General features: G+C 45.3%; 6 protein-coding genes across 15 annotated transcripts in view; 4 read left to right on the forward strand and 2 right to left on the reverse strand.

The window, feature by feature from the left end:
- Nucleotides 1-22,447: 22,447 nt before the first annotated feature.
- PROB1 (proline rich basic protein 1) lies at nt 22,448-27,491 on the forward strand. Its single transcript, XM_077926495.1, has one exon. The coding sequence runs from the start codon at nt 22,498-22,500 to the stop codon at nt 26,986-26,988; it is 4,491 nt and encodes a 1,496-aa protein (XP_077782621.1). The 5' UTR covers nt 22,448-22,497; the 3' UTR covers nt 26,989-27,491.
- Nucleotides 27,492-48,451: 20,960 nt separating this feature from the next.
- Nucleotides 48,452-57,638, forward strand: LRRC63 (leucine rich repeat containing 63). Its single transcript, XM_028721648.2, has 8 exons — nt 48,452-48,848; nt 51,293-51,439; nt 53,558-53,751; nt 55,081-55,179; nt 55,606-55,742; nt 56,321-56,404; nt 56,767-57,006; nt 57,431-57,638. The coding sequence occupies exons 1-8, from the start codon at nt 48,578-48,580 to the stop codon at nt 57,636-57,638; spliced, it is 1,380 nt and encodes a 459-aa protein (XP_028577481.2). The 5' UTR covers nt 48,452-48,577.
- A 1,986-nt stretch (nt 57,639-59,624) lies between these two features.
- ESD (esterase D) lies at nt 59,625-73,618 on the reverse strand. Of its 4 annotated transcripts, none has more exons than XM_077926501.1 (9): nt 73,478-73,618; nt 70,013-70,085; nt 68,868-68,956; nt 67,206-67,304; nt 65,572-65,696; nt 64,373-64,492; nt 63,440-63,538; nt 61,750-61,917; nt 59,625-59,838 (listed from the first exon to the last, which is right to left on the reverse strand). In XM_077926501.1, the coding sequence occupies exons 2-9, from the start codon at nt 70,078-70,080 to the stop codon at nt 59,758-59,760; spliced, it is 849 nt and encodes a 282-aa protein (XP_077782627.1). In that variant the 5' UTR covers nt 70,081-70,085; nt 73,478-73,618; the 3' UTR covers nt 59,625-59,757. The 4 variants fall into 4 exon arrangements, with proteins under 4 accessions (XP_077782627.1, XP_077782629.1, XP_077782630.1 ...); XM_077926503.1 differs by having other exon boundaries at nt 70,013-70,088; nt 73,478-73,616; XM_077926504.1 differs by lacking the exon at nt 68,868-68,956 and having other exon boundaries at nt 73,478-73,593.
- A 263-nt stretch (nt 73,619-73,881) lies between these two features.
- Nucleotides 73,882-87,431, forward strand: NHLRC3 (NHL repeat containing 3). Of its 6 annotated transcripts, XM_077926498.1 has the most exons (9): nt 73,882-74,051; nt 77,233-77,340; nt 77,802-77,948; nt 80,071-80,221; nt 80,864-81,064; nt 82,572-82,663; nt 84,839-84,951; nt 85,460-85,626; nt 86,426-86,562. In XM_077926498.1, the coding sequence occupies exons 1-8, from the start codon at nt 73,932-73,934 to the stop codon at nt 85,602-85,604; spliced, it is 1,077 nt and encodes a 358-aa protein (XP_077782624.1). In that variant the 5' UTR covers nt 73,882-73,931; the 3' UTR covers nt 85,605-85,626; nt 86,426-86,562. The 6 variants fall into 6 exon arrangements, with proteins under 6 accessions (XP_077782624.1, XP_077782626.1, XP_028577955.2 ...); XM_077926496.1 differs by lacking the exon at nt 85,460-85,626 and having other exon boundaries at nt 73,885-74,051; nt 86,426-87,431; XM_077926497.1 differs by lacking the exon at nt 85,460-85,626 and having other exon boundaries at nt 73,885-74,039; nt 86,426-87,431.
- A 3,507-nt stretch (nt 87,432-90,938) lies between these two features.
- LHFPL6 (LHFPL tetraspan subfamily member 6) lies at nt 90,939-121,280 on the reverse strand. Of its 2 annotated transcripts, none has more exons than XM_077926506.1 (4): nt 121,128-121,280; nt 117,784-118,416; nt 96,830-96,928; nt 90,939-93,498 (listed from the first exon to the last, which is right to left on the reverse strand). In XM_077926506.1, the coding sequence occupies exons 2-4, from the start codon at nt 118,178-118,180 to the stop codon at nt 93,380-93,382; spliced, it is 615 nt and encodes a 204-aa protein (XP_077782632.1). In that variant the 5' UTR covers nt 118,181-118,416; nt 121,128-121,280; the 3' UTR covers nt 90,939-93,379. The 2 variants fall into 2 exon arrangements, with proteins under 2 accessions (XP_077782632.1, XP_028577954.1); XM_028722121.2 differs by having other exon boundaries at nt 121,124-121,280.
- Nucleotides 121,281-131,383: 10,103 nt separating this feature from the next.
- Nucleotides 131,384-141,861, forward strand: part of COG6 (component of oligomeric golgi complex 6) — a 26,931-nt gene continuing 16,453 nt past the window's right edge. Inside the window, exons 1-10 of the mRNA XM_028722119.2 lie at nt 131,384-131,593; nt 132,660-132,803; nt 134,135-134,206; nt 135,967-136,025; nt 137,079-137,190; nt 138,284-138,366; nt 138,553-138,623; nt 140,447-140,540; nt 141,556-141,684; nt 141,776-141,861. The exon at nt 141,776-141,861 is cut by the window's right edge and continues 6 nt beyond it. Coding sequence (XP_028577952.2) covers nt 131,420-131,593; nt 132,660-132,803; nt 134,135-134,206; nt 135,967-136,025; nt 137,079-137,190; nt 138,284-138,366; nt 138,553-138,623; nt 140,447-140,540; nt 141,556-141,684; nt 141,776-141,861 — 1,024 coding nt within the window. The 5' untranslated portion in view covers nt 131,384-131,419. The remainder of the gene's footprint in view (nt 131,594-132,659; nt 132,804-134,134; nt 134,207-135,966; nt 136,026-137,078; nt 137,191-138,283; nt 138,367-138,552; nt 138,624-140,446; nt 140,541-141,555; nt 141,685-141,775) is intronic.

The raw sequence follows: 141,861 nt of genomic DNA on the forward strand, positions 1-141,861 counted from the left end.
TACAAATTTTTTTCCCCACAGGTTACGTTGTCGAGGGCTGATTTCATGTCCTATGATAAAAAGCCTTCTGTTTCCACCACCAAACCTTTCAGGGGAGAATTTGCAACAGCTTGGCAACATTTCTGAGAGAATTGGAGAATTTCAGATTTTTGCTGATTTTCTGACCCCGGGGCTTAGAAATTTTTTTTTCACAGGTTAAGTTGTCGAGGGCTAATTTAATGTCCTATGATAAAAAGCCTTCTGTTTCTACCGCCAAACCTTTCAGGGGAGAACTTGCAACCGCTTGGCAGCATTTTTGAGTGAATTGGAAAATGTCAGATTTTTGCTGATTTTCTGACCCCGGGGCTTAGAAATTTTTTTTTTCACGGGTTAAGTTGTCGAGGGCTGATTTCATGTCCTATGATAAAAAGCCTTCTGTTTCCACCGCCAAACCTTTCAGGGGAGAATTTGTAACGGCTTGGCAGCATTTTTGAGTAAATTGGAAAATGTCAGATTTTTGCTGATTTTCTGACCCCGGGGCTTGGGAATTTTTTTTTTCACAGGTTATGTTGTCGAGGGCTGATTTCATGTCCTATGATAAAAACCCTTCTGTTTCCACCGCCAAACCTTTCAGGGGAGAATTTGCAACAGCTTGGCAGCATTTTTGAATGAATTGGAGAATTTCAGATTTTTGCTGATTTTCTGACCCCGGGGCTTAGAAATTTTTTTCCCCACAGGTTACGTTGTCGAGGGCTGATTTCATGTCCTATGATAAAAACCCTTCTGTTTCCACCACCAAACCTTTCAGGGGAGAATTTGCAACAGCTTGGCAACATTACTGAGAGAATTGGAGAATTTCAGATTTTTGCTGATTTTCTGACCCCGGGGCTTAGAAATTTTTTTTTCCACAGGTTAAGTTGTCGAGGGCTGATTTCATGTCCTATGATAAAAAGCCTTCTGTATCCACTGCCAAACCTTTCAGGGGAGAATTTGCAACAGTTTGGCAGAATATTTGAGTGAATTGGAAAATGTCAGATTTTTGCTGATTTTCTGACCCCGGGGCTTGGGAATTTTTTTTTTCACAGGTTAAGTTGTCGAGGGCTGATTTCATGTCCTATGATAAAGAGCCTTCTGTTTCCACCGCCAATCCTTTCAGGGGAGAATTTGCAACAGCTTGGCAGCATTTTTGAGTGAATTGGAGAATTTCAGATTTTTGCTGATTTTCTGACCCCGGGGCTTAGAGATTTTTTCCCCCACAGGTTAAGTTGTCGAGGGCTGATTTCATGTCCTATGATAAAAAAAACCTTCTGTTTCCACCGCCAAACCTTTCAGGGGAGAATTTCCAACAGCTTGGCAGCATTTTTGAGTGAATTGGAGAATTTCAGATTTTTGCTGATTTTCTGACCCCGGGGCTTAGAATTTTTTCCCCCCACAGGTTAAGTTGTCGAGGGCTGATTTCATGTCCTATGATAAAAAAAACCTTCTGTTTCCACCGCCAAACCTTTCAGGGGAGAATTTGCAACAGCTTGGCAGCATTTATGAGTGAATTGGAGAATTTCAGATTTTTGCTGATTTTCTGACCCCGGGGCTTAGGAATCTTTTCCCCCACAGGTTAAGTTGTCGAGGGCTGATTTCATGTCCTATGATAAAAACCCTTCTGTTTCCACCGCCAAACCTTTCAGGGGAGAATTTGCAACAGTTTGGCAGAATATTTGAGTGAATTGGAAAATGTCAGATTTTTGCTGATATTCTGACCCTGGGGCTTAGAATTTTTTTCTTTCACAGGTTAAGTTGTCGAGGGCTGATTTCATGTCCTATGATAAAAAGCCTTCTGTTTCCACTGCCAAACCTTTCAGGGGAGAATTTGCAACAGCTTGGCAGCATTTTTGATTCAATTGGAGAATTTCAGATTTTTACTGATTTTCTGACCTTGGGGATTTTCTGACCTTGGGAATTTTTTCTGGCTTGGGAATTTTTTTTTTCACAGGTAAAGTTGTCGAGGGCTGATTTCATGTCCTATGATAAAAAGCCTTCTGTTTCCACCGCCAAACCTTTCAGGGGAGAACTTGCAACAGCTTGGCAGCATTTTTGAGTGAATTGGAAAATGTCAGAATTTTGCTGATTTTCTGACCCCGGGGCTTAGAAAAATTTTTTTTCACATGTTAAGTTGTCGAGGGCTGATTTCATGTCCTATGATAAAAAGCCTTCTGTTTCCACCGCCAAACCTTTCAGGGGAGAATTTGCAATGGCTTGGCAGCATTTTTGAGTAAATTGGAAAATGTCAGATTTTTGCCGATTTTCTGACCCCGGGGCTTAGAATTTTTTTTTCCACAGGTTAAGTTGTCGAGGGCTGATTTCATGTCCTATGATAAAAAGCCTTCTGTATCCACCGCCAAAACTTTCAGGGGAGAATTTGCAACAGCTTGGCAGCATTTTTGAATGAATTGGAGAATTTCAGATTTTTGCTGATTTTCTGACCCCGGGGCTTAGAAATTTTTTTCCCAACAGGTTACGTTGTCGAGGGCTGCTTTCATGTCCTATGATAAAAACCCTTCTGTTTCCACCGCCAAACCTTTCAGGGGAGAATTTGCAACGGCTTGGCAGCATTTTTGAGTAAATTGGAAAATGTCAGATTTTTGCTGATTTTCTGACCACGGGGCTTAGAATTTTTTTCCCCACAGGTTAAGTTGTCGAGGGCTGATTTCATGTCCTATGATAAAAAGCCTTCTGTTTCCACCGCCAAAACTTTCAGGGGAGAATTTGCAACAGCTTGGCAGCATTTTTGAATGAATTGGAGAATTTCAGATTTTTGCTGATTTTCTGACCCCGGGGCTTAGAAATTTTTTTTCCCACAGGTTAAGTTGTCGAGGGCTGATTTCACGTCCTATGATAAAAAGCCTTCTGTTTCCACCGCCAAACCTTTCAGGGGAGAATTTGCAACGGCTTGGCAGCATTTTTGAGTAAATTGGAAAATGTCAGATTTTTGCTGATTTTCTGACCCCGGGGCTTAGAATTTTTTCCCCCACAGGTCAAGTTGTCGAGGGCTGATTTCATGTCCTATGATAAAAAGCCTTCTGTTTCCACCGCCAAAACTTTCAGGGGAGAATTTGCAACAGCTTGGCACCATTTTTGAATGAATTGGAGAATTTCAGATTTTTACTGATTTTCTGACCCCGGGGCTTAGAAATTTTTTCCCCCACAGGTTAAGTTGTCGAGGGCTGATTTCATGTCCTATGATAAAAACCCTTCTGTTTCCACCACCAAACCTTTCAGGGGAGAATTTGCAACAGTTTGGCAACATTTCTGAGAGAATTGGAGAATTTCAGATTTTTGCTGATTTTCTGACCCCGGGGCTTAGAAATTTTTTTTTTCACAAGTTAAGTTGTCGAGGGCTGATTTCATGTCCTATGATAAAAAGCCTTCTGTTTCCACTGCCAAACCTTTCAGGGGAGAATTTGCAACAGTTTGGCAGAATATTTGAGTGAATTGGAAAATGTCAGATTTTTGCTGATTTTCTGACCCCGGGGCTTGGGAATTTTTTTTTTCACAGGTTAAGTTGTCGAGGGCTGATTTCATGTCCTATGATAAAGAGCCTTCTGTTTCCACCGCCAAACCTTTCAGGGGAGAATTTGCAACAGCTTGGCAGCATTTTTGAGTGAATTGGAGAATTTCAGATTTTTGCTGATTTTCTGACTCCGGGGCTTAGAATTTTTTCCCCCCACAGGTTAAGTTGTCGAGGGCTGATTTCATGTCCTATGATAAAAAAAACCTTCTGTTTCCACCGCTAAACCTTTCAGGGGAGAATTTGCAACAGCTTGGCAGCATTTTTGAGTCAATTGGAGAATTTCAGATTTTTACTGATTTTCTGACCCCGGGGCTTGGGAATTTTTTTTTTCACAGGTAAAGTTGTCGAGGGCTGATTTCATGTCCTATGATAAAAAAAACCTTCTGTTTCCACCGCCAAACCTTTCAGGGGAGAATTTCCAACAGCTTGGCAGCATTTTTGAGTGAATTGGAGAATTTCAGATTTTTGCTGATTTTCTGACCCCGGGGCTTAGAATTTTTTTCCCCCACAGGTTAAGTTGTCGAGGGCTGATTTCATGTCCTATGATAAAAAAAACCTTCTGTTTCCACCGCCAAACCTTTCAGGGGAGAATTTGCAACAGCTTGGCAGCATTTATGAGTGAATTGGAGAATTTCAGATTTTTGCTGATTTTCTGACCCCGGGGCTTAGGAATCTTTTCCCCCACAGGTTAAGTTGTCGAGGGCTGATTTCATGTCCTATGATAAAAACCCTTCTGTTTCCACCGCCAAACCTTTCAGGGGAGAATTTGCAACAGTTTGGCAGAATATTTGAGTGAATTGGAAAATGTCAGATTTTTGCTGATATTCTGACCCTGGGGCTTAGAATTTTTTTCTTTCACAGGTTAAGTTGTCGAGGGCTGATTTCATGTCCTATGATAAAAAGCCTTCTGTTTCCACTGCCAAACCTTTCAGGGGAGAATTTGCAACAGCTTGGCAGCATTTTTGATTCAATTGGAGAATTTCAGATTTTTACTGATTTTCTGACCTTGGGGATTTTCTGACCTTGGGAATTTTTTCTGGCTTGGGAATTTTTTTTTTCACAGGTAAAGTTGTCGAGGGCTGATTTCATGTCCTATGATAAAAAGCCTTCTGTTTCCACCGCCAAACCTTTCAGGGGAGAACTTGCAACAGCTTGGCAGCATTTTTGAGTGAATTGGAAAATGTCAGAATTTTGCTGATTTTCTGACCCCGGGGCTTAGAAAAAATTTTTTTCACATGTTAAGTTGTCGAGGGCTGATTTCATGTCCTATGATAAAAAGCCTTCTGTTTCCACCGCCAAACCTTTCAGGGGAGAATTTGCAATGGCTTGGCAGCATTTTTGAGTAAATTGGAAAATGTCAGATTTTTGCCGATTTTCTGACCCCGGGGCTTAGAATTTTTTTTTCCACAGGTTAAGTTGTCGAGGGCTGATTTCATGTCCTATGATAAAAAGCCTTCTGTATCCACCGCCAAAACTTTCAGGGGAGAATTTGCAACAGCTTGGCAGCATTTTTGAATGAATTGGAGAATTTCAGATTTTTGCTGATTTTCTGACCCCGGGGCTTACAAATTTTTTTCCCCACAGGTTACGTTGTCGAGGGCTGATTTCATGTCCTATGATAAAAAGCCTTCTGTTTCCACCACCAAACCTTTCAGAGGAGAATTTGCAACAGCTTGGCAACATTTCTGAAAGAATTGGAGAATTTCAGATTTTTGCTGATTTTCTGACCCCGGGGCTTAGAATTTTTTTTTTCACAGGTTAAGTTGTCGAGGGCTGATTTCATGTCCTATGATAAAAAGCCTTCTGTTTCTACCGCCAAACCTTTCAGGGGAGAACTTGCAACGGCTTGGCAGCATTTTTGAGTGAATTGGAAAATGTCAGATTTTTGCTGATTTTCTGACCCCGGGTCTTAGAAATTTTTTTTTTCACAGGTTAAGTTGTCGAGGGCTGATTTCATGTCCTATGATAAAAAGCCTTCTGTTTCCACCGCCAAACCTTTCAGGGGAGAATTTGCAACGGCTTGGCAGCATTTTTGACTAAATTGGAAAATGTCAGATTTTTGCTGATTTTCTGACCCCGGGGCTTAGAATTTTTTCCCCCACAGGTTAAGTTGTCGAGGGCTGATTTCCTGTCCTATGATAAAAAGCCTTCTGTTTCCACCGCCAAAACTTTCAGGGGAGAATTTGCAACAGCTTGGCAGCATTTTTGAATGAATTGGAGAATTTCAGATTTTTGCTGATTTTCTGACCCCGGGGCTTAGAAATTTTTTTCCCCACAGGTTACGTTGTCGAGGGCTGATTTCATATAGTATGATAAAAACCCTTCTGTTTCCACCACCAAACCTTTCAGGGGAGAATTTGCATCAGCTTGGCAACATTTCTGAGAGAATTGGAGAATTTCAGATTTTTGCTGATTTTCTGACCCCGGGGCTTAGAAATTTTTTTTTTCACAGGTTAAGTTGTCGAGGGCTGATTTCATATCCTATGATAAAAAGCCTTCTGTTTCCACTGCCAAACCTTTCAGGGGAGAATTTGCAACAGTTTGGCAGAATATTTGAGTGAATTGGAAAATGTCAGATTTTTGCTGATTTTCTGACCCCGGGGCTTGGGAATTTTTTTTTTCATAGGTTAAGTTGTCGAGGGCTGATTTCATGTCCTATGATAAAGAGCCTTCTGTTTCCACCACCAAACCTTTTAGGGGAGAATTTGCAACAGCTTGGCAACATTTCTGAGAGAATTGGAGAATTTCAGATTTTTGCTGATTTTCTGACCCCGGGGCTTAGAAATTTTTCCCCCCACAGGTTAAGTTGTCGAGGGCTGATTTCATGTCCTATGATAAAAAAAACCTTCTGTTTCCACCGCCAAACCTTTCAGGGGAGAATTTCCAACAGCTTGGCAGCATTTTTGAGTGAATTGGAGAATTTCAGATTTTTGCTGATATTCTGACCCTGGGGCTTAGGAATTTTTTTCCCCACAGGTTTTAGTTGTCGAGGGCTGATTTCATGTCCTATGATAAAAAGCCTTCTGTTTCCACCGCCAAACCTTTCAGGGGAGAATTTGCAACAGCTTGGCAGCATTTTTGAGTGAACTGGAAAATGTCAGATTTTTGCTGAATTTCTGACCCCGGGGCTTACAAATGTTTTTTTTCACAGGTTAAGTTGTCGAGTGCTGATTTCATTTCCTTTGATAAAAAGCCGTCTGTTTCCACCGCCAAAACTTTCAGGGGAGAATTTGCAACGGCTTGGCAGCATTTTTGAATGAATTGGAGAATTTCAGATTTTTGCTGATTTTCTGACGCCGGGGCTTAGAAATTTTTTCCCCACAGGTTAAGTTGTCGAGGGCTGATTTCATGTCCTATGATAAAAAGCCTTCTGTTTCCACCGCCAAAACTTTCAGGGGAGAATTTGCAACAGTTTGGCACAATATTTGAGTGAATTGGAAAATGTCAGATTTTTGCTGATTTTCTGACCCCGGGGCTTAGAAATTTTTTTTCCACAGGTTACGTTGTCGAGGGCTGATTTCATGTCCTATGATAAAAAGCCTTCTGTTTCCACCGCCAAAACTTTCAGGGGAGGATTTGCAACAGCTTGGCAGCATTTTTGAATGAATTGGAGAATTTCAGATTTTTGCTGATTTTCTGACCCCGGGGCTTAGAAATTTTTTGCCCCACAGGTTACGTTGTCGAGGGCTGATTTCATGTCCTATGATAAAAAGCCTTCTGTTTCCACCACCAAACCTTTCAGGGGAGAATTTGCAACAGCTTGGCAACATTTCTGAGAGAATTGGAGAATTTCAGATTTTTGCTGATTTTCTGACACCGGGGCTTAGAAATTTTTTTTTTCACAGGTTAAGTTGTCGAGGGCTGATTTCATGTCCTATGATAAAGAGCCTTCTGTTTCCACCGCCAAACCTTTCAGGGGAGAATTTGCAACAGCTTGGCAGCATTTTTGAGTGAATTGGAGAATTTCAGATTTTTGCTGATTTTCTGACCCCGGGGCTTAGAAATTTTTTCCGCCACAGGTTAAGTTGTCGAGGGCTGATTTCATGTCCTATGATAAAAAAAACCTTCTGTTTCCACCGCCAAACCTTTCAGGGGAGAATTTGCAACAGCTTGGCAGCATTTTTGAGTGAATTGGAGAATTTCAGATTTTTGCTGATTTTCTGACCCCGGGGCTTGGAATTTTTTTCCCCCACAGGTTAAGTTGTCGAGGGCTGATTTCATGTCCTATGATAAAAAAAACCTTCTGTTTCCACCGCCAAACCTTTCAGGGGAGAATTTGCAACAGCTTGGCAGCATTTTTGAGTGAATTGGAGAATTTCAGATTTTTGCTGATTTTCTGACCCCGGGGCTTAGGAATCTTTTCCCCCACAGGTTAAGTTGTCGAGGGCTGATTTCATGTCCTATGATAAAAACCCTTCTGTTTCCACCGCCAAACCTTTCAGGGGAGAATTTGCAACAGTTTGGCAGAATATTTGAGTGAATTGGAAAATGTCAGATTTTTGCTGATATTCTGACCCTGGGGCTTAGAATTTTTTTCTTTCACAGGTTAAGTTGTCGAGGGCTGATTTCATGTCCTATGATAAAAAGCCTTCTGTTTCCACCGCCAAACCTTTCAGGGGAGAATTTGCAACAGCTTGGCAGCATTTTTGATTCAATTGGAGAATTTCAGATTTTTACTGATTTTCTGACCTTGGGGATTTTCTGACCTTGGGAATTTTTTCTGGCTTGGGAATTTTTTTTTTCACAGGTAAAGTTGTCGAGGGCTGATTTCATGTCCTATGATAAAGAGCCTTCTGTTTCCACCGCCAAACCTTTCAGGGGAGAACTTGCAACAGCTTTGCAGCATTTTTGAGTGAATTGGAAAATGTCAGAATTTTGCTGATTTTCTGACCTTGGGGCTTAGAAATTTTTTTCCCCACAGGTTACGTTGTCGAGGGCTGATTTCATGTCCTATGATAAAAAGCCTTCTGTTTCCACCACCAAACCTTTCAGGGGAGAATTTGCAACAGCTTGGCAACATTTCTGAAAGAATTGGAGAATTTCAGATTTTTGCTGATTTTCTGACCCCGGGGCTTAGAAATTTTTTTTTCACAGGTTAAGTTGTCGAGGGCTGATTTAATGTCCTATGATAAAAAGCCTTCTGTTTCTACCGCCAAACCTTTCAGGGGAGAACTTGCAACGGCTTGGCAGCATTTTTGAGTGAATTGGAAAATGTCAGATTTTTGCTGATTTTCTGACCCCGGGGCTTAGAAATTTTTTTTTTCACAGGTTAAGTTGTCGAGGGCTGATTTCATGTCCTATGATAAAAAGCCTTCTGTTTCCACCGCCAAACCTTTCAGGGGAGAATTTGCAACGGCTTGGCAGCATTTTTGAGTAAATTGGAAAATGTCAGATTTTTGCTGATTTTCTGACCCCGGGGCTTAGAATTTTTTCCCCCACAGGTTAAGTTGTCGAGGGCTGATTTCATGTCCTATGATAAAAAGCCTTCTGTTTCCACCGCCAAAACTTTCAGGGGAGAATTTGCAACAGCTTGGCAGCATTTTTGAATGAATTGGAGAATTTCAGATTTTTGCTGATTTTCTGACCCCGGGGCTTAGAAATTTTTTTCCCCACAGGTTACGTTGTCGAGGGCTGATTTCATGTAGTATGATAAAAACCCTTCTGTTTCCACCACCAAACCTTTTAGGGGAGAATTTGCAACAGCTTGGCAACATTTCTGAGAGAATTGGAGAATTTCAGATTTTTGCTGATTTTCTGACCCCGGGGCTTAGAAATTTTTTTTTTCACAGGTTAAGTTGTCGAGGGCTGATTTCATGTCCTATGATAAAAAGCCTTCTGTTTCCACTGCCAAACCTTTCAGGGGAGAATTTGCAACAGTTTGGCAGAATATTTGAGTGAATTGGAAAATGTCAGATTTTTGCTGATTTTCTGACCCCGGGGCTTGGGAATTTTTTTTTTCACAGGTTAAGTTGTCGAGGGCTGATTTCATGTCCTATGATAAAGAGCCTTCTGTTTCCACCACCAAACCTTTTAGGGGAGAATTTGCAACAGCTTGGCAACATTTCTGAGAGAATTGGAGAATTTCAGATTTTTGCTGATTTTCTGACCCCGGGGCTTAGAAATTTTTTTTTTACAGGTTAAGTTGTCGAGGGCTGATTTCATGTCCTATGATAAAAAGCCTTCTGTTTCCACTGCCAAACCTTTCAGGGGAGAATTTGCAACAGTTTGGCAGAATATTTGAGTGAATTGAAAAATGTCAGATTTTTGCTGATTTTCTGACCCCGGGGCTTGGGAATTTTTTTTTTCATAGGTTAAGTTGTTGAGGGCTGATTTCATGTCCTATGATAAAGAGCCTTCTGTTTCCACCACCAAACCTTTTAGGGGAGAATTTGCAACAGCTTGGCAACATTTCTGAGAGAATTGGAGAATTTCAGATTTTTGCTGATTTTCTGACCCCGGGGCTTAGAAATTTTTTACCCCACAGGTTAAGTTGTCGAGGGCTGATTTCATGTCCTATGATAAAAAAAACCTTCTGTTTCCACCGCCAAACCTTTCAGGGGAGAATTTCCAACAGCTTGGCAGCATTTTTGAGTGAATTGGAGAATTTCAGATTTTTGCTGATTTTCTGACCCCGGGGCTTAGGAATTTTCCCCCCCACAGGTTTTAGTTGTCGAGGGCTGATTTCATGTCCTATGATAAAAAGCCTTCTGTTTCCACCGCCAAACCTTTCAGGGGAGAATTTGCAACAGTTTGGCAGAATATTTGAGTGAATTGGAAAATGTCAGATTTTTGCTGATATTCTGACCCTGGGGCTTAGAAATGTTTTTTTTCACAGGTTAAGTTGTCGAGGGCTGATTTCATGTCCTATGATAAAAAGCCTTCTGTTTCCACCGCCAAACCTTTCAGGGGAGAATTTGCAATGGCTTGGCAGCATTTTTGAGTAAATTGGAAAATGTCAGATTTTTGCTGATTTTCTGACCCCGGGGCTTAGAATTTTTTTTTTCACAGGTTAAGTTGTTGAGGGCTGATTTCATTTCCTATGATAAAAAGCCTTCTGTTTCCACCGCCAAAACTTTCAGGGGAGAATTTGCAACAGCTTGGCAGCATTTTTGAATGAATTGGAGAATTTCAGATTTTTGCTGATTTTCTGACGCCGGGGCTTAGAAATTTTTTCCCCACAGGTTACGTTGTCGAGGGCTGATTTCATGTCCTATGATAAAAAGCCTTCTGTTTCCACCACCAAACCTTTCAGGGGAGAATTTGCAACAGCTTGGCAACATTTCTGAGAGAATTGGAGAATTTCAGATTTTTGCTGATTTTCTGACCCCGGGGCTTAGAAATTTTTTTTTTCACAGGTTAAGTTGTCGAGGGCTGATTTCATGTCCTATGATAAAAAGCCTTCTGTTTCCACCGCCAAACCTTTCAGGGGAGAATTTGCAACGGCTTGGCAGCATTTTTGAGTAAATTGGAAAATGTCAGATTTTTGCTGATTTTCTGACCCCGGGGCTTGGGAATTTTTTTTTTCACAGGTTAAGTTGTCGAGGGCTGATTTCATGTCCTATGATAAAAAGCCTTCTGTTTCCACCGCCAAACCTTTCAGGGGAGAATTTGCAATGGCTTGGCAGCATTTTTGAGTAAATTGGAAAATGTCAGATTTTTGCTGATTTTCTGACCCCGGGGCTTGGGAATTTTTTTTTTCACAGGTTAAGTTGTCGAGGGCTGATTTCATGTCCTATGATAAAAAGCCTTCTGTTTCCACCGCCAAACCTTTCAGGGGAGAATTTGCAACGGCTTGGCAGCATTTTTGAGTAAATTGGAAAATGTCAGATTTTTGCTGATTTTCTGACCCCGGGGCTTGGGAATTTTTTTTTTCACAGGTTAAGTTGTCGAGGGCTGATTTCATGTCCTATGATAAAAAGCCTTCTGTTTCCACCGCCAAACCTTTCAGGGGAGAATTTGCAACGGCTTGGCAGCATTTTTGAGTAAATTGGAAAATGTCAGATTTTTGCTGATTTTCTGACCCCGGGGCTTGGGAATTTTTTTTTTCACAGGTTAAGTTGTCGAGGGCTGATTTCATGTCCTATGATAAAAAGCCTTCTGTTTCCACCGCCAAACCTTTCAGGGGAGAATTTGCAACGGCTTGGCAGCATTTTTCAGTAAATTGGAAAATGTCAGATTTTTGCTGATTTTCTGACCCCGGGGCTTAGAATTTTTTTCCCCACAGGTTAAGTTGTCGAGGGCTGATTTCATGTCCTATGATAAAAAGCCTTCTGTTTCCACCGCCAAACCTTTCAGGGGAGAATTTGCAACAGCTTGGCAGCATTTTTGAATGAATTGGAGAATTTCAGATTTTTGCTGATTTTCTGACCCCGGGGCTTAGAAATTTTTTTTTTCACAGGTTACGTTGTCGAGGGCTGATTTCATGTCCTATGATAAAAAGCCTTCTGTTTCCACCACCAAACCTTTCAGGGGAGAATTTGAAACAGCTTGGCAACATTTCTGAGAGAATTGGAGAATTTCAGATTTTTGCTGATTTTCTGACCCCGGGGCTTAGAAATTTTTTTTTCCACAGGTTAAGTTGTCGAGGGCTGATTTCATGTCCTATGATAAAAAGCCCTCTGTTTCCACTGCCAAACCTTTCAGGGGAGAATTTGCAACAGTTTGGCAGAATATTTGAGTGAATTGGAAAATGTCAGATTTTTGCTGATATTCTGACCCTGGGGCTTAGAATTTTTTTCTTTCACAGGTTAAGTTGTCGAGGGCTGATTTCATGTCCTATGATAAAAAGCCTTCTGTTTCCACCGCCAAACCTTTCAGGGGAGAATTTGCAACAGTTTGGCAGCATTTTTGAGTCAATTGGAGAATTTCAGATTTTTGCTGATTTTCTGACCCCGGGGCTTGGGAATTTTTTTTTTCACAGGTTAAGTTGTCGAGGGCTGATTTCATGTCCTATGATAAAAAGCCTTCTGTTTCCACCGCCAAACCTTTCAGGGGAGAATTTGCAACAGCTTGGCAGCATTTTTGAGTGAACTGGAAAATGTCAGATTTTTGCTGATTTTCTGACCCCGGGGCTTAGAAATGTTTTTTTTCACAGGTTAAGTTGCCGAGGGCTGATTTCATGTCCTATGATAAAAAGCCTTCTGTTTCCACCACCAAACCTTTCAGGGGAGAATTTGCAATGGCTTGGCAGCATTTTTGAGTAAATTGGAAAATGTCAGATTTTTGCTGATTTTCTGACCCCGGGGCTTAGAATTTTTTTTTCCACAGGTTAAGTTGTCGAGGGCTGATTTCATTTCCTATGATAAAAAGCCTTCTGTTTCCACCGCCAAAACTTTCAGGGGAGAATTTGCAACAGCTTGGCAGCATTTTTGAATGAATTGGAGAATTTCAGATTTTTGCTGATTTTCTGACGCCGGGGCTTAGAAATTTTTTCCCCACAGGTTACGTTGTCGAGGGCTGATTTCATGTCCTATGATAAAAAGCCTTCTGTTTCCACCACCAAACCTTTCAGGGGAGAATTTGCAACAGCTTGGCAACATTTCTGAGAGAATTGGAGACTTTCAGATTTTTGCTGATTTTCTGACCCCGGGGCTTAGAAATTTTTTTTTTCACAGGTTAAGTTGTCAAGGGCTGATTTCATGTCCTATGATAAAAAGCCTTCTGTTTCCACCGCCAAACCTTTCAGGGGAGAATTTGCAACAGTTTGGCAGAATATTTGAGTGAATTGGAAAATGTCAGATTTTTGCTGATTTTCTGACCCCGGGGCTTAGAAATTTTTTTTTTCACAGGTTAAGTTGTCGAGGGCTGATTTCATGTCCTATGATAAAGAGCCTTCTGTTTCCACCGCCAAACCTTTCAGGGGAGAATTTGCAACAGCTTGGCAGCATTTTTGAGTGAATTGGAGAATTTCAGATTTTTGCTGATTTTCTGACCCCGGGGCTTAGAAATTTTTTCCCCCACAGGTTAAGTTGTCGAGGGCTGATTTCATGTCCTATGATAAAAAAAACCTTCTGTTTCCACCGCCAAACCATTCAGGGGAGAATTTCCAACAGCTTGGCAGCATTTTTGAGTGAATTGGAGAATTTCAGATTTTTGCTGATTTTCTGACCCCGGGGCTTAGGAATTTTTTCCCCCACAGGTTTTAGTTGTCGAGGGCTGATTTCATGTCCTATGATAAAAACCCTTCTGTTTCCACCGCCAAACCTTTCAGGGGAGAATTTGCAACAGTTTGGCAGAATATTTGAGTGAATTGGAAAATGTCAGATTTTTGCTGATATTCTGACCCTGGGGCTTAGAATTTTTTTCTTTCACAGGTGTCAGGGGTTCAGGAGCAGAGGGACAGGAAAGGGAGGAATTAGAGACAGAGGGAGAGGGTTCTGAGGGAGAAGTCAGCGATGATAGCCATCCGAGGTCTCTAAGTCTCTCCAGTGAATCAGAGGATTCACAGAAAGGGGCTCCAGTGGTCAGAGCCGGGGGGTTGCCAGAGGGAACACCCCAGGAAGGAGGGGCCAGAGGGGACTCAGAGAGCAGCAGCTGGAAATCGGGACCAGCTTCTCCACCGGAGAGCAGTAAGGGGGAGGAGTCCCAAACATCGGCAGCAGGCAGCATTCCGTCAGCGGAAGGACAGGAGTCAGGGTTAGCCACGCCTGCATCAGAGAGCGAGGTAACGGTCAAAAGGAAGGTCAGGGGCAGCGCGCGCGCGCCAAGTTCAAATGTACAAGAGGGGGGCGTAATGGGCAGTCCGGAGAGAGAGCCGGGTCCCAAAGCCCGCCGGAGAGAAGGGGAGGAGTCCGAAGGGTCCGCTTCCGAGGCATCCAGGAAGGAAGGCACCCAGGGGGGTAGTAGGACCCAGAGGAGGAAGGAGAAACGTAGAAGGTGGAGTAAGGCTAGAGTCTTAAGCTGGTGTACAGGGGGCGGAGACTCAGACGAGGCTTCGCTGGTCTAGGGTCTAGACGTAGAGACGCACGCTAGGGTTTGAAAATGGAAACTAAATGTCAATAAAGACTTCTGTACAGTTCTACTGGCTAGCGTTGGTCTTCTGTGAGCTGAGACCTGGAGGCAGTCTCTGACAGTAAGCCTCGTCTCACGTATCATCGGTTTTCTTCGCCTCAAGCATCGCTAAGGAAGCGAGGCAGGGAGGGTAGAAGACTGGTGCCTTGCGAGCTCACAAGAGTCAGGCAAGATGACTACAGAACAGAAAATAGCTTCCCTGCAAGAAGCGGTGACACTACTCAACGCTGAAATAATCGCATCCAGGAAGAGAGAGGAAGAAGCGGCAGCTGCCTGCAGAGATCTTCAAGTCAGGTTGGAAGGGCTTGTAAAGCAGGGGATCCCAGTACCCAGATCCGAGGGGATCGGTTTGGGGAAGAGAGGAGGCAGCATTGTATCTCATTTTGATGGGAATTTGCAGCAGTACCCCAATTTCCGAGCAGATGTGCTGTTTGCGCTGCAGCTGCTGGAAAGAGACTTTAGAGATGAGCGGGAGAAAGTGGGGTTTATTTTGTCTCATTTGCATGGGGACGCGAAAGCATGGCTGCGCAACCTGTGGAGGGATAAGGATCCAGCGCTCCAAAGCGCAGATGCGTTCATTAAGGCGATGGACTCCTGTTTCTTATCCAAAATAGACCTTGACATTGCCCGGAGGGACGTATTTGGGCTAAGACAAGGGAAAGCCAGCGTAAGGCAGTATCATTCCCGGTTTTTTGCATTGGTCAACGCGCTGAATTGGGATAAGGATTCTCCGCCGGTTAGAGACCTTTTTTGGGAGGGTCTGCATGCACAGATCAAGGATGAGATGGCAAGGGGAGAGAGACCCACAACCACTCAACAAGTGGTTGAAAGAGCGCTGTCGATTGGGGTGAGGCAGGAAGAACGCCCATGGAGCAAAGAAGAAGGGCGTTGGGGACGCTCACCAGCGAGAGTGCCCTCCCTCTTGCCAAGAGAGGCAGCGCGTGCGCAGTCCACGCCTCCACAGGGAGGGGGCGAGGAGCAGATGGAGATTGGCGGTGCTAGGGCTCACTCAGCTACCAGAGCCTTAACACCGGGAGCAGTAAAATCGAAGCTGCCTAGAAGGAACAGGAAGTGTTATATATGTGAGAGTGCAGAGCACATGGCGAAAGAGTGTCCCCAGAGGATCCTCAAGCACACTGCAGCTTCAGTGACAGTATTGGAAACAACTCAGCAGAGAGCACCACAGCAGGGAAACGACCAAGTCTGGCTGGAAGAGGAGGCACTGGGGCCCAGCCAGACGAGTCAGTGAGGAAGTCCCCAGAGATTTTGCAGCCCACAGACCCCCTCCCGCCCAAGCCAGTGGTGCAGCTAACCGCATCGCTTCAGCTGCCCAATGGACTCACCTTAGAAGTGCCTATTACAATTGACTCTGGCAGTAACGCAGACTTTATAGGACTGGAGTTCATTCAACAACACAACGTAGCATTACTGCCAGCCACACTGCCCCTGAAGGTTGTCACGGTGGATGGCAGGGAACTGCTAGGGGGGCAGGTGGTGCAGCAGACGCCGCCTATGGTGATGCAAATTGGGAATCACCGGGAAGTCATCAGTTTCAATGTCACCCAACTGTCCGACACGCCTATAGTATTAGGCATGAGTTGGCTGCACAGACACAGCCCAGCATTGGCTTGGTACCAGCGCCAACTGACTTTTGGCTCCTCCTACTGTGCGGAACACTGCATTATACCCAGCCCAGAAGGGGAAGAGGAAGACCCGCAGTTACAGTTGGGCACGCTGCAAGCAGTACCCCTCAAGTATGCGGAGTTTTTGGAAGTATTCTGCGAGAAGGAAGCGGACAAGCTACCTCCTCACAGGCCCTATGACTGCAAGATTGACCTCCTGCCGGGGGCGACGCTGCCAACTGGGAAACTGTACTCCATGTCTGAGGATGAACTGCAGGAACTCAGGGAGTTCATAGATCACAATTTGAAGCGTGGGTTCATCCGGGAGTCAAAAGCGGTGGGAGGCAGTCCAGTATTCTTTGTGAAGAAACGGGACACGCCCCAAAGGAGGCTGGTCGTGGACTATCGAATTTTAAACTCGAAAACCAAGCCCTCAGCCTTCCCCATGCCCAAGATAGACGACCTGCTCGCGACGGTGCGGAAAGGACGCGTTTTCACCAAGTTGGATCTACGTGGGGCGTACAACCTGATTCGCATGTGCGAAGGCGACGAGTGGAAGACGGCCATGTTCACGCCACTGGGCACCTACGAATACAGAGTTATGCCCTTCGGATTACAAAATGGCTCTCACTGTTTCCAAGCATTTATGCATCATGTGCTGGCGGGGCTCCTTTACAAGAAGTGCGTATGCTTCCTGGACGACATCCTGATTTTTTCAGAATCGCGAGAGGCGCACGAGAGGGATGTCAGGGAAGTTCTGCAGAGACTGAAGGAGCACAGGCTGTACGCCAAGCTGGAGAAGTGCCAGTTCGACATGACGGAGGTGGATTTCCTGGGATACAAGTTGTCGGACACGGGGCTCGCCATGGACAGCGCCAAGGTTCGCGCAGTTTTAGACTGGAAGAGCCCACGCAATCGGAAGGAAGTCCAGCGGTTTGTCGGCTTTGCCAACTTTTACCGCAAGTTCATCAAGGGATTTGCCATGCAGACAGCGGCCATCACCGACACGCTCAGCTCCAAGAAGAAGAAATTCATCTGGACGGAGCAAGCGGAGCAGTCCTTTCAGAAACTCAAGCGTCTCTTCGCGTCCGAAGAGCAGCTGCTGCATGTGAATCCCAGCAGACCCATGAGGGTGGAGACAGACGCCTCAGACAGAGCCGTGGGAGCCGTCCTGTTGCAACAAGACCAGCAGGGGGACTGGAGGCCGTGCGCCTTCTACTCGAGGAAGCTCAGCAAGTCGGAGCAGAATTATACCATCTGGGACAGGGAGTTGCTAGCCATCCATGCAGCGTTCAAGGCATGGCGGCACTTCCTTATCGGAGCCAGACACACAGTGCAGGTCCACACGGACCACAAGAATCTGGAGTACTGGCGCACGGCTAGGTTCCTCAACCAGAGGCACATTAGATGGGCAGAGTTCTTCGCGGATTTCGACTTCAAGATAGAGTACATCCCAGGCGACAATAACGTGATGGCAGATGCATTGTCCAGAAAGCCGCAATACCTTGAGGAGGCGGCACCGTCGGCGGCCAAGCACATTTTCGCACCGGAAGCGTGGGCATGCGCGTCGGCAACCGTGGACCTGGACGCCGTACGTCGCGCGCTGCGGGAAGACCCCTTCGCACAAGCCAAGATGGAGGAGGTGCACAAGGGCACAGCGAAGGCCGACGAGTTCCAGATACGAGATGGGTTGCTCCTCCACAAGGGAGCACTCTACGTGCCGGGAGACGACCTCCGTGCAAGGGTCCTGCAGCAGCTACACGACGCTCCCACCGCCGGGCACTTTGGCAAAGAAAAGACTGTCGAACTAGTAGCCAGAGACTTTTGGTGGCCCAAGATGCGGGGGGAAGTAGCGGATTACGTCTCGAGATGTGACACCTGCCAAAGGGCCAAGTCAGTTCACAAACCGCCGGCGGGACTGCTGGAACCGCTGCAGACACCGTCTGAACCGTGGGAGAGGGTGGCCCTGGACTTCGTCACGGATCTGCCCAGTTCAAGGGGAAAGACAGCAGTGCTAGTGGTGGTGGACATGTTTACTAAAATGGCACACTTCATTCCGTGTGCGAAGGTAGCCACGGCAGAGCAGACCGCTAAACTGTTCATAGACCACGTGTTCAAAGTCCACGGTCTGCCACGGTCTATTCTCTCCGACCGGGGGCGACAGTTCATCTCGAACTTCTGGCAGAAGCTGATGGGCATTCTGAACGTCAAAGTCAATTTGGCGTCGGCGAGACACCCACAGACCAACGGGCAAGCGGAGAGGGTCAACGCCATCATGCAGCAGTACCTGAGATGCTACGCCAATCAGCAGCCCACGACATGGGTGGACTACCTGCCACTCGCCGAGTTCGCTTACAACAATACGAAGCACGTGTCGACGGGGGTGACGCCGTTCTTCGCCAACAACGGGAGGCATCCCAGAACCTTCCCGAGTTTAGAGAGAGTGGGGGAGGGGGAGCCACAGGCAGCGGAAGCCTTAGCGTCGGAGTTGCAGGAAGTCCACGAACAGCTCAGGAGGCAGTTAGAACTAGCAAAACACGCATACAAAGTGCAGGCCGACAGGCACAGAAGAGTTGGGGAAGACATACAGGTGGGAGACTGGGTCTGGTTAGCAGCGCAAGCAGTGCCGACCAGATCGTTAGCGAAGAAGAAGCTAGGACATAAGCAGCTAGGACCTTACCAAGTCCAGGCACAGGTCAATCCAGTGGCCTTCCGGTTGGCTCTTCTGGAGGGTTCCAGAATGCATCCGGTGTTCCATAGATCGGTGCTCACGCCCTACAAAGCACCTCATAGATTTCAGGAGCCAGACACAGCACCAGACCCGCTCAGAGAGGGGCCCAGGAAGGGGGGGTCGCCAAGGAGGGGGCACATCAACGAGGTCACAGAGATTTTAGACTCGAGATGGGGGGAAGAAGGAGTAGAATATCTCCTAGCCAGAGAGGGTACCCCGGCCAGTGCCAACAGCTGGGTACCGGACTATGCTTTGGAGGAGCCTCTGCTCAAAGAGGAGTTTCATGCCCTATTCCCACACAGGCCCATGCCAGCCGAGTATTTCGACGACTGGCTCTTCACACCCACTCTTTCAGCCAGCACATTCCAGGGGTTCGCCTCGGACGAGGAACAGGCCCCAGTCACGAGCTCCCAGGTGGGTTCGCCACCGGGGTCTGCCTCAGACAGCTCTTATTGGTGGGACGATCGACAAGAGGAGCAGTGGCGCAGGAAGTGGCTGAGGGGTCCTTGGCTGGGACCACCCGAAGAGGGGGAGGGGGGCGAGACGGACATGGACGTGTTGGGGGAAGACGTGGGGTTCGAGCACGGAGACAGAGAGATGGAAGCAGAGGAGAGCGACGTAGACGAGTACATGGGGGACGAACTGTATCCTGCACGCACCCCCGCTACGACGGAGCACCCAGTACCCACACCGGAAGGAGGGGAGGGGGGAAGGGGGGGCTTCGAGGGGGGGATGGATGTCAGGGGTTCAGGAGCAGAGGGACAGGAAAGGGAGGAATTAGAGACCGAGGGAGAGGAATCCGAGGGAGAGGTCAGCGATGATAGCCGTCCGAGGTCTCTAAGTCTCTCCAGCGAATCAGAGGATTCACAGAAAGGGGCTCCCGTGATCAGAGCTAGGGGGTTGCCAGAGGGAACACCTCAGGAAGGAGGGGCCAGAGGGGACTCAGAGAGCAGCAGCTGGAAATCGGGACCAGCTTCCCCACCGGAGAGCAGTAGGGGGGAGGAGCCCCAGGCATCGGCAGCAGGCAGCTTTCCGTCAGCGGAAGGACATGAGTCAGGGTTAGCCACGCCTGCATCAGAGAGCGAGGAAACGGTCAAAAGGAAGGTCAGGGGCAGCGCGCGCGCGCCAAGTTCAAATGTACAAGAGGGTGGCGCAATGAGCAGCCCGGAGAGGGAGCCGGGTCCCAAAGCCCGCCGAAGAGAGGGGGAGGAGTCCGAGGGGTCCGCATCCGAGGCGTCCAGGAAGGAAGGCACCCCGGGGGGTAGTAGGACCCAGAGGCGGAAGGAGAAACGCAGAAGGTGGAGTAAGGCTAGAGTCTTAAACTGGTGTACAGGGGGCGGAGACTCAGACGAGGCTTCGCTGGTCTAGGGTCTAGACGTAGAGACGCACGCTAGGGTTTGAAAATGGGAACTAAACTTCAATAAAGACTTTTGTACAGTTCTGCTGGCTAGCGTTGGTCTTCTGTGAGCTGGGACCTGGAGGCAGTCTCTGACACCACCCTTCATCCGAAGACCACAGAGCAGTTTATAATATAAAAACCCAGAAAGACATACCATAATAACAAACGAAAAGGGTAATCCCTCCACACACAGTATTGTTGTGCTATCAGCTTCAGTCTTTGAAAGGAGACAGAGTTAAGGAGTCGAATGGAGGAGACAGAAATGGAAGTCCAAAGCAAGCAGCCATAATCACCACTGCAATAATAATAATAATAATAATAATAATAATAATAATAATTTATTTATTTATTTATTTATACCCCGTCCATCTGGTTGGGTTTCCCCAGCCACTCTGGGTCGCTTCCAACAGAACACAAAATACAATAACCTATTAAACATTAAAAGCTTCCCTAAACAGGGCTGCCTTCAGATGTCTTCTAAAAGTTTGGTAGTTGTTTTTCTCTTTGACATCTGGTGGGAGGGCGTTCCACAGGGCGGGTGCCACTACCGAGAAGGCCCTCTGCCTGGTTCCCTGTAACTTGGCTTCTCGTAGCGAGGGAACCGCCATAAGGCCCTCAGCGCTGGACCTCAGTGTCCGGGCAGAACGATGGAGGTGGAGACGCTCCTTCAGAAATACTGGACCAAGGCCGTTTAGGGCTTTCAAGGTCAGCACCAACACTTTGAATTGTGCTCGGAAACGTACTGGGAGGCAGTGTAGGTCTTTCAAGACCGGTGTTATATGGTCTCGGCGGCCGCTCCCAGTCACCAGTCTAGCTAGAAGACTGGAGGCACAGCAACCATCCCAACCACTCTGGAAGCAGTAGATGTTGCCAGTCCAGATATGCTGCTGTGCAAGCAAAGGTATTAAAGCAAGGGTAGCCAACATGGTGCCTTCTAGATGTTGAACTACAAATCCCATCATCCCTGACCATTGGCCATGCTGACTGGCACTGATGGGAATTGCAGTCTAACAACACCTGGAGGGCAATGCATTGGTTGTCCTTGGTCTAAGTCAGGGTTTCCCAAACTTGGGTCTCCAGCTGTTTTTGGACTACAGTTCCCATCATCCCTGACCACTTTTCCTGCTAGCTAGGGATGGTGGGAATTGTAGTCCAAAAAACAGCTGAAGACCCAAGTTTGGGAAACCCTGGTCTGAATGAAAGCTGTTGCCTTAAAGTGGGAATGTTGCGTTGCTTTTGATCCCCTCCGTCGACAGTATTAATAATTGTTAGAACTGCAGCCTTTAATCAAATACGTGGGAAACTCTTGCTTTGATTAATGTTAAATTATTTTAAGTTACAGGTAGGTAGCTGTGCTGGTCTGCCGTAGCCGAAACAAAATAAAAAAAATCTTTCCAGCAGCACCTTAGAGACCAACTAAGTTTGTTATTGGTATGAGCTTTCGCGTGCATGCACACTTCTTCAGATACCGTATTTAAAGTATTTTAAATATGTGTACTTATAGAAGTTGCAGAGGGCAAGAAGTCCCAGAATATGCTTTCCTCCTCCTCTCTCACATAGGAAGAAATGCGTCTTCTAAGATGGCACCAGTCCCAGCATAAACATGTCCTACCTAATTTCCTTCAAGATCGAAGTATTACGCGTATACAATTGTATTTGTTTTTAAGTGATGAATTTATTCAGCCATTTAGGTGATTAAAGGACTAAAAATTATTTTATCAGACGACACCTGTAGCAACCATGCTAACACGCTTGGATTTTTAATCTTTATTTTTATTTCTCTAATGTCACTGGTGCCTCCTGGAGTACTTTGTTCTGCAAGCCATAACGCATTTTGGAACTAGCTGCTCTGTATCTCAACTTCTGGCTGAGTTGCTCTGGAGAGAAGGAAAGCAAATATAGCACTGATATTTTGTTTTCTGTTTACTGATGCTTGTGTTTTTATAGCACGCTGCATGTGTGTGTTTCTATTTTCTTCGGCATGCCTCCCTCAAACAGGCACATGACATAACCAGAGGTTTCGCTTTTTTATCATGACTGGATTAAACAGGGAGAGGATGGAACATGAGCTTCTCCCAGAAGATCAAGTTCGCAAGTGTGAGTGGGAACAGACCCAGCTGCAACAGCGATAAAACAGGATCCAGACTCCCATTGTTCCAGCTCAGATCTGAATGGTTTATGCAGCATAAAAATGTTCCCCTGCGTGACGAGAAGCAGTCAACTTTCTCCTGAGCCTGGTGGTCCTGACGGAGAAGAAATCAACAACTACAGCTGCAGACTCCATTCTCCTCCAGAGAAAGACTGCCATGTTCCGAGCAATTCCAAAGGAGACCGCACCTCGGACACGTCTAGTTCTTCTTACCGTTCAGCGCCGGGTTCAGAGGAAGCGGAGAGTTTCAAGGACTGTGTCGAATTCTTTGAAGAAGCTGGAGATTGTCTCGAGGAGTGCACTTGCTGCGACTCAGAACATGAGCAAGGAAGCGTAACAGCAACGCCGGTCCTTCCTGCAGCTCAGACAAGCCCTGCTGATAGGATTTCCAAGGTTACAGCCAGCCAACTCCATGGGACTTTGAATAGTTCCAGCGACGTCTTACGAGATGGCCTGTGCGGCACAAAAGGGAATACTTATGCTGTTACATCTGGAGGATCCCGAGCTCGTTTTCCTTTACGCAGGAGCGAGACACTTGGCGAGTCATTGCCAGTCCAAGAGGCGAGAGCACCGAGCCTGCAGGCAGACCCCAAGGGTACTATAAAAGATCAAACCTGCAGAGACAAACTCTGTTCCAGTGGGCAGGAAAAGCAACAGGTTCAGATGTCAATCAAAGCTAAGAATAGCTCAGACCCAGTGTGCAGTGGTAGAATGGGGCTAGTCACACGGAGGCTGCAGCCAGGAGACAGCGGATCGAAGTATTTGGACCATCCTTCACAATTCAGTTCCGACAAATCCAAGGAAATGTTACCCAGTGCACGCAAGCCGAAGAAAAGCAGCCTTGGCAGTCGAGTGCATGGTCCTGTAAGTAGCAAACCAGCATGCCCCAAATATTTTGTTGAAAATCCATGTGTTTTGAGTGACTCTGATGAGGCTGATAACGAAGTAGAGAAGCTCACTGCTCTGTCCTTCCAGAGTCTCTCATGCCCACAAGGCAGCTACCTAGATATGTATAGTTCCAGTAACAGGACATCCTCCAGCCTGTCCAATTCCTTGCCGGAAGATAGTAATGGAGTGAACAGGTGGCCATTATGCAGTGATCAGAGGAAAACAGTGGTGGTCGGCCACGCTAAAGGAAGCCGGCTACTCCCAACAGCCAGCAAAGCCCCAGATGTAGGACTGCTCAGTGGCGTCTTGGGGAAGGAGCACGCTGAGTGCATCGATGTCGCCCTAGAGAATGCTGATGGCAAAAAGAGCCTCTCTAAAAAGAGAATGGTGCCCAAGCGTCAGATCCAGTTAAGGCGGAAGGAGAAGAAGGAGGCAGGTTTTTGTGCTGCTGGGGACTGCGCTGCCCTCCAGCCATTCACACAACCACGAAAAGAGTCGTGTGTGAAAGTGAGAAATAACAGCGATGAGTTTAGGCTGAATTATAAGCAATTTCTGAAAGCCGCCTCTTTGAACAACGCTTACAGCAAAACGAGGATGGCTTCCAGCCTGGTGAAAAACGTTTTGGCTAAAAAAATGCAGTACGAACACAGGATTAAAATGGAACAAGCATCTGTCCGGGTGAGCTCAACCTCTTCTGTCCCTTCGTCCATAAGCACTGACCTCCCAGGGGACAGTTTAGAAGGCAAGTCAAGTTCTCTGTCTAAGTCGGACTGCAGTTTTTCAACGGAGGATGTGCAGAGCCATTCCACCAGTGAGAGGTCAGAGCCCATCACAGTGAATAAAGACGGCGTGGACGCCTTGAGGCCAACCAAAGGAGTTGTGCTCAACGAGCAACTGCGGGAGAATGTCTGCAAACTGAAAGATACATTTAACGAGCTGAATGAGAGACTGAAGTATCAAGAAGTCGCTCAGCTGAAAAGACTCCCCATTTTGGCAGACGGGGCTGTGAATGTAATAGAATCAAGCAACACCAGGAAGCAGGCCGCTGGGGTAAGGAAAGAATACAGGAGAGCCCGAGCTGTGTTTGAGTCCATGGAGGCTGATACGGAAAGCTTGGCTGCAGTTCCGAAATTTGCAAAGCCACAAAAGCCATGGCCAAATCTGAAGCAGCGAGCCATTCGTCAGAGCAGGCACACACAGGGAAAGGAAGACAAATTCCCCCTGAAACCGAAAAGCCTTGTGGTACCCAAAGATACTCCCAGTAACATCTTCACATCCAAAACCAAAGAAATGAAACTCATCCCTCAGATCAAGAATGAGCATAATGTTCCAAATGCCTCTAGGCACAAATCTTTGGACAGAGTTTCCAATGAGCGGAGGCTGCCTACTTTTCAGAGCATGAAACTTTCATCTGTGGCTTTTCCAGCTTCTGTCAAATCACACAGTGGTGAAAAATCAAATCCCCCCAAAACACCTCACACAGGGGAGACAATTCAAACGGAAAGCAAAGAGAAGGCCAGAATACATCAGCCCAGAGGTGTAAGAAAATTAGTGAAGGACACATATAATCTTGGCTTTAAATCTTCAGACAGCTCCAGTGTAGATCAGGCATCCTATTCTGAAAGCAAAAGTGAGAACAGCTTAATTGTGCTACCAAAGGAGCCCCCAGCTGTTTCACCTCTGTTCATACGCTGCACATCAATATGTCGGAAAGATGATATGCAAACAGCAAGTAATGCACAGGAGAATAAGCAAGACCAAATTGGGGGCATTGATGTGTCAATGCTTTCTCTACATGATCAGAGCACAAGGAGCAAGGAGCCCACTGATAATTCTAATCCCACAGTACAGACACACGAAAATGTACCGGTATGTCATCCAGAAAGCAAATGTTCTGCGGTGGGTGAACCTGCAGTGCACATTACTACAATTCAGTCCAAGAAACTTGTTGAAAATAAAGAATTGTTTGAAAACAAACAAGTGCCTTATGAGCGGAGTGAATTAAATGTCAGGCCTTCTTCTACAACTACCAAGAAAGAATCTCAGCTTAATATTAAAGTCAACAGTTCTCTCTCCAAACAGTCACACAAAACTGAAACTGACTATTTTCCAGCTTCCAGTTGCTCCAGACTGGATGAAAGGACCATGAAAGATTCAGTGCCACAGTCTAAACATAGTTTGTTGAGAGAAACCCAAGATGCTGCTTCATCTGAGTCTCTTAAGATCCCATCTTCTACCTATGTGCGGGAAATCACAAGGAGAGATAATGGCTGTGGAACCACAAGCTATATTAATGACCCTTGCAAAACCCAAGCAGCCGAGTTGCCCTATCAGAAACATTTATCCAGTGAGTTCTTCTCAGTGGCTTCCAATAACCTTCTGAAAGACGAAAATATGTTTCCAGAATCTGGATCATCTCATGGAAGCTATAGGTACCCACAAGCCATCAGGCCTCCAATGACAAGCACCCAAAATATTCACACACAGACTCAAGAAAATAGTAATTTTGCAGATGGTAGATATGACTCTACAGTACAGGAAGACACCAGACCCTTGGACAAGCACAACAGAATACAGTCTGATTGTGTGATTTCAAACAGTCCACTAGCACCAACAGAGTACACTGAAGGAATCAAGGTGATATCAAACTCCTCTTTTACTCCATCAACCTCTTATGGAAAGCTCCACGACCCAGGGTGTGACAACTTCAACAAACATCAGGCAACAAATGAACAGTATTTTTCAGCTACCCAGGCTGACAACACAAATTACTTAACGATTCCTGTGAAAACCCATCAATCTGAAGCAACTGTTAAACACCCAGTGCCTTTGAACACTGACAACAACTCTTTCACCTCCAATGTCTCCTTCCAGCCGAGTGGAGAAGCATCGGGAAATAAAATAAGCCACGAACTTTTCCCACCAAAACAAATGGAGAGGAAGGCACCCTCCGACAACGTGCTATACAGTCACCCGAGCCATGGGCAACTCCCCCTAAGACTTGAAGAGTCTCCTAGCTTCACAAGAAGAAATGAAGGAATTTCGCCATCTGGTAAGAGTGCACCAAGCCCAACGAGGCACTTTCACCCTGCTCCTGCTGCAGCTCCTCCTCCTCCTCCTCCTCTACAGGGGCACAGAAAAATGTTGGTTGATCCAGAGAGTGGGAAATGCTACTATGTGGAACCGCCAAGGCAGCCTCAATTAAAGATGCTTTATGACCCAGAAACAGGGCAGTACATTGAGGTCCTGATACCCCCAGTCCCACTATCGTCACACAGCGGGCTTTACCAGTCTCCTTTCTCACCAGTGGTCATGAATCCAGGAGGTTATGGACCACCTTACATGTCGTACTCTGGGTTTCCTGGGTTCCCCCCTCCCCCTCCAGCGATGCCCCCCGCCAACCTGGATCTTCAAGACCAACAACCCGCTCAAGAAAATGCAAACCTCAACGAAAATTACAGCCATTTTCCAAAGAGCGACGTTCCTCCAGCTACCCAGACTGCCGACGGCAACTACATGGAGAGTTTGTACTATATCCCCACTGGAATGAATTCAAGTCCTAATCCCAATCAAACTTTATTTTCCTCACCTTCAAGTTCTGGTCCTTCTGGAACTGAAAAGGGTTCATCCTTCCTTAGGATGTGAAGTGCAGCGCGACAAGGGCGACTGGGAAAACTGTTTTTGTATTTCAGATAATTCTGTTCTTTTCTTTTTTTAAAAAAAAAAAAAAGGTCAAACCCAACCTCTTTTCCTGGAATCTGTGAAAAAGGAATGAAAGGGAGAGGGAAAGCTTGGTTTCCTTTAGTTCAGTATATTCTGCTGTTTGGGCTCTGAAGGACCCAAAAGAGATAATGGGGCACCAAAAGTTTACAGTGCACCTCACTGGCTTAGTAAATTTGATTTTAATGTAAACATCCCTGGCAGTAAAGGGCCATATTCTGGTGCTAATTGAAGCCAATGGGAGTTAGGTGTTGACTTCAACGGGACCAGGATTCAGCCTGTCAGGTTGTCCTCCTTTGCAACTATCAAGTTTGTTCCTTAAGGCGTGCTATAAGGTATATGATTGTAATGCTAAGTCTATTTCCTGAGGAGTCCAGTTAGCCACAGCTCTTGACTCTTCTGTAGAAATTAAATGTTCATCCAAACTTTTTGAGACTTGATACTTTTGTATATTTATGCACGAATCATCAGCATGTTCAGGCTTGCTTAAATTTTCATGGTACCTCACTTCACTTTTGCCATCAGAGCCCAGCCGACACGAGCATGTTTCTATCAGCGTAAATGTTTTGAAGATGGGTGGGTAGAGATATGTGTAGGCAGACTGGGAACAGCAGACATGGCTTCTCCTCAGAGCTTCACATTTTGCTAGAGCTGTGCGCTGAAGAGGCTGGCTGCATCGTTGGCTTGGTAAGTGTCAAAACAAAACATATTTGCTAGCCGTAAAGTGGGCCAGATGGAAATGGAAGACAGCATTTTTTAATATTTGTCTCAAAGAGGGCATTTCAGCAGGTGCCGATTGTCATGCAAGCTACACCTTCTGAAATTCCCTCTTCTGCACAACAATTAAAAATGGCCTCTTTGGGGCCACATCCATTTAAAGCACCATTGTACCTCTTTAGCTTCTCCCAAAGAATCCTGGGTTTCTTATGGGTGCAGGCAAATGTCTCTTTGTGAGGGGTCCCCTAGCAACTCCAGGCACCCTTAAACAACAGTTTCTGTAGTTCTTTGGTGGAAGCAAAGTGCTTTAAATGCATGCGGAGATGCGACGTTCGTATCTGACCACCCTTGTCACCCTCAGTACTCAGAAGGCAAGCTAGGCCCTTCCCTGCAATATATGAGAGTGCTTAATGGAACAGAAGAAGGGAGCGGGAGCACACAGAGTGTTTCACAGTCAACCATGGTTGACAGACTAAAATATATATTTTGTGCACAAGGACGAACCTGCGTACACCCTCTCAAAGGGTCTGGTGAGTGCCTGGATGGGAGATGTATGGAGAATTTATACGTGCATCTTGAGTTACTCCATGGAAGAAAGGTGAAATAAAAGTGTAACCTAGTCTTTAAAAGTAAAAAAGTTCAGCGCATTTAATTCTTAAACCTAATTTCTCAAGCAGTGGTTTAGTGAGTGTGAGTGAGTAAGTCAGTGAATAAGTGTGCAGGCCAGAGCAAAAATCACTGCTGCTTTGCTCCTTCCCTGGTCCTATTGCTATGGCACTACCTAGAGGTAAGCTATGGTTTAGCTTAGCATTATGGGCAAACCTGAGCTTGTTATTTGTCGCTTCCAGAAAAACCATGAATGGTGAGCCAAGAAGAAAACCTTGGTTACAGTTTGTGGTTTTCTAGGAACGAGGCAAACCGTGAGCTCTGGTTTGTGCGTAACCCTAAGCCAAGGGTCTGCAACCCGCGGCTCCGGAGCCGCATGTGGCTCTTTTACACCTTTGCCGCGGCTCCGGGGCAGATACTAACGAGGGGAGGAGGCGCATTGTGCGCCCCGACACTCCCCACTGTGGCGGGCGCTGTACTGGCTGTGACGTCGCATGGGGGCGGTGCGTGCGTTAGTCACGCACCGTCCTGACGTCACCTTCCCGCCCGCCCGCTACATTGTAAGGGGCATGTACGCTGGTCACTGCATTGAAAGGGGGCATGTACGCTGGTCACTGTTTTGAAGGGGAGTGAAGAACACACACACACAAAAAGGTAACTTGTTAATTTAACGTTTATTTCTATGAGGAGTAGTAATTCTGAGGGGTCAAACAAAGAAATAATAAAAAAGTGACAAAAAAGTTATTTTTATAATGACGAGTTTTGCGGCTCCCAGTTTTTTTTTTTCCTTCGGAAACGGGTCCAAGTGGCTCTTTTTGTCTTAAAGGTTGCAGACCCCTGCCCTAAGCCAAACCATGGCTTAGCTTCAGGGAGCACAGCAGCAAGGGGACTGAGGGGGGGTGAGAAGCAGCCGTGATTTTCACTTTATTCACACTAAAGCCATAGTTTGGCTTAGCATTCAATCTGAACTGGACCCTCGTCAAGAAGACTCCGCCGAGGAGCAAACTGTTGATGTCTGTTTGGTATTACTCTGCTAATTTGCACAAAATGAAAAGTATTTCACAAGTTAACAATTGTTCCAGAGACTTCAGAGAAGAGTTTGGGATTACTAATGCTTTTCATTGTCAAGTTACATCCGGGAAAGTGATGGCTTTGAAATGGAGTTAGACAAAGGCTATCAGTGGCTCCCTGATACCACAGTGGCTCAGTGGTTGGCCACTGGGAGAACAGATAGTTGGACGGGATGGACCATTGGCCGGGCTTGCCTTACGTTTCTGTAAAGGGTCCCTAGGGTGAGCTGCATGATTGTGAAGCCGCAAGCCTACAGGCTACTGTTTTCTCTCTCTCTGCAGACTACTGTGGCACAGGAAACAAAGGGGAGGAGAGGGCTGAGGGGGGCTCTCAGTAGCAACAATATCTGGAGCTCTCGGGACAAAGCTACAGCCACAGATAACGGGTAGAAGTAAAATCAAGCCAGGTGCTGCTGTCTGCTCTTGCTGTTATCTCCTGCCCAGACCAAGGAACCAAGCTGCAAAAGTTAGGGTAGGGTCCAATTAGAATCAGGATTTCCCTTGCTTTCCGCACTATGTGGTAGATCCAGTGGGCCTGTTTGTAAAATTACCGTATTTTTCACTCCATAAGATACACTTTTTTCCTCCTAAAAAGTAAGGGGAAATGTCTGTGAGTCTTATGGAGCAAATGTGTGGTCCCTGGAGCCGAATTACCCAGGGGCAAAAAGCAGATCGTGTTTTTTTGTTGTTGTTGTTTTTTAGAAAGAGGGAAGGGGGTGTTGAAACAAAGCCACTGAGCAGCTGATCGGCAAGTGATCGGAGAGAGATAAGGGAGGCTAGCGATAAAGGAGGCTGCCTGGGAGGGGGGAGGTAAAAGCACATGGATCCTCAGGATTTTTGTATTGGGTCACGCCAAATTCACCATCAGATCACATAGCATGTCCATGGCTACAGCCGGCACCAAAAAACACACGCATCCACTGTTTCGTGGGGCCGCAATGGCGCAAAAACATGGTTACAAAGTACGGATCCACATGGCTGCTCATGATTTTTGCATCGGGTCACCCCAAATTCACCATCAGATCACATAGCATGTCTGTGGCCACAGCAAGAACCACAAAAATCAAACATCCACTGTTTCGTTCAGAATATTTTTTTTCTTGTTTTCCTCCTCTAAAAACTAGGTGTGTCTTATGGCCAGGTGCATCTTATGGAGCGAAAAATACGGTAACCTCTCTCCCCTCTTTGCTGCTTAGGGGTTTCCAAGTCCCAACGTTGACAGCGTCCTTGTGCTTTTAAGAGACTTTCACGAGGTCTGGCTTCTCTAATTCTAACACAGCAGCAATGGCAGAAACTCCACAATGAGCAGGGTTTTTCCTGCTCTGCATCTCTTTTATGCAGAGCTCCCTCATCTATGCAGTTGTCACCTTGTGTTCCACCTCTGCTCCTTTTGCTTTTACCTGCAGTATGAAATTCAGTTCTTTGTGTCTTTAGGGTAGGGGTAGGGCCGACATTTGATGCAGTTCACATTTCAAGGCAAATCGACCCAGATCACGCTTTCCAAAACAATATGCAAACGGAAATACAGCCGTCCTTCGAAATTCGCAGCAGTGCAGTGCAGTTCTCCCGCTAAGTAATGTGTAAAGGTAAAGGTAAAGGGACCCCTGACTGTTAGGTCCAGTTGTGGATGACTCTGGGGTTGCGGTGCTCATCTCGCTTTATTGACCGAGGGAGCTGGCGTACAGCTTCCGGGTCATGTGGCCAGCATGACTAAGCCGCTTCTGGCGAACCAGAGCAGTGCATGGAAACACCATTTACCTTCCCGCCGGAGCGGTACCTATTTATCTACTTGCACTTGACATGCTTTCGAACTGCTAGGTTGGCAGGAGCAGGGACCGAGCAACGGGACCTCATCCCGTCGCGGGGATTAGAACCGCCAACTTTCTGATTGGCAAGTCCTAGGCTCTGTGGTTTAACCCACAGCGCCACCCACATCCCCAAGTAATGTGTACAGCAGTGCATATACTGAGGTAACATGTGCGTAAATATGCACATATCTGCCAAAATAAAAAATTGCATTGCATTCAGGAAAATATAAATATTGGGGGGGGGGGGGGAGCACGCTTTGCAAAAATGCGTGTTAGCACTAATATGCTGATGAATTTTCATAGATCCATAGAAGTGTAGGGCTGGAAGGGACCGGGAGCATCACCACAAGGACTTCTGAGATAACAAAACCCCCAAACCAATGTGGGAATTTGGGGGACTGAGCTTAAGAATGGGAAAATGAGAAACTGAGATGTTATGTACGTTGTGGATTCACTTCTATCTGGAGCATGATTGGGTGGTTCCTGCCAACCAATCATACTGCTGCACTGTTCTAGGACCAATCAGACTGCTGCATTCTGAATCCTATTGTTCTAGGACCAATCAGACTGCTGCAGTTTGGATCCTATTCAACTCAGTACATAACATGAGAGAAACCAAAACTTACAGATGCAGCTACCCCAAGTTAAGGGGCGTGAGCAGAGCCAGGCAGAAAGTGGCAACCCGGCTTGTCCGTCCGCATGCTTCCTCCCTCACGCGAAGACGCTCTGCCGATGGCTCAGCTTCTTTCCAGCACGGCTTTATGGCTCTCAAAACTGCAGGGTGGGCAGGAATGTAACAGCTGAAGCTCTTCCCAGCATCAACGGTGACCGCCGTGAGGGGGAAACGGCAGCTGCTATGTTTCTGCCAGTCATGAAGACACGAGAGACCTGCCAAAACAAAAAAAAGGCGAAACCCTAACCCTTGTTGAACTTTGTTGCTTTTTTGCATCGCCTGTCCTTTGTTCCTCTGTGTGATTCCATTATCGCTCATTGCTCCTTTAAGTTCTTGCATAGGAACCAACTCTGAGGGGCTGAGGTACCTTCTCCCCCCCCCCTCATAAAACATCTGAGGGGGGTCCCCAAAGGTGATGGTGTTGTAAACAAAAATTGCCCTTTTCCCTTATGGGGTATCCAAGAGCGCATATAGAGTCCTTACGTAGGTTCCCTATTGGTAGGAGAAAATAACAGAGGCCAACTAGAGAATGTTGAGAAGCAAAGCAGCTAGTAAGCTTGATCTTTATTGATCTGTTGCAACAGGGTGCTCCCCTCACACGCAGGAAAAGAGGAGGAACCCAGAACAATGGCATGCAAGGCCTTATAAAGACTTTTGAAATTGTCACCCTGTAACCTAAGACGTGGGTGGCGCTGTGGGTAAAAGCCTCAGCGCCTAGGACTTGGCGATTGAAAGGTCGCGGTTCGAATCCCCGCGGCAGGGTGCGCTCCTGTTGTTCGGTCCCAGCACCTGCCAAGCTGGCAGTTCGAAAGCACCCCCGGGTGCAAGTAAATAAATAGGGACCGCTTACTAGCGGGAAGGTAAACGGCGTTTCCGTGTGCGGCTCTGGCTCGCCAGAGCAGCGATGTCACGCTGGCCACGTGACCCAGAAGTGTCTCCGGACAGCGCTGGCCCCCGGGCTCTTGAGTGAGATGGCTGCACAACCCTAGAGTCTGTCAAGACTGGCCCGTACGGGCAGGGGTACCTTTACCTTTTTAACCTAAGACCACCCCCCAGATACATCATACCTACATCACAGAAAAGGTGGTCTAAAACAGAAATTTGAATGTTGTTTTTCCTGTTTGCCAGGTTATCTGATTGCCTTTTCTGATAGTCTGTCACCCATTCAAATGCTGATTTCTCAATTCCTGAGATAATGGGAAGGCTCCCTGACTCCCCCTTCCCTCCTTGCAGGGAAAACAATTGATCAGTTTGGGAATCAAAATGGTTTCAGGTCGGTCTTCCTGTGCTGATCTATGTACGTGCTTGGTTGGTACACTAATGAACATTACAATATATCTAAGAACTTAGGGACGCGGGTGGCGCTGTGGGTTAAACCACAGAGCTGAGGACTTGCAGATCAGAAGGTTGGCGGTGCGAATCCCCGCGACGTGGTGAGCTCCGGTTGCTCGGTCCCTGCTCCTGCCAACCTAGCAGTTCAAAAGCACGTCAAAGTGCAAGTAGATAAATAGGTACCTCTCCGGCAGGAAGGTAGACGGCGTTTCCATGCGCTGCTCTGGTTTGCCAGAAGCGGCTTAGTCATGCTGGCCACATGACCCGGAAGCTGTACGCCGGCTCCCTCGGCCAATAAAGCGAGATGAGCGCCGCAACCCCAGGGTCATCCACAACTGGACCTAATGGTCAGGGGTCCTTTTACCTTTACCTTAAGACCTCAAAATTCCTATCACATGCGCATTGCCATTCAAATGACGTATGTGCACTGTGTAATGTGATCGATTATGCAAAGCGGGGCTTACGGGGGGGGACCCCATATTTTATTCAAGTTGGCACCTCTGGGTCCTTATTTTTCCTCCTATTGTCTACTCAGTCTTGTTTTCTCCTTCAGCATCTCTGGCCTCCAGTACAGGAAAGGATAACCTGTGGCCCAGCCCTCCATATATTGTTGGACTACAACTCCCATCATTCCTGTCCCTTGGCCATATTGACTGAGGTTGATGAGAATTTGAGTCCATCTGCTTCTGGTGTCATGGCAAGGAAAATGCAGCCAGTTATGTGGTTTCCCAAATGCAACGGCGCCTGACAGAACTTCCCCTTCTATAAACTATTTCGTTTTTTTCCACAACACCCCTGTGAGGCGGGCTGTTATTTCTCACACCATTATAGGTGTTGTGGGGAGACTGAGGTCGGGTGAGAGAGCTGCCTTTGGCGCCATATTTATTTACTGTATTGGCCCGAATATAAGCAGCACCCGAATATAAGCCGCACCTTTGAAATTCAAGGCGGAAAAAGAAAAAAAGACAATATCCGAATATAAGCCGCTCCTTTAAAATTTCACAGGCACTCACACCCGTTCCATTTTACCGTATGTCTGTTTCAGCAGCAATATCGTAAAAGCCAATTTTTGTAAAGTCGAGAATTTAAGCTGTACTTTAACTATTCATAGTCAGAATTTGGGGTGGGGGGATGTGAGGCTTAGATTCTGGCCAATACAGTATTTAAGACATTTTTAACACCACCCTTCAGTTTTAACAAAAGTCCTAGGGTGCTTTGCTCAGTTATAAAAGCAGTATCAAGGTGTTTGGGTGTGGGGGAAGTGCTTAAATATATAAAAATGTAGCAGAACAGAAAAATCTGATCAGTGGTTTGGAAAACAAATCAGCAAAACCTTCATAGCCGATCAGATTTAAAGCCAGTTTAAGATGGCATGCTGGGGGAATTTGACCCAAAATTCAAATTCAGTTCAAAAATCCAGTGCACTTCTTACTTGGAACAGAAGGGCTGGGCAGGGGGCAGTGTGTTTTTGTGTGTAAGTAAGCAATCCTAGTTGGACTTAATGAAGAAGCATGCCTTAAAAATTGGATGGGGTGTGTTAAGTCTATATTTCTTTACCGGCTTTCCTAGAGCATGGACTGGGTTCCCACCGCTCCACAGCCTGCATGTGAAGTTTTGTCTGAGGAGGTTTATTCAGGGAGTAACACTTCTTAGGTACATGCATGACGATTTAAAATACATGAATCCAGCTCATACTATTGCCAGGTGAAGCCTAATTCTTTGAGCAGACTGGCCAATGTTCAGTTTGGGGGCTTTACTTCCAGGTAAATGCAGGAAAGGTAGAGGAAATTCAGCTCTGCAGTGAGGGAAAGCCTTCGTTACAAAGCAAATCCTATGAATGGCTGCTCAGAAGAGCACACTTATTTTAATGGGACCTACTCTCAGGTAAGGGACGCAGGTGGCGCTGTACGTTAAATCACAGAGCCTAGGACGTGCCGATCAGAAGGTCGGTGGTTCAAATCTCTGTGACGGGGTGAGCTCCCGTTGCTCGGTCCCTGCTCCTGCCAACCTAGAAGTTTGAAAGCACACCAGTGCAAGTAGATAAATAGGTACCCCTCTGGTGGGAAGATAAACAGCATTTCCGTGTGCTGCTCTGGTTCGCCAGAAGTGGCTTAGTCATGCTGGCCACATGACCCAGAAGCTGTACACCGGCTCCCTCAGCCAATAAAGCAAGATGAACACCGCAATCCCAGAGTCGGTCACGACTGGACCTAATGGTCAGGGGTCCCTTTACCTTTTTACTCTCAGGTAACTATGCACAGGACGGCATCTTTAATAGTTCAGTGTGGATTTGGAAGTGTTGACATTTAGTTGGTTTTTTAAAAAGAATTGTAAAATGGAAAGACTTCGCGAACTAAAGTGGGGGCACATTTTGTTTCGGAACTACAGGTATATGTTGCTTCTCTGTGTGAGAAGATATGGAGTTTCTTCAAACTTCATCATCCATCAAAGGGGCAAAAAGAACAGCTACCACCCATATTTAGGTTCTGAGAATGGTGAAACCTCCCCAGAAATCCTGCTGATTTTGATTTCAGGCAAGTTGACATTAGGTTAAGGGTAAAGGGACCCCTGGCCATTAGGTCCAGTCGTGACCGACTCTGGGGTTGCAGCGCTCATCTCGCTTTATTGGCCAAGGGAGCCGGTGTACAGCCAGCATGACTAAGCTGCTTCTGGCGAACCAGAGCAGCGCACGGAAACACCATTTACTTTCCCGCTGGAGCGGTACCTATTTATCTACTTGCACTTTGCCATGCTTTTGAACTGCTAGGTTGGCAGGAGCAGGGACTGAGCAATGGGAGCTCACCCCGTTACGGGGATTCGAACTGCCGACCTTCTGATCGGCAAGTCCTAGGCTCTGTGGTTTAACCCACAGCACCACCCGCGTCCCTTAAGTTGACATTAGGAGGCGGCAAGAGTCACAGAGAGGTAAATTAGAGCTGCAGAGAAGGTGAATTAAAGCGAGGAGAGTAAAAAGAGGAGACAGAAAGGCAATACCAGCAGGTACAAAGGAAGCAGAAGGTGAGAAGAAGAAAGGCTAGAAATGTTTGAGAAGGTAAAGAGAATGTGGAAGAAGACATGAGGAAAGGGGCAATAGGCTGGTGATAGAAAGGATAGCAAAAGAAAATGAGATGAGAGCAAGTACTGTAACAACGGAAAAAAGAACTGAGAATTTTGCAACGAAGCAAAGAGAAGGCAGGAGGCCAGAAATCAAAGAGAGGATGCAATTATTAAACAGGTTAAGACAGGTTTGACCAACAAAATAAATGAAATATGAGTTCACTTGTACTGGGGGGGAAATAGCACGCTAATATTTTAGTGTGTGACAGGTGGTGAGGTGCTAGCACTATGATGCAGAAATTAAATGGGTCCCAAATTAATGAGTCAAGGTCAAAGGTGGGGGGGTTAATCCTCTTTCCTTAGCCCCTCCCCCCATTCTTTCTCTTCCCCAGCGGTCATCTCAAAATTCATCAGCACTAGATTAACACCAGAGGTGGCATTAGAAGTTGAATGTCACTTAATAACAATTACTTGTCCTTAATAACAAGTAAAAATTAGATAATAATCAAAAACAGCCCTCTGAGATGTAAGAGTGCAACTACTGCATATATCAGGCGTGCTAGGCCTTGAGGACTAAGCAAATGGAAATATTAAGTGTTTTTGCAACCCCAGAAGGAGCCAGAGAAGGGAGGGAAACCCAAACCCCCCAAAATGACCAGGCTTGATCTTAAGCAAAGTTAGGTGGCTTGGAGCCAAAGTAGGTACCATTCACACCATTAGCAATTGGTGTGAATGGCTCTTCAACAGGAAATAGTCAGAGAAGGACCCCCCCCCCATGGGAAGGAGGCAGCCTTAACCCTTTGTCCCCTATTGTAGTCCTGATCCATTTGCTTATTGGCACTGGAATAAAAGCTCTCATGTACTCTAATGGATGGTCATGCAACTCAAGTAGTGAAGGTGGCTCAGAGGTGCCACTGGGAGCTATCTTCTGTATCTCGCTGCCCCATACACAATCTCCTATTGATTCAGGATTCATGGATACTAAACCTGCATGGGGAATGGGCAGCAAGCTCCCCCCTCCTGCCCCTCTGCGAACTTTGGTAATATGGCACCCAGAGCACATGCAACATTTAGTGCACCCCCTAAATATTTATTATTTTCACAATAATTCATTTTGGTACAGTTGCTTTTCATGGATAGTCTCGGTAGGTACCATTTAAACATAGATATTATTATTATTATTATTATTATTATTATTATTATTATTATTATTCACCCCCTTGGCTCATCACCCTGTGCAGGGGAATCACCCGCACCCCCCAAAATCTGGTGCTGCCCCAGCCATCTACACAAATTCCTTGGAAAGTCTGTAAAGGACCCCAAGTGCATACAACTTTATGCATGGAACACTCAGTGCACAACACGATGAGGAAACTTGCCTTCCTGTATTGGCGGTTGTGTGTGCAAAACCCCTTTGTTTGTATGCTTGCATGCTGCAGGGAGCAACCTTCCGCAGAGAGTAGGTCAGAGATGTATCTATGGATACTGGAAGGACTGAGAGGGGCTAATGTTATGCTCCAGGAGGCATGGGGAAACCTGCCAAGGCCTGGATATCAGTTGGCTGAAAAAGGCAGAAGAGCAAGCCAGGCTAGGTTTTGTTTCCTTGTTTTTATTTTTCCAGACCAACTGGCAGCCCCGAGGTAGGAGGAACAGTCCGTTCAACTTGCTTTAGAACAAGCAGCAGAATCTCTGGGAACTTGGTGTTCTGGTAGTTATGCACACCCCTTTAAGCTTCGGCATGGAACCTGTTAAGTCAATGGGGTGTTTTAGGGCTCTGGAGGCATTCACAAAGTCCTTTGCATTGTGCTGTCAGCATACACCTGAAAACAGCGTGTGGGTGCGTGGCGGCGGCGGCGGCTTCGCACTGCAGGCTGTGTGTTGGAAGATTGCTTAATGATGATAAATACTTGCAACCTGCTCTTCAGCCCCCAGGAATTCCAGAGCAGCTTATGGTTATTAGAAAACAAAACTGCAGCGGAGGGTGTAAAGGTAAAGGGACCCCTGACCATTAGGTCTAGTCATGGCCGACTCTGGGGTTGCGGCGCTCATCTCGCTTTACTGGCCAAGGGAGCCGGCGTACAGCTTCCGGGTCATGTGGCCAGCATGACTAAGCCGCTTCTGGCAAACCAGAGCAGCGCACGGAAACGTTGTTTACCTTCCCGCTGGAGCAGTACCTATTTATCTACTTGCACTTTGACGTGCTTTCGAACTGCTAAGTTGGCAGGAGCAGGGACTGAGCAATGGGAGCTCACCCCGTCATGGGGATTCGAACCGCCGACCTTCTGATCGGCAAGTCCTAGGCTCCGTGATTTAACCCACAGAGCCACCCGCGTCCCTAGATTGAGGCATACTAATAATCAATTAATTGCTATCCTGTTCTTCTGCTAAAAGTAAGCAGAGCAGTATAAGGCATGATCATAAAACTAGGTAGAATAACCAATAAAAATGCCGATAACAATCCTTTATCCAAGATAGCTGGATGAAGTTTTCTCAATTCTTTCATAGACTAAGACAGTAATAGAAAATATATACAGGATCAAACCAAGAGCTAAGCTTAAGTTAGGCAGAGGGAGCCCATAAATTGGGAGTGGGAGGCGTCATGAGAGCAATTCCAGGGATAATCCGACAAATAGGTCTGGCTGCTGTTATGGTCCAGAGCAGTGCAACATATTTTCCAGGTCCCAACACCTAACTTCACTGTCTCTCTTGCTGTGTCCTGGAAGTTGAGCTTTGACAAGATGCTAATATACATGGATTGCTCTTGAGTATAAGAGGGAGTAAGAAAACCTAGCCCTGATCTTCTAGTTTAACCTTTCTATAATAATTCTTACATTCCCGCCGACATTTCTCCAATAAAAATAGCAACGTCCTATTCCATCATTCATCATCATTTTCCTATATATACCCTCCCATTTCACTAGGTTGCCCCAGCCACTCTGGGCGGATTCCAACATATAAAAAAACATTAAAAGAGAAACATTTAAAAACTTCCCTATACAGGGCTGTCTTCAGATGGTTTGGGGGGGTCAGGTAACTCCATACCCACCAACATTTCTCCGATGAAAATGGGGACATCCTAAGGCAAAGCTATGGGACGCGGGTGGCGCTGTGGGTAAAAGCCTCAGCGCCTAGGGCTTGCCGATCGAAAGGTCGGCGGTTCGAATCCCCGCGGCGGGGTGCGCTCCCGTCGCTCGGTCCCAGCGCCTGCCAACCTAGCAGTTCGAAAGCACCCTCGGGTGCAAGTAGATAAATAGGGACCGCTTACTAGCGGGAAGGTAAACGGCGTTTCCGTGTGCTGCGCTGGCTCGCCAGATGCAGCTTTGTCACGCTAGCCACGTGACCTGGAAGTGTCTCCGGACAGCGCTGGCCCCCGGCCTCTTGAGTGAGATGGGCGCACAACCCCGGAGTCTGTCAAGACTGGCCCGTACGGGCAGGGGTACCTTTACCTTTTTAAGGCAAAGCAGGACATTCTGGGATCAGATTAGAAACCAAGACAGCTTCTGTAAACCCAGGACTGTCCCTGGAAAATAGGGACACTTGGAGGGTCTGTTATTAGCTGTGTATTCTCAGTACAGGTGAGATATGTTTTGAATGTAATTTTTACTTTACTATGGGCTTCCTTCAGCCCCCAGCCACTAGTTTGGCTAAACACTGAATGGAACATGCTCAGTTTCTCAAATGTTAGAGGCTGCATCTCTTTCTTTTCAATGCCTTTTAGCACCACTGTTTACATTTGTTCTGTATCGCTCTCTGTGTGTACACAAATACATATGCATGTATAATTCTGCCAACTAAGAACATGCTTTATGCATCTGATGGACTCTAATCCACAAAAGCTAATACATTGCTGTAAGAAATCTATTAAGCTGCAGTCCTAACCCTACTTACTTGCGAGTAAGCCCCAACTAATTCAATGGGACTTACTTTTCTAAGTAGATATGGTTAGGATTGTGCCGTTGGTCTTTCATGTGCCGCAAGAGTCTTATTTGTACTTTCTCAAGTGTTAACTGAGCCTATTTATTCATATTTTGTTTGCGGTGCAGAAACCATTTTTTAAAAAAATTGTTACAGATATTTTTGGTAGGTTTTGAATGGGGTCATGTACTTTGGGGAAGTGGAGCTGGGATACTGACTGTGAAGAACAAGAAAGTGAATAAAGCATATAATTTTGTAGTACTGTATTTAAATGATAGGCCCTCATAGTTTTTTTGGGATAGCATCTAATGGAATTAGTTCTTCCTTTTAAGTGTGTTACTGCATGGTAGAACAGTAGCAGGTTGTTTTACAATGCTGGGATATAATTAACAAGCTCAGCGTTTTTTGGAGGATTGTCATATCTGTGATATACAAAAAAATATATTGTAGTGACATGCAATGTTTATAAGATTTCTTATGTTTCTACGTTTTTTCTTTGTCCTTGATAAAGGTCATAAGACCCAAAGTAAAGCAAGTATTTTATATAAAAACAGAAAAGTCTATTTTTAAGCTTGAATGGAGACTGTAGTCCGACAATAAAGACTTTATATTGTTTTAGGCTACCAACTCAGCTGTTTTCTATGGACAAAACAAATCATGCCTGGAGCCTATGTGAACTTACGGTTGTGCCAAGCATTCACCACTTTTAATTATTAGGTCAAAATAAATAATTGTAGTTTTTTGTCTATAAGATGCCCCATGTATAAGACGCCTCCTATTTTGGGGGATTCCGATTTAAGAAAACGGGGGCAGATGGCCAAGAGTTGTTGAGTTTTTTTTTGGAGTGGATTACCCACAATTTTTGAGCTTTTTTTGGGTGGGTGGGGATTCTCGAAAATCGCTGTCAATCGACCGTGCTATGCCACAGAGCCAGCCAATCGCAAACAGCCCTTCACACAGCCACCAATCACCTGCCCCATTGCTGCTCAAAATCTTGTGGCTGCAACCAGTCGCCCAACTCCCTTCTGCACTACCCATGTATAAGACGAGGGCAAATTTTAAAGCTAATTTGTAAAGAAAGAAACCCTAGTCTTATACGCGGAAAAGTACGGTATTTTCTACCCAAATACACCAGCAGTACAATCCTATACGTGTCTACTCAGAAGTCTAACGGAGTTCAATTGAGCTTTCTCCCAAGTAAGTAAATATATAGGCGTTGTAGCCACAGTAACCTGAAAGACAAAAATGAGGGGTTGAGAAGGGTCAGTTGCAGGGGAGTGAGAAACGTCCCTATTTTCACCTGAGGATGTTGAAGGGTGTGCTGTCAATTAATGTGACCTGGTTGCTCTTTCACAGATATGAACGAGGGAAAGGGAAAGCAGCGTGTAGAACCCAGGCCTTGTTTGTTTGTTATACACAGTGGAGTTGAGAAGAGCACCTCTTTAAGACCTAAGCACTAATAAACCTAAAAATGAGAGCAGCAGCAAACTTTCCGCTTGTGCCAGAATTAACAAAACTGCACATATCTGGCACAAGCGTTGTGCTTGCTGATGGGTTGGGTTTACAACCTGCATTCCTATGCTGATGTCCATCCTAAGATCAGATGCTCCTGACCTTGATAGATCAGATTCATGGAATAAGCAGCAGGAAGGAGGCCACCCATTTACTATAAATACGTCTTTCAGTTCTGTGCTCGGGATTTTGCACAACTAAAAGCAGCGTCGCACCACACCCTGCCCCAAATGCAGTGAAATCAAGCAGGGCAGAAGAGAGGTTTAATCATTTTGCACCAGGCTGGTCTCCAGCTGAAAATCATGCTAGCCAGTTATTTGCTCCGAAAGATGCTAATACAGTGGTACCTCGGGTTAAGTACTTAATTCGTTCCGGAGGTCCGTACTTAACCTGAAACTGTTCTTAACCTGAAGCACCGCTTTAGCTAATGGGGCCTCCTGCTGCTGCCGCGCCGCCGGATCACAATTTCTGTTCCCATCCTGAAGCAAAGTTCTTAACCTGAAGCACTATTTCTGGGTTAGCGGAGTCTGTAACCTGAAGCGTATGTAACCCGAGGTACCACTGTAACAGCAAACTGTATGTGTGTGTGTAGCCAGGATTTTTGCTGGGGGGGGGCAGACCTTTGGGGGGGGGCAGAATCTCAGTTAGCTATGCATTTTTATTGATTTTTATTTATTGGGGCTGCACCCCAGCTACGGCCCTGTGTGTGTGTTAATTTTCAGCAGGAAAAGTTGTATGTTTGGATTATGACCAATGTGACGGTTTTGGAAAAAGGGGTTTTAAAATGCATTTAAAGTACCATGAAGTTTGAGTATCTGGCTCCTACACACCCTCTACTGTCCTGAGTCCCCTTACTGCATGTGAAACGTAATATTTATACTACTAAACTTGGCTGTGCATTTATTTACTCTCTCTCTCGCTCTCTCTCCTGTCATGCATGATTCATTCCCAGACTGAAATGAAGAAGGAAGATAGATCTCAGGGTGTGGGAGAGGCTGGGTATAAATAAATTCAATTAGCCTTGTTCAAATGTTATGTAGGGTTAAGGCATGTGAGTAAGGGAACTTTGGAGCCAAAGGTTCACTCTAGCTGCTATTGTGTTGGCTGCTATCCCTCTGGAAAGAAGTATTCAGTGAGCTTTCATAATAATAATAATAATAATAATAATAATAATAATAATAATTTATTATTTGTACCCCGCCCATCTGGCTGGGTTTCCCCAGCCACTCTGGGCGGCTTCCAACAAAGATGAAAGATACACTAAAATGTCACATATTAAAACTTCCCTGAACAGGGCTGCCTTCAGATGTCTTCTGAATGTCAGGTAGATGTTTATCGCTTTGACATCTGATGGGAGGGCGTTCCACAGGGCGGGCGCCACTACCGAGAAGGCCCTCTGCCTGGTTCCCTGTAACTTGGCCCCTCGCAGTGAGGGAACCGCCAGAAGGCCCTCAGAGCTGGACCTCAGTGTCCGGGCAGAACGATGGGGGAGGAGACTTTCAGTCTGGCGAATTTATTGGAATAAATGCAAGTTTTTTTAAATACTTAAAAAATAAACTCATGAGAAGGGAACCAGATTGAAGTTTTTCAGAAGTGATATTTAAAACTATGTTATCATCCAGCCTTGTAAATGAATCCACAAAAACTACTACCCTGGGAGCAGGGGAGTGGCTGGCAGAGGAGGGATAGAGAATTCTGTCCCATCTGCAGTAAACCACGGCATTTCTATAGCAGACACAAAGGAAGAATCGAGCTCTGCTGCACCTTCACCAGTAAAGGTAAAGGGACCCCTGACCATTAGGTCCAGTCGCGGATGACTGTGGGGTTGCGGCACTCATCTCGCTTTATTGGCTGAAGGAGCCGGCGTACAGCTTCCGGGTCATGTGGCCAGCATGACAAAGCCACTTCTGGAGAACCAGAGCAGCACACAGAAACGCCATTTACCTTCCCGCCGGAGCGGTACCTATTTATCTACTTGCACTTTGACGTGCTCCTGAACTGCTAGGTGGCCAGGAGCAGGGACCAAGCAACAGGAGCTGACCACGTCGCGGGGATTCGAACCGCCGACCTTCTGATCGGCAAGTCCTATGCTCTGTGGTTTAACCTACAGCGCCACCCACATCCCTACCTTCACCAGTAGGGTTGGACAAACCTGCCAAAATGTTCAGTTTTTCCGACTGTAAGTTCAGTTTTCTACACCAGTTGGCAATTTATTTATTTTGTTAAAGGCCAGTGGTAGTTGTGTTTACTATGGCAGGCTGTGACTTGTTGTGAGAAACATGCTTCCCTCTGCCATAGTTTGTCGCTCCTACATATTGTACTGGCTGTTGGCTTCGCTTACCCAGTCCCTGGGGTGTGTTGGTACACAAGCACATTCTCTGTACCTTGTCTTCTCTGTACCACAGGTTGTCTGAGTTTGAGCCAGTGGCCCCGTCAAATCTCTTGACTGCTAATGAACCCCAGCTGTGCCATCTCTTACATGTAGTGGCAAACCATTCCTCAGCATAGGATGGTTCCTATGCTAATGAACCCCAGCTGTGCCACATGTAGTGGCAAACCATTCCTCAGCATAGGATGGTTCCTCCGTCAATCGTACTGATTCCTCCCCTTGTAGCCCTTTGTAGAATGGAATGGTCATTCTCTAGCCAATCAGAAGGCGGCTCCCACCTTGTTTGTTAGGACTCGTCTCCAAGGATGCCAAGTGACCTTCCTTAGGTGGCGTCTCTGACAGGTCCAGTGAGTCCAGCAAAACATCTATGTCTTGGCCATGGTAGGAAAAACAAAAATGGCAGCCAAGAGGTTATTAACAAGTTATTAATTACATGAGCAGCTGTGTAAGTTACTATTCTTACAGTTGGGAAAGCTTGAAACAGACTAGTTGTATAGACCTCCTAAGGCAAGGTAGCTGTAGGTTGATGCACAATATCAACTTAGGGCAAATTATTATGCGTTGACTGACACGTTGGTTGACCACCATGTACAATAATAAAAATGAGAATTTGTAACCAAATTGATTATTCAGAATATCAGCCTGCCAAGCAGCCTTTAGAAAGCCTGAATATAGAACTTCTGGCCTTTCAGATGCCATTGGAATACATAATCTCTGGCCACTGGTCATGCTTGCTGAGGCTGTTGGGAGTTGGAGTCCAATGACAGCTGAAGAACCACAGGTTACATATCACTGTTTTACAGAGACACACTAAACATAATTAACCTACTAGGCACATCCAAATGTACAGATGTACAGAAGTGTTTCTCAGCAGAACTGCCTCAAAACTTGAATGGATTTTCTTCGGATGGGTATGTGCTCTGAAATTGTTGTTGTTTAGTCGTTTAGTTGTGTCCGACTCTTCGTGACCCCATGGACCAGAGCACGCCAGGCACTCCTGTCTTCCACTGCCTCCCGCAGTTTGGTCAAACTCATGCTGGTAGCTTCAAGAACACTGTCCAACCATCTCATCCTCTGTCATCCCCTTCTCCTTGTGCCCTCCATCTTTCCCAGCATCAGGGTCTTTTATGTGCTCTGAAATAGATGGATATATAAAAGCTAACCTGCACTTAGCATCTGTGATGAGCTGCTAATTCGAGCAACAGGGAATCTAGAGTCATCTCCAAGCATATGCAAATATTACAATCTTTTCACTGCAAAACCTGCATTGCAAACACAAGCCGTGGAAGGACCAGCCATGACAATCAGCCCATTTCATTTTCAAAGTACATCCTTTGGTCCATTAATTAATCCTGAACTCTGGGAGCTAAGGATATACAGGTGAAACTCGGAAAATTAGAATATCGTGGAAAAGTTCATTTATTTCAGTAATTCAACTTAAAAGGTGAAACTAATATATGAGATAGACTCATGACATGCAAAGCGAGATATGTCAAGCCTTTATTTGTTATAATTGTGATGATCATGGCGTACAGCTGATGAAAACCCCAAATTCACAATCTCAGAAAATTAGAATATTAAATGAAATCAGCAAAACAAGGACTGCAAATAGAGCAATATTGGACCTCTGAGAAGTAGAAGCATGCATATGTACTCAGTACTTGGTTTGGGCCCCTTTTGCATCAATTACTGCCTCAATGTGGCGTGGCATGGATGCTATCAGCCTGTGGCACTGCTGAGGTGTTATGGAAGACCAGGATGCTTCAATAGCAGCCTTAAGCTCTTCTGTATTGCTCAGTCTCATGTCTCTCACCTTTCTCTTGGCAATGCCCCATAGATTCTCTATGGGGTTCAGGTCAGGTGAGTCTGCTGGCCAATCAAGCACAGTAATCCCATGGGCATTGAACCAGGTTTGGGTACTTTTGGCAGTGTGGGCAGGTACCGAAGTCCTGCTGGAAAATGAAGTCAACATCCCCATAAAGATCGTCTGCGGAAGGAAGCATGAAGTGCTTCAAAATCTCCTGGTAGACGGCTACGTTGACCCTGGACTCAATGAAGCACAGTGGACCAACACCAGCTGATGACATGGCTTCCCAAATCTTTTCTGATGAGAGCAGCTTTTGCATCTCATTTGGAAACCAAGGACCCAGAGTCTGGAGGAAGAATGGGGAGGCACACAATGCCAGATGCTTGAAGTCCAGTGTGAAGTTTCCACAATCTGTGTTGATTTGGGGAGCCATGTCGTCAGCTGACACTACAGTAAAATGGAACTCGCATGCCTACAATGAGATGTGCAACTGCTGCAGGGATTTCTTTTAAAAAAAGAAGGTAACAAGTTTGCCGCTGCAATTCAAAGCATTGGACAATATATTTGTCAATGTAACATCCATGCTGCACGCACTGGGGATACTTCTAAAAGATAGACTGGTTGTTCACAGTGGGAGCATGAAATTGGGGAACATATCTTGCCAGTTCAGGGTGGAGGAATGAAAACACCAGTGGCACAAGGGATCAGCACATTTGGCTGTTAACTAGAAGATTGGTGATTCAAGTCCACCCAGGGGAGGATTTTACATTCTCTCTCACACACAAAGAGGGATGGAAAACCAATTATTTTAAACCAATCTAAAGTTTCACCCCAATTTTTCTGTGCAAGTGCTGCAGGGATGTGGATGCAGCTGCGTCAAAGAGTGTCCACACATCAGATAGTTGATGCTAAGGTTTTTTTTAAAAAAAATAATAATTTGGTGCTAGGTTGAAAGTTGTGGACATATGTCCTATAAGGAAGAAAATTTGGAGCGGTACTGAGTACAGAATGTTTGAAGAAAGCTAAGCTTCTGCGTCTCTGCATTATCATTTTTAAGAACAAAGTACACTCATGTTTCTCACGCAGTTTTACAACAGGATTATAAATCCAGGTCCATGTCTGAACCTAAGCTGCTTCGGAGACCTTTGTCCCCAAAGGGGAAGACTGAACGGGCTGGACCAAGCAGAAAAGGCCGTAAAGGTAATGTGGCGCAATGGGTAACCTAGGATTGGGCATACCATTGATTAACCATGGTCTATTCAATGGTTTATGGGACGCGGGTGGCGCTGTGGGTTAAACCACAGAGCCTACGACTTGCCGGTCAGAAGGTTGGCGGTTTGAATCCCCGCGACGGGGTGAGCTCCCGTTGCTCGGTCCCTGCTCCTGCCAACCTAGCAGTTTGAAAGCATGTCAAAGTGCAAGTAGATAAATAGGTACCGCTCCGGCGGGAAGGTAAACGGCATTTCTGTGCGCTGCTCTGGTTCGCTAGAAGCGGCTTAGTCATGCTGGCCACATGACCCGGAAGCTGTACGCCGGCTCCCTCGGCCAGTAAAGCAAGATGAGCTCCGCAACCCCAGAGTCGGCCACGACTGGACCCTTTACCTTTATTCAATGGTTTACAACTTGAAACTTGGGCAGCTCTCTTCTCAGCATCTATGCTAATAATTAGTCCACTGTGATCAGTGGGGGGCTCATTCCTTAGTATGGAGGGAGGGGTGTCTGAAAAGAGAGTTCTCCCACCACTATAGTGCCTTCTCTCCAAAAACACTCAAGGAAGGCACAAAGCACAAACTGCTCAACTGTCCCGATTTAAGTGGGACATCCCAGAATTACAGAAGCCATCCCTGGAATGGCTGGAATGTCCCATTTTTGGGTTCAGCACTCTGGTGCAAATTAGTGGGCTCGTGCCAGAGCACTGAACCCAAAAGCGCTCATTTTCTGGTCTTGCACCACAGCACTGGACAAAAATGAAAATGTTTGTTTTCTGGTCTCATGCTCTGGTCCAAGCCAGCCAGCTCTTGTGACAGCTTGGGACTGAAAAAATTAAGTGTCCCAATTTGGATCAGCCGGATGTTGGAGGGTATAAAAGCAGGAGTGAAGAGAGCGGCTTGAGCCCCGACAGAGGCCTAGACGGTTGCATTTGGGCCCTGAGCCTGATATTCCCTATCTATGCTTTAACCCAGCACTCTTAACAAACTGCAATGGTTTGCCTCAGGCAGCAAAATGTCTTGGGCCAGCCCTGCTTTTCACTTCTTCAAAAGGCATTGCAAATTACTGTCTTTTTTTTTTTAATAAGGAAGCAAAATTCCCTCTCCACAACCAAGGCCGAGTTAATTCTATTTAGGAAACATTAGTTTGCACTTTAAATAGCCTGACTTTTCTTTTTGTGTACAACTGTCCTATTTCATTACAGGTGCTCATGAGGAAGATACAAAATTCAAAGAAAAACATGGCACTGGTTTTGACCAACTTCATTTACCTGAGAAGAGCCAAGCAATTTGTTTGAGTTTCCCAGACTTTGGTTCTGAAATCCAAGTTCCAGCTAATATTGAGAGAACCTTTATTATTCCTTCACACCCTAGTGGTCCTCCTAGCTTCCCATTGCAAAAACGTCGTGTACCCTTAAGGATGCAAATGCCATTTCTAGGAGATTACCGGCTGCTTTTACGAAGAGATTTTATATTGAAAGGTCTGGCTGTAGTCGCCACTCTTCATGTCAAATGCTTGGACGTTGAAACTACAAGGCCAATTATTTCTCGACTTAACTATGAAGCACTCACGAGTGAGCTGATTGCTAGGGAAAGGAGAGGCCCAAGAGAACTCCATTCTATACTGCTCTCAAATGAAGATCTGCCTTTTCCTGAACCACCAAGAAAATCTGAGAGACAAATGGAATTAGGTACAGTACTGTATGCTGCAGTTTTATGAATTTTGGCTTGTTTTACACACTCTGTTTCTGCATATTCTTCCTCTGCTGTTTTCAGTTAATGCCATCCCCAAAGGTCTGTTTCTGTTCTCCATTGCATAGCTGAAAATTTGAGTGGCAACACTGAATTTTACTCTAAGAGAATGTCAGAATTGATATTTTTTTTTAAGTGAAAAGGAAAACTCTGCACATTTTCACACGTACACTGGATTTGATCAGGACTTTCAGGGTCTTCAAATCTCCCACTTAGTCTTCCTATATATATATATATATTCCTGTTTAAATCTTCCCCACACACAATTCAGACTGCATTTTAGCACAAAACTCTGCTGTTTTTCAGCATGGTAATGAACGATACAAGCTTGTTGTAGTAATGAAAACTCTAATCAATTAGGTGTGTAAGAGATCTCCTACTTGGATATTTCTTACAGTGCAGCCCTAAGGAGTCTGGAAAGTAAATCCCTAAGGAGTCTGGAAAGTAAATTAGGTTCAAAATGGGACTTTCTGGAATGGTAAAAGCGAACATTTTTAAGTAATCATAGGTTGTATGAGGTCTGTTTAATTGTAAATCAACATTTTTAGCGACTATAGCATGCACTTTCGTAACCTGGTGTAACGTGCCAGGGGAAAACTTGATTTTTGGATCAGTGATGTAAATCAGTTGTGAAAAGGAAGCAGAGATAGTTTCACACCTCTGTAAATCCACGGAAGAACCTCCACTGGCAATAAACCAGGCCAGGTCAGAGGTCATGCCTCTCCTCAAAGTGTGCAGAGATAAAGCATAAATGCTGAGCCGAAGGCATGCCAGGACTTTTAGCGGCACAGTGGGACTTCCCCACCTTCTCCTATCCCCACGGGACCCATAAATCTGCTTGATGGGGAATCAGAAAGAGGAAAACTGAGAGCAGCCAGAGAGCAAATAGGAGAAGATGAATTGTCAGAACGCGTTCCGTCTTGCTTGGAAAATGAGCTGTTGAAGGGGGGTAGAGATAAGAGGGTGCTGCACTTTTAAGGCAGCATCAAACACTTAGAGCAAAGAGGAAAGGAACGAAAAAATTAGAGATATTGGAGACCTAGTAGCAAGTCTGTATCAAGAGTTTGGTGGAACAGAAGGATGTAAGGAAAGGAGGGGTGGGAATCAGGATGAAGGGAGGGGGGTTATTGTTTTGCTGGTTTGATTTACTTATTTACTTCTTTTCTTCCTGTATTTTATTCTGTGAACCGCCCTGAGCTCTTATGATGATGGGCAGTACATAAATCTGATTAATAATAATACCAATAATAATAGATAAGCTCTGATGAGAAGGGTGTCTGAGCTCTGGTAGCAACTGTTCCATTGAAGAAAAGTATTAGTGCTCTGAGGATTCTTTGCGAACAGTCAGTATAATATTAGGCTGGATCTACACAGATATAAAAAATGCTTTGAAAATGCTTTAAAAAACCCTGCACGCTCACCAGTGCCATCTAGTGTCACATTTGTATAATGCACTTAAAATGCACTTAAAATGTTATAGCTGAGTCCTCAATCTTCTTTCCTGATTATTTAAATTAACCTGCCCTGTAGCAGAATATAGAAGGGTACATACATTCAGTTTGGTACACAAAGAGCAGGATTTCAGACCTTCCAAGTGTCCCTATTTTCCAGGGACAGTCCTGGAAGATGTCCCAGTTTCTGATTTGATCCCCAAATGTCCTGCTTTTCCATAAGATGTCTGTTATAGGAATTCTAAGGTCTTATATATATAAAATAAATGTACATAAATGTACGGGACGCGGGTGGTGCTGTGGGTTAAACCACAGAGCCTAGGACTTGCTGATCAGAGGGTCAGCGGTTCGAATCCCCACAACAGGGTGAGCTCCCATTGCTCGGTCCCTGCTCCTGCCAACCTAGCAGTTTGAAAGCACGTCAAAGTGCAAGTAGATAAATAGGTAGATAAGCGGCTTAGTCATGCTGGCCACATGACCCGGAAGCTATACACCAGCTCCCTCGGCCTGTAAAGCAAGATGAGCACCACAACCCCAGAGTCGGCCACAACTGGACCTAACCTTTTCCCAGGATGTCCCTATTTTCATTGGAGGAATGTTGGAGGATATGGGATTCAGCTTAGGAACTCCCATTAGCAGAAACCTTGGACAAGGGCTTCCACTTGCGCCATAATAGAGTTTGCCCCCCACCCAAGCTTCCTAAAGATAGACCCCAGAATAGCATGTGGTAGGGGGGATAATTCCATGTGGGAACCAGACAGAACATTTGTAATAGTGCAACACTGAAGTCCACCCCCCAAGTGTTTTAAAAGCCTAAACAACAACCAACACACACATCCCAAGAGACATTGTTGTTTTGCAAAGGAAGATCTGAAGATATTTATCTCCCTATAAACGGAATCCACTCTAACTTGACTCACGATGTTTTTCAGAAAGGTTACTGGAGGAGAGACTGGCGGAGAGACTGGGAGAAAGACTGGGGGAAAGACTGGAAGAAAGACTGTCTCTCCCTGCAGAGGAAAAAGAATTGATTATTGAGGAGGTAAAACAGAAAAAAAAGAAAACAGTGACTTATGCAGGTAGAAACCATTTTTATATACTCGTGTGTATGTGTGTGTGTGTCCTTTAAAAAGAACCGTTACTGTTATTCATCTAAAAGCCTTGATGCAGCACACACACAAATATAAAATAAGGTAATAAACAAGCTTTACTGGAAACAGTTGATGATAGAAGTGATCAGTGCATAGCTGTCAACTTTCAGATTTGAAAATAAGGGATCAGCAGCCTCACCTGTCCCGGGGACAGTCTACGGGATATCTAACAATCCAGGATAGCAGCGGGAAGCAGCGGGAAACGGCGCTGGAATAAGGGAATTTCCCGCAAAAAAAGGGAAGGTTGACAGCTATGGATCAGTGAGCTGTCTTAATCAAATCTTAAACATCATGACAATTCACTAGTTCATAATCTACAAGCATTTTCCTAAAGGCTGCAGCTGCTGCTGCAAACAAGACAGAGTTATATGCCATCTAGCAAATAAGCTACTTTCAAATATATGCTGTGTGTCCTTGCATTCTTATGTAATGTGACATGCAAATCTTTAATTTGGGGGTGAATATTCTGGGCAATCCAATTAGTAGGGAAGTAAACTTTCCACGTCAAAGTGTAAGTAGATAAATAGGTACCACTGCAGCGGGAAGGTAAATGGCGTTTCCGTGCGCTGCTCTGGTTCGCCAGAAGCGGCTTAGTCATGCTGGCCACATGACCCAGAAGCTGTACGCCGGCTCCCTCGGCCAATAAAGCGAGATGAGCGCCACAACCCCAGAGTCGGTCACGACTGGACCTAATGGTCAGGGGTCCCTTTACCTTTACCTTAAACTTTCCATCACAAGCCCTCTGTAAAAACACAATACTTTTTTCTACTAAGCCCGGGCATCTCTGTCGTCCCCTTCTCCTTGTGCCCTCCATCTTTCCCAACATCAGGGTCTTTTCCAGGGGGTCTTCTCTTCTCACGAGGTGGCCAAAATATTGGAGTCTCAGCTTCAGGATCTGTCCTTCCAGTGAGATCTGCTATAAATCCTGCAGGGAATTTCATATGAAGAGCAGGCTCCCTGCTTCAGATCCTTCACCCCAATAGACTGGCAGTAGTGTGAGGCAAGATAAACCTTGCTGACCCCTGAACTGAAGGGTTATGGGAAGATCCTTCCCTGTCAATATGCTCAAAAAAGGTAAATGAATCTGATTCAGAATTCTGAGATTTAGCTTTTCCTTGGACCACACGTCTCAGTCTCAGTCAGTTTTATTGCACATAGCCAAAGGCTGCCAAAATGTACACAGAATTATTTAACAATTAAAAGAAAATATACTGAATTGGTAAAAAAAAGACTTAAAACATTTATATTATTAAAACATTACGTACTCTAAACAAAGCTATAAAAGTACCCCAATGTACAAATAAAAACATTGAACAATAAAATTCATAAGCTAAAATCATCACATGGTCACTAATGTTAAAAACAATATCAATTAATACAGTGTGCAATTTATACTCAGAGTTTGGTGACAAAGATAGAGCATAGCCTGAGGTAGATAGATAGGATCAAATAAATTCATCTCCTTTACAGTTAATGGCTACCTTGGCTATATAATTTGCTCTAATTTTCCTAGCAGCAGTTGCAAAAAGTGCTACCCGCCAGGTCACATACTTATCTGTGTCTGCAAGGAGGTATAACATCATATCAAGGGGGTTCTGGCCAGGGGACCCTGTCATTATAGGTACCAAAAATCTTTTTCTTGCATCATTATATAATGGACAGTGCAAGACATGTCTGTGTCTGGTCAAGTGTTTTGACAAAGCGGTGTTTCAGACATTGCTGAACCATCAAATGTATCCCTATCGTGTTTTATGACTTCCTTGATATTGTATGTGAGCTGGAACTGGTCTGTGACCGAAATAATAAATTCATTCATTGATGAACCATGTCTTACACATTAAAGTGTAAGGAGACTTTCAGTAACGGGCAATAGCTAATCTGGCAGCCACTAGTAACATTAAGGCTATGTTTTTGCACATGACTGAGGGGTTGACATCGTTATCTAAAGAGAGAAGAGCCAAAGAGGAGCCAGAAACATGTTTTGACCGGTGATATTTGATATTAAACACCCAGGTTAACCATTTTGCATTCCCACCACATATGCAGGAACGAGATTTATTCCAGAACTAGAACCTGAGCTGGATTATGAACCTGAGCTGGATTATGATGACTCACTTATCTCCGGTATGGGAAGCGAGCCGAAATTAAATCTAGAAGAGGAAGAGACTGAATCAATGTCAGCAGCTTACATGGCAGTACTCTCTTGTCTAATGCATAGAAGAACTGGGCTTAGTCTTAAGGTAATTTCCCTAAAAGTGTGGCTGTGTTGCCTATGACAGTCTTTTCTCTGAGGCACTTACTGGGGCCTCCAATGGGATTTCCATTTTATCACCATAACAGTCCAAGAGAAGTTAAGCCAAAGGTCACCTTGTGAGCTCTATGGTACACTGAGGATTTGAGTCTAAGTCTTCCCAATCAACCACAAACCACCATAGTTCTCTTATAGAGCTACAGAGTGATTTGCTAGACTTCTTTACCCTGTTCTTTATAGAAAGACTGAGAGTAAAAGTGCTGTTCACACAGAACTCCCAAGTCTGTAGAGCGGGGGTGGGGACCTGCTGCCGTCCAGATGTTGCCGAACTCCAGATCCCATCAGTCCTGCCAAAAAGATCAGTGCTCAGGGCAGAAGGGAGCTGTAGTCCAACAACATCTGGAGGGCTAAGCGGTCCCCATCCCTATCATAGAGACTGTGTGAAGTAGTGTGTGCAAGACTACGGGTGCCTGTCTTATCTCTGAAACCACTTCAGACTAACGTTTTACGTTCAGTAACAGGGTTGGCCCTATATGAGTAGTCAAATGTGCATGATCACATCGTCAGTTTGAACATGGTTTCCACAGATCAGGAAGGTCTAATCCCTGGTAGATAGTACATCCATAGGCTACATTCCAGCATATCTTTTAAAGCATTGCTGCTGTTGTTTAGTCGTTTAGTCGTGTCCGACTCTTCGTGACCCCATGGACCAGAGCACGCCAGGCACTCCTGTCTTCCACTGCCTCCCTCAGTTTGGTCAAACTCATGCTGGTAGCTTCGAGAACACTATCCAACCATCTCGTCCTCTGTCATCCCCTTCTCCTTGTGCCCTCCATCTTTCCCAAAATCAGGGTCTTTTCCAGGGAGTCTTCTCTTCTCATGAGGTGGCCAAAGTATTGGAGCCTCAGCTTCAGGATCTGTCCCTCCAGTGAGCACTCAGGGCTGATTTCCTTCAGAATGGATAGGTTTGATCTTCATGCAGTCCATGGGACTCTCAAGAGTCTCCTCCAGTACCATAATTCAAAAGCATCGATCAGCCTTCTTTATGGTCCAGCTCTCACTTCCATACATCACTACTGGGAAAACCATAGCTTTTAAAGCATAGGTGTATATTATTTCGAATCAAATATGCTGCAGATACCTCCAGAACTGTTCCATCCAATGTATGGAGCAGTTTCCAGGGATGGAAATAGACATGTATTAGCCTGTTCCCTGTTGCTGCTGTAAGAAAGCAGTTCTTTCTTACAGCAGATTATTTATAGAAACTATAAATCTCATGTGGGTTGTCCCCCCTGCCCTTTCTGTGTTTTCTCCATAGGCATTTTTTCTGTTTCAACTTCCAGACCTCTCACCTTTGGCCAGCTTTTTGCTGTACCTCAACCTGTCATTTAACTACTTGTACTTCTTTCCTACAGAGGTAAGTGTTACTGTAGGACATAACAAACAAACAAAATCCTGCCTTGTTTTTCTGCAAGTAGCAGGGAAGACATGGCTCCACGCATTATGTGGTGGTTTGGCGGGAGATGGTAGCTATCTGAGAGGGTTCTAATCCCATCTTGGCTCATTTTCTGGCGGCGGCAGCAACAGGAGAGAAGCTATGATCCTGCAATTTTATCAACATGCCCCAGCATACTGAACATTCACAAAGAACGAGAGTTTATTTGTGACATGCAACCCAAGGTTACTTATCTTTCCTCCTAAGCTGTCCGTTCCCTGGTCACTCTCCAAGTCTCTCAACACCTTTGCCCTCCGCTTAGAAGATCAAGCACCCAGCCTTGGCTTTGTCCTCAGTTTTCTTCATTTTATTACATTTGCCCATTCAATTTTCTTTTTGATCCAACAGGTATTTTATCTTAAACACTTAGAAGTGCTAAAGCTCCGAAACAACCCCATCAAATTCATCCCAGAAGACATCTGCCGAATGAAGAATCTTAAATTATTGGTTATGTCCTTCAATTTGCTGACTACTCTTCCGGCTGGGTACAGTAGTAGTGCTTTTAATATCACAAAAAGCACCTGCAAAATACAATGGTGTGATTCATAAACACCAGCACACTTAGGGCACTCTGTGACATCACAGAGACTACTCCAGTAATTTTTAAAACTCTATGGTCCTTAACCCCTTCACATACTAACTCGCATTTGACTGCAAATCTCCCACACTAAAGTCCTATTCTTCACATGTAACCACTTGCATCAGTCTATTTGCACCTGAAGTAGACTATCGTCCACAAAAGCTTTCACCGTAACAAAATTATTTGAGATGCCACCAGTCTCTTTGCTTTTATTTACCTCTCCCCCACTTAAAAAAAAAAAAAAATAGCCCTGCCCATTCCTAGGAACTATAATCTTTATCGCATTTTTTTGTGCAAAACAATCCGTCTTTTCAATAGTAACAAATTGGAGGACAAAGAAAGTAGTCTCTTGGTTTAGTGAGGCTTTCTGTGGCAATTTTAGGCCTCCTGAATTACTCAGCACGCATCAGCAGATGAATAGGTGAGTGATGTGCTGAGTTTCATATGCCTTTGATATGGTGTGTATTTGCTTTCTTTCTATAGGCTATTTTCATTGCCCAATCTGCAGGGCCTCGATGTTTCCTACAATGAACTTGAATCCATCCCTAATGAAATTGGAAAACTCAGGTATTTATTTCAGTCTCCAACTGATTTCTACTGTTTTAGTGTCAATTGTCTGGGTTTCCTGATCAGATTTTCAAAGCACAAACTCTTGTACCAGCTCTTATTGCAGTGGGATACACTCCATTCTGGGCAAAGCTCTGGGGGCCACATTCCTGTGGTGAGCAGAGCCAGAATCAAAAGTGGGTAAAACAACAAATGTGACTTTTACCTTCATACAGTAGGCTAGTTTTACCCTCACTCACACACCCATTGTCAGGGACTGGTTGGACTCACGAGGAATCAGCTGAGGGTGCCAACTGCTTGGTAAAGTTGATGAGACATATGTAAGTGACCTGTGGGATGTCTTTTGGTCTGTGATCCTTTAGAAACCTAACATATCTGAACGTAGAAGGGAATCTACTGTACGTCTTGCCTTGCGGGCTGCTGAAGCTCAAGCTGAGCTGCCTTAAGGTGGAAAACAACTTCTTGCATGTCTACTTCTGGGATGAAATCTGCCGCCTTGAGCCACAACGACTCACTGACATGGCCGCCTTTTGTTTTGCCAAACACAACCTTTGGAGAGTGTATCACAAGATCCCAAGGGACATTCACGAGATATTGCTCAAGTAAGTAAGGCGGGGACCTCCATGACAACCACAGGCTTTAAGGGAAACTTTCGATGCAATAGCAGTCAGTCCCCAACCCCTGCAATAACTATGTGACCAAAAAGGTTTCCTTTGGGATTCTCACAGCCCTGTGCTGGAATGGCACCCACTGGTCCAAAAAGGTTGGCATCCCCTGTATAAAGATAAGTGGGGGTAAGGTACATGCAATGTCTTGAACAGGTGCGCCAACTCCATGGGGATGAGGCCTCTACAGCCCCCCACAATGTCTGCTGGGACGGGGCTCAGTCCCCCAAATCTAGAGGGGGCAGAGGAGACCTGGCAGAATGTCACCCTGGGCAGTGAGAATCAGAAGACTCCACGTGGACCAGTGGGCCTTAGTGGCTCAGCCTCTCTCTCTCTCTCTCTCTCTCTCTCCACATTTTAGCTTTAAAGCCTGCGATTGCTGCACGGGACCCTTGTATGGAAAAGGCCTTCAGTTCCCTCGCATTTTTAGGAATGTCTATGGGCTTAGGCTTCCTTATCTTTTTAGTGCCTGCTCGCCAACCTGCTATTCAAATTATGTTGCTGAAGCTGTTGCAGCTGCTGAAGCTGCTGCAGCTGCTGAAGCTACAGATGCTGCAGCTTCAGCGTAATAGATGTCAATATATTTTAACTGACTGAAGCTGAACTGGCAGTCTGTCGAATAAAGTGCCAAGCACTGCACTGTACACAGGTCTGTGTCCTGGCCTGATGATTCCTTTTTTTATTTGTGTATACACTTTTCCATTTCCATTTAATACTTCATACGGTTTTTTTGTCTCACATTTTCCCATGTAGACTTCCCAACTTTTCCCTTACCGGCGTTCAAGATTTGCCTGCAACTCATTTAGTTCCTCCCTACTTTACTCCTATCATTTTTTCTTCTTTTTCTTTTCTTTTGTTAACTGTTGTTCAAAAAATCATCCCTACTTGCAAAGCAGTTTTAATGTCACATCTTTTAAAATATGCACTAAGATATTCCCACTCACCCTTTATTTTCCTCTCATCCAAATTTCTTATTTTAGCTGTCATAGTGGCAAGCTCTGAAAATTCTATCAACTTGTACAGCCATTGATCTTTTGTTGGGATGACCTCTTCTTTCCAATTTATTTTGCGTAATCTATTCCTGCAGTTGCTGTTGCATATAAAAACAGATTGTGAGCTTCCTTTGGTAACTCCTCACCTATAATAGCCAATAAAAATGCTCCGGGGTTTTTGGGAAATGTAAATTTAAACATTTTCTTAAGTTCTTCATAAATCATCTCCCAGTAATTTTTTGCCTGTTTGTGATGCCACCACATGTATATTGAAGATCCTTCCATTTCTGAACTGGTCTCATGATTCCAATGTAGCTGCTTTGAATGCAAAAATTAGTTACAGAATAGCCCGTACTTTATCTTTCTGCACTAATGTTTCCAGTAAAAACTACTACACCATATTTTGCTTCATAATCCTGATGAATATTTACACTGGATACAGAGTGCTTTGCAGTTCACATTGACCACATAAAAACTGCAAATGCAACTGAACCGCACAGAGCAACAGTGTATGATTTTAACCTTAGGAGAATCCATACTCCCATCATTAATGAGGGACACCATATCTACGTTTTTAACATCCTGATTCAAAGTACAATGAAAAAGAGCTAAGAAGCTTACATTCTGTGTCTGACATCAGCCCAGTTTAGCGGAAGGACATGTGTAAAATGGCAGTTGTTAAATAAAAATGAATAAAGTTGAACGGTGCACAGTAAAACTGGGTGACATGTATTCAGATTCTTGTTCAATGGCGTTGTCTTGCAGCTACTTTTAAGCAGACTAAACTTTGGGCAGCCAGCAGCTCTCTCACATGTATTTACATAGAATTATGGATTTGTAGAGTTGGAAGGGATCCCGAAAGTCAGTTGCTCCAACGTCCTGCAATGCACAAATCTTAACACGCTGGAAAACATGCCGCACCCTGCTTAGCTTTGCAAATGTGCTAGCAGTTTTATTGCTGTAGTAAATGTATGTTAAACCACAGCCACCCTTACAAGGCTTCCCCAGCACTCTTACTGTGCCAGGGCATAGTTGTTTGTGTGCTGTCAGTGGGTATACTGAAGGTTACTTATTGTAGGATGACTATGATAAGACATCATGTATACGCAGCCCAGGATGAAGACATTACTGCTGTGGGGGCAACCACATATTTGAAACGGCAGTGGGGAGAAAGGGAGGGTAGAATTGGGGGGGGGGTAGAGGTAAATGCACCCCTGTTCCTCACTACTGTATTCACTCAGCCTCTCACATACTTTTCAAGCTAAAAAACGGGGGGCGGGGGGCGGGTATGATTCTGTGTGTTCTACCAGGCAGCCTAAATTCTAGTTTTGAATGCAGGATCCAAAATAACACTTTCAAAATATCCTTTCCCCCGTTACAAGCAGGCTTGCGTTGACACACACAACCATGAGCAAGCCCCACACAAACAGGAAGATGTTTGCCAGTCCTATAGTTTGGATAAAGCAGTGTATCTATAATATAACTAGAAATGCTTTCAGCTTAGAATGGTAGCTTTACAGTGATAGTCTCAAACGTGATTAAATTAATTCACATCAGACAAGGCATATTCCAAGTGTTTATTCTGAGGCATAAAATCAGGACTTCATTTCAATACACTGATTATTCACATACTTTTTCGTTGTTAATTTCCACTGATTATCTTCCAATTGTTTTGTACTGTCAGGAGATACTCAAGTCAAGCATTAAGGTATTTTGCGTGGTGCCTGATATGGTCGTTAATGAATGTTGCTATAAAGTAGTAACTGTGGTCATAGCCCTGGGAAGGGGAAAAAGAAATCAAATGGTCAAATCTGTAGCCAACATGTCCTCAAAACCACTGTTTTTTACAGCGCTATTCAGAGGCAGCAGTACTCAAGAACAAAGTAGCTGGAAAATTTGGCTTGGGTTCAGCGTACAGATTCAGTGTAATAAATTATCTAACCATCATCTATCTCTCTGTTGACAGAGGAAGGTATCATCTACCTTTAAAGGAAACTTGCCAGAACAACTTAAGAATGTGCCCTTGTAGACCGACAGAGGGATATAAGTGTACATATTGCACAGTACTGCAATCCTTTGGTACGTTAAGGTAAAGGGACCCCTGACCGTTAGGTCCAGTCGTGACCGACTCTGGGGTTGTGCGCTCATCTCGCTTTATTGGCCGAGGGAGCTGGCATACAGCTTCCGGGTCATGTGGCCAGCATGACTAAGCCACTTCTGGCGAGCCAGAGCAGCGTACGGAAACGCCGTTTACCTTACCTATTTATCTACTTGCACTTTGATGTGCTTTCGAACTGCTAGGTTGGCAGGAGCAGGGACCAAGCAATGGGAGCTCACCCCGTTGCAGGGATTTGAACCGCCGACCTTCTGATCAGCAAGTCCTAGGCTCAGTGGTTTAACCCACAGCGCCCACAATTCAAGAAAAAGGGTTCATCCTGTTCAGTAATGGCTGGCTGTGGCTCTCCAGGGCTTCAGATAAGGGAAGGTTCCCAACCCTACCTGGAGAAGCCGGGGATTGAAACTGGTACCTTCTGCATGCAGAGCAGAACACAGGAACTCAGGAAGCTGCCTTATCCTGAGTTCCATCACTGACCCATTTACAATGGCTGGCAGCAGCTCTCCGGGGTTTCAGAAATGGGATCATGGCAGGTTCAAGGTTCTTGTATTAATTTACAAAGCCCTGAGCAGCTTAGGTCCAGGGTACCTCAGGGACTGGCTGAAACCTTGTACCTCTGCTCTGTCAGGAGCATTGTTATCCATTTCCCAAGCTGGTGAGGCTCGTTGGAGGACAACGAGAAATTGAGCCTTTAATGCCATCAACCCAGTCCTATGAACACCCAGAAGGGAGTGGGTGGCGCTGTGGCCTAAACCGCTGAGCCTCTTGGGCTTGCTGATCAAAAGGCCAGAGGTTCGAATCCGCTTGAAAGGCTGAGCTCCCATTGCTCTGTCCCTGCTCCTGCCAACCTAGCAGCTCGAAAGCACACCAGTGCATGTAGATAAATAGGTACTGCTGTGGCGGAAAGGTAAACGGCATTTCCTTGCTCTCTGGTTTCTGTCACGGTGTCCCACTGTGCTGGCCACATGACCTGGAAGCTGTCTGTGGACAAACGCTGGCTTCCTCTGCCTGAAAGTTAGATGAGCGCCGTAACCCCATAGTCGCCTTTGACTGGACTTAACTGTCCAGGGGTCCTTTACCTTTTTTTACCTATGAACACCCACTCAAGAGAGATTCAGCAGGCACCTTCTTAGCCAACTAGTAAATGCCTGCTGAAAATGTTTCTATTACACAAGGCCTATGCAGGTTCCCTGCAGGTTCTGATGGGGGCCTTTTTAACTACTGTTCATGGATCCTCTTCCATGAGGAAAAGCTGTTTTTATTTTGTCAAGCCGTCCGGAATTAACAAGTAGCATTTGTTTGTTTGTTTACTGTTTGCTCTTTATTTGTTTGAAAGTGTTTTGGGTTGTTTTGCCAATTTATTTTTAATTCTTTAAAAGGATGAATGTACTGTTCTTTAAATTGGTGTAGTGGGGCTTTTTGGGATGTGTGTGAGTGAATGAGAGAGGGGATCAGGCAATATCTAAATAAACCTGAAAATGATATTAATGCTGCCTCAGGAGGCAAAAAGAAGCATCATCGACCTTTACTACTGAAAATTTAACACAAGACACAAAACATTTAGGACATTACCTGCTGCATTCTTAACACCACTGGGATTTTGCGCTCTGTGCCGGCAGCAATGAAATTATCAGGCAGCAATTGCCCTGCTGTAAGGAACTGGTCGTCTTTGCCTTGATCAATCAGAATGTCCAAAGAGGGGCCTTTGTAGGATTTCACAATATGTGTAGCATCGTAAGCCTGCAACGGATATAGATACATTCACTTCTAAAAATGGCAGCATCCAGACAAGAGGTTATCCATATTGACCTTTCCTCCACACTTTCCAGGCGTAATCTGCACTTTAAAGCTCTGTGTCTGATTGCTCTCTGTAGGCTTCAGAGCTTTCCCTGCAAAAACCGCTCTTCAAAGCGAAAGCAGAGCAAAGGGCAATCCACAGAAAATTCAAATTGCCGTTCATTGCACTTCAGTTTTAAGGAGTGGGTTTTCGCACAGAAACCAAGGGGGGGGGGCAGTGCTTGGACATGCAGCTTTAAAGCATGAGCCTGTGCCTGAAAACAGCAGGGCAAAAGGTAAATGTGGATAAGCACAAGATCTCACAATACTGGAAAAACAATGACCAACAGAAAGAATCACAATTCCTATCCAATTTACAGTCAATTCCAAATTCAAATGCAACGCTCACCAGGCTCACATTAAGTATTCATAACAAAATAAAATAAATAATATAAAATAAAATAAATAATAAAATCCTTCCAGTAGCACCTTAGAGACCAACTAAGTTAGTTAGTGGTATGAGCTCATACCAATAACTAACTTAGCTGGTCTCTAAGGTACCAACACGGCTACCTACCTGTATTCAGTATTCATATTACACACAGATTTATTTTGCAGTGGACATAACAAATAGAAAGTAAACAGCAGATAAAATGATTTATGCGGATGGGTGGAGTTTCGGACATTCCTTGGTAACAATGACATCAATGTGAGCAAGAAAGTGGACTTTTAAGCGTAACAGCAGCAGCCAAAGAGGCAGATTTGCTGTAGAGTGAATGTGTTCAGGAGCCCGTTTGCCCTTCCCCGTGAAAACTTAACTCTGCCACTATTTCCTAGCCTGTCTTGGAAAATGTTCTGGAGCAGAGATTGGGAGTAGCCAAGGAAAGGAACACAATTCTGGCCTGCTTGTTCTTTATGAGCTACCCCATTTTCTTATTTTTCAACTCCAACACGGGAGAATGCTGGAAACATTTCTGCCAAGAACCACCATTCCTCCTGCACTTCAGAAGGCTTTACAGTGTTACAAACACAAGAATGAAATGTACAGGAGTAAGCAATGCCAACAAGGACGCTGTCCAGGGGGAGTTGGGGGGCTAAGGCCCCCCCATATCTAAGGAGGGGGCCAGGCCCCCTCAAAATCCCATGGCGACCATGCACACATGCCACTCAATGTGCTCACCTCACTTGCGCGTGCCGTACGACATGCTCGAATCATGCATGCAAGCCGCACCATGTTAAATAAATCATGATGTTTACCTAATTTTAAGACCTGCTAAGGAACGGACTATCGTTAATATGTCCTGATATGTAAAACCACAGAATCCGAAGAGGGTGCACTTTCTTTTTCCCATGAGTGTGTAATTTTATACCCCTTTTCAAGACTGCACCAACCTGCCTTGCCTTTTTTTAAAAATCTATATTGATGAAGCAGTTTGATGGCGCTTCTGTGGTTATTCTACACCATGCTGATATTTCCAGTACGTACCTCCCATTTGGTTACATCCGACCCCAGGTATCCACTAAAAGCTTTCTTCCCCCACGGGCACTGAATTGGGTTGCAGATTGGTGCAAAGGCTGAAACAGACTAGTCAGAAATGGAAGATTCAAGGAAAACAAAGCGACTGTGTTAATATCTGAATCTAGATTTCCCCCAGCAACTCTCAATTTTTAAAAACTGCATTTGTAAAGTTGTAGAAAACAGCATGGTTCTAGAAAACAGCTGTTTATTTTCACCTTTTGTCATGTGTGGGAAAGGACAGTGCAAACCCATCCTGTCCTGGTGTACAGACATGTACATACAGAACATAATTTTATTTACTTTATTTGTGTCCCCATTTATCAATATATCTTCATAGGATTGTGCCATACTTCAATTTACACCGCCTATTAATTGTAAACATCCAGAATGCCAATCTACTTTATACAGTGATACCTCGGTTTTCGAGCAACTCGGAAGACAAACGTGGAATTATTTGCTTCCATTTTCAAACACTTTTCGGAAATTGAACAGCTTTTGCTGAGTTCCCCCCCAATTTCCCCCACTTAAATTGCAGACTGCCCTTTGCGCCTCAGTTTTTGAACAGATTACGTTTGAAAACTGAGGTACCACTGTATTTTGGAAAGTTGTTTGATATGTATTTGGACATCTCTTAAAATAGCTTAAAATAGCATGCTCCTGATATCAAGGAGCAGGGTTTTGTCTATGTTTGGATACAATCAGACAGCATTTTGAATCAAGATGGTGCACTGAACCTTTCAAAACTGCACTGAATTTGACCACTGATTTAAAAACCGCACTGATAAAGGTGAGTGCATCTCTTACTTTTTCAGGGTAAATTTTCTTAACGTTATCTCTCTTTGCATCATTATCTAATTCCTTTACTTTATTCGATATACATTAAAAAAATCAGAATCTTACTTTGTATTTTCCGGGATTCTTCAGAGCGAGGATTAGAGCACCATGACCCCCCATTGAATGGCCGGAAATAGAAATCCTCCCAGAGTCAACTGGGAAATTGGCATTTATCAGATTAGGTAACTGGAAGACATCAATGGGAAGGAAATAGATGTGAGTATATTAACATTTTGACCTACACAGGATAAAAATAAAATACAACTAGGGTCCATCTCTAGAAATCAATGACTCTTGCCTTTGTCCAACACTTTATCAAACAGCAGCACACATACTGCCCAATAAGCTTTCTGTGGGATATATTGGCTACAAAGAAACAGGGAAACTATCAGTAACCTACTCAACTTTGGGGGGATTTTACTATAACAGTTTCAGGGGTCCTTGCAAGTATATGAAGGCAGAGCAAGTTTAAAGATGCAGTGCTATTGCCTGCATACTTAAAGAGACACCAGGCCTTTCGCTTGCCTTTGGTGATGTTGGGCAAAGTTAGGGAGGATGGTAAAAGTTCATAAGGAATTGCAGGGTACCATATTACAGAATTTCTCAGAGCAGAACATTAGACCCTCAGAGCTTGAGTGCAGGTGAGAAAATGCGTGAGAGGAAATGCAGGACAAATTTACAGGTGCCTTATTTTCTCAGAAATAAAGTGCAGGTAACCAATGCCAGATCTTGCCAATACAGACACAGTTGGGTGTCAGATTTTTCTCTGTGTCCATCAGACTTACAGTAGAAGCATGGGGAGAAAAAGTTGGGGAACCCACACCTTGTATTATATCCCATTCTATATTTACATCAGAGGGACGCGGGCGGCGCTGTGGGTTAAACCACAGAGCCTAGGACTTGCCAGTCAGAAGGTCGGCAGTTCAAATCCCCGTGATGGGGTGAGCTCCCATTGTTCGGTCCCAGCTCCTGCCCACCTAGCAGTTTGAAAGCATGTCAAAGTGCAAGTAGATAAATAGGTACCGCTCCGGCGGGAAGGTAAACGGCGTTTCCATGCGCTGCTCTGGTTCGCCAGAAGTGGCTTAGTCATGCTGGCCACATGACCCGGAAGCTGTACGCCGGCTCCCTTGGCCAATAAAGCGAGATGAGCGCCGCAACCCCAGAGTCGGCCACGACTGGACCTAATGGTCAGGGGTCTCTTTACCCCTTTACCTTTATATTTACAGAGAATTGTACACAGGCACATTAACCAAGCCAAAAGTCACCTCATCCTTTATGTAAGAGTACATGCGATAATTCGTTTTCCATGGATCTTCAGTGGCATCCACGTAAAAACCAGCTCCAGTGCCAAAATCCCAGCTCTCATCTTCTCCTTTAATATTGCATCCACCTACCATGGAAAGAAATTCTACGCTGATAATCACCATTCACAGCAGAGGAGTGGCACTTTTCCTTTATGTTCAAGGGGCTTTATGTGCAAGCCTCTCTTTGCTTGGCAAAGGGTTGCCAGGCAGAATAGTCTACCTGGTAACGAGGAAAACTTTGCACACTTGGATGGACTTTACTAGATGAAGAGCTAAAAGCGCATGCAACTGTCTAGCCAATTGTGGGGAAGTAAAAGGCACATCTTAAGTGCGTGCTGTTCCACACCCCACCACCCAGGAGGAAGATGCATTTACAGGAAAATCTGCTTATCAATACTGTATCTGTGCTGATCTGGCAACTACTGGAACTGCACAGGAAAACGTCTGTTGGTTAGGAAGGCCGAACAGAGACTCCATTTTCTCAGGGTCTTGCGAAAGAACAATTTTAAACAAAAATTGATGATCTCCTTCTACCGGGCCACAATAGAAAGTGTCCTTTCATACTGTATATCAGTGTAGTATGCTGGTTTGACAGCCACGGACAGGAAGTCCCTACAGAGGGTGGCGAATACAACACATGACATCATAGGCTGTCCTTGGAGTTTGCTAGATGACATCGCGGGAGACCGCTGCCTCAGGGGAGCGAGGAAAATTCTTAGGGACAACTCACACCCTGGCCAGCACTTCTTTAATCTCCTACCTTCAGGCAGGAGATACAGAAGTATAGTCAGCCGCACCAACAGGTTAAAGAACAGTTTTTATCCATGGGCTGTTGGACTGCTGAGTTGGAAAAAATAGTGGTGTACAGTGGCAATTCAAGTTAAGAACTTAATTCGTTCTGGAGGTCCGTTCTTAACCTGAAACTGTTCTTAACCTGAAGCACCACTTTAGCTAATGGGACCTCCCATTACCGCTGCGCTGCCGGAGCACAATTTCTGTTCTCATCCTGAAGCAAAGTTCTTAACCCGAGGTACTATTTCTGGGTTAGCAGTCTGTAACCTGAAGCGCCTGTAACTTGAAGCATATGTAACCCGAGGTACCACTGTAATTGACTTCCGACAAGCACACAGAGCGCAAACAAGATTGAGTGTGGGGGAGTCGTTTAATTTCACTGCACACAGGTGATGTAGTGACAATAAAGGACTATTATTATTATTATTATTATTATTATTGATACAAATGGACAAGATTCTAGGTTTGTACAGTGGTACCTCTGGTTACGTACGTACTTAATTCATTCTGGAAGTCTGTTCTTAACCTGAAACTGTTCTTAACCTGAAGCACCACTTTAGCTAATGGGGCCCTCCCGCTGCTGCCACGCGATTTCTGTTCTCATCCTGAAGCAAAGTTCTTAACCCGAGGTAATATTTCTGGGTTAGCGGAGTCTGTAACCTGAAGCATATATAACCTGAAGTGTATGTAACCTGAGGTACCACTGTATACAAAGTTTGGCTTAACTTACTAGTAATACACACAGCTACGTAACAGCAATAATTAAAAGCAATTAATTTGATGTTCATTGGCCTACCACTTACGTGGGCTGGTATCTGGGGCAACCACAACCAGGCCTTGTTCAGCTGCAGCTTGATGGAAACCTGCTTTCGTTATGAAATTTTGTTCCGTGCACGTTAATCCTGAAAAGACAGAAGAGCATTGTAATGGCACGAGCACTGCCAATAGGCTTCTGGCTCAGAAGCTATCCAAGTGAGCGTGTTTCAGCCCAAAAGTAAGAGGATGCACTTTCCACTTTGAACCATTGCTTTATATCCAATGATATTGTTGGGTCTAAGTGTCTAAACTGATTAGCCTCAAAGGATAACTTCAAAAAACGAATTCCCCCATCCTCCCAGTGATAGATGTTTATATAACAGGGCCTTTTGTTGTTGTTCCAGGTTTTTTAATTCAGAAAGATTCCAAACATTTTTGCCACTCATTTAGCTGTTCCCCTAGCTAAATGTCTCCCCTAGGAAGAACTGGAAAAGATAAGTAAACCTAGGAACAACAATAGTTTTAATTGCTGTTATACAACCAATTAATGACAGCTTCTCCCCTTTAATTTTCAGAATTTCCTTCCATAAAGGGCCATAACTTGCCACTGTCAGCCTGTTTCTTTGTTTGTTTATAATCTGGATTCTCAGATATATAAATGGCATATGGCAAAGTGGTATATTCAAACCACTTGATTATTTCTCTTCTGTTCTTTCGGTGGAATATGATGGGACAAAATATCTGATTTTTTACAATTTACTTGTAATTCTGCCACCATGCAAAAGTTATTCAATTACTGTTTAATTGCAGGGTTGTTTAGTAAACGTTTTCTTCATTAAATTTTTATTACTGTACCAGTAGACAAAGAAAACAAAAAAGACATTGTGTTGACAGTGAATATTTTTTTTATTACACATAAGTTCTAATGCACAATCCCACCACATATGGGTGAGTGACCGTCTATTCTTTGTTAATTATGTGGTGTATATATACGGGTGGAGCTGTGGACTTGCCGATCAGAAGGTTGACGGTTTGAATCCCCACCACCCTCTCAGAGCCCTCACACCTCCTTCCCAAAGCCCAGAGCCTTCCTTGCTTACTCAGCTTTGGGAAGGAGGCACAAGGGCTGGAGGGGGGCATAAAATGGTGCAGAGGGCTGCCAAAAAAGGCATTGAGGGCTGCGAGTTGGACCAACCTGATCTAGATGATAATCTACAAAAACACTTTGCAATCTTGTCTGGGCTATCAGATTGGTGGGGGGGGGGGGGCTTCTTGCTGTCTCCCTGGCAGGTGCTGCTCCCTGTGTAGGGATGCAATATAAGGCTCCCTTGGTATGAAAACTCCCTTTTCCTAGTGGCACAGACAACATTTTTGGTAAGCTTCTGTCACTACCTCAAGACACTTTTGTTTCCCCAGGCTTCAGACTTATGGTGGGCCCATTTAGCTTGCTGTAATCTATGGAGTTTTGACGCTGCGCTGTTTCGTGGAATTTATGTTTTCATTTCTTTTAAATATATTTTATTATTTTATTTGTTGTTTGATCTCTTCCTGGAAACCACTTTGTGATAATTTTTTTGATGAAAAGTAGTATATGAATCTCTGAAATAACTATCAGAAGAAGCCTACTGAAATCACACCTACAACATGATTGAATTAATTTTAACCACCTCTGGCAGTATCTTTTTCAAGGGCCACTTCAGATTACTCACCTGAGAGCCAGTACAATACAGGGCATTTTTCAGTTTCTGCTTTGGGTGGCAGATAAACCCCAAACTTCATTTTGCATTTCAGCTCAACGCTGTTGACAACAAAATGCAGTTAACATGGACTAACGAAACTCGACAAAAATAATGTCGCTTATAAGAAACTGCAACTTCCAATCAGAGTTGCCAGAGGGTAATACTCAAGCCGCATGCTTTATTTAACTACTTAAGAGTGTTTTTGTTCCCCCATGGAAATCAGTGCAACTAATTCAGTCAAGGCAAGTAGAGGCAGCAGACAATTGGAGCTGCCACAAGAAGGGAGATGATGCAGATTATCAAAGAGGGTCTACCTGAGCATCCAAGAATGCAAAAGGAGACACACGAGGGACTGAGAATAGAGACTAAAGGGACAGAGTGGAATACAGTGGGGTGGGGGTGGCTAATCTGTGGCCCTCCAGATATTGGACTACAGCTCCCAGCATCCCTGCCCACTGACCATGCTGATTGGGGCTGATGGGAGCTGGAGCTCAACAGCATCTGGAGGGAGACAGCTTTCCCACTCCTGCAATGGACAACTGGACTTTCACTGAAAAAGCAAGGAAGATGTAGTGATGGTTAAGCTACTAAAAACGTAATTAACATTGAAGAACAAAAAGATGTTTTCTCAGTACTTTGGTATGACACCAAAGCCTAAATATCAACAGAACTGCTATATGCAAAATTGCTGTCTGCCAAAAAAATCAGGAAGGGGCAAAAATGAACATGCATTTGTTTAGTAATTAGCTGTTGTCCAGCCCCAAGCACATGGGTTATAGATAGTGGGTAGGTTGCACCCAAAGGCTTCTGCTATGGCACAGGGCAGGTGCAGGAGAGGGGGAAAAACCCCTTGCACTAGTGCTAATCCTCGCACTAGCGTTTTTATTTAGTATTTTTATTTATATTGCCCTGTGGGTATAGGCCTGCAGCATAAAGGTGCTATTCAGTGTTATTCCCACTCAAGAATAGGTCAATTCAAGTTAATGGACATGACTAACTTAGGTTCATTCATTTCAGTGGGTCTACTCAACTAAGTAGGACTTAGCCGAATACAACCCTAACCCCAGGGTTGCAAAATATCCTTTTAAAAAAAATTACATGAATAAAACATTTACCTGTCATGCTCAAACACTTTCTGAAAACCACCAAAGCATTTATTGCTAGAAATTTCTTTCAAGGCCATGATCTCTGCTGGAAACAAAGGGGGGAAACTGTTTTAGAGTTGTACTTATTTATTAAATTTCTAAAACACGCTTCACTACATCTTATGGTATTGAATTCCATAGCTGAATTTACAGCAGCCTCATAACAAGAAGATAATTCAGGTTGGAAATATATACACTTACGTGGGAGTAAGTTGCATTAAACTCAGGAGGGCTTACGTAGGAGTAAGCATGCGTGTAAATGCACCATAAAGCTTCTACAACAGATAAAGGATTTTTCCTACCAACCTACAGCTTTTCTTCACAATGCCATCACCCCTAGTTATTCACAACACACACACAGAGACATTCTTCAATATAAAGATTCAGATTTCAGAAGGCAGAAAACTGAGATATAACTGTGTGCTGTATTTGGGAAGTTTGCCTTTGTTTTCCTGATTTTACAAGCCTGTTGGCAGAGCCTAGAAAACAGGGTTTCCTTTCTTGGTTCCCAAACTGCTGTCCAAGGACAGTGGTCAGTTTGATCCAGTGAGATCTTTCTTCCTTAATCCAAGGTGCAGCTGAAGGTGGCTGTGCCACTGAAGAGAATGTATTCCAGGACTCAACTTTTACTATTCTATCACATGTTCCTAGCATGGGAGGAGATCTGGATCGTTCAATTAACCTTTGGCCAGGTTGGAAAAGATTTTGCAAGGATAGGAGTTGTAGTAAATCTGTTTGAGAAGTTGCTGCCAGGGAGTTGAAATCGTGCTGTTTGAGGGCAGGGGAGCATTTTACTGCTTGTGCTCTTTCACTCCCTTTTATTGCCACATATGGTCAGGGCTATCATTAGGCCAACCAGACAGCCACCTAAGGCGCAAACCTCCTTTGAGGGGCACAGTTTTATACAGATTAGCTTATAAATTTCTGACAATATTTTATTTTGAAGAAGTTTATCATTTCTACAAGATGTTCATTTTTGAAAATTGCAGTGAGCAATTTTTGGTGTGCGTGCAAATCGATAGCCTTGCCAAGGGCATAAAATAGCCTGGCAGTGGGCACTGGGTACGGTAAAGGTAAAGGTAAAGGGACCCCTGACCATTAGGTCCAGTCGTGGCCGACTCTGGGGTTGCGGCGCTCATCTCGCTTTACTGGCCGAGGGAGCCGGCATACAGCTTCTGGGTCATGTGGCCAGCATGACTAAGCCGCTTCTGGCGAACCAGAACAGCGCACGGAAATGCTGTTTACCTTCCCGCTGAAGCGGTACCTATTTATCTACTTGCACTTTGACGTGCTTTCGAACTGCTAGGTTGGCAGGAGCAGGGACCGAGCAACGGGAGCTCACCCCGTTGCGGGGATTCAACCTGCTGACCCTCTGATCGGCAAATCCTAGGCTCTGTGATTTAACCCACAGCGCCACCAGCGTCCCCACTGGGTACGGTAATGTACTTTTAAACCTGCATTTTAAAATGTTTGTGATTTTTTTATTGTCCGTGGGTTTGGTTTTGTTTTGACTTTGGTTGTAAATCCTTTCAGGGCTTCTTATCCAGTGGGAATCAAAGAACCATAGAGTTGCAAGAGACCCCGAGTGTCATCCAGCCATGCAGGAATCTCAACTAAAGCATCCGTGACAGATGGCTATCCAGCCTCTGCTTTAAAAACTCCAAGGAAGGAGAACCCACTACCTTCTGAGGGAATCCACACCGCGGTTGAACAGCTCTTACTGTCAGAAAGTTATTGTTTAGTCGGAAGACCCGGGGTGTGTACGTGTGGTGCAGGTCACTGTGTCTGGCTGCTATTTTTTATTTATCACATTTATATACCGCCATTCATCGCATAGCAAAACAGAATGCAGTGGACACTCGGGTTGTGAACATGATCCGTGCAGGAAGCACATTCGCGACCCGCAGCGTTCGCAACCCGCAGCGCCGCGTGTGCACAATCGAGGGTTGCGATTCGGCGCTTCTACGCATGCCATAGCTGTCAACTTTTCCCTTTTCTTGTGAGGAATCCTATTCGGAATAAGGGAATTTCCCTTAAAAAAAGGGAAACGTTGACAGCTATGGCGCATGCGCAAAGCACAATTTAGTGCTTCTGCACATGCGCCAAAACCCGGAAGTAACTCGTTCTGGTACTTCCGGGTTCAGTGCGGTGCGCAATCCGAAATCGCACAACTCGAAGCGTCTGTAACCAGAGGTATGACTGTAGAAGCACAAAATACGTAATAAAAAACGAGAACAAAAACCCGAAACGAACCAATACCCCTCCCACTCCCACAAACCCAAAGGTCTGTTGGTTCGAGACCCCCCTGGGGACAGCTGTGGGCAAAAGATTCCTGCATTTGCAAGGGGCTGGACTAGATGGCCCTTAGGGACCCCTTCCAACACTACAATTCTCTTAAGTATAAAGGGAAGTGTAAATGGAATAAACCTAAACTTCGCCTGGCCAGCAAAGGACAAACTGGTTCTGTTAAGTTGTGGGTGAACATATCAGACGACACAGCGATTCTTCAGACAGCACGTGTTTATTTACAGGTAAGAACAGAACTGAACTGAAGGGTTCAGCCAACCTGCTTATTATATAGAGCTCAACTACAATGCAACAGTAACAACTTTCTTAACTATCCAATCACTGAACGTCACTTTCAATTCCTTATTTAAATATGTGGACCTGAGAGAAAACTATCTACAGAATCCCCCTGCTGGCCCAGGGTGAGAACTTCAGTACATAACAGGTTCCTTTATTAATTCCCCAAAACTGTTTATATTCTTTTTTTCTTTATATTCTTTTTCTTTTTCTCATTTACCTTCTTTTATCTTTTTTTCCTTTTTTCTTTTCGTTTTCTGTTTTTCTTTTACTATTGTAAAAGAAAAAAAGAGGTTTTTTTGTTATGTTTATGTATGAAAAATAATAAATATTATTGGGGGGGGAAAGATTAAATAAATAAGAAAATGTACGATAAGAAAAGTTAGGAAATATGATTATGACTGTGATATGGTTTTATGAGATAATGATATTGGAAACTGCTATATATAATCACTAAGAAATTCAGATGGAAGAGACTAGAGGAAGTCAAGTAATGTTTATGAAGATGGATTTTAATTACGGTAATTATGTTTTAGTTTATGTGGTGATTTGATGTATTTCATATTTTATATTCTTTTTTCTTTTTCTTTTCGTTTTATTCTTTTTCTTTTACTGTTGTTAACTCTTTTTTTGTTTGTTATGTTTATGTATGAAAAATAATAAATATTATTGTGGGGGGGGGGGAATTAATTCCCCAAAACTGACCGACACACAACACACACACACAAAAGCATGCTTTGCAAACCGCCTCAGCCACAGGCTGCGTCTGCCTCTCGAAGTGAAACCAGCACCAGGGAAAGCAATGGCGGTGTGTGGAAAAGAGGGACCTATCCTTTCCCTGGAGGCACTTACCGTCCTCCCCAGCTGCCTTTCCGAGCTCCGCGGGCGGGTCAAGCGACACCAAACTCCCCTCAAAAAGTTGGCCTTGCCTCTCTCGACCAGGGTCCGTTTGCTTTTACCTCACAGACACTCGCTCTCTTTCTCTGGCGCCGCAGGGCTTCATGGGAATTGTAGTCCCTTCGCCATGTACTTCGCCTTGCTCTGAGCGACCGGGGAACTCCACCTCCCAAGAAGGTCCGTTTGCTTTTCCTCACACACACGCACGCTCTCTTGCTCTGGCGCCGCAGGGCTTCATGGGAATTGTAGTCCCTTCGCCATGTACTTCGCCTTGCTCTGAGCGACCGGGGGAACTCCAAATCCCAAGAAGCTTTGCTCCGTCCCGAACGTGCGCGCCTCGCTCGCTCCCGCGGCGGGGGGCGGTGGCTCTGCTCGCGCCCGGCCTCGCGCCCGCCGAGGCTGCTCCTCGATGGCCGCCCGCCGCTATCCCCGGCTCTGCCGCCTTTTGGCGGGCCTCGGAGGGGCCGCCTCGCTCGTGCTGCTGATCAGCCTGTACACGGCGGGGTCTGAGGTGCAGGTGGGTTGGCAGGTACAGAACGTCCCGTCCTCCGCTCCCGCGCTGCGTTTAGCAGGGTCCCTTGGGGCACAACAGCCCTGTGAGGTGGGCCAGGCTGAGGGAGCGACGCCCAGGGTCGGGGGGGGGGCGGCCCTTTCCCTTCACAGCTGTGTGAACATGCACACATCTGTGAGGAACTAATCCAGGGTTTCGCAAACCTGGGTCTCTAGCTGTTGTTGTTTTGGACTACAACTCCCATCATCCCTAGCTATAATAATAATAATAATAATAATAATAATAATAATAATAATAATAATAATTTATTATTTGTACCCCGCCCATCTGGCTGGGTTTCCCCAGCCACTCTGGGCGGCTTCCACAGAGACCAAAAATACACTAAAATGTCACACATTAAAAGCTTCCCTAAACAGGGCTGCCTTCAGATGTCTTCTGAATGTCAGGTAGTTGTTTATCGCTTTGACATCTGATGGGAGGGCTTTCCACAGGGCGGGTGCCACCACCGAGAAGGCCCTCTGCCTGGTTCCCTGTAGCTTTGCTGCTCGCAGTGAGGGAACCGCCAGAAGGCCCTCGGTGCTGGATCTCAGTGTCCAGGCTGAACGATGGGGGTGGAGATGCTCCTTCAGGTATACTGGGCCGAGGCCGTTTAGGGCTTTAAAGGTCAACACCAACACTTTGAATTGTGCTCAGAAATGCACTGGGAGCCAGTGTAGGTCTTTCAAGACCGGTGTTATATGGTCTCGGCGGCCGCCCCCCGTCACCAGTCTAGCTGCCGCATTCTGGATTAGCTGTAGTTTCCGGGTCACCTTCAAAGGTAGCCCCACGTAGAGCGCATTGCAGTAGTCCAAGCGGGAGATTACCAGAGCATGCACCACTCTGGCGAGACAGTCCGCAGGCAGGTAGGGTCTCAGCCTGCGTACCAGATGGAGCTGATAAACAGCTGCCCTGGACACAGAATTGATCTGCACCTCCATGGACAGCTGTGAGTCCAAAATGACTCCCAGGCTGCGCACCTGGTCCTTCAGCGGCGCAGTTACCCCATTCAGGACCAGGGAGTCCTCCACACCAGCCCTCCCCCTGTCCCCCCAAAACAGTACTTCTGTCTTGTCAGGATTCAACCTCAATCCATTAGCTGCCATCCATCCTCCAACCGCCTCCAGGCACTTACACAGGTCCTTCACCGCCTTCACTGGTTCTGATTTGAAAGAGAGGTAGAGCTGGGTGTCATCTGCATATTGATGGACACCCAGCCCAAACCCCCTGATGATCTCTCCCAGCAGCTTCATATAGATGTTAAAAAGCATGGGGGAGAGGAAGGAACCCTGAGGCACCCCACAAGTGAGGGCCCAGGGGTCTGAACACTCATCCCCCCACCACCACTTTCTGAACACGGCCCAGGAGGAAGGAAGGAAGGAAGCTAGCAAGGAAGCCAACTAGCAAGACCAGTCCTCAGGGATGATGGGAATTGTAGTCCAAAAATAGCTGGAGACCCAAGTTTGGGAAACCCTGTGACCTAATCGATTACGATTTCTTTAATGGGGAGGCAGCTTGGATGAAAAGTATTCGGGGTGTGGGATCGTATCACAGCTGTCCATGGAGGCGCAGGTTAATTCTGTATCCAGGGCGGCTGTCTACAAGCTCCACCTGGCCGCAGACTGTTTTGCCAGAGTAGTGCATGCTCTAGTTATCTCCCGCTTGGACTACTGCAATGCGCTCTACATGGGGCTACCTTTGAAGGTGATCTGGAAATTGCAATTAATCCAGAATACGGCAGCTAGACTGGTGACTGGGGCTGGCCGCCGGGACCACATAACACCGGTCCTGAGAGATCTGCATTGGCTCCCAGTACGTTTCCGAGCACAATTCAAAGTGTTGGTGCTGACCTTTAAAGCCATAAATGGCCCAGTAGACCTGAAGGAGCATTTCCACCCCCATCGTTCAGCCCAGACACTGAGATCCAGCACCGAGGACCTTCTGGCAGTTCCCTCATTGTGGGAAGTGAGGTTACAGGGAACCAGACAGAGGGCCTCCTTGGTAGTGGCACCCGCCCTGTGGAACGCCCTCCCTTCAGATGTGAAGGAAATAAGCAGCTATCTTCTCTTTAAAAGACATCTGAAGGCAGCCTTGTTTAGGGAAGTTTTTAATATTTAATGCTGTATTGTTTTTAACACTTGATTCGAAGCCGCCCAGAGTGGCTGGGGAAACTCAGCCAGATGGGTGGGGTATAAATAATAAATTATTATTATTATTATTATTATTATCATCATCATCATCATCCAAGTCCATGGGAAACCAAGCCATGTTTGGAGGATATTTGTTCTGTCTGAACTGGCCCTGAGACGAACCACAAAAAGGGCATCTCAGTCCGCACTAGGGAACAAGGGGTGCCACCTAAGGCAGTCACCTCACCTTGCCTCATGGGTGGGCTGGCCCTGCAGACTATACAATAGTCCGTATTACTGAAAAAAATGTGTTTTTAGTTGGCTGTTTAACGATCAATCTGTGGGATGTAATACTTCAGGATACATATTAGTATTTATATCATTTCCCCCCCCCCTCACGTTACATGAGAACTGCACTGTGAGAATGGACTGTTGGTTTGGAAGGGTCATGAGGCTACCAAAACAAACTTGCACTTTCTGAATTTGTAAATAAAAACAAAACTAAGGCCTTTTAAAAAAAGAAAAAGCTCTAAAAGGGCCTAACAAGAACCGGTGAGTTTTCTGGAGGTATGGAAAGCTGCTTATGGCAGTTGAACTGAGAAAAAGGAACAGAAATGGTTTACTGTATCACACCTCAGCCACTCGGTTTGTATGGCTAAGAACAGTTGAAGGGTGGAATTTGGAGTGCTGGTTGAAAACAAAAGAAACTAGAAAGGAAAATGGAGGGTAGGGTGAAGAGAGGGGTTTGACCTACTCAAGTCCCTGACAGCTTAGCTGTTAAAACATTCATGTTTTGGACTGGCAGCCCTCTAATGCAGTATGGTATGTCAGAGGAGGGCTGGATGTGGGGGGAAGGAAAAATGTGTATTTTATCACTTCCCCATTCCTGAAACTTCTCCTTCCCTTTTGAGGCCAGGGGAGCATTGCCATCTACGCGAAACCTGTAAATGAAATTATCTAGGGATTTGGGATGTGGTGTCATCATCAGTACATTGGTGATGACCAGTTCTGCTTCTCTTCTTCATTAAATCTAGATGAAATTATGGAACCAATGTCTGGAATCAATAATGGAGTGGGTAAGGGCCAGTAAACAGAAGATCAATCCAGGCAAGATGGAGGTTTTGTTGATGCATGGCAATGAGGTTTGCAGTTTGGATTTTTACTTCTGACCTCACATTTGGAGGCCTAAATGGTTTCTGTAGCTTGAAGCACATTTCACCAGCTTGACTGGTTTGCCAGCTGCAACCCACTCCTAACCACAATAGCCTGGACACGGTTATCCATGCTCCAAAGAACGCAAGTGCCCTGTTTAGTCCAGTGGCTATTTCCCACAGTGGCCAACCATAGGCCTGTGAAAAGGCTACAAGCAAGACATGAGGACAGTCTCACTCTCCAGGGGCTGATGCTCAGAGACATGGTGCCTCTGATCGCTGTTTGTCAGCCTAGCCTACCTCACAGGGTTGCGATGAGAACAAAAATGGGAAAACCTCAGGCATGCAGTGCTTAGAACAAGGATGAGATAAAAATGTGATGGATAAACGTTAAATACTGCTCTCTGGAGATGGCTCATTTAACAGTAATTTTTTTGCCATTTATTTTTAAGGTGTTAAGTGAGTTGACTTTCTTCCCTCTCTGGAGAAGAGAGAAGCCACTCTACAAGCTTGATGTAAACTGGCCTTTGATTCCTTTTACTGGTCAGACGTTTTGTGTTGCTGTGGATGACGTCAATGGATTAGTATACGTGGGACAGGTAGGAAAAGATAGTCTTCTGACCAGCAGAGTTGTCCAGTGTGTAGCTTCGATTGTTAGCAGTTCCTGTTTTTACAGCAACCAGACTAGGAACTCTTGCACAGAACACTGGGTGGAGGCTCATCCTTCAATGTCAGAAAACTTCACATTTCTCTTTATATTTTTCCTTGCTGAATGCATGTGGACCTGTAAGGAAGCAGACATGCTTTCCAGTGTTGAGGAGAGCTTTGTGAGGAGCAGACATTCGCATGACTTTTTTCCAGTGTGGGTGAACTTTTTCCATACTGAAAAAAAGAATGCCTCCCAAAAAAAAGTGTAGTGGCAAGAGCTACCTAAAGGAGTAAATGAATGCTGTTGCTTCTTTCGCTATAAAATACCATCTTTTCTTCAAAAAGTTCCATAACTTGGCATGCTATTTTAACATTCATATTATGTTTACTCCGGAGCTTAGAAGACTAATGCTAGAATAGGGAGCCAGTTGTCATTCCCTTTCCAACATTTCCCCTTTACACTCCACTTTTCAGTCTTTATGGTTGACTAAGATTGTTCATTATAACAGTGCCAGTGAAGAAAGCCACAATTATTTTAAGTAGATGACATCAGCAAGTCACTAAGCTATCTCCATTAATGACCATTTTCTTTCCAGTGTAGGAAATGCTGGGCTGTGTCTTTGTACTAGGAATTGTGCTTTTATTCTCATGGCATTATGTTTCCCAAAGCTTGGTTGGTCTAAATGGATTCAGAGGCTGAGAGTTCAGCTTTCCTTTTTCTGTAGATCTGGCTGCAAAATCAAGAAAGGCTTTTAAATGTGCCACAGTTCCTCTATACTTGCCCTGCCTATCTGCTGCACATTAGTTCTATTCCATAAGGTGGCTGCTTTCTGTCAGACCCTTCCCTCTGCCTTTCTGCCAGTTCTTTGTTCAGTTTCTCACACCCAGACTCTGCTTGATCTCTTGTATCCCTGATCTTCCTAGAAACCTTCTCTTCTAGCCTGCATATCCTGTCTCTTTGCTTTCTTTAAAAAAAAGTAAAAAAAACAACTCGCAGCATCTTTTCCTCACCAGTATCTTAGATCCGGGATTGCCAACCCGATTGGCCTGCAGAAGCCTTCATTGGTGCCCCCAGGGAGGTGCCCCAGACTGAGCTTTCATTTTAAAAAAGTAAGTTTCTTGCCCTCTTAAAAAGAAAACTCTGAAGCAAAATAGGAATAAGTGATTTCTGTGAAATAACCAAGCCTGGCTCCTCCTGCCTGTCAGTGGTTTTAGCCAATAAGTGAAATCAGAACTGCAACTGATGAGTGAGTTGTTCGATGGGCAGGCAATAGGGTCCTAAAGAACTTCTCTTTTCCCTTGTCTTTAATGCACTTTTCTTGTGTCTTATTTTCCTGGCAGAATTTCAACAGGTTATGCCTTTTCTCGTATAGAAGTACGATTATGGGGATAGCTTCACTGTGATTGTACTCTGTCCACTTTTGTGTTATGCCATGACCATCTAGGTTAAACACTTTTACTCCATTCTTTAGTCAAAAAGGCTATGAGAGTGGCTTTACAATGATCTTTAGGCTTATAATCTACAATACATGGCAGACAAGGAAAAAGAGATGGGGAGGGAGAGGAGGGAAATCACATTCATGCATCATTTCCTACAGTTCTTATAATGATCTTTGGGATGGAGGCAATTCACATAGCCTGATGGACTAATGCCTTTTACTAGGTGACAGTTGAGGAAGAGCCAAAAGGTGACTGGTTTCTCAGCAAAAGCTGTGGAGTTGCTCTGTTTCTCTTTCTCTCTATTTTGCAGCCTGATAGAATGGCTGCTGCTTGGTGACCGTTGAGAGAGGGCTAAAGGCAGCTGTTTGGTTGTAGTATATGCTGAGGACAAAAATCCACTATCCTTTTGTACCTCTGCATTAAGATTCAGTGAAAGGAAGCCACTGATCAGCTTTTTCCTTGCATGTGAACCAGACATAACAATACCTGGTGGAGCTAATAAGATTTGTGAGAATATATGTGTATGCATATGTATATGTATGTATATGCAATGAGGAAATGTTATGAAAAAAATATTGAATTTCATTCTGCAAGATCTGATTGGTTCTCTGTTATCTTTGTACACTTTTACAGAGAGGTGATGAAAATGTGCCCAAGGTTGTAGTTTATACCGAGGATGGCTATTTCTTACAAGCATGGAATGCTTCCATTGAAATGCCTCATGGTATCTTTGTGCTGAACACACCCAATGCAACTTCAGTGTGGATCACAGATGTTGGAACTGGTATGTGGAATGATTGTTACTAAATAACACTAGAAACAAAACAGTGTGCTTATGATGTTTTAAGTTAGACGTAAATTTTAGAGGCTGCCTTTCCACAAAAGAACTTGTCTGCATGCTGTCTCAAGATATAAAACATGAAAAAATAACACAACAGTCCATTCTAAGACACAAAGGTGAAGCGATACAGATTGAAATAACCAGACCATTCATGCGCCTCTCCTTGCAGTTCCTTCCTTGAGCAACTTGCTCTTGTATGTTCTTGGGACTGATATCCAACTGAGTGTTCAATTTAATTACAGTACAGCCCACACAAAGCGCCCAGTACCACCAGGCCATCATCCTAAAAGCTACAGCTCTGCATCTGTGCAAATCTTGCAGTTTGTACAAGTTCAGGTGATTTAAAAAGGGAGGAAGATGTTTCTTCCTGGGCGTTCAGTAGGCTGAGGAACAAGAACAGGTTCATGGTGGAAGACCAAGGGCAGTGCACACAGCACAGAGGTTCCACACTTGAGAACAGTAAATCCAGTTAATGTCCCCTCCAGTTTCTGCCCAATTCTTCACAACCTCACTCCTTTTAAAATTATGCTGTTCGCAGAGAAAATGTGATCTTACTGAAAAATGTCTATTTCCTTCTTCATATAGGCAAATATGGACACACAATTAAACAGTATACTCCTTCAGGTGAACTTCTTCAAGTCATAGGTACTGCAGGTAGAGCAGGTTCTGGTACAAATCCCTTGCAGTTTGACCAGCCAGCAGAGATTTTTGTGGAAGAAAGCGGGGACATCTACATTGTAGATGGTGATGGAGGACTGAACAACCGCTTGGTCAAATTGACCCCAGGTAAGTGAATGAACATGAATGGCCTATACGTGCAACATTCAGAATTGCTTTGATGTACAGCAATAGGGAACCTCCAGCCACCAGACCTAATCAGCCTCAGCTTGTTTGGCCCCCAAGCCGGTTTACGACAAGCCCTCCCCACCTGCCATCACATGTGATGTCAGGTGTGCGGCACATAAAAGACACAGGTGCCAAGGAACAATTGGGAGTTTAAAATGCACTCCCAATTGTTCCTTGGCAAGTGGGGCTTCTGAATAGCAAGTCCCTTTGAAGTCCATTTGCAGGTGTGGTTTGGATCCAAACCACACCTGCAAATTGACATATTTTCCTCTGTGGGCCTGGAAAGCTAGTATGCAGAGGGGAAATGTCTGTTTGCAGGTACAGTGCCTGAAAATGGGCCAAGCAAGGCCTGCCGTCAGTGCCAGTCAGCTGGGCAGCCTGTTTGAAATTGTGAGCTGGTATCATAATGACATACTAGACAAGTAGGTGTCTCCACCCACATGTCAAAATAGCCTCCAGGGGGTGGGGAATTTCCCAGTGCCTGCGCTAGTGGTTTGTTTTTGTTTCTGCTGTGTTCTCCTAATTTATGTGACTATCATTTCTGTATTTCTTGAGGTCTTTTGTCTCTCCCATATGGGTTTAACGCTTTAAGGGCTCTGTTAATTGCAGCATTTGAAACTTTGGTAGAACTTCAGCAGTCAGACTACGGTAGAAGGAAATGTGTTTTTTGGTTTTGTTTTGTTTATTAAAAGTAGGGGAATGCCCAAATCCTTACTGGATAGTTTTATGTTGCCCCACTCTGTTTTTAGGAAGAGAACAGAAAGTTACCCTGTTTTTGAAATCACTAAAGAATTAGAAAGCTGTCAGCTGACCTTTAAAGCCCTATGCGGCCTAGGGCCCTTGTACTTATGGGACCGTCTCTCCTGGTATGTCCCGCAGAGGGCCCTAAGGAAGCCAGACTATCCTCCACCAGGGCTAGGGCTTTATCAGTGATGGCTCCAACCTGGTGGAATGCTCTTTGTCCCACGAGACTAGGGCCCTGCAGGACTTGATCTCCTTCCGCAGGGCCTATTCCGCCTGCCCTTCAATTTGAATTAGCCTGTTCCTATATTCCCTTTTCCCTTTCCTCTTCTATGAAGAAACCCTTTCTGGGACCTCACATTTAAATTCTTATTCACACACCTCCTTTCTGGCCCTAGTAGGACCAACTTGGCCAGTTAGCCCTGGTGATCATTTGATGTCTACTGACTGGGTTTCCCCCCCAAAAAAATGACTTGTGAATTTTTGAATTTCATTGATATTGCTGCTGCATTTTATGTTGTATTCTGTGCTGTTTTTAAGTTGCATTTTAATCAAAGTTTTATATTTGCTGTTAGCTGCCCTGTGCCCGATTTTTAAACTGGGAAGGGCGTGGTATAAATTAAAAAACATTTATTTCTTATGATGTAATGCAAATGTTTTATTATAAAAAGCACAGCAATATATGGTGCTTCCTTTCTACCTGCAGACTTTAAGACTCTATGGCTGCATGGAGAAAATGGTTCTGGCACTGCACAGTTCAATATCCCACACAGTGTAACGGTGGATGCTGTCGGACGGGTAAAGTAGCCGTGATCGCTGTAATATAGTTTTATAAATTGCCATCATAGCCAGGGCTTGAAATTTTCTCACTTGAATTTAAACTTCCAGTAATTTACTTGCGTAGGGACGCGGATGGTGCTGTGGGTTAAACCACAGAACCTAGGACTGGCCGATCAGAAAGTCGGTGGTTCGAATCCCCACGACGGGGTGAGCTCCCGTGGCTCGGTCCCTGCTCCTGCCAACCTAGCAGTTCGAAAGCACGTCAAAGTGCAAGTAGATAAATAGGTACCGCTCCAGCGGAAAGGTAAACGGCGTTTCCGTTCGCTGCTCTGGTTCGTCAGAAGCGGCTTAGTCATGCTGGCCACATGACCCAGAAGCTGTACGCCAGCTCCCTCGGCTAGTAAAGCGAGATGAGCACCACAACCCCAGAGTCGGCCACAACTAGACCTAATGGTCAGGGGTCCCTTTACCTTTAGCTTTAATTTACCGTATTTTTCGCTCTGTAACACGCACCAGACCATAACACGCACGTAGTTTTTAGAGGAGGAAAACAAGGGAAAAAATACTCTAAACGAAATAGTGGATATATGATTTTTGTGGTTCATGCTGTGGCCACAGACATGTGATCTGACAGTGAGTTTGGAGTGGCCCAAATCAAAAATCGTGAGGATCCATGTGGATCCATGCTTTGTAACGGAGGAGGGAAGGAAGGGGAACCATTGATCTTCTGCTCACGACTGCAGCAGATCCCCCCCGCCACCCGCAGGCATTCACTCCATAACATGCACAGACATTTCCCCTTACTTTCTAGGAGGAAAAAAGTGAGTGTTATGGAGCAAAAAATACGGTACTTGCAGCTTTCAAGGAAGTGTTGAGGACTGGTGCTTTAAAGTTTTGGGGCTTTCTCCAATCTTTTATGGCATGTTTCTCTCCCCCGCCCCTTCCTTGCCTGTGAATGAAACACTCCATGCTATTTTTCATCAACGAGTTTTAATTAAACCAAGAAACGAGTGATTCCATGTTAGTATATTTTTTAAAAATAAATTTTTATTGGAATTTTTTTTTACAACATAACACAAACCCCCCAACACAGAAATCCACCCCCATCAGACACAAGCATAACAAACAGCAAGCATAATATACAACAATACAAACAACCAAATAAAAGACTTCCTTTATCCTGTTTCTGGCATCCTTATTTACTTCTTATAAGCTGTTTCCTTTATGAATAATTATTAAGATTTTTCTAATTATACCTTAAATATCCACAAAGTCTCCTGCAGACGTTAATCGAAACAAGCCCAGGTATGAATTTTAGGGTACTGTTTTGTGAAGTATTCTCTGCATTTCCCCCGATTCCATTTTAGTATTGTACTGGACCAACGTTTTAACTGAAAAACATGCATTTTTCATGTAGAAGGAAAACACGTCTATGATTTTCCTTTGTTTTCTAAACTTAGAAACAAATAATAATCTGAAACAAACGTTCGCTTACTATGAACAAGCTCTGCCTGCCTCTGGGAGAAACAAACCAGGAGGCTTGGCTTAATATTACCTGCAGACGCACATTAGTGGTTTGCTGCTCTTCTTCCAACCGCAATCAAAAGCCGCTCTTCCTGCCTTAACACTCATGTCATATAGGTATGTTTAGCAGGAAGCTAGGATTAAAGAGCGCATGCTGTGCTGCAGGTATGGATTCTTCCCTAAAGAGCCAGTCTTGCCAGACTCTAGGGTTGTGCGCTCATCTCACTCTAGAGGCCGGGAGCCAGCGCTGTCCAGAGACACTTCCGGGTCATGTGGCCAGCGTGACAAAGCTGCTCTGGCGAGCCAGCACCAGCACAGCACACGGAAACCCCATTTACCTTCCCGCTATAAAGCGGTACTATTTATCTACTTGCACTTGACATGCTTTCGAACTGCTAGGTGGGCAGGAGCTGGGACCGAACGACGGGAGCTCACCCCGCCACGGGGATTCGAACCGGCAACCATACGATCGGCAAGTCCTAGGCGCTGAGGCTTTAACCCACAGTGCTACCCGCATCCCAGTAATGTTGGCGAGATCCTATACCAGCCTGCTCAGAATGGCAACATGTAGATCCCCATTTCATGTGATATTAAACATCATAGAGCATATGCAGGACCGCTGAGGTGGTGTTTAAAAATGGCTATGAACAGATTTTGTATTTTCAGTAGGTATGGGTTGCTGACCGAGCCAACTGGAGAATCCAGGCTTTTCAGAAAACCACAGGGGAATGGTTGGGCTGTTGGAATAGCTGCTTTACACAAGATGGCCCTTCTTCCGTCAGGTATAGTATCTGTAGCTTGCATGCAAATCTGGGCGGTGGGTGGAAGGGGAGACTTTTCAACTGAGCAGGGCTCATGTTGATTATGGAGAACGCCTTTGTTTGTAAGGTGATGAAGAGCTCCAGTGCCAGTGTTAGAGCGATTTTACGTGGCATAGTGGGTGTACCAGTGTTTGAGCTACTGTGTTCACTGGAGATATATCTCTGCCTAACAGTGAGATGAAAATGCCAGTGTGTTTGGTGGTGCCATATAACTTTTACACTGGCTTTCCTTAATGTATCCATCTGGCTCGAAAGAGGAGAGGTGGCTCATTAGTGCATCCATCCAAATAATTTTGCATGTTGTATTTCCATAACTTTGTACAAATATCAGATGCTAGACAGATGGTAGATGTTGCCTTTTTTGCGGCCCTTTTATTATCGGAAGGGTTGTGGCATGCAAAAGCTTGATTCGGCTGCCAAAGCCTTAAATTAGGTTTTCTAATGGGTGCCTGACTTCTATTTGGATCAGATCCAGCAATTCTGTAAATGGAATTCTGCTCAAGAAGAAGAAGCTCCCGGCATCTGCAAATAGAAGAGGAAAAGTGCTTTGCACAGTACCCCTTGGAAATCTACTCTGCAGAGGAGTGGGTGCTGGCATTTGTGCAGGGGGGTAGCCACATGCAAGATGAGGAATAGGTGAAAAATCATTATTATCATTTATTAAATTTCTGTACCACCCTTCATCCAAGGATCACTGAGCAGTTTAAAACCACAAAAATACATACCATATAAAAACCACAAAATACAATATAAAAACCACAAAAATACAGACCACAGTAACAAACGAAAACAATGCCCCCCCCCCCAGTTTAAAAGGCCATTGATTGATTAAGGCTTATGAGAAAAGGAATGTCCTCCCCACTTGCTCAAAGGCCTTTGTGCGAACTGAAGAACTCCTTCCGTGAAAAGAAGGGCACCTTTACATCCTGCTGATTGGGCATTTCTACCATATTTGAACGGTCTGCAGCCATTCAAATTTTACCCCACAGAAGCATAATATTGGTTCTGTTCACTTGCACTCACAGCTGTGTGGAAGCTGCTTCCCCATGGGGTAATTCCATGCTGCTTTGGAAATATAGGAATGAGGCTCTCACATAAGTGTGGTCTTTTCCTTTCATTCATTGGGATATGTGTTCATAGAAATGACTGTGGGTCTAATGAATTGTGATTAATGGTGGATTGTGCCCATCTAGTCTCTTGTGTGGGACACGGGTGGCGCTGTGACACCAATAGGATGAATTTGGGATTATCAGGAAACTCCCAGATCAACTTTTCAGGTGGCGTGAGGGATGTGCAAACAGAAGGTAACCCCCCCCAAATGTGAGCAAAAGTGCATCATGTTCATACTGCAGGATTTTAAATAGGATTTAAAGGATTCTCTTTAAATAGTCTCTCTCTTCCCTTCTCTCTCTCTCCCCTCCCCTTCCTCCTGTAGATTAACTCCAGATCAAAGGTATATGATCGTCGCACATATAAATATTGACAGGGTGTCAATCTTGGCTGCCCCACCGGTAGGATCAATTGAGGACTGTGTTGTGATGGACACAATTCAGCTTGCAAGCGAAGTTAAGCCCCATCTTGTGGATGTCAGCAAGAAAACTGGAGCAATTTATGTAGCAGAAATTGGAGCCCAGCAAGTACAGAAGTATGTGCCTTTATACTGACAGCATCTTTCACACGGCACAAGGGACTTCCAGAATATTTCCTCTGTTGGATTGCTGTCGGCTGTATAACACAAGAACTTTTGGATTAACTTTGTTCATTTGAAGTGCACGTTTGTTTCACTTTTTGTGCCTATCTCAGGGATTTTAAGTGGTGGCAATTTTTGTGTTAGCTGGTTTTTATAGACTTGTTTGTTTTTTTAAGTCAGTGTCACCAGCACTACTAATTTTAAATCATTCAGGAGTAAATTTACCGCCACACAAACTGCTAGAAATACTAGTTTAATGCAGCTTCCATGAATCATCCCGTGATTGGGGAAAATTACTTCTTCATGGAGTCAGAATTTTCCATTTATTTGTAGCAGATTATCTCAGCTAAGGAGCCTGATTGCTTCTTTCCTGTGAATGGAGGAAAAAGAGGCTGATCTGGTCTGTATGGGAAGATCCTATAAAAGACTGCAAAACAGTCTTGGCTATGCGTATCTCAGGAAATGTCTCCTCCAAGTTTGAAAATGCAAGGTCTTTTAGCAATGCTCTTCTCTAGGGAGCCTCAAATAGCTTTCCACCAGAGTGGTATCTTTTAAAACTCTCTTGGGACTTCTGAAGCTTTGTGAATGACCAAGAAATTCAAGTTTGTTTACTCCTAAAGCAAACTGTCATGTTGTGACTACTCTTCCTGTTTGGGGTATTCTTTACATTCCCACTTTTGCGTGTATGGTTTGTTGTGTGAGCCCGGTTTGGCCGGGGTGGGGTATAAATAAAAAATTATTATTATTATTATTATTATTATTATTATTATTATTATTATTAACAAAATTTGCAGAATCTAAAAATACCATTCTTCTTCCATTCTCCTGGAATTGTTTTTTATTATTTGTAAAGCACCCAGTTCAGACTGGTGCTGTAAACATTTGAAGAGGCCCCTCTGCGTTTCAAGGGCTGCTTCATCCTCTATTCAAAGTCTTTGGTGTCCCACCTAAAGGCTATTCCTCAAAAGGTTATGTGAATGCATATATCAACTGGGGAACAGAGATTTGACTGCACCACCTTGATTCCTCCCCCCCCCCCTTTCTGCCTTAGGCCCCCTTCCATTATATGGCAGAAAAAGTGGGATTGGTAGCAAGTGTGTACACAGAACTTCACTTTAACCTCTGCGTAGTTTGCCTTGAGCCTGTGGACTGCCCTCAACCCGATCGGCTAATGTTGCCCCACCTTTGAGATCCTACATTTAACAGAGCAAGTTGGACTTACCGTGAAGTGTTCTTCTGGTCAGCGGAGAGTGGAGCATGCAGGAAAAAGTTAACTCCTCCTGGAGGTAGAGTTAGCACTGATTGACATGATTTGGTCCTGCTGAGCATCAGGAAGGGGAAATTCCGTATTTTTCGCTCTATAAGACGCACCAGACCACAAGACTCATCTAGCTTTTGGAGGAGGAAAACAAGGAAAAAGATATTCTGAATCTCAGAAGCCAGAACAGCAAGAGGGATCGCTGCGCAGTGAAAGCAGCAATCCCTCTTGCTGTTCTGGCTTCTGTGATAGCTGCGCAGCCTGCATTCGCTCCATAAGACGCACACACATTTCCCCTTACTTTTTAGGAGGGGAAAAGTGAGTCTTCTAGAGCAAAAAATACGGTAACTGTCTTGCAACCGATCCAACACCCAGTAATAACAATACTGAGAACAGGTCCATTACAGTAGGACTGAACTGGCCCCAGACATTGAGGTTCTTAACGTAACAGGGAGAATGAGGGAGGTCTCTGGGAGTTCCAATTCTAGGCTGATCAGAGGAACGAGACCCAAGGAGCCTTAAGGTCTGATCTGGGTGGAGCTACACTACCCCATTCATCCTCAGTAGGTATGGACTTAGGCTACTCCATCCAAAGGCTGCGTTGGCAGAGGCATATTTGTTCATCTTGAGTGTCAACATGGAAGGGAATCCTTCTCTGGGGATGCACTTCTGTGGACCACATTATGGTGGCTGCCCCCTGGATGGAGTGGGCAGCGATACTCCTTGGGGGAACTCTAGCTTTTGAGGTTGAATCCTGACAAGACAGATTGAGGTTGAATCCTGACAGAAGTACTGTTTTGGGGGGACGGGGTGGGCAGGTGTGGAGAACTCCCTGGTCCTGAATGGGGTAACTGTGCCCCTGAAGGACCAGGTGCACAGCCTGGGAGTAATTTTGGACTCACAGCTGTCCATGGAGGCGCAGGTCAATTCTGTATCCAGGGCAGCTGTCTACCAGCTCCACCTGGTACGCAGGCTGAGACCCTACCTGCCCGCAAACTGTCTCGCCAGAGTGGTGCATGCTCTAGTTATCTCTCGCTTGGTTTACTGCAATGGCCTCTATGTGGGGCTACTTTTGAAGGTGACCCGGAAACTACAACCAATCCAGAATGCGGCAGCTAAACTAGTGACTGGGAGCAGCTGCCGAGACCATATAACACTGGTCTTGAAAGACCTACACTGGCTCCCAGTAGGTTTCTGAGCACAATTCCAAGTGTTGGTGCTGACCTTTAAAGCCCTAAACGGCCTCGGTCCAGTATACCTGAAGGAGCGTCTCCACCTCCATTGTTCTGCCCGGACACTGAGGTCCAGCGCCAATGGCCTTCTGGCGGTTCCCTCGCTACGAGATGCCAAGTTACAGGTAACCAGGCAGAGGGCCTTCTCAGTAGTGGCACCTGCCCTGTGGAACGCCCTCCCACCAGATGTCAAAGAGAAAAATAACTTCCAAACATCTGAAGGCAGCCCTGTTTAGGGAAGCTTTTAATGTTTAATAGGTTATTGTATTTTAGTGTTCTGTTGGAAGCCGCCCAGAGTGGCTGGGGCAACCCAGCCAGATGGGCGTGGTATAAATAATAAATTATTATTATTATTATTATTATTATTATTATTATTATTATTATTAGCTTTGCCTCTATAAGCTCTTGACTGCACATTCCCATAGATAGTGGCTCTGGCCACTTGCTGGCCACATGCATCTGGTTTGAAGGAGACAAACAGGGACTCTTGTTTTAATGATTGGGCAAGTCCTGTTACAATAGATAGAATGTGTTTGAGGTCCTGCTTACTTGCCACTTCTTTTACCTGAAGTGTCTGGGACGAGGGCAGAAACTCGGAACAACTATGTCCTGGGAACGGTGGAAGGAGGAGAGAAAGCTGGGGTCAGGTCATTTTATCTGTGTGAAAGATGCAGCATTCCTTATTGAGACCATATAACACTGGTCTTGAAAGACCTACACTGGCTCCCAGTACGTTTCCGAGCACAATTCAAAGTGTTGGTGCTGACCTTTAAACCCCTAAACGGCCTTGGTCCAGTATACCTGAAGGAGCGTCTCCACCCCCATCGTTCTGCCCAGACACTGATGTCCAGCACCGCGGGCCTTCTGGCGGTTCCCTCACTGTGAGAAGCCAAGTTACAGGGAACCAGGCAGAGGGCCTTCTCAGTAGTGGCGCCCGCCCTGTGGAACGCCCTCCCACTGGATGTCAAAGAGAAAAATAACTACCAAACTTTTAGAAGACATCTAAAGGCAGCCCTGTTTAGGGAAGCTTTTAATGTTTAATAGGTTATAGTATTTTAGTGTTTTGTTGGAAGCCGCCCAGAGTGGCTGGGGAAACCCAGCCAGATGGGTGGGGTATAAATAATAAATTATTATTATTATTATTATTATTGATGGAGAGAGCCCCCGGCTCCCGGTTGACGTCACCACTGACAGGAATACAGTGGTACCTCGGGTTAAGAACTTAATTTGTTCTGGAGGTCCGTTCTTAAGCTGAAACTGTTTTTAACCTGAGGTACCTCTTTAGCTAATGGGGCCTGCTGCTGCTGCCACCGCCACGCAATTTCTGTTCTCATCCTGAAGAAAAATTCTTAACCCGAGGTACCATTTCTGGGTTAGCGGAGTCTGTAACCTGAAGCGTCTGTAACCCGAGGTACCACTGTACAAGTCTTGAAGGAGAGATCCTTGAGCAGGATGCATCCTCTCCTTTGCTGCCAGGCTTTCAGGCAGCTGCAGAGCAGAAGAAACATGACAAACCTCTCATGCATGGGGCCTTGTGGGAGTTCTTCGAACACGTCACTTTTCCAGAAAAGGAATGTTATTTAATGTCAGTCCTACCCCACTCGGTTTGGCAGCCTTTGCAAATGGATATCCTACTTTCAAGGTACAGGCTGACATTTACACTCATCCTGTAAAGCCATAGCTATGAAAGATAGATGAGGAGTATATAAATTTAGTAAGTAATAATAAAAAATAAAGGAGGAAGGGAAACTCAACCAGACGGCTGAAGTATCATAGAGAAGACATTTATTTACAGATTCTAAAATACAAACGATATCGTACATTTTATATTATATTACAAAGATGAATATTAAAATAAACAATACAGCACAATACGTCAATAAGTACCTAGCTATTAGTAACAAAAATTGGAAGATGTTTGTCATTGCTCTTGCATAAGTCATAATATTCTACTGTGCCACACCCACAATTCTCACTGGACAGAACTGTCTCCTTCCTGCCCTTCATAGAACGTCCCTATCTAAAAGGCTACATACGCTGAGTAAAATATTGCATTTTGGTAAGAAACTTGGAAAAACATTGAGGTTAATAAAATGTATATAGGTCTGAAAAGGCCATTAATAAAACATGAGAACACGTGTACACAGATTATATAAAATACTGGAAAAAATGGCCCTTTAGTCCATTAGGGTTTTTGTTTTAGTTTAAAACGTGGTATAATACTGAAATTCATATGATCTAGAGCAGAGCAAAACAAAACAGAAGTGCAAGGAGTATTCATCGCAATTGCTCTGCTCCACAGTGATTTTCTGCGAGCAGCTCATCGCCCGAAGCAGTAGTGAAAGTAGTGGTCTCGAAACAAAACTATCCAAGTAAACAAAGAAGGACTTGTCCTCTGTTGCTATTTCTTGGTCTTGTGCGACATTGAGCCGCACTCTCTGTGCCAAGGAGAATGAAGACCTTGCAGCAGGCAATGCCCACATCTCCCTTTCACATGAAAACTACTAGAGCGGAAGCAAGTCGCTTGCATGTCCTTTGTTGCTACTTTTGATGAAGATCTGAAGCTGTGCGGCGAAAGAAGGAAACGAGAAGCAGGAGCGGACATACTGGTCTTTGTTGCTCCTCTATGGAGTGAATGTAATGAATCAAGATAACGAGAGCATAAAAAGGCATGCCTGAAGAGGAAGTCTATATAAATGGGGTCTGTGGATGTATATGTGCTGTGCTTTGAGGTATGTGTGCATGAATTAACATGGAGGAAGGTGGGGCTGAACAGGCAATCTGTGAGCATTTCCATCTGTGAATGAAGAGAAACCTATGTTGCATAGGTGCGATACTGTGTGAGAAGAACGTGCCCGCCAAATGTACACTTTACAAAACGTCTGCAATAGAGCAACGCCCCTTTTTTGCATCGTGGAATTGTGGTGTTGGGATGGAACTACGCTCAACTCTCCCCACCCGCCATGCCAAAAAAGACTCTACTCACAGCCGCAATCCGTTCCTGAGCCCAGCTGGAAGTCGAAATGGGTCGCTGGGAGAGGCGCCGTTGTGCGCAGACGTGGACGGCAATTGCCCGCTTCTGCGCATATGCGAACGGCAATCACCACTCCTGCGCATGCATGAACGGCAGCAAACCTGCCGGTTATTTCCGGCTTTGCCACGGACGTTGGGCGAAACGGACGCAAGCGGAGGCGGATGTAAGAAGAGGTTTGACTGTACACACAAATACCTGTAAAAACATACGCAATGTGTACTTTGGCCATATTTCTGCAGGTTATGTGAAAGTAAAGGAGTGAGTTAACATGTGCATTTGTGAAAGGAGAGAAATGACTTGATGTGGATCTCTGTGCTTTTTTTTTTTTTTTTTTTTAATAACGAAGAAAACCCCTTGGCTGCTTTGCCTGAGTATCAGAGCCTTCCGCAGTGAGCTACTACTACAAACTGCTTAATGGTATGCAGACAGGCAAACAAGTCCAATTGGCTGGAGCCTGGTACATTGTAAAAAAAATATCTCCACATAATCTGCAGTTAGGTGCCGTGTGAAGGGAAAAGTGTCTGTGCAAAAGTAGGCAGATGTGCTTTACAGGAGTCACGTAACAAGTTTCATAGTTAAGTTCACAAAATTAAAACTCCGCATCAGATTGGCTAATACTTTTAAGGCCTCAAAATAGATGCCATCCACACACACACACACACAAGGCAGGTGCTGTAGCTGTGAGCCGACGTGGCTGATCACGTCAGAGAAATCACGTCAGAAAAACCGTGAAGAAATGCCCCCTTTATGTCCAATCCCCTGTCATGTTAAATAATATTTTATAAGGCTACATCCTTGTCTTCCAGCATGTAGTTTTTTCAACCCTTTCAACTGAAGCACTGCTTAAAAACCCTTAATTTCCTCCTCCCTACACACAAGAAAGTGAATGCTTCCTGCATTTTCTACTACACCACAATAGGCTAGGAATAAAGTGGTTAAGAGCATAAGCTCCATGAAATTCCTGGTTTATACCCCTAAGTTACAGAGAACCCCACTGTTCATTCAGTGTCAAACGTCACTGACTCTTGTTTGTATTGATCTGGCTACAGTGAAGAAGAGAACGCACCTTTCCAAGAAAGGCTTACATGCACATTTATTTTCCTCTCTCTCTCCCCCCACCCCCCCCCCACTCCATATCCCTCAACTGGTTCTCTTTGTGCTGCATCTTTCTGGTCTCAGTAAGGGTACTGTTTCTGCTTCTTGCCAGAGAAGCAAGCCAGCCAAGTGCAGATCAACATCGCAGCAGCGGCTCCTCCTCCTGTGCAATAGTAAGCCCAGCCAATTTCACAGGTGCCTACAGGTAAACAAAAGACAAAGGACAATATTAGATGGGTTCCACCATTATTATTTTTCTTTTTTCCCCCTTTTAAATTAAAAATGCAAACTGCAATTAATTGAAGGAAACACTGCAAAGAACAAATAAGAGGTGCATTTTTGTTACAAGGCATGTCGTTATTTTGGGTGCGCGAATATTAAAACGGGAACTTTTCTGTCCCGGTAACATCAAGATGGAGAATTATGCATAACTTCCCATTTCAGTGTGGGGGACTTGGGCTGCAATGTCTGCATTGTGTACAAGCTGGTGTCTTGTCACTAGGGATGACCCAAAAGCTTGAATCGCCAGATGATGAATGCTAGTTTTAGGAAAAAGACGCCATGTATTCCTTTTTTTTTTTTTTAATAAAAATTTTTATTGGTTTTCCAACATAAAGTAAACACAATACACTTCACAATAAACAAACAAACAAACACATATAAACATGTATAGTTTCATAACCTCTTTTTCTTAAGCTTGTTTCACCGACTTCCCCATGCCTCCCTTTTCTACATCCCTATTTTAAGATTTTCTCAGCATCCCCTCGCTTCATTAACATATTGTTCATTTTCTTTGATCCTTCTTCTCTTACCCAATCATTTACAGCTGTAATTCTGTTTTTTTCAATACCCTTGACATTTTAACACTCATTAATTTTATAACAATTCTTAAGATAATCTTTGTACTTCTTCCAGTCTTCTTCCACCGTCTCTTTCCCTTGGTCACGGATTCTGCCAGTCATCTCAGCCAGTCCCATGTAGTCATTCACCTTCGTCTGCCATTCTTCCAGCGTGAAGACGCCATGTATTCCTTAGAAATAGGGATGCGGGTGGCACTGTGGGTTAAACCACAGAGCCTAGGACTTGCCAATCAGAAGGTTGGCAGTTCGAATCCCCATGACGGGGTGAGCTCCCGTTGCTCAGTCCCTGCTCCTGCCAACCTAGCAGTTCGAAAGCACGTCAAAGTGCAAGTAGATAAATAGGTACCGCTCCGGCGGGAAAGTAAACGGCATTTCCGTGCACTGCTCTGGTTCGCCAGAAGCGGCTTAGTCATGCTGGCCACATGACCCGGAAGCTGTACGTCGGCTCCCTCGGTCAATAAAGCGAGATGAGCACCGCAACTCCAGAGCCGGTCACGACTGGACCTAATGGTCAGGGGTCCCTTTACCTGTACTTTATTCCTTAGAAATAATAGGCAAAAATTGCATGTCGTCTTATACACGGAAAGCAGAGGATGATTGGTGGCAGCAGCCAGCAGGAAATTATCAGCGGCGATTGGTGCTGCAGTGAGGCCTGCTGACAATTAGCTGCGGCAATTGGTTGGTTGATTTACGGCAGTGGGGAGGCGTGCATGCAACTGGCTGTGGTTGCGTCGAGTGGGAAGGTCGAGCAATTGGGGTTGGTGACCACCCCCCAAAAGAAGAGGAGGTTGGATTTGATATCCCGCTTTATCACTACCCTAAGAAGTCTGAAATGGGACACGGGTGGTGCTGTGGGTTAAACCACAGAGCCTAGGACTTGCTGATCAGAAGGTCGGAGGTTCGAATCCCTGCGACGGGGTGAGCTCCCATTGCTTGGTCCCTGCTCCTGCCAACCTAGCAGTTCAAAAGCACGTCAAAGTGCAAGTAGATAAATAGGTACCGCTCCGGCGGGAAGGTAAATGGTGTTTCCGTGTGCTGCTCTGGTTCGCCAGAAGCGGCTTAGTCATGCTGGCTACATGACCCGGAAGCTGTACGCCGGCTCCCTCGGCCAATAAAGCAAGATGAGCGCCGCAACCCCAGAGTCGTCCATGACTGGACCTAACAGTCAGGGGTCCCTTTACCTTTACCTTTAAGGAATCTCAAAGCAACTAACAATCTCCTTCCCTTCCTCCCCCACAACACTCTGTGCGGTGAGTGAGGCTGAGAGACTTCAAAGAAGTGTGACTAGCTCAAGGTCACCCAGCAGCTGCATGTGGAGGAACAGGGAAGCGAACCCGGTTCACTAAATTACAAGTCCGATGCTCTTAACCACTACACCACACTGGCTCTCAACAACTCTGGGCAATCTCCCTCCCCCCAAAAAAGCTCAACAACTTTGGGCAATTTCCCCCTAATTATTATTTTTTTGCAGTCCCAAGGAATAGGGGTCGTCTTCTACATGGGGGCATGTTATACACGGAAAAATACGGTACTTCTGCCCCAGTAGAGTTTGCTTAGGATCTCCAGACAAGAGATCCAAGTTGCTCATTAGCTCACCTGTCCCCCCAAACCCCTTTGGGCACATTGCCTCCAGGCAACTCTCTGCTACTGGATTGCTTATTCATTCAATTGGGCAGGCTTTGCAGCACTTGGGAGAGCAACATGGGGAGAGCCACCATGACTCCAATTCATGAGCTTGAGAGTTTAAGTGACACAAACGGCCCACTCTAAAGCAGATGGAAGCATCAGGTCCCTGGATACATGCGGCAGGCAGATCCCTCTCCTCCTCATTCCCAAGCACTTTGCGCATGCCTCATGATGACAACTGAGAGACATGCTATACAGTCATACCTCAGGTTACAGCCGCTTCAGGTTGCGTTTTTTCGGGATGCGGACCGCTGAAACCCGGAAGTACCGGAATGGGTTACTTCCGGGTTTCGGCGATCGTGCTTTGCGCATGCACAGAAGCGCCGAATCATAACCCGTGCATGCGCAGACGCGCAGATGCAGGTTGCGAACGCTGTGGGTTGCGAACGTGCACCTTGCACGGATCACGTTCGCAACCCGAGTGTCCACTGTATACAGCGGTACCTCAGGTAACAAACACCTCAGGTTACAAATACTTCAGGTTACAAACGCCACTAACCCGGAAGTAGTACCTCGGGTTGAGAACTTTACCTCAGGATGAGAACGGAAATTGTGTGCCAGTGGTGCGAGAGGCCCCATTAGCAAAAGCACACCTCAGGTTAAGAACAGTTTCAGGTTAAGTATGGACCTCCGGAATGAATTAAGTTCTTAACCTGAGGTACCACTGTACTACAATCCCAAATCACCCATATGCAGCCTCATGGTGTTCCTGCAGACCTCCCAAGCTACTAGTGGGAGGAGACAGGTACCATACCACAAATCAAATACAATAAAATCCTGGCAGGTTCTCAAGAGTAGGCAGAAGGCAGACATTTTCCTCTGTAACAGGAGGGCTGGTGGCAACTGTCCTAACTTTGGTAGTGGCGGAATTTCAGTGGTCAGGGCGACAGAAAGGCTTAAGCAGATCATGCAAAGCGCTTCAGCGGACTCAGTCAAAACCGTTAACTTTATTTAAACCTGCTCCATTGGCAGCCACTTACTTACCCAGCTCAAACTGGTTGGAAAGGTAACCACAGGTCTGCTGGACTTCTTCACTGTCCCAGCCCAGAGGATAAAGAGCACAGCCAGAACCAATTAACAAGCCTGCAGAACAACAACAACAACAAAAAAAAAAAAAATGGAGGTCAGGGAGAAGGAAGCAAGAGGTCTTCAGAGAATTGCGAATCAGGGAAGGCTGATTTTTCATAAACAGCAAGCTGAGTGGATACCTTGCTAGCTGCTCATCTTTGAAGAAGCCAGGTGGAGCTTCTGTTAGAAATTATTCTAATTATTATCTATTGTATTCACAACTCTAGCTAGAGGTTCCCAGGGCAGTAAATGTTGCCCAGAGTATCACGTATTAAGTATACTAGGGTATGTTGTGCCAAAATAGAGTATAGCTTTTTTCAGTCTGTGGCAATAATGTTCAACCAGCCTTGGAAGAGTACCAATTCATTTTTTGGCCAGTTCACTTGCATATGTAGATTCTTTCTGGACTCAATGCATACATATTTTATTTATACTCAGCTCACACAACTATGGCCACGTGACCCGGAAGTGTCTCCGGACAGCGCTGGCTCCCGGCCTCTTAAGTGAGATGAGCGCACAACCCTAGAGTCGGACACGACTAGCCCGTACGGGCAGGGGTAGCTTTACCTTTACCTTTACACACAACTACGACGTGGCTTGCCCTTTAAGTCCTCAGCCAGGGCTTTGGAAAAACATGAGGAATGAGGTATGCTTCTGGATGTGACAGTAGGATTCCTGACTCTCCCTGCACAATTAGGAATAATCTGTTTACCAGACTGGCCTTCCTTGTCAGTGCAATTATTTACAAGCTGGTGGATGTCTGCTCATGAAAGGCTCATAAATCACACAGCAACAGACTGGAAAACACCAAGCACACATTTTGCTGGGAATAAAACAAAGGCAAGAAACACAAAAATCCCTGAGGGAGTTCCTAAAGTCCGCTTCGGAGGAGGGAAGTGTTATTGGAATTTCATTTTTAGCTTAACCAAGCAAGATCTGGAAGGTAAAGGCACACATTTAGAATTAAAATAAGCAAAAACTTGGCATGTGTCACTCAAAGCGATGCATGTTTACTCGGAACTGAGCTTCACTGTTTTCAGCAGGGATCTATTCTCAAGTGTGTGCCTCTCATACGAATGTTTAACACTGTGCCGGGCATTTGCTTAAAAAGCAAGCTGCGTTACAACAATGGTCCCTTATTGAGGGGCCAAGGAAGGTAGACTATTTGGATGGGTTTTCAAGGTGTTGGCTTAAAATGAGGGGGGGGGGACATATGCATCCCACTTTGATGAGAATTCCATGCACAATTCCTCACTGGAGATGGTTGTGCATTAAGGAATGACCTTTAAAAATCTGGCAGTTCTACGAATATTCTCCTCCCCTCCCCCCAAAGCTCTTAGGCTTCCAAGCAAATTTGCAAGATACTTGTATTTTGGGAGTGCTGCCTGGAAACTGCTTCCATCACAGTTCCAGCTGCTCAGCCCCACTCCTCTTACTTGGAGGGAGGAACTTGGAGGGGGCTGTTGCCTGGCAACGGCCTGTGAGAAAACTTGAAGACAGTTCCCATCTTGTTCGGAGATCCAGAAGCTCAGCCCCACTCCTTTGCCTCAGAGGAGTTTGGAGAGAGCTCCCGCCTTCCAACTAAGGACAGCGAAGAGGACAGGAAAAGGCGCCTGAATAATCCTAGGTCCCTGTGGAGACCACAGTTCACAACCAACCAAGTCATCCTCTTCGAACAAGGACTTCCATTTGCACAACGGGACTTCCCTTCCCTCTCCTATCCTTGTGTGAGAGGCAGTGAAAGGTTTTACTTTCTTGGGCTCCATGATCACTACAGGTGGTGACAGCAGGCATGAAATTAAAAGACGCCTGCTTCTTGGGAGAAAAGCGATGACAAACCTAGACAGCATCTTAAAAAGCAGAGACATCACCTTGCCAACAAAGGTCTGTATAGTTAAAGCTATGGTTTTCCCAGTAGTGATGTATGGAAGTGAGAGCTGGACAATAAAGAAGGCTGATCGCCGAAGAATTGATGCTTTTGAATTATGGTGCTGGAGGAGACTCTTGAGAGTCCCATGGAATGCAAGAAGATCAAACGTATCCATTCTGAAGGAAATCAGCCCTGAGTGCTCACTGGAAGGACAGATTGTGAAGCTGAGGCTCCAATACTTTGGCCACCTCATGAGAAGAGAAGACTCCCTGGAAAAGACCCTGATGTTGGGAAAGATGGAGGGCACAAGGAGATGGGGACGACAGAGGACGAGATGGCTGGATAGTGTTCTCGAAGCTACCAGCATGAGTTTGACTAAACTGCAGGAGGCAGTGGAAGACAGAAGTGCCTGGCGTGCTCTGATCCAGGGGGTCACGAAGAGTTGGACACGACTAAATGACTAAACAACAACAAAGATGGGAAAGCATCAAATTTTTCTGGAACTGCACACAATATATTTCGAAAAAATCCCTTGCCTGCGGAGAGAAGCGACCGATCTACTATCTGATCCTCTGCCTAGAAGCAGCTATAGGTATCAGATCACAACTCTTTATTATTGAATCAATTATTTCTGAACAGCAGGGAAGCAGGAATTAATTTAGTAATATACATTCATGGATTGCGAAGAACGCAAACAACTCCATATGAGGATAAAAGGCTGTGCCAGTAACTGCCGAATTGATTTTTTTTTAAGCCCCACTGGCACCAAAGCTACCATTAAATTGAGTTTTTCTTTCTGCAAAACGAATGTCAGGACTCTATAAAACCCTTTGCTTGTTGGATATCAAAGTGGTGATTAAAGATTCTGCAAACACTAATAATTGCTTCCCAAGTGACCATAGTTCATAAAGATGTCTTATAATGAGTATTCACCGCAGAGTGTTCAGTGCTCCAAATTCGTAATAAAGGTTACATTTAATACCCAGCTCTTCTCAAATTGCATTCAAGAGTTGTTAATTAATACCTCTCAAATGCAGTAAAAATGGACAAAAAGCCAACACTCCTCTGATAATATAACAGAACATTCACAGCAGAATCAAATCTTTAAAAATATTTTAAAAGAAGGGGGGGGGGGGAATCCTTTCCATTAGGAAGCAATTCCACAAAATTAAGGCTGCTAAAAAGAAGATCCTACTTCACATCCTAGGGCAGTCAGTATTTCTGGAACTAATAATAAACAATAATAATAAAATAAAATTTTATTTATATCCCGCCCTCCCCAGCCGAAGCTGAGCTCAGAGCGGCTAACAACAGTAAAGTAATACAGCATTCTAAAACCATTTCATTATAAAATCAGTTCAAATCAAATTAATGGCAACCATTGGGCTAGAGTTCTGTGAGGATTGCCAAAGGAGGGGGTCAGACTGTGTCCTGGCCAAAGGCCAGGTGGAACAGCTCTGTCTTGCAGGCCCTGCGGAAAGATGTCAAGTCCCGCAGGGCCCTAGTCTCTTGTGACAGAGCGTTCCACCAGATCGGGGCCATAGCTGAAAAAGCCCTGGCTCTGGTTGAGTCCAGCCTAACCTCCCTGTGGCCCGGGACCTCCAGGATGTTTTTGTTTGAAGACCGTAAGGTCCTCCGTGGGACATACCAGGAGAGGCGGTCCCGTAGGTACGAGGGTCCTAGGCCGTGAAGGGCTTTAAAGGTTAAAACCAGCACCTTAAACCTGATCCTGTACTCCACCGGGAGCCAGTGCAGCTGGAATAGCACTGGGTGAATGTGATCCCACAGCGAGGACCCCGTAAGGAGTCTTGCTGCAGCATTCTGCACCCGCTGGAGTTTCTGGGTCGGTCTCAAGGGCAGCCCCACGTAGAGCAAGGTACAATAATCCAGTCTGGAGGTAACCGTCGTGTGGATCACAGTGGCTAGGTCAGGGCGAGAGTGGTAAGGAGCCAACTGCTTAGCTTGTCGGAGATGAAAAAACGCCGCCTCTGTTATATCTGCAGTCTGCGCCTCCATGGAAAGGGAGGTGTTGAAGATTACACCCAAACTCTTAACGGACGGTGCTGGCACTAATTGCGCCCCCGCAAGAGATGGGAGTTGCCCACCCATCCCATATCGTCCTGACCCAGCCAAAGGACCTCTGTATTTGAAGGATTTAACTTCAACCGGCTCCCACATAACCATCCAGCCACAGCTTCCAAACATCTGATCAGTGTGTCTGGGGCCGAGTCAGGATGGCCATCCATTAACAGATAGAATTGGGTGTCATCAGCATGACTACAACTCCCATCATCCCTAGCAAGCAAGATCAGTTGTCAGGGATGATGGGAATTGTAGTCTGAAAACAGCTGGAGACCCAATTTCGGGAAATACTGCCCTAGTACAAGGGTGGGAAACTGTCGTGGAGAGGTTAAAGGTAAAGGGTAAAGGGACCCCTGACCATTAGGTCTAGTCACGGCCGAGTCTGGGGTTGCGGCGCTCACCTCGCTTTATTGGCCGAGGGAGCCGGCGTCCAGCTTCTGGGTCATGTGGCCAGCATGACTAAGCCGCTTCTGGCGAACCAGAGCAGCGCACGGAAACGCCATTTACCTTCCCGCCGGAGCGGTACCTATTTATCTACTTGTACTTGACGTGCTTTTGAACTGCTAGGTTGGCAGGAGCAGGGACTGAGCAACAGGAGCTCACCCCATCGCAGGGATTTGAACCGCCGACCTTCTGATCAGCAAGTCCTAGGCTCTGTGGTTTAACTCACAGCACCACCTGCGTCCCATGGAGAGGTTGGATACAGTGAAATGGTGGGAGGAACCAGCTGGGGAACCCCCAAGAAGCCTCAGAGGCCGGGGAGTGGTGGTGGGACAACAATGAGTAGTCAGAGGGAGAAGACTGGGAAGAGGAGGTATCGGAAGCTGATGTGGGTAACAGGGATGAGTGGGCTTAGAGAAGTCTAGAGGCAGAAGCTGATGCAGGATGGTGGGAGGAACGAGGCCAAGAGGCAGAGACAAGTCAGGCTGGTGAAGAGACACGGGTGTCTCCCCCTCCTCCTACAACAAGCACCTGTCTTCCCTGGTCTCCCAGAACCAGAAGAGGGATGAAAAGGGCTCCCAATACATTTCCAAGCACAATTCCAAGTGTTGGTGCTGACCTTTAAAGCCCTAAACAGCCTTGGTCCAGTAGACCTGAAGCATCGTCTCCACCCCCATTGTTCTGCCCGGACACTGAGGTCCAGCGCCGAGGGCCTTCTGGCGGTTCCCTTGCTGCGAGAATCCAAGTTACAGGGAACCAGGCAGAGGGCCTTCTCGGTAGTGGCACCCGCCCTGTGGAACGCCCTCCCACCAGATGTCAATGAGAAAAACAGCTACCAAACTTTTAGAAGACATCTGAAGGCAGCCCTGTTTAGGGACACTTTTAATGTTTAATAGGTTACTGTATTTTATTGTTCTGTTTGAAGCTGCCCAGAGTGGCTGGGGAAACCCAGCCAGGTGGGCGGGGTATAAATCATAAATTATTATTATTATTATTATTATTATTATTATTATTATTATTATTATTATTTACTGCTGGCTTGCTCCCGACAGGAATGTTAGGCCCTCCTAACTGGACTACAATTCCCATTATCCCTGACCACTGGCAATGCGGGCTGAGGCTGATGGGAGTTGGAGTCCCAATGAGATCCAGAGATCCACAGGCTGCCTTTCCACCCTGCCCTGGTACATACAGTCAGCGTTTGAAGCAAGGCCTCGTGGAACATTTTAATCAGAGCCAAGACATTCCTTGAGAGCACCAGATTCCAAGGCACTTTGGCTGTCATAGATCAACAGCAGCCCCTTGGGCTGTGTCTGGAAGCCGGGTAGCCCGTGTCGTTGTTGTGTAACAGCTTTTATTTGCTCCTGCCAGTCCTCTCTCATCAGGACACGGGCCACTGCGTTCTGCGCTAGAACTCCTCAAGGGCAGAGTCATGTAGAGCTGATTGCAGACATTCATCATGTGCAGCAGACAGATAAAACCCCATCACGCGAACAGGGAGAATGCCATTTCTGTTTCCTGACTCCTGGGCAGATGTGCGTGATTTCTGAAAGTATACGACTAGTACATTTTTTTTTAAATCGCCACCAAGCAATCCCCCCCCCCCAAGTGAATTTCCAGGAACAACAGACCGCTTTCCTTCCGTCAAAAAAAATCCAGCTCTGGCTGGCTCATGGCTTGCACGCCTGAGCAGTGCTCTCTGATGCTGGGAGCATATGGGCAGAAAGCATGCGCAACGCTTGCCCGAGGGGGCCTTCAGTGGAGAGGCAGATTATTCTGATCCCCTGATATAGTTCTGCAAGGATAAGAATCTCCTCCGTCAGCAGTTAGGCACGGTGGATGACTCCATGCGTGCACAGAGTGATGTATCATTCATCCGTTAGAACACACATGCACACACACACACACACTTGTTAAATATGTCATTGCTTCTCAGGGAACTCATTGCACACTTGCAATATTCCTAGTCATATGCTAAGCACCAGTGCCAAAGGACTTCCCTTCTGTCCACCGCTGAAGGCTCCTCCCCACCTGATTTGCTATAGGGTGGTTTTTAACTACCGTGTTTATTCAAATGTAATGCACACTTTTTTTGCCAAATTACGACACAAAAATTAGGGCGTGCATTAGATTCGATGGTGCATTACATTCAGGTAAATACGGTAACTCTGCAGAAACTCTTAACAGTCTGCAAAAAGGGTGTTAGTTCTTTGGGATAAAGAAAAACATAATTGCCCTATGTGAAAAATGAGCTTCAGCAGCTGAGATGTCTAAAATAGCAAACAATACAGACCAGTATACTAGATAGCACTGCAATTCTTATTGCATAAAATACATGATATAGTAACAAAAACAAAATGTGTGCACTTGTAAATTCTCTAATATATTTGAAATCAATTGAGCACACGCCTGTCAATACTTCTGCGGACTTTCAAAGACGTGACTTTCAAAGAAATCAATTGACGTGTACTCAATTGATTTCAAATATATTAGAGAATTTACAAGTGCACACATTTTGATTTTGTTACTAAATCATGTATATTATGCAATAAGAATTACAGTGCTATCTAGTATACTGGTCTGCGTGTTGCTTGTATTGTTTGTTGTGTTAAGTTTGCAACACAGGGGTTTGTTGTTCTGTAGTAAAAAGGTAAAGGGGACCCCTGACCATTAGGTCCAGTCGTGGACGACTCTGGGATTGCGGTGCTCATCTTGCTTTATTAGCTGAGGGAGCCGACATACAGCTTCCGGGTCATGTGGCCAGCATGACTAAGCCGCTTCTGGCGAACCAGAGCAGCGCACGGAGACGCTGTGTACCTTCCCGCCGGAGCGGTACCTATTTATCTACTTGCACTCTGACGTGCTTTCGAACTCCTAGGTTGGTAGGAGCAGGGACCGAGCAACAGGAGCTCACCCCGTCGCAGGGATTCGAATTGCCGACCTTCTGATCGGCAAGCCCTAGGCTCTGTGGTTTAACCCACAGCGCCTGTAGTAGAGATCCCTAAAATGGCAGGATTTGCACTACCCTGTGCCTCAGGGTTCACGCTGACATGCTTGTGCACCAGAGTTGCACCTGCTCTCTCACACAGAGATTTAACTTCTAGACCAGCCTTCCCCAATCTTAGGAGTCTCTAGATGTTGTTGGACTATAACTTCCATCATCCCTGACCTTGCTGACTAGGGATGATGGGAGTTGTAGTCTAATGTCCAAGGATGGGGACGCTGTTCTAGAGAGTCTGGGGAAGAGGGCTGAAACTTGAAGAATGGCAAACCCTAGCAATTCATAGCAACATTTTTATCACAGCACCCCTGTAATCTCTCCCCAAGGTAAAATAAGGACAGTATTTACCTGATACCATAAAATCAGGCCTGTAGCTCAAACAGAAACCACCGGATGAAACGAAATTTAAGAACTTAAGGCAGTTATAGCGTCCCCTTCCTAGGTAATTGCCACAATGGCTTCTTAATGATATATCTGAAAGTGTAAATGGGAGACATGATAGAGCGAAGTCAAGCTGTTACACTTTAAAGAGGAAGCACAGCTCACTTGTTCTTCCAGGTTATGTGCTTCCACATAACATACAAAATCAGCTTCAGAAATGTGGGGGAAATATGCAATTTTCCTTTAACACACTTTTGGCTGATCTTTTTTGGCTCAGACCACAATCTGTAAAGGTAAAGGGACCCCTGACCATTAGGTCCAGTCGTGACCGACTCTGGGGTTGCGGCGCTCACCTCGCTTTACTAGCTGAGGGAGCCGGCGTGCAGCTTCCGGGTCATGTGGCCAGCATGACTAAGCCACTTCTGGCGAATCAGAGCAGCGCACGGAAACGCCGTTTACCTTCCCGCCGGAGCGGTACCTATTTATCTACTTGCACTTTGACGTGATTTCGAACTGCTAGGTTGGCAGGAGCAGGGACCAAGCAACGGGAGCTCACCCTGTCGCGGGGATTCAAACCGCCGACCTTCTGATCGGCAAGTCCTAGGCTCTGTGGTTTAACCCACAGCGCCACCACAATCTGTATCTAACCCCAAAGAGATCTGCATTGCATCTCTGACAACACAATATCCTCTGTGCGTCACGGCACAGACCCTCCAAGTCTCCTGAGGCCTTCACCTTGCGAACGAGGCCCCCTCCCTCGACTCAGCCTCCCATCTGGGTAGTTTGCAGAGTAGCAGCTGGGTACAGTTGATTAGTGCCAAGAGGGTTACAGGCTTCTGTAAATCCTTTTATACACCTGTGAATGCGGGATGGCTCCTAAGGCAACAGGCAGCCGTGGGAGCCACACCTGAGGCTGAGTTGATGCTTTGCAGCAAGAATCCCTGTATAAACTGTCAAGAGGGTAAGAAGGAAGAACAGCTGACATAAAGGTTCACCAACAGCTTCCTGGAATATATACATGTTCATCATCCCATAGCCTGGACTGAGACAACAAGCTGGAAAGTTATTTGGCATTCTGTCTTACAATCAAAGTATAGAGAACCCAGGCTTGATCGTTTTATGATTTACAAACAAATCTGGGGGAACGGCACTCAGATGAGCCAAAAACATTTCTGAAATTGTTACAGCCTATGTCTAAACCGACTTATGCTATAGGGGGAACATCTGATATTGTCTACACAGACTTCCATCATAATTAGCTAATCCGCTGCAATTTGCTTACTGGAGGAAAAACAAGAGGACCATTAAGTACACTTTTTCTAAAAAGGACTGGCAATAAAAAATAAATACAAATTTAAGTAACATTTTCCGAGCTGCACACACGGCGTATTAAATAATACATATTTCATAAACTCGCATCTAATAGCTTCAAAAATTCAACTGGTGTGGTTTCATTGCCTTTCCATGTAGGAAACACTACAAGTTGAATATCTGCCAGGCAGCCATTAAAACCAATGCTGGAGAAACAGACGCTGAGCTAGAATTATACCACAGATCAGGGCCAAGATGCCGCCAGCATGGTTAATGGGCAGAGTCAAGGAAGCTGTTAATAGCAAGAAGATTTGCTTTTTAAAAATGAAAGTGTTTTCCAAATGATAATAAAAAGGAACATAAACTTTGGCAAAAGAAAGGCAAGTAGCAATAAGGAATGGGAAAAAGAATGCATTGCTAAAACATTAAGACTAATAATACCACCCCACCCCCAAAAAAACCCTATTCAAATACATTAGCAGCCCAGGGTCAGTTAGGGAAGCAGTTGGACTTTTTTGGACAAGGGAGTCAAAGGTATGCTAATGGAAGAAAATGGTTTTAAATCAGGGGTCAGCAAACTTTTACAGCAGGGTGCCGGTACACAGTCCCTCAGACCTTGTGGGGGGCCGGACTATATTTTGAAGGAAAAACAACGAACGAATTCCTATGCCCCACAAATAACCCAGAGATGCATTTTAAATAAAAGCACACATTCTACTCATGTAAAAACACGCTGATTCCTGTACCATCCGCAGGCCAGATTTAGAAGGCGATTGGGCCAGATCCGGCCCCCGGGCCTTAATTTGCCTACCCATGCGCTAAATATGGGTAAATCTGTCTTCACAGCAGAAGGTGTAGGGCAGATCCTTGGGCCTGAACTAATTCTCCCAGAAAGTGAGTCTGAGGAACTTAAGCAAATAGTAGTGACAGCAAGCAAAGTTCTAGGCCTTTTTGACAAAATAGTGGGTCTGGATAACATCTACCCAGGAATTCTTAAATAACTCAAATGTGAAACTGCTGATCTACTAGCAAAAACATGCAAGTTGCCCTTAAAATTAACCTCTGACTCTGAAAGTGGGGGCGGGGGGAGCCAATGTAAAACACCAATTTTTTAAAAAAGGCATTCAGAGAGGGGATCTGGGAAATTACAGGAAAGTTAGCTTAATGTATTTTCTGGGAAAACTGGTGGGAAACACTATTAAATATAGCAGAACAAGCCCTGCTGAAGCAGAACCAGGAAGGATATTGCAGAGGTGTAAAAGGTTCAGAAAAGGGCAACCAAAATGACCAAGAGTTTGCAGCAATTTAGGGGGGGGGGACGACTGCCATATGTCCAGGTTTTTAAAAATTCAATTTTTGTTCGGGGGGGTGGCGGGGAACTGATGGAAGTTGTGATTATCAATGACTGTGCTGCCGCCAATTTACCTGTTCAACTTCCTTTTTTAGTTGCTATTTTGAAAATAATATTTTATATATTGTATTTTTTTATTGATGATTTAAAAATATCTTTTAAAAAATCTTTTAAATGGCTTGTGCTGTATTTGTGGTGTTCTGCTGTTTTTCAGTAGATTATGGTTCTTTATTGTTTGTAAGCTGCTTTGAGATTCAGCTGAACAAAAGCAGTCAAATCAAATTTAGAGGCAGGGCTTTTCTTACATTTTTAAAAGCGGATTTCTCCTGTACGCTGGGATACAGCTTTCCACATTCTACGTTTGTGCCATCCATCCCATAATAGATGCCAGGAGCCCATGCAGAGACAATCTGGCCATTCTCACACCATTTCCAATCCCAGAAGATAAGTGGTGTTATTCTGCTGCAGCAAAAATAATGACGAGCCCTGTGGCGCTGGAAAAGTGCTACCCTGAGAATGGCAAGACCTGAGGGATGGGAGATAAATTCCTAAACAAAATAAAAAAATGAAAGAGACTAGAACGTTTAGTATGGCATGAGCTTTTGTAGGCTAGAGACCCTACTTCATAGGTGGGGGTTAGATATATAAATAAAGAGGCTGTGACTCATTCATGGCTAATAATACAGTGGTACCTTGGGATGCAAACGGGATCCGTGTTGCGTTTTGCCGCTACCGCGCGTGACGTCATTCTGAGTGTCTGCGCATGTGCGTGCGGCAAAACCCGGAAGTAACGCGCTCCATTACTTCCGGGTTGCCGCGGAGTGCAACTCGAACGCGCTCAACCCGAAGCGCATTCAACTCGAGGTATGACTGTAATAATACAGTGGTACCTCGGGTTAAGTACAGTGGTACCTCGCAAGACGAATGCCTCGCAAGACAAAAAACTTGCTAGACGAAAGGGTTTTTTGTTTTTTGAGCTGCTTCGCAAGACAATTTTCCCTATGGGCTTGCTTCGCAAGACGGAAACGTCTTGCAAGTTTGTTTCCTTTTTCTTAACACCGTTAATACAGTTGCGACTTGACTTCGAGGAGCAACTCATAGAACGCGGTGTGGTAGCCTTTTTTGAGGTTTTTAAAGACTTTGGTGATTTTTGAAGCTTTTCCAAAACTTTCCCGACACCGTGCTTCGCAAGACGAAAAAAATCGCAAGACGACAAAACTCGCGGAACGAATTAATTTCGTCTTGCGAGGCACCACTGTACTTAATTCGTTCCGGAGGTCCGTACTTAACCTGAAACTGTTTTTAACCTGAAGCACCACTTTAGCTAATGGGGCCTCCTGCTGCTGCCGCGCCGCAGGAACACAATTTCTGTTCTCAACCTGAAACAATATTTCTGGGTTAGCGGAGTCTGTAACCTGAAGCGTATGTAACCAGAAGCGTATGTGACCCGAGGTACCACTGTAATTGCAGCAAGAAGACATGAACTGCACCCTAAAGTGGTTGAGGTACTCCAATGCTAGCCAGAACTCTGAAAATCTATACACATGCATCTTCTGAAGCACACCAGATTACTAGGGAAGATGGGGCATTTTTACATCTCGGATTCAACATTCATCGCACAAATTTTATCCGGCCCCAGATATTATCAGCCAAAGAATGAGAAGCTGGTGCAACTCGTACAGCACGTCGGCGACAAATATTCACACGGCGGTTCAAAAATAATTTTACGCCATTTATCAAATATGTGAGAAAGAGGCAATTACAAAGCGCCACAAAAACTTACAAACTACCTAAAATAAAGTGAACTTGCAATATCAGATTTGACTAGGTTCTCACAAATTCTTGACACAGTTTTTCATTTTTTCTTGTTTTTTGAATAAGTTCAAGAAGATTCAAGAAAAGGGTAAGTTCAACGCTGTTATTATATGAAGTAATAAAGAAGAGTCAACGTAAAAAATAAAAAAAGTCAACGTTCTATCCCCGTTTCGCCCTATTTTCACCAATGAGTTGCACTATCTTTATTAACGGCACAGGTTGCATTTTTCTAACAAAGAATGAGAAGCTGGCAGGAATATTCCTCCTCTACCGGCTCCTTCCTCAAAATAACACTGTTCCAATGATCAGTTGTCCTGCAAGCAGAGAGGTGAAAGGAAGGTCCCATGCAGGAAAATTAGAAAAATTAGTTGCATATCCCTGCTTACAAATGCAGTGGTGCCTCAGGTTAAGTACTTAATTCGTTCCGGAGGTCCATACTTAAGCTGAAGCTGTTCTTAACCTGAAGCACCACTTTAGCTAATGGGGCCTGCTGCTGCCGCTGCGCCGCCTGAGCACAATTTCTGTTCTCATCCTGAAGCAAAGTTCTTAACCTGAAGCACTATTTCTGGGTTAGCGGAGTCTGTAACCTGAAGTGTATGTAACCCGAGGTACCACTTTATAAGAAACTGCCTTATACCAAATCAGATCAGGGAAGTTTTCAATGTGTGACATTTTAATGTACAGTGGTACCTCGGGTTACATACGTTTCAGGTTACAGACTCCGCTAACCCAGAAATAGTACCTCAGGTTAAGAACTTTGTTTCGGGATGAGAACAGAAATTGTGCTCCGGCGGCGCGGCAGCAGCGGGAAGTCCCATTATCTAAAGTGGTGCTTCAGGTTATGAACAGTTTCAGGTTAAGAACGGACCTCCAGAGCGAATTAAGTACTTAACCCGAGGTACCACTGTATTTTTAATCTTTGTTGGAAGCCGCCCAGAGTGGGTGGGAAAGCCCAGCTAGATGGGCGGAGTAAAAATAATAAATTATTATATTATTATTATTGGTCCATCCTAGCCCAATGCTGTCTACTCTGACCGGCAGTCTCAGGCTATTTGCCCCATCAGCTCCTTCTGATTCCTTTTATTTGGATATGCCAGGAACTGAACCTGGAAAAGCACGGGCTCCATTTGCGCCGAGCGGCAGTCCCTCCCCAGCACACCTCTTTGTTCTGGCACTGACATGTTGATCTCCCTTTTCTTTCTTTTCGCTCCAGCTCCCTTCCCTTCCCCTTCTGTTGTCTTGTCTTTTTGAGTTTGTAAGCCTGAGGGCGGGGCCTCCTCCTTCTTTTCATTTATGTACCCTGCCTGTCTGGGCACTGTGTGCTGAATTTTAATTGCGGCGAGATGCTTTGAGAGATTTCTTTTTTTGTCTGAAAAGCAGAATAAAAATATAATAAGGGAGAGAGGGAGGGAGAGAGATAAAGAAAGAAAGAAAGAAAGAAAGAAAGGGAGAGATGTCTCGTAACAGAGGCAAACACTCTAGCACAGAGCAAACAAAACCACATATGGACGACACATTGGGCTGTGAGCATTCCTCTGCCCTTCAGGCACTGTAATGAGCCTTCAGGGGATTTTCCAATATGTGCATCTACAATGCTTGCAGAATAAAAAGCTGCTATTAGTAGCTTTGCTATGGAAAGCTGCTCAGGACTGGCTGGCTTGCTCATGTACTCCAATTACCATGGAACAGGGGTAGGCAAACTAAGGTCCGTGGGCCGGATCCGGCCCAATGGCCTTCTAAATCCGGCCCATGGATGGTCCAGGAATCAGCGTGTTTTTACATGAGTAGAATGTGTCCTTTTATTTAAGATGCATCTCTGAGTTATTTGTGGGGCATAGGAATTTGTTCATTTTTCCCCCTTCAAAATATAGTCCAAAATATAGTCCATAGTCTGTGGGACGGTGGACTGGCCCCCTGCTGAAAATGGTTGCTGACCCCTGGATTAAAGCTTCCCCTGATGAGACGCAGCCCTGAAATTTGGCACACGGGTAGCCGAAAGCGCTCCGACAACTAAAGAAATGTGTGCAAACTTTTAATAATAATAATAATAAATTTTATTTATACCCCGCCCTCCCCAGCCAAGACCGGGCTCAGGGCGGCTAACACCAAATATAAAAACAATTGATTGAAAGACAACTTGAAAACAAGATTAAAATACAACATGCAGCCTCATTTCAGTAGGAACTCAAATCAAAAACTTTTGGGGGGATGAAAACGTCAAGCCTTTTATTTTACACGAAGCACCCAACATTTGGGCCGTCTCCAGTGGGGGGCAAGCAAATTGGAGCAAGATGTTCGGGGTCTGGGGCTTTTATTACCTCTTTTTGACTTGAATTTGCAGGCGGAGGGGCGCTTGAAGTGTCCCTCCACACATGCAAAGCCTGCATTCTGCAAAGGCACTTCGGTTTGCGTCCTTTCCTCATGCAAATCCTGAACTTTTTACAGTGGTACCTCGGGTTAAGTACTTAATTCGTTCCGGAGGTCTGTTCTTAACCTGAAACTGTTCTTAACCTGAAGCACCACTTTAGCTAATGGGGCCTCCAGCTGCTGCCGCGCCACCGGAGCACGATTTCTGTTCTCATCCTGAAGCAAAGTTCTGTAACCTGAAGTGTCTGTAACCTGAAGCGTATGTAACCCGAGGTACCACTGTATTGGGGTAGCCATGTGTTCCCCACAAGCTACAGCTCTGAAATGCACACCAGAGAGTCCAAGACTACCGACTCCTCCTTTCAGGTAGCCTTGAGGTGGGAGACATTTTGGGGGGAAAGGAATGGTGGATGGCACTAGGAAAGTGTTTGGAAATAGGAAGAAATTTGAGGAAGAGGGAAACTGGAAGCCACATTTGTTCACCTCAGAGAGGGAGGGATTAGCTCAGGTGTTAGCAAACTTTTTCAGCAGGGGGCCGGTCCACTGTCCCTCAGACCTTGTAGGGGGGCAGACTATTATTTTTAATAGTCTATTATTTAATAGACTATTGTTAAATGAACAAATTCCTATGCCCCACAAGTAACCCAGAAATGCATTTTAAATGAAAGGACACATTCTACTCATGCAAAAACACACTGATTCCCGGACCATCCGTCGTGGGCCGGATTTAGAAGGCGATTGGGCCGGATCCAGCCCCCGGGCCTCGGTTTGCCTACCCATGGATTAGTTGATATGCGAGAGAGAGATATGAAAAAGCCAATCTAGAGAATGAGGGAAAGGGAATGGAAAAGCTTGCTAGGGAGGCTTCGTAAACGACTTTTAAAGTCTCTCCTCTTACAACTTGCTACGTGAGCAGTATCAAAAACAGCAAGAGAGATCTCCTGTTGCTTTGGCTCTCCAAATTTAGCAGTGCAGCAGCAGCCTGCACAGGAAATAGCATTTATTCCCCCTTTCTCTCTCTCTCTGAACCCATCCTCCTCCCAGCCTCAGCCAACTTCACATCAGAGGCGTCCCTGAGTGACTCTCTCTCTCTGGTCTCAATATCAAGCCCTACAGTGAACTGCCTGTCCCACGCTAGGAAGGGCAGAGAGAGCAATGGCCCACAAGGGGCACGGATGTGGGTTGCCATGGGAGCAAGCCACCCCTGTTATTTTTCATGCAGGCCGCAGCACTGCCACCGCCGCACGTGTGAGCGTTGAAGAATGGCAGCACGGCCAAGCAAATCTGCTCCACAAAATGGAGCGAGCGCCTGGGTTTGCGCCACCTTGTTTTCAAGCGAAACCAGCAACCTCTGGAATGCGTGAGCCCATGCAGGATAAGACAGCACACAGCCAAATATTTCCTTTTCACAATACCTAAGGGTCTATCTGCTCGCAGATTTCTATTCTCCAAATCTCTCACTTGACCCCAGAGTGTATCCAACCAAGTATAGTTTTCACTTGCGAAACCACATGCCGTAATAAGTAAGTCTGTGTTACAGGCTCTTGATTTTTAAAATTTTATTTATTTTTGCTAATATTAAGTAATAATGCTATTCTTCTAGAAGTGGGCTGGTAGTTCGGAAGTTATTAATAAGGATTAGGCTAAATCCAGACGAAATAAAAAAACCCTTAGGTTAAATATTTTTAAAGGAGCTTAAAGGAATGATTGTTGCATAAGTATTTAAAGCATGCATTGTATTTCAACATCAGTAGAACTGGAAGAGAAGAACTTCATTCCCCTATCTTAATGCCATTGTTTTTTCTCCTGTGTAGGTGTCGGCCTTTTCATGAAAAGCACAATTTCTCTTTCATGAGATGTTAAAGAGACCCTCCTAACTTTCCCCTCTCAAATTCCTCTTTTTAGATGTCATGTATGTATAATTGGACTTGTATGAGGTATGCATTTGGATACACATTTCTGAGCGCTTCTCCTCGTTTTTGAAAATACGCAAGCATTTGAACTCATGGTTCCCAAATTCTGCCATGTTCGCCCATTCCACACACACCCCACTGAGCTACAGGTTGAGAACATCAGGTAGGGAAGGCCTTTTGCTCCCAATTCCCTGGGCATCGCCTAACGGATGGAGGAGCAAGGGGTTATCATTAACCAGGGTTGCCTTCCTCACAAGACTATTGATTGGTGCTTTTCATTCAGGGCTGTTGTCTGTGGATGATGTTGTGACTGGAGGGGGCAGTCTCTGGGTGGCCGCCATAGTTGCTGCAATTGTCATGCTTGTGGCATAGCTAGTCTTCGGACAAGGAAGCCTAGGATACTTGCTAATCTGCACAGGTGCAACTTCCACCTTAGTGTGCTGTAGAGTAGGGTTGCTTATCAGTTTAGCTTAGGGTTACCAGATGTCCCCGGATTTGCAAATCTGTCCCCAGGAAACGTGGCAGCGGCAGCCTCAGCAGCCCAGAGCCAGCCTGGTAGCACAGTTGGCTCTGGCTGGCTTCAGGAGCTGCTTGCTGCCACTGCCACTGCCGAGGGGAAACCAGGGACAGATCTCCTGTTCCCTTCTCCCTTTGTTTTGACAGATCAGGGGAGGCTCAGGAGTCGCAGGCAGGCGGCTGTTGTCCAGGAGGGGCGCAAGGCGCGCGGTTTCTCTGCCACGCAAGGTGCAAAGCCCTTCTTTCACACCCTGTGAAACATAAATGTGCAGAGTTTTTTTAAAAACTGGGAAACCCTGCGACTCCCAAGATCAGTCAAAACAAAGGGGGAAGGGGGAAGGAGATTGGGGGAGGCTCGGGAGTCACAGGCGGGTGCCGTTGCCCAGTTTTTTAAAAAACTCAGAGCATTTATGTTTCTCAGGTTGCGAAAGAAGGGCTGGGACGGGGCGATATGGGATTGATGGGGCAACTCCCATCTCTTGCGGGGGTGCAATTAGTGCCAGCACTGTCCGTTAAGAGTTTGGGTGTAATCTTCGATACCTCCCTCTCTATGGAGGCGCAGATTGCAGCTATAACAAAGGCGGCATTTTTTCATCTCCGCCAAGCTAAGCAGTTGGCTCCTTACCTCTCTCGCCCTGACCTAGTCACTGTGATCCACGCGACGGTCATCTCCAGACTGGATTATTGTAACTCGCTCTACGTGGGGCTGCCCTTGAGACTGACCCAGAAACTCCAGCGGGTGCAGAATGCCGCGGCCAGACTCCTTACGGGCTCTTCACTGCGAGATCACATTCACCCGGTGCTATACCAGCTGCACTGGCTCCCGGTGGAGTACAGGATCAGGTTTAAGGTGCTGGTTTTAACCTTTAAAGCCCTATACAGCCTAGGACCCTCGTACCTACGGGACCGCCACAGAGAAATTTACGGTCTGCAAATAAAAACATCCTGAAGATCCCAGGCCACAGAGAGGTTTGGCTGGCCTCAACTAGAGCCAGGGCTTTCTCGGCTGCGGCTCCAATCTGGTGGAACGCTCTGTCACAAGAGACTAGGGCCCTGCAGGACCTGACATCTTTCCGCAGGGCCTGCAAGACAGAGCTGTTCCACCAGGCCTTTGGTCAGGGCGCAGCCTGACCCCCTCCTCTGGCAATCTGCACAGAATGTTGCTTAATGGTTGCCATTAATTTGATTTTAATTAATTTTATAATGAATGTTTTTAGAATGTTGGATTATTTTGATTGTTGTTAGCCGCCCTGAGCCCAGCTTCGGCTGGGGAGGGCGGGATATAAATAAAAAATTATTATTATTATTATTATTATTATTCAATGTGCATGTGTGCTTGGGCCCAGGGTTTTTTGCCTCACCATCCGCACTGCTGACTCCCTGTTGCTACTCAGCTTCAAAAAAAAAAAAAAAAAAAGTGTCCCCAGATTCATTGAAAAAAATCTGGTAACCTAAATGGTGAAATGTGAAGAGATACCCATTATAACATGCAGAAGCCCTAAAACAAACCGGACGGTGTGAGGTACATATCCTGAATTCATGTCAGACCTCTCAGCTAAACAGGCCTGGAGACCTCTCGTTGCTAGAGATGCAAAACTAATTATATAACAAGATTATTTGGTGACAGATTTAAAGCACTGGGGGGTCCGGTAGCTTCTTTTGAATTTTAGTGCCTTGAAATACAGAAAGAGAGATTGAGAGAGAGAGAGAAAAGAGGAGAGGAGAAGAATCTTCCTGTTCTTCCTGTTTGCCCAGATAAACTTCAAACTGCTAAGCTTGCACATGAGGGTACAGCGCTGCGTCACTCTCCAAAAAACAGCATGCCTACAACAACATTCTGACTGTGTAACCATTGTGTGGGACAGGCTGAATGACAATCACAGGAATGCAAAGCATTGTTAGGTACCGTTCAATTAACAGAAAAAGTTAACTGGCCACACATAGCCCAAGACAAGGCAGTCTGGAAATCCGACTCTTTCGCAGCTTGCAGTCAAAACTCAGGATATGGAATTTACGTTCTAACTGAGGGCAATGCTCAGTGCAAGTAAAGCCATACAGAAATCAGAATATTGAACTGTGACATTCATTGCATCTTCACCAGTGTAAGGGGGCTCCTGGTGGATTTTTCCACTGCCCTAAATCGAATAGAGATCTAATTTAACAGCCTGTTTCCAACTTAAATTTTGTAAACAAAGTTAAAAATGCATGCCGCCTTGAATTTTATATACTGCGTCAGTATCTGAAGGTTTACCCCAAAGCCAAAAGTAGCTGAACGGAAATACTGGGGGGGGGGGGGGGTTGGTTGCAATAAAATGCACTTAGCTTGGTTTGAATATTATGGAATTTGAAGATTTGCTTGGAAACTATTTTTAGAATTACTTGTAAATATTTCAAGACACAACAACTAATAGCACACACTTCCCTGACGTTATTTAGATTTTAAGAGGGAAAGTGACAGCACTGAAAACCACTGCGGGTAACTGCTGGAGAAGCTGTAGGCATAAAGATAGGTGCGTCCTCTAGACAGTTACCAAAAAAACTGAACTACAACTTTGATTTTAGATTTGATTAGTACTGCAACCATTCCAGTTGTCCATCTTGACTTATACCGTGTTCATTTTCTTAATGTCACTAAGGAAATGCTACCGCTATCTACCAGTGCATTTCTAAATAAAAAATGGGGAGAGATCACAGAAAAATAGTAGTAGGGGGGATTATGCAGAAAATGTTCTGCCTCCACACACCATATCACTACTTTGTGTACACTTTAATCAGGTTTGGATTGGTGAAGAAAATGAACCACCAGTAGCAGCCAGAAACATGTCTCTGTACTTTTGAGAATGCAATTGTCATTTGTTAGCACTCTCTGGCCTGGTTCATCCCGTGCTCAAATTGCAACCCAGAGTTTTCCGCAAAGAATGCTAGCTAAGGTGGAGGCAATGCAGCTGTTAGGAAGCCAAAATCACTCTTCTCCATTGCAGGATCACAAGTTTACAACAAACACAAAGACTACATCGAAAGAACAGGGGAAATTGGAGTTTTTGATCAAGTTTTTCCTTCCACAACAGCAGCTGCAGAGGTTGGAATTAGAAGCAGTTGTGCAGTGGAAGGAACACAAAGAAGTAGGGAGTGCTGTTGCCACGAAAAAAGAGAGGAAAAGCGAAAATTAAAACCATATGGTCAGAAAGAGTAAAACCGAGTATCCAAGACACTTTTTTTTTAATAAAAAGGAGAGGGAAAATATGCAGGTTCTACCTACCAAACATGATATGAGCTGCAATCCAATATGTGTTTACCAGTAAGGAAGTCTGCAATTCTACACATGAACCTGACTGAGAGCAAAAAGTCCTAATAAAACACAGAGGACCTTATTTCCCAGTAAAATGTGGATACAATCGTGCTGCTTGCTTGCCTCATTAAAATCAATAGGGCTTTCTTCCAAACAAACATTAGGACTGGGCGACCAGTCAAATACCCTTTTCCTGTACGTACTGTAATGGCGGAAAAAAGGAATCTGCCACTTCATGAGCCATAGTTTAGGACTAGCTCTGAAACAGCTCCATTCTTCCATATTGTAAAAAATAAATAAATACAGTACTGTAAAAGCAGCGCACTCGCTCGTTTGAAAGTTTAGGAATCGAGATGTGCTGAGAGCAGCCTTTCCCATTCCTAACAGAGTGCAAATGTCGGATCCGGCAGAATATTTAACGTACAAATATATTCAAGCCACAAAGACAATTCCGCAAGGAGAACAACATAGGCACTGTTTTCTGTACTGGCGGAAAGGCGGGTTCCGTGGTCAAAAGTTCACTGGTTACTCACCACCTAAGAACTGGAGTCCTCCAGCCACCCTGCCCACAGTCCTGGAGATAAGCTCTGACACGCAGCATCCCATGAGTGCCGTAAGGGCCACCAGGAGGAGGAGACCGCAGCCCAGACCCGTCACCACCGTGCAGATCCTCCACTCCACGCTTGGGATGGCCTGGAAGGATGCATAGCGTCCACACTGTTCCACCATCACCGTCATCTGGAGGTTCTCGTCTCGTACTGGATAGGAGCACCTCCGGAAAGTGCCAAAGGACACCGATTTCTCCAGCTGAGAGCCCAACAGCCAGTAAGGCATGAAGAAGCCCACGCAGGAGACCCCGGCACAGAGGAAGGAGAAAAAAGCCCATACTACCCCAGTACAAGTAAGGCTAGACGCCATTTTCCCAGTCATTGCTCCCTGCCCCGCACAGCCGTGTCAAAAAAAGGAGGCCGGGGACACGATTTCGCCGTGAGGGTTAGGAGGACATTTGCGCGAGTAACCCAAAGGCCTCTAGTCTCGGTAACGTTGCGGTCCAACAGAATCTTCCGGAACAGCCATCGCATTTGGTTCTTTTATCATCCAGAGTCACCTTCCTGGTGCGGTGGAAAGTTTCCTCACTCTTCTCAATGCGTTCTGCCCTGTGTTAGCTGTGGTGGTTGTAATAAGAAGCAGTCAGGGAGGGGAGGGCGGGAAAGGACAAAGGGAAAAAAATATTATCAGCAAATAACATCAACTTGCTCCTGCAACAAAGGAATGGTAAAGGGGGGAAAGGATACTGGGATGGGGAGTGGAATTTTTCAGCATGTAGAAGGTGAGAGGAAAGAGAACAAGAGGGGTTGGGTTAGGGTGGGGCTACCAATTCCAGTTTTGGGTGCTGCTGTTTTCAAAGCAGAGGGGTAGGGGGTTGTGTGAAGAAGAATAATAATAAAATAAAATTTTATTTATATCCCACCCTCCCCAGCCGAAGCCAGGCTCAGAGCGGCTAATAATAAGGTAAAGGTAAAGGTACCCCTGCCCGTACGGGCCAGTCTTGACAGACTCTAGGGTTGTGCGCCCATCTCACTCAAGAGGCCGGGGGCCAGCGCTGTCCGCAGACACTTCCGGGTCACGTGGCCAGCGTGACATCGCTGCTCTGGCAAGCCAGAGCCGCACACGGAAACGCCGTTTACCTTCCCGCTAGTAAACGGTCCCTATTTATCTACTTGCACCCGGGGGTGCTTTCGAACTGCTAGGTTGGCAGGCGCTGGGACTGAACAACGGGAGCGCACCCCGCCGCAGGGATTCGAACCGCCAACCTTTAGATCGGCAAGCCCTAGGCACTGAGGCTTTTACCCACAGCGCCACCCGCGTCCATTTCATTATAAAATCAGTTCAAATCAAATTAATGGCAACCATTGGGCTAGAGTTCTGTGAGGATTGCCAAAGGAGGGGGTCAGAACCATAATAAAATTGTATTCATTTTATTTATTTTTATTTACAGAATCCATCAGCAGACATGCCTCTCTGCCTGCTCTGCAACAGCTCAGTCAGCCGTTCATCCAGGGCAGCAAACTGACACACTGAGACACACACACACACACACACACACACACACGGAGACCTGTGCTTCTGACAGAATTCTGATGTGCAGAAATCAGTAGGGGAAGCCTTTCACAGCAGACAGACTTCATCACCTGCTAATATCTGCACATCTGGTGGCTGTGGAAGGCAGAGTTCGAGAGGCCAGGTGAAAAGTTGGCAACTCCTGCACCCGCCTCCTGTAAGACAGGGGTCAGAATCAGTGTTTAATTGCATGGGAAGCAACGATAGAACAGCAAGGTGATGCCATTTCTCAGAGAACAACTGGGGTACTTCGAAAATAAATCAAAAGAAGGTGGTCTATATGACTGCCTTTTCCCTGCCTGCTCCTGGATGAGCAGAGGGCCAGGTGGAGCCTTTTGGGTTCCTAAACAAAAATCTGCCCTTGCTTTTCTTCACAAATGTTGGGGGGGGGATCTGTTACCAGGGCAGAATAAACAAGAGGGGCTTAATTATATTGACTGTAGTTCAAAGTGGTGAAAAACAGGCAGGAGAATGAAAGGGTGGGCTTGATGGAATTTGGCAACCTTGTAGAGAAAACTTGGCTAATGCCCCTTCCCACAAAAGCGAAGCAAATTAAGACCCAAGCCATACAGTGGAGCCTTCTTTAAGCATGCCCAGATCCACCCCACCCCTCCTTTTGTTTTTGAAGCATCTACTTTGGTGGCTAGGAACGCGGGTGGCGCTGTGGTCTAAACCACAGAGCCTAGGACTTGCCGATCAGAAGGTCGGCGGTTCAAATCCCTGCTACGGGGTGAGCTCCCGTTGCTCAGTCCCAGCTCCTGCCAACCTAGCAGTTTGAAAGCACGTCAAAGTGCAAGTAGATAAATAGGTACCGCTGTGGCGGGAAGGTAAACGGTGTTTCCGTGCGCTGCTCTGGTTCGCCAGAAGCGGCTTAGTCATGCTGGCCAATTGACCCGGAAGCTGTACGCCGGCTCCCTCGGCCAATAAAGCGAGATGAGCGCCGCAACCCCAGAGTCGGCCACGACTGGATCTAATGGTCAGGGGTCCCTCTATCTTTACCTTACTTTGGTGGCTGCCTAATTTCAAAGAGGCTGTAATGGTTAGAAATCCTCAGGGCTTCCGGACAACCTGTTTATCCAGCATTGATCCAAAGGGGTGCTTAGACGACGCTGGGTATTTAACGAGCATTCGTTGGCGGGGACTTTAGACGACGTCGCCTCCAAGTTCCGCTGCGATCCTTCCCACCCCCCACCACTTTCCTTACGGCATGAAATCCCATCTTCTTGGAAACTTCCCATTGCGCAACCCGACTTCGCCGGCACGCTTTCCAATCCCACCCCCAAAACTGGATGCGCCCCTTTCTCGGAAGAATGCGCGGGGGAGACAAGCAGAGCAGAGCCGCCTTTGGCAAAGCCTTCAAAGGCGGAGGGGGCGGTGGGGACACCCCCAAAGCGACCAAGCCGTGGCTTTTATCGCAACGCCAACGTGGGTGCAAGCAGCAGTAGCAGCGCCCAGTGGCCAACTGGACTTGCTGGGAAGTTTAATCCCGCCTGTCCCGAGCACGTTGGGGAATGGATCCAGGGCCTGGGATTGAGGGGTGGGGGTGTGGGATCCCGTGGGGGTGGGGGTGGGATCCCGTGGGGGTGGGAGCCCCCCCTTTGGAAGAACCAGCTGCGCGCCCCCTCCCAGCTTTGCGCAGCAGCCCTTCTCCCCGGCCGCTGTGCGCCCTGCCAGCCCGAGGCGTTGGCGAGGGTCGTGGGGGGCTTTCCGTCTCCTGCCCCCCCCCCCAGGACAACGCGACTCGTCACTAACCTGCCGCCCCCAACACGGGCCCGCATGGACGCTGCCAAGTGCGGCCTTTCTGGGCACCCGAGGAGGTGGAGGAAGCGGTGCCGCCGTCGCCGTTCCTCCGGCGATGCTGCTTTCGCTGCCGTCGCCGGGCAGGGCTCTAAGAGGCGTGGGCGGGCCGGGGCAGGGTCCCTAAATCCCGGAGCGCGGAGCTCCGCCCCCTGCCATCCCGAGAGGGAGGGAGGGAGGGAGGGGGAGAGGGAGAAAGGGGAGGGGGATGCCTGGCGCGCAGCCTTGTAAGGAGAAGAAGGACGGGGAAGCGAGGCGCGCCCTCGAGGAGGCGGGAAGGCAGGGGCGCATCTCCAGCAGCGCGCCAGCTTGGGGGGGGGGCTGGGGGGGAATCGCGTTGAATAATATTGGGGTGGGGGTGTCAATCGCCACCAACAAATAGTTATCCCGCCAAAAAAAGCGGCGGGCGGACGGGGGGGGGGGGAGGAAGCATGATGACCTCCGATGGGTCGATGGTTTCCCATTTTGCAGAAACGCATTGCGCGCTCCGTCGTGGAACGAGTCGGCTGGAATGAATGGCGTTGGGGTTTGGAAACATTGTTCCTGGCTGCTGCTGCTGGCAAAAGGGTACCCAAGGATGGTGGGGGTGGGGGTGGGAAGAAATTCTGCCCACCTTTCCCCCCCCCAACACACACACACGCCAACTTCATTAACAAGGGGACCCCGACATTGGGGACCCCCTCCAAAGCTGTGCCAGAATTCCGCAGTCGTTTGGCAGTGCTCCGGGTCATTGAGGAATCAGACGCGGGGTTCGTAGCGGACACCCACAAATCGAACCTTGTCCAAGTCGCTTCAAAGTTTGGCAGAGAAAACCCCATGTTTGGCAACGACCTACACACTGAGTAATTGATAGGTATCACCCTAAAACCCAACACTGTCCGATTCATTTCTGGACATGGGTGTAGCCAGGATATATTGGGGGGCGGGCAGGACCAACTTATTGGTCATGCAATTGGTCAGTTAAGCATTTTTATTTATTTACTTTATGGGGGGCAGCTGCACCCCCTGGCTGTGCCCATGGACCCCCCCCCCACTTTTAGAAACTGATGGTTTGAAAGATCGGTTAATAACAATTAATAATGCATTTTATCTTAATTTAGTAAACAATGAAGGCACTGTGAAATTTTTCAACATACTCATTTAGCACGCCCAAAGAGCTGTGCGGATAAATATGTGTTTACTATAGATAACCACCTGGAAAAAAATGGAATTACAGCTTTGATTGTTCATTTAACACGGATGTTGTGTTCATTCCAGTTGTCATGGACTTACCTTGGAGACCAGGGATTGAATCCTACCACTCACTCAGTCATGAAACTCAGTGGACGATCTTGGGCCATCCACCATCTCTTAGCCTCACCTACCTCAAAGGGTTGTTGTGAGGAGGAAATGGAGAGGAGGAAAAGAACCTTGAGCTTGAGCTCCTTGGAAGAAAAAACATGGTATATAAATGTAATAAATAAATAATAGTCAAATCTAAAATGTCATTCACATTTTTCAAGAGGACTGTCCATAGGAAGAACATATATTTATGTACCTCTAGCATGCTCAAATTGGTACAGGCTTTCAGCACCTTCCCATTTTTATTTTTATTTTAAAGCAATGTAAGGGAAGTTCAGAGGGACATGGGTGGCGCTGTGGGTTAAACCACAGAGCCTAGGACTTGCCGATCAGAAGGTCAGCGGTTTGAATCCCCGCCACGGGGTGAGCTCCCGTTACTCGGTCCCTGCTCCTGCCAACCTAGAAAGGACGTCAAAGTGCAAGTAGATAAATAGGTACCGTTCTGGCGGGAAGGTAAACAGCGTTTCCGTGTGCTGCTCTGGTTCACCAAAAGCGGCTCAGTCATGCTGGCCACATGACCCGGAAGCTGTACACCGGCTCCCTCGGCCAATAAAGCAAGATGAGTGCCGCAACCCCCAGAATCGGTCACGACTGGACCTAATGGTCAGGGGTCCCTTTACTTTTTTAAGGGAAATTCATTGTATTAGTTGTCACATCTTAAAATGTAAAATAAAGTATGCCCAATAAAAAGTATGTCTAAGTAATTATTAAAATTTGTTTGAAAATAACATATAAACCACATTAAGTATGTTTCCTATAAGTTGGCCCTAATTAAATATTTTAGTTCATCTACATTGGCCAATGGAGGGAGGGGTCAGAAATACTGCATGACAGAAAAGCATGGCACTTGTTTAGCTTTTAGTTTTTTTAGTTTATTAAAATTAAGTCAAGCATGCTACATCAGATCTTTCATCAATTTAGAGTGGAGATAAAAATTCCAGAAAAAAAATCTTGGTTTTGTTTTTTTTAATTCAAAATGTTTCAGGAAACACACACAGTGCTTCCCAGGCCAAGCAAAATGACAGGTTTGACCTCTTTGGCATCCCATATGTAGGTTTGTTAGTTAAAACAAAAACCCTGTTGAACATGAAGTTACCAGCACAGATTCTGTGCGTGTTTCTACATGCCAAGTTTTAAAACAGGTGTAGGAGGGCACACATGCACTTGAAACACAGTACAGTATGCTGCCTTGAATGTGCATACCGACTTTTAAGTCTGATATCACTCTCAGCCTTCAAATCTCATTGTTTCATATCTTGCCTGGCCCCTTTTGGAAGTGGGTTTTGGGGATCACACCTTGAGAGAAGTCCAGCAGGCATGTTTACGTTTAAAACATCAATCTACGTTTTAGGTATGTATAGAATTGAGAGCTGGACCATCAAGAAGGCTGATCGAATTGATGCTTTTGAATTATGGTGCTGGAGGAGATTCAAACCTATCCATTCTTAAGGAAATCAGCCCTGAGTGCTCACTGGAAGGACAGATCCTGAAGCTGAGGCTCTAAGACTTTGGCCACCTCATGAGAAGAGAAGACTCCCTGGAAAAGACCCTGATGTTGGGAAAGATGGAGGGCACAAGGAGAAGGGGACGACAGACGGCGAGATGGTTGGACAGTGTTCTCGAAGCTACCAGCATGAGTTTGACCAAACTGTGGGAGGCAGTGGAAGACAGGAGTGCCTGGCGTGCTCTGGTCCATGGGGTCATGAAGCGTCGGACACAACTAAATGACTAAACAACAACAACAACCAGCTTGACAACCCAAAATCCATTTTCAAAAACAGGAGAGAGAAATGTAAAACCGGTGGTGTTATGTACTGAGTTGTAAACGCAGCAATTGAAGTGAGACCTCTTCTTGGATAGTGTTTTTTCCTAGCACAATGAAGCACACAGTCCATGAGGCAGTTCTGCTGACCAACCCCGCTGACATTTCATTGTGCCTGAGGTAAATTCTCAGCTGACATCTACATTAAATGGGAGTCAAAACCTGCCACCTGAGCTGGTATTTTTAGCTTGTTTTGGGGTAAGATCACCTTTGATTTGGGATCAAATCTGGGGAGGGGTATATGCTGGGCTTTTTTTCAGCTGGAACTCTCCGGAACTCAGTTCCGGCATCTATCAGATGGGTGCTATTGCCATTATAAGAGAACAAGGGTGAGTTCCAGCTCTTCTTTTCTGGAAAAAAATAGCACTGGGGATATGAGACAACTGTGGAAGGGGTTCTGATCAAGTGCTCCTGCCTGCTGGCCTGGAAGATAGCTAGGGCGGGCTCTCTCTGACGTTTTCTATTTCTCTTTGAGCGCAAATGTACAAGTATCAGCTAGAAAAAGGAGCTCCTCAGGGCGTTACCACATTATTTGCTGAGCATTCACCCTGATTTGTTTGCCGGGAGCTTAGGTGACTGTGGGCTATTTAATGAGCGATCCACCTGATTTGTTTGCGGGGAGACTAAGCAAAATTGTGTAAAAGTGTTAGCCCATGCTTCGCACTGCATTTCCCTGATTGCAAAAAGCCTGGTCTTTTGTTTGTTACACAAGAGTTCCCAATCAATTATAACTGTGCGACTTGAAATTGCAGGAATATGTGATTGAATCCCACCTGAAAATAGCTATCCGTCTGGAAGCGGCCTCACATCCTTTTGCTAAAAAACAAAACAGGACTAGGAGAAAGGAGAAAGATGCCTGCTGAAAATGTTAGTATCACTTCACCCCAATTGACAGGTTCTCATGCTCAGCCACCGGATACACACAGCTTTGTTTGCTGAGATCTCAATCATTCATCAGCCCAACAGATAGGTGGTCTTGTGCCTGTGATCATCCAAGAAAGTGGAGTCAGTTTAGGAAAGCAAACATTTGAGAAACACTCCACTCTAAATGCGCTCTCACAAGGAAGTATCAGGGGACTCATTTTCCGCATGGCAACGTTCACAATGTGAACTGCGGAAAGTAGTTCGTCCCATAATTTTTCTGCATGCCATCATCATTGTACACACACGCACACAAAAAACGCTTCTGGAAGAGCGACAACTTTGGTTGTTTCCACACTCGAGCTCTTGAGGGACTGCTTTTCTACAATTAGAAAAGATGTGCTGTTCTTCAGTTCTTCGTGACGCCAAGGTGAGACATTTGCCATAAGGGTTGTTGGTGTGACTACACTCGCAAGGGTGACGAGATCATTAAAAGTGATGAGATAGGTGACACTTCTTTACATATCAGAGCTCACGAGAAAGCCTTTGAGCACGGATGTGAAAGGAACAATTATTTGAGGCTGAACAGATGTCTGCACAAATTATGTTAGTTGTTTATGCATACACCATTTTCTGGAGTTCTATAATCCACGCTGAAAGACATGATGAAAAAGCAGCTTGCTTGAAGAATCAGGTTTTGCCAGTCAAACTCTGTAGGTGGCCTGCTATATTCTGATGAGGTGTCTCTTCAACTGGATTTTAAATTTGCCCCTTTGGTAGAGAAATTGTTCGGGAAGCAGCTATCGTTTTGCATTGCCATATTGTAGGTAGGCAGTTTCAAAGATTCTGCAAAACTCTCATGCTCAGGACCCACTAACATTATTGTGCCTGACTGACAGTATTGAACTGCTAACTGTATGGATTATGCTGTTTTTGATATGCATCTTTGGGGCAACAACTCTTGAATGCTCCTAACAGTACAAAGCAACATGGCTGGTTCATAGCTCAGGATATGTGCATTACATGCGTGGTGACTGGAAGGCACCAAAATGTGGTCAAGAATGAGGAAAATGTACAAGTGACCAGCTCTGAGAACACCTTCTATGACAATGATGCTGATGACAATTGGATCTGCCCTGCAGGTGAATAGCCACAGAAGCATGACGTTTGATACTGACTTGAGCCAGCAAATCAAAGCCTAAGTTATTGTTACCGTATTTTTTGCTCTATAAGACTCACTTTTTCCCTCCTAAAAAGTAATGGGAAATGTGTGTACGTCTTATGGAGTGAATGCAGGCTGCGCAGCTATCCCAGAAGCCAGAACAGCAAGAGGGATCGCTCCTTTCACTGCGCAGCGATCCCTCTTGCTGTTCTGGCTTCTGAGATTCAGAATTTTTTTTTTCTTGTTTTCCTCCTCCAAAAACTAGGTGCGTCTTGTGGTCTAGTGCGTCCATAGGCGCCGACTCCATGGGGCTTGAGGGGGCCCGAGCCCCCTCAAAAATTCGTTTGGGGGGGCTCCGCCCCCCCAATAATCTCCGGCACCCCTCCAGCAGAGCGCCATCGCCGCCCCTCCCCCAGCCCAAAATGCACAGGGAGGGGTGGGCTGCATGCCTCCTGCCCTCCCTCCCGAGCAAAAGCTCCACCCAATTTCCTTTGGAGCTGATTAATAGGCGCAGCACGCTCTCCCCTATTCGCTCACGAGGAGGCGGCGCCACTTTATTTGCATATTCATGAGCTTATTTATTATTCATGAGCTTTCCCGGGCCCCCCCAATATTTTTTATAAGTCCGCGTCCCTGAGTGCGTCTTATAGAGCGAAAAATACGGTCATTGTTTAAGATGTAAAGTTACATTCATATCATGTTTTATGTTTATTGTGGCATTATTGGGGAAATAGCAACCTTACCCCCAATGTTTTTGGCTCTTTGTACATATGATGGTCAGGCAGGGACATGGGTGGTGCTGTGGTCTAAAACCACAGAGCCTAGGGCTTGCCGATCAGAAGGTCAGCAGTTCGAATCCCCGCAATGGGGTGAGCTCCCTGCTCCTGCCAACATAGCAGTTCAAAAGCACATCGAAGTGCAAGTAGATAAATAGGTACCGCTCCAGCAGGAAGGTAAACGGCGTTTCCGTGCGCTGCTCTGGTTCGCCAGAAGCAGCTTAGTCATGCTGGCCACATGACCTGGAAGCTGTCTGCGGACAAACACCGGCTTCCTCGGCCAGTAAAGTGAGATGAGCGTCGCAACCCCAGAGTCGTTCGTGACTGGACCTAACGGTCAGGGGTCCCTTTACCTTTACATATGATGGTCATACCTCTACAGTAGACATTAACTGACAGAAAGCAATTGCCAAGTTGCTAAAAGATTTCAAATTGTTAGGGCTTAAACCAGGGCCAGCCCAAGACATTTTGGTCCTTGAGGTGAACAACAAAACGGCTCTCTCTGGCCACCAGGGAAGCAGGGGTGAGTGAATATGTCCATCAGGATCAAGGAGTGGATAAATATCTCCATCGGGAACAGGAGTGGGGATCAAATCAATCTTAATCAGTGGTTGAAGTGGGAATCAAAGATTGTTGTGGGATTGAAAGGGGCCCACTCTGAATCACGCTGGGTGATTGCAAAGCCCAGGAGACACCAGAGGGCAGTCCCTAGGGGTGAGAGGAAGAAGAAGAAGAGTTTGGATTTGATATCCCGCTTTATCACTACCCGAAGGAGTATCAAAGCAGCTGACATTCTCCTTTCCCTTCCTCCCCCACAACAAACACTCTGTGAGGTGAGTGAGGCTGAGAGACTTCAGAGAAGTGTGACTAGCCCAAGGTCACCCAGCAGCTGCATGTGGAGGAGCAGGGAAGCGAACCCGGTTCCCCAGATTACGAATCTACCGCTCTTAATCACTACACCACACTGACCAGCAGCACCTCTTATTTCGTGAGAGGCCACTGTAGAGGCAGCATGGATGTTGCTGAAAGGAGGTGCGAGATATGGCCTCTACAGCTATCTGTGAAACTCTCATGCTCAGCACCCACTAACAATTTGAAATCCCTATTTTCATCAGAGAAATGTTGGAGGGTCCATAACTTTTAGTGTCACAAGCTGGTGTAGTAACCAAGAGATTGATTAGGATGTCTCTGGTCTGAATTGTGCTTTTGGTATGAACTTATTAGTTAGCTTTAGGCAAGGCCCTCAAACCCCCATTCCCAGTGCAAAGATAATAATACAGATCTATTTCACGGGGTTAAGGTAAGAATTACAATATAATACATGTGGAGTGCTTTGTATACTCCAGAGCACTATATAAATGCTAATTCTTCCAAAGGGGTAGCTATGTCAGTAAGCTGCAGTAGAAGCAAATCTTACTTTGAGCACCGTAATAACTGGCAAATTTATGGTGGCAGAACCTTTCATGACCCACTTTGAGCCCACTTTGTCTAGGGTGAAACAAGTCTCTTAATTAAGACTTAATAAAAAAACGATATCACATAATGCACAACACATTAGTATGCCACTACAAATAATATATAACCCAGAAAAATATATATACTATTAATACAGGCTGTTCCTAACAATCAATATACATGTGTGTATGTGTGTTCTGGTCAGTTTTATTTTAGTAATTATTGTTCCATAAAATGATGAAGATAGTCTGTTTTTCTTTACATTTATTGGCTTGAGGACTGCAAATTATTGAATGCAAAGTATGTTAACTATGGAGACAGCAATTTCCCATATTTTTCTAATCCAATCTCTGGATTACCAGGAGAATGCAACATCTCTCTTAAGCAAGAGATGTTGTTTGCAGATGATGTGGCCTTGACAGCACACTCTGAGAAAGCTCTACCGAGACTCATCAACTGTCTTGTGCAAGCCTCCATAGAGTTTGGCTTCACCATTAGCCTGACAAAGACCAACATCCTGGGTCAGGACGTCATCAGAACTCCATGCATCAGCATTGGTGACAAGTGTATTGGCAAGGAAAATGTGATGCTAACCATCAATACAAAGATGAAGGTCTATGATCATAACTGTACAGAACAATCTTAAATTTGCAGAGGAATATATCCTTTGGAATTATATACTCAAGACATGGAATCTAACAAAGGGACAATATGCATGGACTTTTCGTGTCCTTACTATGGCAAGAAGACGGGTATTGATGAACTGGGAAAATAAAAACCGAACTCCCTTTAATGATTGGATTAAAGATACAGTATGTACAAACTCACTACACATGAACAAGTTGTGCACAAACATAGACTTGCCATGGACAAATTTAACGATTTTTGGAATTCATTTTTGTAAATACTATATTAGATTAAGGTCTGGTTAATTACAATAACAACTCCCCTTTTTGTAATGTACACAATATCTTTTATTGTTCTGTTTTGTTTTCTACATGGGTACTATTTCTTCCAAATGTGCTGTGCAAGAAAGATCTGGAGCGCTACATGGCAGGACAGCCTCAAACAAAGATGTGCTCTCCCAAGCCCACATTCTCAGCAAGTCCAGTCAAAGGCGACTATGGGGTGTGGTGCTCATCTCATTTTCGGGCTGAGGGAGCCAGCGTTTATCCACAGACAGATTTCTGGGTCATGTGGTCAGCGTGGCTAAACTGCTTCTGGTGCAACGGAACACAGTGACAAGTGCCAGAGAGCATGGAAATGCCGTTTACCTTCCCGCTGCAGCGGTACCTATTTATCTACTTGCGCTGGTATGCTTTCAAATTTGCTAGGTTGGCAGAAGCTGGGAGAGAGCAATGGGAGCTCACCCCGTTGCGGGGATTTGCACTGCCAACATTCCAATTAGCAAGCCCAAGAGCAGGGGTCAGCAAACTTTTTCGGCAAGGGGCCGGTCCACTGTCCCTCAGACCTTGGGGTGGACGGTGGGCTATATTTTGGGGGGGGGGGGAGAATTCCTATGCCCCACAAAGAACCCGGAGATGCGTTTTAAATACAGTGGACGCTCGGGCTGCGAACGTGATCCGTGTGGGATGCACGTTTGCAACCCGTAGGGGAGCGTCTGCGCATGCGCAAGTTGTGATTCGGCACTTCTGCGCATGCGCAAAGCGCGATTTAGCCATAGTCAACTTTCAGATTTGAAAATATGCGATCGGCAACCTCAAAAATAAGGGATCAGCAGCCTCACCTGTCCCGGGGATAGTCTACGGGATATCTAACAATCCGGGATAGCAGCGGGAAACGGCGCTGGAATAAGGGAATTTCCCGCAAAAAAGGGAAGGTTGACAGCTATGGATTTAGTGCTTCTGCGCATGCGTGACCCCTGAAACCCGGAAGTAACCTGTTCCGGTACTTCTGGGCTTCGGTGGGTCCGTAACCTGAAAAAACACAACCTGAAGCGTCTGTAACCCGAGGTATGACTGTAAAAGAACACATTCAACTCATGTAAAAACACGCTGATCGCTGGACCGTCCACGGGCCAGATTTAGAAGGCTATTGGGCCTTAGTTTGCCTACCCATGCCTAAGAGGCTCAGTGCTTTAGCGCCACCCACCTCCCTCATACAGTGGTACCTCTAGATACGAACGGGATCCGTTCCAGAGCCCCGTTTGCATCTAGAAGCAAATGCGACTAGCGATGGCACATCTGTGCACAAGCGCGTCGCTTTTCGCTGCTTCTGAGCATGTGTGTGACGTCGTTTTGAGCATCTGCGCATGCGCAAGCGGCGAAACCCGGAAGTAACGCGCTCCGTTACTTCCGGGTTGCCACAGAGTGCAACTCAAAAGTGCTCAACTCGAAGCGCATTCAACCCGAGGTATGACTGTACAGTGGTACCTCGGGTTACATACGCTTCAGGTTACATACGCTTCAGGTTACAGACTCTGCTAACCCAAAAATAGTACCTCGGGTTAAGAACTTTGCTTCAGGATGAGAACAGAAATTGTGCTTCGGTGGCACGGCAGCAGCTGGAGGCCCCATTAGCTAAAGTGGTGCTTCAGGTTGAGAACAGTTTCAGGTTAAGAACGGATCTCCAGAACGAATTAAGTACTTAACCCGAGGTACCACTGTACCCAGCTTTCCTTGTTGGACTACAACTCCCAGCATCCCTAGCTACCAGGACCAACAGCAGCGGGGGACCCGAGTTTGAGAAACACTGCAGGGCGGAACTCTTTGTCTCCGGCCACGGGGAGGTGGAGGGAACCGGTGCAGCGACGCTCCCGGTCCGGGTGACGGCGCCGCCTCCGCCACGGCGGCCTCAGGAGGGAGAGAGCAAAGATGGCGGCGGCGGCGGCTGAAGACCAGCAGCGGCCGCTGCAGCCGTTCGCGGCCGGGGCTGCCGCTTCGTCGGGGGGCGCTTCCTCCTCGCAAGGGTCGTCTGGAGGCCCCGGGTCCAACCCTCTCTCTCGCAAGCTCCGCAAAGTGCTGGAGACGCGCTTGGAGACGGACAAGGTGGGCGACCTGTGGTCAGTCCTGCCGTATCTGAGAAATAGGCACCGGCTTTGTGAATCAGAGCCATAGGGAAGGCATCTTTCGTGTGGTTTCTTTTCTCTAGGGTGCTTTTTTAAAAAATGACTGGCTTAGTTGACGGATTCCCCTTTTCTAGCTGGTTATGAACAACAGCCCAAGCCCTAACCAGGTCTACTCGGAAGTAAGCCCCGTTGAGCTCAGCGGGACTCACTCGCAGGCAATGAGGGGTTCAAATTGATTGAATTATAATTTTTTTTAGACTAGACACCACCATTGAAAAGGCAGGGAAATGTAATGAAGTAGAGAGGGACCTTTTTTCCACATGTGGTGGTCCTGTAAAGGAATCAGGGGATTCTGGGAAGTAATTTACAATGAATTTAAAAGATTTTGGTTTTTTTTTAAAAAAAAAACCTCCCCACCCCCAGGCCCGAGACAACCTTTTTGGGAATGGTAACAATAGAAGTCCCTAAAAAACAAAATTATTATATGCCACCACTGTGGCTAGAATCTTATTGGCATGGAGAACGAATACGGTACCCACCAAGGAAGAGTGGCAGTTTAAAATGCTTGAATGAGCTGAATTGACAGGCGTTACTGAACTGACTGAATACATCAGGGGTGTCCAAACTTTTTTCAAAGAGTTCTCCTTTTTTTTAGGCTTTTACCCCAGGAAATAAACTGCCATGGAGCCAGGGGCAGGATTAAACCGATTAAACCTGTAGTTGAATGCAGCTCAAGCTGGACTGGTGCCCTAGAATTGGTCTTCACAATAGTGGACAGAGTTTAGCTTTACTTGCAAGTAATTAGTTGATTGAGTTGACTATGGCATAATTATATCAAGTTGATGTTTATATTCAAAAATATGTGGAGTATTTAATCTATATATTTGCTATTGTAAACTATATTGTAAAGATACTTTAGCATTGTTAGAATGTGATTTATCTGGAAAACTGAAGATGTTTTCTGTGTCTTCTGATGTGTGTCTTTTTAAAAAAAGAAGTCCATTTTGTATATGAACTGTCAACATGATCTTTATATATTTTGATAGGAGATGTTAGAAGCGCTCAAGGCTCTTTCAGTCTTTTTTGTAGAAAATAGCCTGCGTACCAGAAGAAATTTACGCGGAGATATGGAACATCGCAGCTTAGCTATAAATGAAGAATTTGTTCACATTTTCAAACAAGTGAAAGAGGTATGCCATTTTTATTCATTAATTCTCTAAATATCCAGCAGGAAGCTGGCAGCCAAGGGCCTCTGTAAAACCACCTATATCTCCCTGAGGCAAATGACTGGCTGGTAATTCCATTGCTTGGTTCTGTTCCCCTCTACTGTACCTGTCTAATTTGCGGAGAGAAGAAAGAAGCACACAAGATATCACGGGGAAACGGGATTAGACTTGGTTGTGGCTAAATATGTTCATGTTCAGAAAGCAAAAAACAACCACATTGGCCAAACAGGGAACTTGTGAAGATAATCTTGTTAAGAGTACGATGAGAAGTAGAGTGTCTTGTTTCATGAATACATGTTGGGCTGTAGAAAAAATGCGGACAGCTATCCTTTTCCTCCACTTTTCTCTATCAATGGGTGCCTCTCTCACTGGGCACTCTCATATATATATATATATATGTAATTGATTTTAACATATAAATTATAAAATGTACCACAAAATTTATCACTTATACAATCTTTTTAGACTTCCATCAGCACCTCTGATGATCCACCGTTTTAACCACTTCTTCCAATAATACTCCTCACAAAACTTCTTGCAAACCTACAAATGTCATCTGATCTTCACAAATACTTTTCAAATAGTCCGTAAATTTACTCCAGTCTTCCGTGAATTTCTGGTCCCGCTGGTTTCGAATCCTTCCTGTTAGTTTATCTAATTCTGCATAGTCCAGTAACTTCATCCTCCATTCTTCAATCGTCGGTAATTCTTCTTGCTTCCATTTTTGGGCCAATAATATTCTTGCTGCTGTTATTCTCTCACTGGGCACTCTCATTGGCCACAGTTCAACACCCCCTATGAGTATGTTCACAAAATCTATATAAAATACTACCAGATCTCCATTTGCCACCACAAATTTTCTTTAGATATTACTATTGCTGCCTGCTATCCTGTACAGACTTACCTAGGAGACAGCTTCATTAAAGTCAATGAGTCTTACTCCTGAGTAGACATGTATAGAACAACACCGTAGGTTGTATCTTTGGAGCTATCCAGCTCTTGTTGTTGGGAAGCACAAATGCTAAAAGTATGTAATGCTTTCTTATACTGCTGCGCATCCAGATTCTCCAACGCTGAAAAACCAAATCTGGAGCTTCAGGGAGGAAGAATCATTGGATATTCTTATCAGTGATTGTATCATATAACAGTGAAGATTATGTTTGTTAGGGAAACTGTCCAATAGTTCTGGTGTTTCAGAAAATTGGTGGGGAGGGAGGGAGAGAAATGTGGAAAAAGCAAATCTCAATATGAGTTCTAGTGTTTCAGGCTACTTGTCTGTTTCTGTGCTCTTTCAGGAACTTGAAAGCATAAATGAAGATGTGAAGTTTATGAGCAACTGTTGCCAGGAGATGACCAATCACTTGAAGGTAAAGAAGGGGGGGGTGCAGATGTGGTAATTTGCGGCACACTGGGACTTGGTAGTTTCAACAGCACAGTACTTTCCCCCAGTACAACAGATAGAGGTCACTTTTGATCCCAGTGTGAAGATTTCTTTTTTTACAGCCATGGGAATTCTAAGGCACAAAAGGACCCCCTGCATGAAAAGAGGTCCCCATTAATTTCTATGGTCTGTTTTTGGAGCCTTTCACTGTTCAGGAATCTACTCCATCTAGTGAAATCAAAAGGGCATTTTGCATGCATAAGAGCTCTCTGTGCACATTATTCTGAGCTTGTGTGTATGTAAATCACCCAGGTAACGTTTCTAAAATACTTTTCCTATGCATCATTATGATCAGTTTGATGGGATCATCAATATTGTTGTCAGGTTAACAGGGCGGATATGTTGTTGTTACATTTGCCACCTGTCATGGATGCTTTTAAGTGAGATTCCTACATTTCAGGGGGTTGGGCTAGATGACCATTGGGATCCCTTCCAACTGAACAACTCTATGATTTTTATCCCACCCTTCCTATAATGGGCTCCTTTTTTATGCACACAAGAATCCTGTGCGGTAGATTAGGCTCCGAAAGGGTGACTGATCCAAGTTCATGTCTTAAGTGAGGAGTTTAACCTGCATCTGCACAAACCCAAACCAGCATTCTAGCACACTTGCTACACTTCTGTATTGCACTGGGCCCTAGTTCTAGTATTAGGAAGACAGTACAGTAGACATGGGATGCGGGTGGCACTGTGGGTTAAACCACAGAGCCTAGGACTTGCCGAAGGCTGGTAGTTCGAATCCCCGCAACGGTCCCTGCTCCTGCCAACCTAGCAGTTTGAAAGCACGTCAGAGTGCAAGTAGATAAATAGGTACCACTCCGGCGGGAAGGTAAACGGTGTTTCCGTGTGCTGCTCTGGTTCGCCAGAAGTGGCTTAGTCATGCTGGCCACATGACCTGGAAGATATCTGCAGACAAACGCTGGCTCCCTCGGCCAATAAAGCGAGATGAGCGCCGCAACCCCAGAGTCGGCCATGACTGGACCTAATGTTCAGGGGTCCCTTTACCTTACAGTAGACATGCAACTTAAGCACATTTACTTTGTGCGCATTTACCTGCTTGGAAAAAAAGGGGGTTAAGCAGACATCCGAAAAAAGAAACTTTGGCAATCCCACCTGCCGTTGCACCCAGTATGTTTTGACTATGCACAATTTTGCCTTTATGTGCTATTTCTGTAATGAAACCACTGTATATGTTGTGGGTCTACTGTATATAACAGGGGTCAGCAAAATTTTAAGCAGGGGGCCGGTCCACTGTCCCTCAAACCTTGTGGGGGGCCAGACTATATTTTTTTTGGGGGGGGGGGATGAATGAATTCCTATGCCCCACAAATAATCCAGAGATGCATTTTAAATAAAAGCACACATTCTACTCATGTAAAAACACGCTGATTCCTGGACCATCCGTGGGCCGGATTTAGAAGGCGATTGGGCTGGATCCGACCCCCAGGCCTTAGTTTGCCTACCCATGGTATATAAATACAGAAAGTGCATATATTGGGTTCTGCCTTTCTGCCAGATTAAGAAAAATGTAACTTTCTTTGTTTCTGAATCTTAACTGCCTTTCTGTTCACTGTTCTACTGTGCTTAAATTACTTACAATTTGGTTGAAACAGCAAATGAAAAAGTAGAAATATACCTTAAGACCTTAATGGGGTTTAACTGTAATTATTCTGGTCTGTACTCCAGGCAACCAAGGAGCAAACCCAGGATTTAATAGAAAAGACAACTAAGCTTCAAGCAGAGAAGTATGTATTTGCCCCTTTTGTTATATTTATGTCAAATCAGAATGCTTTTCTGGATTCTCCCACATTTGTACTGAATGAAATCACCTTAGGGCTGCTTCCAGTGGTCATTTTTATTAAACTGTTCTTCAGATATTTGCCACGGGATATGCATCTTTCCCTTTTTCTAATCGCAGAATTTTCAGAATGAGAGAATTTCGCGTTAACTCACTTTGCATAATATTGTGTGAGCATTGAAAGGTCCTCTGAGTATAGTTTCTGAATTTTAAAGAAGTATGGTTCTTGGACTTTTCAGTTTCTCAATAAGAATGGATATCTATTCATTACTATTTAAAGTAGACACGATAAGTATCAGGCTATGTTCAGTAAACTCAGTTATGCGATGTAATTTAAAACAAATTAGCTCAATAATTGAAATTAGCTCAATAATTGAAATTGCCAAGAATGCAAAGGAGGGTAGCAAGTCATTTTTTTTTGTTAGCGGCCCAACATCTAGCTTTTACTCACTGAGTAAAGGTAAAGGGACCCCTGACCATTAGGTCCAGTCATGGCCGACTCTGGGGTTGCGGCGCTCATCTCGCTTTATTGGCCGAGGGAGCCGGCGTACAGCATGTCATGTGGCCAGCATGACTAAGCCGCTTCTGGCGAACCAGAGCAGCACACGGAAATGCCTAAGCACATCGAAGTGCAAGTAGATAAATAGGTACCGCTCCGGCGGGAAGGTAAACGGTGTTTCTGTGCGCTGCTCTGGTTCGCCAGAAGCAGCTTAGTCATGCTGGCCACATGACCTGGAAGCTGTACGCCGGCTCCCTCAGCCAATAAAGTGAGATGAGCGCCGCAACCCCAGAGTCGGCCACAACTGGACCTAATGGTCAGGGGTCCCTTTACCTTTACCTATCTATTCTATTTTGAAGTAGTGATGTATAAGGCTCATTCAAGACAAACGTTTCTGGGAGTATACCCCATAGAACTTGTTGGGACTTACTTCTGAGTCGACACACATATATGACTGTGCTAGAAGTATCCCATTTTCAAATTTCAACCTTTTAATTGCAGCCAAAGGTTAGAACTGAAAGCACAGATAGCAGATGCTTTCATAGCAGAATTCCAGCTTTCTCCAGAAGAAATGAATGTCCTTCGAAGTACAAGAGATGGGCCCGTTACAGAAGTAAGTACCATGAGCATGCACAGCAGTAATATTCTAGCTTTAGCACTTGAGGTGGAACCCTTCTATTCCATTTACCTTGTTCCTTTCATATTGTGCGTTCCCTATAGCTCCTAATGTATCATAAAGAGTTGTTAATATGATCAAAACTGAGTATTTAACCCAGACATTCACCAGCACTTTCATATGTAAGTTAAGCATATTTGTTACTGAAGACTTGTGTTCATCAGTTATATATTTAAAAAGCCTGACAAGCATTCTCTATATGCTAAGCCTTACTTCTTCATTTTGAGTTATAGGTTATGAGTTTTTAACTGCTTATAGGTATATTTTTTGCGTTAGTCCCATAATTTTGTGTCTGCATGATTCCCTGGTCTACCTATAAAAAAATCAAAATACTATTAGCCATTTACACACTCTTTTACAATGTGCATGTATACACACACACACACACATACACACTCTTCTAGTCCTACAAATAAAAAGGAAGAAACAAATCTTCAAAAAGTGAAAATCCTGGCACACAAAGGTTGTTGAGGTTTTTGACAAAGTTGTTGAGCTTTCTTTAGTTTTGCCCACAGTTGTTGCACTTTTTTTGGTAAAATCTAAAAAAAGAGTGTGTTTTTGAGCTATTTTTAAATGAAATTTGCCAAAATCTGCTCTATTGGCATGGGCTGCCATATGTCCAGTTTTTCCTGGACATTTCACTGATTTCCACCTGGACACTGTTTGCAAGGGCTGAGTACTGGCTGTGTTCACGAAATTGCAGACATATGGCAAACCTGCTTCCTTGAAAGGATACAATATGACTTAACTCATAGAACATGCGTAGTGGTTGTCTTTAAATATAGGCAAAAACATACCTTGATGTGTATTTGGAGAAATTATGTTTGGGATGGTGGTTGTGAAGTAAAACTCTTGTTTTAGTATTAATAATAGTATTGCATTGTTTAGCATTGAGATCTTGCCTATCCTCCCACTAGAAATTCCTTTAACTGCAAAGTTTGTGGCCTATAGTATAACAATCTGGGAATATTTCTGTGTGGACAGTTTGCTTTAATAAAATACCAGTGACTTTCAATCTTGCATTTCCTAGGACTTTTTTAAGGTATTGGGGAGAGTAAAACAAATTCACAACGATGTCAAGATTCTTCTGCGCACAAACCAGCAGAGATCCGGGTGAGTTCTCACCGAAAAACTACAAAACAATGGCTGAAGTAGTAGTCATCATTCAGTTTAAGCTGTATAAAGTGGGCTGCGAATATATTTGGAACGGGGAAATATCTCTAAAGATTATTATGTGTTTAAATATTTTTTTATTTTTATAAAACACTTTAAAAGCATTTAATTGTTTTAAATTTGCAGCCTAGAAATTATGGAACAGATGGCTTTGCTTCAAGAGACTGCTTATGAGCAGCTTTACCGATGGGCTCAAGGTACCTTAGTTTTTTGGGATAATCCTTTTCCTTGAAAAGATGCTTATTTAAAGAATGTTAGCAGTGCTTGATATTAACCACAAGGTGGCAGTCTTGGAACACCTACCAAATTCTATATAAAGGTAAAGGTACCCCTGCCCGTACGGGCCAGTCTTGACAGACTATAGGGTTGTGCGCCCATCTCACTCAAGAGGCTGGGGGCCAGCGCTGTCCGGAGACACTTCCAGGTCACGTGGCCAGCGTGACATCGCTGCTCTGGCGAGCCAGAGCCGCACAAGGAAACGCTGTTTACCTTCCCGCTAGTAAGCGGTCCCTATTTATCTAATTGCACCCGAGAGTGCTTTCGAACTGCTAGGTTGGCAGGCGCTGGGACCGAATTCATTACACTCATATTTAATTCTGGGATATATATTTTTTGTTAATGTGCAAGATTAGCTAGTACTATGTGGTGCACCAAAATCATTACGGTTTATAGAAACATTTATTTTACTGTATTTATATATTGTTTTTCAGGAGGACCTTGCATGCATATAATTACATAAAATTATTAAAACAATAAGCACCAACAACTACACAATAAAACAAAACAGACAAATGGGAGAAAAATGAAGTCTTTTTGCAAATGTTTGCAGCTGGCCAAGCAATACTAACTTCATCAGCATTATCTCCTCTCTTTCTCCTATCTTCCAGCCACCCACCCCACCACAGGAGTAGGTTAATTTTATAACAGGAATGTTTTAATCATAATAAAATTTATTACAGTCCCAGACCAGATTCACATACCGTACTACGCAAACATAAAACACAATAGAATTAAGTTTGAACTGACAATCGAATATGACAGTAAACAATACGAATATGACAGCCATTAGAAATGTGGTTTAGGTTTTAGTCTCTAAAATATTATCTAGCGTTTGCATCTAAGGTCTTAGTCTTTGTAATAGCACAGCTTGTTCCCTGAGTTTTAAGGCAGCTGGAATGTTGGAATGTTTTAATGTTCTAATATTTTAAGCTCCCTTATTAGTCCCTAGGCATCCTGATTCAAGACCTGCTGATTTGGAAATAACCACGTATGTCTCAAAATGACAGCCCTGGGCAGGACTCCTAAGTTTAGTCTCCTAGGCCTTGAGATGAGGAATTTTTAAAATACTGTATTTTTCTCTCTATAAGACGCAACCGTCCATAAAACGCACCTAGTTTTAGAGGAGGAGAACAAGAAAAAAAATTCTCTCCCTCTTCAGCGAAGTGGCAGGAGAAACGGAAGGGGCTCTTTGCTGAAGGGGCGCTGCGCAGCTCTCGCTGAAGGGGCGCTGCGCAGCTTTCCCTCTCTGTACAGAGCCTTTACAGCACTGAAGAGGTGCTGCGCAGAGAGGGAAAGCTGTGCAGTGCCTCTCCAGCAGAGCGAAGTCAGAACAGCAAGAGGGATCGCTGCGCAGCTGTTCTGGCTTCTGGGATAGCCGTGCCAAGCCTCTTCAGGCTCTTTGCAATGCAAAGCCTCTTGAGTGCAGCGGGAGGAGTGCTCCCACTGCGCTCAGGAGGCTTTGCGTGGCTATTGCTGAAGCCAGGAGAACAAGAGAGATCGGTGTACACCGATCCCTCTTACTCTCCTGGCTTCAGCGAAAGCTGTGCAGCCTGCATTCGCTCCATAAGACACACACATATTTCCCCTTTTTAGGAGGGGAAAAGTGCGTCTTACAGAGCGAAAAATACGGTAAGCGTTTTAGTTACAAATAGGATTGAAACAACTTTCATTCATTATTTTTAGAACGCTGTAAAGATTAGAAATATTGCTTACTATTGGCCTGATCTTTTCTTCTTTGCAGGCGAATGCAGAACTTTAACCCAAGAATCCTGTGACGTTTCTCCAGTTCTAGCTCAAGCAATGGAAGCTTTGCAAGACAGGGCTGTTCTCTATAAGTATGTTGCCTATCTTAGTCGCAGAACATAATGTCACCAAGATCAATATTCTGGGGGCTTCATCCTTCTGACACAAGCTAGCTTTTGGAAGCTTATTTCTGTGTATAGCATACTTACCGTATTTTTCGCTCCATAAGACACACTTTTTTCTTCCTAAAAAGCAAGGGGAAATGTCTGTGCGTCTTATGGAGCTAATGTGTGGTTCCTGGAGCCGAATTGCCCAGGGGAAAAAAGCAGGTCATGCTTTTTTTTTTTTTTTTTTGCTTTTTTTTTGAAAGAGGGAAGTGGGTGTTGAAACAAAGCCACTGATCGTTTGCCGATCAGGGAGAGAGATAAGGGATGCTAGAGATACAGGAGGCTGCCTGGGAGGGGGGAGGTAAAGACAGCAGACTTGCAAAGGAGGGAAACAGGAAGACTAAAGCAATAAGGAGAGAAATTAGAAGAAAAGGAGGAGCAAAAAAACTGCTCCAGCTAAGGAAAAGACACTAAGGCAAACAAGAGGGAAGGGAGTGTTGAAAGGAAGCAGCTGATCCGTGGGATCGGAAGAGAGATAAGGGACTCTAGCGAGGCTGCCTGGGAGGGGGGAGGTAAAAGCCCATGGATCCTCAGGAATTTTACATTGGCTCACCCCAAATTCACTATCAGATCACATAGCATGTCCATGGCTACAGCCTGCACCAAAAAAAACCACACATCCACTGTTTCCTGGGGCTGCAATGGAGCAAAAATGTGGTCACAAAGCACGGATCCACATGGATCCTCAGGATTTTTGCATTGGGTCACCCCACATTCACCATCAGATCACATGCCTGTGGCCACAGCAAGAACCACAAAAATCACACATCCACTGTTTCGTTCAAAATATTTTTTTTCTTGTTTTCCTCCTCTAAAAACTAGGTGCGTCTTATGGAGCGAAAAATACGGTACATTCCCATAAAGCAAGGCACCTTAATGACTGGAGTGGCAATTTAAAGCACATGCATTTTAATAAAGTGCCCCTTCATTTCCACTGCAGATACACTCTTGATGAGTTTGCAACAGCCAGAAGAAGTGCTGTGGTCCGTGGTTTTATCGATGCTCTTACCAGAGGAGGTCCAGGAGGAACTCCCCGGCCTATCGAAATGCATTCCCACGATCCTCTGAGGTACAGCAGTCACGGAAGCGTACGCTGCATGGTGGTTTTGCTGCCAGAATAACCATTTAATGCAGCAGGATGTTTTGGTTTTTGGTTTTAGATATGTAGGAGACATGTTGGCTTGGCTGCATCAGGCTACTGCTTCAGAAAAAGAGCATCTGGAAGCCCTGTTAAAACATATCACTA

This window comes from Podarcis muralis, chromosome 3, assembly GCF_964188315.1.
Source record: "Podarcis muralis chromosome 3, rPodMur119.hap1.1, whole genome shotgun sequence".
Lineage (NCBI taxonomy): Eukaryota > Metazoa > Chordata > Lepidosauria > Squamata > Lacertidae > Podarcis > Podarcis muralis.

Excerpts from the sequence above, each read along its gene's own strand:
- PROB1 (XM_077926495.1), top strand. The coding sequence starts at position 22,498 with ATGTTCCCCTGCGTGACGAGAAGCAGTCAACTTTCTCCTGAGCCTGGT.
- LRRC63 (XM_028721648.2), top strand. The coding sequence starts at position 48,578 with ATGCAAATGCCATTTCTAGGAGATTACCGGCTGCTTTTACGAAGAGAT. Across the intron at positions 48,849-51,292 it reads TGAGAGACAAATGGAATTAG|AAAGGTTACTGGAGGAGAGA; the intron begins GTACAGTACTGT and ends GATGTTTTTCAG. Across the intron at positions 53,752-55,080 it reads GAACTGGGCTTAGTCTTAAG|GCATTTTTTCTGTTTCAACT; the intron begins GTAATTTCCCTA and ends TTTTCTCCATAG.
- ESD (XM_077926501.1), bottom strand. The coding sequence starts at position 70,080 with ATGGCCTTGAAAGAAATTTCTAGCAATAAATGCTTTGGTGGTTTTCAG. Across the intron at positions 68,957-70,012 it reads AAAGTGTTTGAGCATGACAG|CGTTGAGCTGAAATGCAAAA; the intron begins GTAAATGTTTTA and ends TGTTGTCAACAG. Across the intron at positions 63,539-64,372 it reads AGAATCCCGGAAAATACAAA|TCTGTTTCAGCCTTTGCACC; the intron begins GTAAGATTCTGA and ends ATTTCTGACTAG.
- NHLRC3 (XM_077926496.1), top strand. The coding sequence starts at position 73,932 with ATGGCCGCCCGCCGCTATCCCCGGCTCTGCCGCCTTTTGGCGGGCCTC. Across the intron at positions 74,052-77,232 it reads AGGTGCAGGTGGGTTGGCAG|ATGAAATTATGGAACCAATG; the intron begins GTACAGAACGTC and ends CATTAAATCTAG. Across the intron at positions 80,222-80,863 it reads GATCACAGATGTTGGAACTG|GCAAATATGGACACACAATT; the intron begins GTATGTGGAATG and ends TTCTTCATATAG.
- LHFPL6 (XM_077926506.1), bottom strand. The coding sequence starts at position 118,180 with ATGACTGGGAAAATGGCGTCTAGCCTTACTTGTACTGGGGTAGTATGG. Across the intron at positions 96,929-117,783 it reads AGGACTCCAGTTCTTAGGTG|GCTTGTTAATTGGTTCTGGC; the intron begins GTGAGTAACCAG and ends GTTGTTCTGCAG. Across the intron at positions 93,499-96,829 it reads TTCCAACCAGTTTGAGCTGG|GCACCTGTGAAATTGGCTGG; the intron begins GTAAGTAAGTGG and ends GTTTACCTGTAG.